At 32.7% G+C, this 137,902-nt stretch overlaps 17 protein-coding genes and 1 long non-coding RNA gene across 29 annotated transcripts; 10 read left to right on the top strand and 8 right to left on the bottom strand.

Moving 5' to 3' along the window:
* Nucleotides 1-3,448: 3,448 nt before the first annotated feature.
* On the bottom strand, nt 3,449-4,219 carry LOC101246768 (vacuolar iron transporter). Its single transcript, XM_004230594.5, has one exon. The coding sequence runs from the start codon at nt 4,134-4,136 to the stop codon at nt 3,498-3,500; it is 639 nt and encodes a 212-aa protein (XP_004230642.1). The 5' UTR covers nt 4,137-4,219; the 3' UTR covers nt 3,449-3,497.
* A 7,482-nt stretch (nt 4,220-11,701) lies between these two features.
* Nucleotides 11,702-14,566, top strand: LOC101262666 (uncharacterized). The gene is made up of 2 exons (XM_004230562.5): nt 11,702-13,334; nt 14,148-14,566. Exon 1 carries the CDS (start codon nt 11,836-11,838, stop codon nt 13,300-13,302), a length of 1,467 nt encoding a protein of 488 aa, XP_004230610.1. The 5' UTR covers nt 11,702-11,835; the 3' UTR covers nt 13,303-13,334; nt 14,148-14,566.
* Nucleotides 14,567-15,948: 1,382 nt separating this feature from the next.
* Nucleotides 15,949-17,023, top strand: LOC101245892 (vacuolar iron transporter). Its single transcript, XM_004230591.5, has one exon. It carries the CDS (start codon nt 16,281-16,283, stop codon nt 16,896-16,898), a length of 618 nt encoding a protein of 205 aa, XP_004230639.1. The 5' UTR covers nt 15,949-16,280; the 3' UTR covers nt 16,899-17,023.
* A 1,644-nt stretch (nt 17,024-18,667) lies between these two features.
* LOC101268232 (vacuolar iron transporter) lies at nt 18,668-19,536 on the top strand. Its single transcript, XM_004230581.5, has one exon. The coding sequence runs from the start codon at nt 18,755-18,757 to the stop codon at nt 19,400-19,402; it is 648 nt and encodes a 215-aa protein (XP_004230629.1). The 5' UTR covers nt 18,668-18,754; the 3' UTR covers nt 19,403-19,536.
* A 1,964-nt stretch (nt 19,537-21,500) lies between these two features.
* LOC101245593 (vacuolar iron transporter) lies at nt 21,501-22,567 on the top strand. Its single transcript, XM_004230590.5, has one exon. It carries the CDS (start codon nt 21,751-21,753, stop codon nt 22,402-22,404), a length of 654 nt encoding a protein of 217 aa, XP_004230638.1. The 5' UTR covers nt 21,501-21,750; the 3' UTR covers nt 22,405-22,567.
* Nucleotides 22,568-24,249: 1,682 nt separating this feature from the next.
* Nucleotides 24,250-25,113, top strand: LOC101247073 (vacuolar iron transporter). The gene is given in 2 exon segments (XM_069292930.1): nt 24,250-24,812; nt 24,814-25,113. Coding segments are annotated over 2 exon segments (585 nt in total). The 5' UTR covers nt 24,250-24,368; the 3' UTR covers nt 24,955-25,113.
* A 1,110-nt stretch (nt 25,114-26,223) lies between these two features.
* On the bottom strand, nt 26,224-29,779 carry LOC101263853 (glycine-rich RNA-binding protein RZ1A). 3 transcript variants are annotated; one of them, XM_004230566.5, is made up of 4 exons: nt 29,590-29,779; nt 28,165-28,277; nt 26,605-27,116; nt 26,224-26,521 (listed from the first exon to the last, which is right to left on the bottom strand). In XM_004230566.5, exons 2-3 carry the CDS (start codon nt 28,273-28,275, stop codon nt 26,619-26,621), a joined length of 609 nt encoding a protein of 202 aa, XP_004230614.1. In that variant the 5' UTR covers nt 28,276-28,277; nt 29,590-29,779; the 3' UTR covers nt 26,224-26,521; nt 26,605-26,618. The 3 variants fall into 3 exon arrangements, with proteins under 3 accessions (XP_004230614.1, XP_004230615.1, XP_010315076.1); XM_004230567.5 differs by having other exon boundaries at nt 28,165-28,293; nt 29,590-29,776; XM_010316774.4 differs by having other exon boundaries at nt 28,165-28,296; nt 29,590-29,767.
* Nucleotides 29,780-34,477: 4,698 nt separating this feature from the next.
* Nucleotides 34,478-43,425, top strand: LOC101252532 (serine carboxypeptidase-like 42). Of its 2 annotated transcripts, none has more exons than XM_010316775.4 (9): nt 34,478-34,888; nt 41,307-41,414; nt 41,525-41,617; nt 41,704-41,796; nt 41,945-42,030; nt 42,114-42,392; nt 42,474-42,607; nt 42,700-42,792; nt 42,908-43,425. In XM_010316775.4, exons 1-9 carry the CDS (start codon nt 34,645-34,647, stop codon nt 43,212-43,214), a joined length of 1,437 nt encoding a protein of 478 aa, XP_010315077.1. In that variant the 5' UTR covers nt 34,478-34,644; the 3' UTR covers nt 43,215-43,425. The 2 variants fall into 2 exon arrangements, with proteins under 2 accessions (XP_010315077.1, XP_004230572.1); XM_004230524.5 differs by having other exon boundaries at nt 42,703-42,792.
* A 2,111-nt stretch (nt 43,426-45,536) lies between these two features.
* LOC101265285 (peroxidase 43-like) lies at nt 45,537-47,699 on the top strand. 3 transcript variants are annotated; one of them, XM_004230571.5, is made up of 4 exons: nt 45,537-45,884; nt 46,007-46,189; nt 46,281-46,443; nt 47,163-47,699. In XM_004230571.5, the coding sequence occupies exons 1-4, from the start codon at nt 45,687-45,689 to the stop codon at nt 47,579-47,581; spliced, it is 963 nt and encodes a 320-aa protein (XP_004230619.1). In that variant the 5' UTR covers nt 45,537-45,686; the 3' UTR covers nt 47,582-47,699. The 3 variants fall into 3 exon arrangements, with proteins under 3 accessions (XP_004230619.1, XP_019067378.1, XP_019067379.1); XM_019211833.3 differs by having other exon boundaries at nt 45,566-45,884; nt 46,007-46,183; XM_019211834.3 differs by having other exon boundaries at nt 45,566-45,884; nt 46,007-46,180.
* A 2,243-nt stretch (nt 47,700-49,942) lies between these two features.
* LOC101249587 (putative clathrin assembly protein At1g03050) lies at nt 49,943-52,159 on the top strand. Its single transcript, XM_004230514.5, has 3 exons — nt 49,943-50,051; nt 50,134-50,823; nt 50,921-52,159. The coding sequence occupies exons 2-3, from the start codon at nt 50,184-50,186 to the stop codon at nt 52,024-52,026; spliced, it is 1,746 nt and encodes a 581-aa protein (XP_004230562.1). The 5' UTR covers nt 49,943-50,051; nt 50,134-50,183; the 3' UTR covers nt 52,027-52,159.
* Nucleotides 52,160-52,255: 96 nt separating this feature from the next.
* LOC101266981 (phosphatidylserine decarboxylase proenzyme 2) lies at nt 52,256-69,874 on the bottom strand. 2 transcript variants are annotated; one of them, XM_026027962.2, is made up of 23 exons: nt 69,805-69,874; nt 69,574-69,709; nt 67,513-67,734; nt 66,877-66,956; nt 65,859-65,883; nt 64,884-64,943; nt 64,340-64,408; nt 62,972-63,064; nt 62,827-62,877; nt 62,090-62,173; nt 61,727-61,818; nt 59,764-59,919; nt 59,561-59,645; nt 58,584-58,695; nt 57,918-58,018; nt 56,897-56,944; nt 56,000-56,146; nt 55,662-55,754; nt 55,432-55,506; nt 55,197-55,289; nt 53,211-53,297; nt 53,071-53,121; nt 52,256-52,688 (listed from the first exon to the last, which is right to left on the bottom strand). In XM_026027962.2, the coding sequence occupies exons 1-23, from the start codon at nt 69,837-69,839 to the stop codon at nt 52,545-52,547; spliced, it is 2,139 nt and encodes a 712-aa protein (XP_025883747.1). In that variant the 5' UTR covers nt 69,840-69,874; the 3' UTR covers nt 52,256-52,544. The 2 variants fall into 2 exon arrangements, with proteins under 2 accessions (XP_025883747.1, XP_004230535.1); XM_004230487.5 differs by lacking the exons at nt 69,574-69,709; nt 69,805-69,874 and adding an exon at nt 67,835-67,946.
* A 436-nt stretch (nt 69,875-70,310) lies between these two features.
* LOC109119315 (uncharacterized) lies at nt 70,311-72,668 on the top strand. Of its 3 annotated transcripts, none has more exons than XR_011213603.1 (3): nt 70,390-70,576; nt 71,420-71,556; nt 72,351-72,668. It is a non-coding gene; the product is annotated as an uncharacterized lncRNA (long non-coding RNA). The 3 variants fall into 3 exon arrangements; XR_003244134.2 differs by having other exon boundaries at nt 70,417-70,576; nt 72,202-72,668; XR_002026621.3 differs by lacking the exon at nt 72,351-72,668 and having other exon boundaries at nt 70,311-70,576; nt 71,420-71,754.
* A 5,207-nt stretch (nt 72,669-77,875) lies between these two features.
* Nucleotides 77,876-79,105, bottom strand: LOC101246188 (NAC domain-containing protein 104). The gene is made up of 3 exons (XM_004230592.5): nt 78,677-79,105; nt 78,286-78,578; nt 77,876-78,199 (listed from the first exon to the last, which is right to left on the bottom strand). The coding sequence occupies exons 1-3, from the start codon at nt 78,837-78,839 to the stop codon at nt 78,059-78,061; spliced, it is 597 nt and encodes a 198-aa protein (XP_004230640.1). The 5' UTR covers nt 78,840-79,105; the 3' UTR covers nt 77,876-78,058.
* Nucleotides 79,106-85,195: 6,090 nt separating this feature from the next.
* Nucleotides 85,196-90,156, bottom strand: LOC101246968 (uncharacterized). 4 transcript variants are annotated; one of them, XM_069292932.1, is made up of 3 exons: nt 89,936-90,156; nt 87,580-87,772; nt 85,196-87,479 (listed from the first exon to the last, which is right to left on the bottom strand). In XM_069292932.1, exon 3 carries the CDS (start codon nt 87,455-87,457, stop codon nt 85,538-85,540), a length of 1,920 nt encoding a protein of 639 aa, XP_069149033.1. In that variant the 5' UTR covers nt 87,458-87,479; nt 87,580-87,772; nt 89,936-90,156; the 3' UTR covers nt 85,196-85,537. The 4 variants fall into 4 exon arrangements, with proteins under 4 accessions (XP_069149033.1, XP_004230554.1, XP_069149032.1 ...); XM_004230506.5 differs by having other exon boundaries at nt 89,708-90,106; XM_069292931.1 differs by lacking the exon at nt 89,936-90,156 and adding an exon at nt 89,708-89,917 and having other exon boundaries at nt 87,580-88,553.
* Nucleotides 90,157-104,281: 14,125 nt separating this feature from the next.
* LOC101264864 (vesicle-fusing ATPase) lies at nt 104,282-113,821 on the bottom strand. Its single transcript, XM_004230480.5, has 21 exons — nt 112,644-113,821; nt 112,359-112,454; nt 112,186-112,267; nt 111,425-111,475; nt 110,452-110,619; nt 110,180-110,334; nt 109,952-110,060; nt 109,677-109,776; nt 109,511-109,566; nt 109,323-109,388; nt 109,119-109,201; nt 108,847-108,980; nt 108,174-108,384; nt 107,455-107,586; nt 107,326-107,386; nt 107,162-107,221; nt 106,990-107,048; nt 106,773-106,860; nt 105,702-105,824; nt 104,964-105,029; nt 104,282-104,775 (listed from the first exon to the last, which is right to left on the bottom strand). The coding sequence occupies exons 1-21, from the start codon at nt 112,829-112,831 to the stop codon at nt 104,632-104,634; spliced, it is 2,232 nt and encodes a 743-aa protein (XP_004230528.1). The 5' UTR covers nt 112,832-113,821; the 3' UTR covers nt 104,282-104,631.
* A 4,844-nt stretch (nt 113,822-118,665) lies between these two features.
* Nucleotides 118,666-121,876, bottom strand: LOC104645385 (vesicle-fusing ATPase-like). The gene is made up of 7 exons (XM_010316779.4): nt 121,340-121,876; nt 121,084-121,179; nt 120,911-120,992; nt 120,236-120,286; nt 119,211-119,377; nt 118,939-119,093; nt 118,666-118,806 (listed from the first exon to the last, which is right to left on the bottom strand). The coding sequence occupies exons 1-5, from the start codon at nt 121,471-121,473 to the stop codon at nt 119,324-119,326; spliced, it is 417 nt and encodes a 138-aa protein (XP_010315081.1). The 5' UTR covers nt 121,474-121,876; the 3' UTR covers nt 118,666-118,806; nt 118,939-119,093; nt 119,211-119,323.
* Nucleotides 121,877-121,890: 14 nt separating this feature from the next.
* LOC101264871 (F-box protein CPR1-like) lies at nt 121,891-122,844 on the top strand. Its single transcript, XM_004231300.3, has one exon. The coding sequence runs from the start codon at nt 121,891-121,893 to the stop codon at nt 122,842-122,844; it is 954 nt and encodes a 317-aa protein (XP_004231348.3).
* Nucleotides 122,845-130,104: 7,260 nt separating this feature from the next.
* LOC543515 (beta-D-xylosidase 2) lies at nt 130,105-134,168 on the bottom strand. Its single transcript, NM_001309789.1, has 7 exons — nt 133,610-134,168; nt 132,423-132,710; nt 132,158-132,327; nt 131,985-132,082; nt 131,509-131,859; nt 130,977-131,384; nt 130,105-130,889 (listed from the first exon to the last, which is right to left on the bottom strand). The coding sequence occupies exons 1-7, from the start codon at nt 134,054-134,056 to the stop codon at nt 130,315-130,317; spliced, it is 2,337 nt and encodes a 778-aa protein (NP_001296718.1). The 5' UTR covers nt 134,057-134,168; the 3' UTR covers nt 130,105-130,314.
* Nucleotides 134,169-137,902: the final 3,734 nt, after the last annotated feature.

Consider the following 137,902-nt stretch of genomic DNA (forward strand, 5'->3'; position numbering starts at 1 on the left):
ATAAAAGAATGCCCGGGGATTTGGGCAAATTATTTGATTTGGGTTTTAAAGTAGAGTAACTTTCACCTATAGCAAATACAAAATATATATTTGTATGTTATAACAAAGTTTATATAATTGCGCTTCATATCATATATAAATATGTATAATTCGATATACATATACAAAGAAATCAATTGTATAATTTGCTATACATATATAAAAGAAACCAATCGTGTACAAATAAATGGTATAATTTGTGTGTGTATAAAACGAGAAAGAGAGAAAGACAAAAGAAAATTGGGCAGAAGAATATTTGCTTAGTATAATTATAAGAGTATAGGACGAATATATATGTATTTGCAGGTGTATATACAATTTCTTTTGCTTTATACAAACAGAAATACATTTATACATTTCGTTTCTGTTTGTTTAAGCGATCAAGGCAAGGGTGGCCAGCGAGATCTGGGATAGGGGAGAGAGGGAAACAAAAATATATGTATATATACAATTTTTTCTCGCTTTATACAAATACAGACGCATTTTATACATTTGTGTTTGTATAAAAGTGAGAGGGAGCGAGCGAGAGAGGGAGAGTGGTGAGCGAGAGTTTGAGGGAGAGAGGTTACTGACAAACAGTTTGTTACAGGGCGTAATTAAATCAAAATATGGTTATAACATTTATTTTGATTTATTAGTTTGTCATTATATATCATTTTCCATTTAAGTAAGGGCTGAATGAATTATTATTAGGGAAAACTACATAAATAGGTCATAAAATCTAAAATAATTACAAGTTTATATCCAAATTCAAAATAATTGTTGAAATATTCATTCTCTCATAAATAATTATAGTTCATATCCCTATTCACTAAGGGTGATAATTTTCGCTTAAGTGATACTAAATCGGTTTATATATTGTATTGGTATCATTAAGGTTGATAATTTTTCTTAGCTGATACTAAATCAGTATATATATACTGCATTGGTATCATTAAGGTTTTTTGTTCAAAAATTACTTATTAGCCAATAATATTAGAGTATATATGTATATTGTTGTGGTATTTTTAATGTTTCTTGTTTATAAATTACTCATTAGTCAATGATACTATAAGTGTGTGTGTGTATATATATATATACTGATTTCGTATCATGTCAGCGAAATTATCAGCCTTAATGATATCAATATAGTATAGATGATACTAATTTAGTATCAGTCAACCGAGATTAGTAAATAAGATATATAGTGTAATTATTTAGTGAGATATATATTTGTAATTATTTTGCTTTTAAGGGGTATTTGTTTATTTTCCCTAATTATTACTTTATATAAAGAAAAGAATTAGAGGAACCTGATTCTTTGAAACATTAATTAATTTTAAATTGTGGAACAAAATAATTTTGTGGAATTTATCTGAATTTCATTAGTTTAAAAGTTAATTACTTCATAGTATATTCTAATTAAAGATGGATTATTGGAAAGGCAAAATTGTCTAGAGAATGATTTTAGAAGTTTGGATTTTCAAATATAATTATATTAAATTGTTTCAAGTTGAAAAGGCTTAAAACTAATTAAACCGTGTAGCCAAATTGGGTGTTCAACAATGTTTCATATGGAAAAAATTAGGAAACTCTCACTGAAGTGTTTGAATCATGTTTTATAGTATAAATTTTTCATCAATTCGCGATGAAGAAAATTTTTATTTCTAATAAAATTACATAACGATGCAAATTTTGATTTTATTATATGTTCGACAAATATTTTCGATCACATCTCCCGATAAATAAGTTAAATAAGAAAGAAAGATCATGAAAATCATTGTTAATACTTTCAAGAATTCATCTACACCGGTACATATATTTCTCGAGTTATATTTGAGTTGTTTTATAGCTACAATATTCTATTTGTTTCTTTTTCATAAAAGATATTAGTGACACTCGATTTTGATCCTCTACAATATTGATTAATTGTTAAACTTTTTCAATTTCAGACAATTTAAAATAATTTAGTTTTATAAAATCAAATTATTTTAAATAATTGTCATTTTAAAAATAACTAATATATATTTTTACATTTAAAATTCACTAATTCACAGTGAACACTTATATTTCTAGTTATGATACATTAAAATTTTACTACACCAACTTCAATTGAAGTATGTGGCATAGATGAAATTACAAAAATAAAAGTGTGTAGCATATATGGATATGATTACTATGTCCAAGCCCAGTCTATAAAAATTGTGATCATAGCCCAAGTCCAAAATCTTCTCTTTTCTTTCAAAATATATAGAGGTTTATTGATAATCGACAACTCGTCCATTTACGGGGATGGCAATGAGACGAAGTGATGCGGCATCGGATTGGCTGGATTTAGGGTCCATTTGGATGGACTTAATAAAAGCAGCTTTAAAAAAGTATTTTTGAAAGTGCTGAAACCTATTTTTAAAATAAGCAGTTATGCGTTTGGATAAAAGTGTTGAAGTTAAAAAAAAAGTTGTTGATGTGTTTGGCAAATCAGTGCTGATAAACAACTTTTTAAATCAAAATGTATGAAATACCCTTTAAAGTTGTTAACATAATAAAAGTTAATTAATTTATATTTAACAGCCATAAATAATTATATTTTGCTATCATTCACATATTTCTTTATTATCACAAATTATTTATAAGAGGAATATAAATTTTTATTTAAGTTATATGTGCAACTTATTTTACATTTTTTAATAATATATAATTTGAATAGATCACTAGAAAGATTTAAGATTTATCTTATTTTCATTCATTAGTAATAGTAATTGTCTATCATCCACACGTGAAAAGGAAAAAATGGAAGATAATTGTATATAAGAAAATTATTAAGTATTAATTTATGATAACGCTTGTTAAAATATTTTCAAAATCATTTATATTTGGTATATTATAAGATAATTGTATATAAGAAAATGATTAAGTATTAATTATAAAACTGTGAAATTTTTTTTTTAAAATTTAACACAAATTTATTTGAGACGTACCGAACTAACATCATTTTTGCTTATAAGGAGCCAATTATTTGTTTGAGTCACGTAGCCATTGTTTCCTTTCCTTCCAATAATTCATGAATTCAATATATGCAAATCTATAGTCTATGCCAGAAATTATCTTTTTTCTACGTATAATATAAGTAACAAACAGAAATTATGAGTATTACCGTTTATAAGTATATATATATAATTTTGTGATACCTTTAATTTTATTTTTTTTAAAAAAAATTTGGAATAATCGAGTATCCACTACCACCTCCTATATATATATATATATATATATATATATAAACATTAAAGTAAATAAAGGAAGAATTTGGCATAATTTTTTAAAAAAGCACAACAAACGGATTCTTTCATTACATCATCAAATTGACTAAAAATCCTCACTCAACATACATAATAATTATAACAAGGGGAAAATAAAAAGAAGAAACATCTAGTTATACTGGGACATGACCTTTAATTTATTTTAACGTATATAGTTTTTAATTAAGCATAGAGTCCAGTAACACCAACTAATTTCGTAAATCCAAAAGTGATTCCCATAGCCAACCATCCACCAATCAACACTCTTAATGAAGACTTAACCAATGGTGCTTTCCCTAAGTATGCACTTAATCCCCCAAACCCTAAAAGTGCTAAACTCACAACACCAACCACAACTCCTAATCTCACATGATAATCCTTAACAAAAGCAGCACCTAATAAAGGTACAATTGCACCTATTGCAAACGCAAAAGCAGATGCACCTGCAGCTTTTAAAGGACTAGGCAACTTTTTCTTTTTTTCTTCAAATAATTCCATTGCATTCTCTCTTTTAATTTGTGACATTTCTATGTCATACTGCGAATAAACGGACACAAATTCACCTATAGCCATGCTACATGCTCCGGCTACTAGCCCCGCCATACCGGTGACGATCATAGACTTTGAATCTTGATGAATTGCTCCTATTCCCATCATTAAAGATGATGTTGAGAGTAATCCATCGTTTGCACCTAACACTGCTGCCCTAAGCCATTGTGCTCTTTTTGAGTAATCTACTATTTCAACTTCCATATTGGTTGATTGTTTTTCTATGTCATGTTGGTTTGTGGATAATTCTTGGATATTTGTTATGGATGCCATTGAAGAAAAAGGTTATAGAAATTATATATAATGTAAACAAAGATATGGAAAAGTGTGGAGAGCACACGCCTATTTATAGCACGAAATAAAGTTGTGGAGACATGAAAAGAGGCTTTTACCGGTGGAGTGTTTATATAATGAACGAATCTGATGCATTCACATTATAATGGTTACTCAAATATATTACCCTCTCTTCGTTTCTTTTTAAATGTCATATTTTTAGTACTCTCATGTTAAAAAAATTATATGACTTTACCATTTTATCTTAATTTAATGTTTTCTTACGTTAGTTTTTCAATGCTAGACTTAACTTTTCACGCTATAATTGTTTCTCCTTTCGGCTTCCGTTACATTTTAGTTGTCATGTTGGGTCTTTTTAAAGTCGATTTTAATTAATTTTCAAAGCTAAATTAAATTTACATTGATCATTCAATATTTTAAAATAAGATTTTAGATATTCAAAAATGATGTGAAAGGTACTATAAATTATAGTAACTTTTTTCATATTAATATGATGAAAAATACATCTTAATACGTTAATCAAATTCATATAATTTCACTCTAACCAAAAATATGTCAACTAAACAGGAACGCATGAAGTAATTTAATTGTTCTACCCCTCCTTTATATCTTAAGATATATAACATTTTTTCAATAAATATTTACTATATTGAGGTGTTTGTAGTCTTCAAAACAAATTATTATGTACAAGGATAAATAGAGGAAAATGTGAGAAATTACTTTTGTCTTGAACTTCTAAAATGACAAATGATCTGAGACAATTATTTTTAGAAACCAAAAGAGCTTGTAAGATTGTATAGTTTGTCAACATCTAAATTATAATCTTAAAATATTGTATTGCTCTAATTTAATTTAACTTAAAAGATTAGTTAAAATAATATTCGATAAAAGAAAAATATCACATAAATTTTGACAGTATATATAGTTTTGGGATTTTATTTGGTATCTAAGTTTAATGTTTAACGCGCTAGTGTTGGATTAAAATTCGAATAAATCATATGGATCGTCAGTTGTCGATGAGTTGGATGTACAGATTATCAGTATATAAGTATAAATATAATGCTATACTAATGTATGCATGTGTGTTTGGAATGTAACTAAGCAACGTAGCAAACTTTGATTTGAGAATTCGTCTAAATGATCTTTTTACAATTTATTTTGTACTTTTTGTTTTGTTTGTCAGGAATTTTATGAAGAGAGAAAAAAATATTATTAATGAGATTTGAACACGCAAATATCAATTCATTTAGAATATATGAAACGCATTCATGACATCTAAAATTATTAAACTACAATGGTATGTTTATCATGAATGTCAAAAATGTATTGGTATTTAACGGTTTTGTGTATGATTTTATTTGCCTATATTAATTTTTTTCGATAAAAGGAATCTGATTGGACATCCTGAGTGACATGCATATACCTCCACCCTGGCTTCACGAATAGTGTGATATGATGGTTTATTTATTTTGATAGAAAATATTTTAACTTGGATCTACTCGACTTAAATATATAAGAAAGTTTAAACGTATGAAATTCTTCGTTCATGGTTTTCCGTTCCTTTTTGTATGCTGTACGTATTTTATTGTTTAATCACATGAAAATTTCCATTTTGAATGTACTTATCATATACTATGCCAAATGTTGTGAAAAGGGTTAAAACAATATTCTTTGTTTTTTTATGGTGCTTTGTGATCAGCAATAACTGAAAAAGAAATTCGATATTCCTTACATTTTCCATGAGAGGGATTTTAATTGAAATAAAAATAGGATCAGAATAAGGGGGGTGATTTAGTTACATTATCTTTTTAATTAATATTCTTTAACGAATGTACAAAAAAATAAATGTGAACTTGCAATAAGGGGGAATTTGATTTTCAAGATGCTATTGTCGTCTTTTATTTGTATATATATATATATTATAAAAGTGTTCTTTATTTTCTATCATTAATTCTATATAAATTAGGAAAGAGAATAATAATTATAAATATATTCGATTTTGGATTTGCCGAGTGATAAACATTCACATGTGTTTAATTCTAGTTTTAGTTCACTTTTATTTATGAAAGTATTGGCCAAAATTTAGAATCAAATCTAAGCCAATTTAGGACTTAATTTTAACCAAAGTTTCAAAAACATCAAAAAAACTGAAGGCCCCTTCAGATATAATTTCTTTTTCTTTCAAAAAGTAAAGTTTTAAGCATTAATTGTTTAGGTAATAATTGGAGCAAATTTGTGTTAGTTTTTGAGATGAATTTTTCCAAGTTTGTAATATTGGTCAACTAAAAAAGAAAAAAACAATTTACAAAACTTCAACTTTGTTCCAACACTTATTGTTATCTTTTAATAAAAATTCGCCCATTATGAAAGTGATCCAAAAGAAAGGTACTTTTGGAGAGGATTAGACATGTGATATGAAAGCATTAACAAATTTGTGCTGTGCTACACCAATCACCTGAAAATTTTCTGCCAAATTAATTAAATCATGTTGATTCTAACTATATCACTATAGTAACATTACTATTAAATCATCTAGTTAACTCTCGCAAAGTATTAAAAATTTATATTAGGGTCTGATTAAATATCATACAGAATCCATTCTTACTAGTAAAATGTTACTAGTAAATACAATGTGATAATGCTCCACTACTGATATATAAATAGATAGAGATTTTGATTTACTCCACCATTATTTTCAGACTCTTTTCTTTGAACACTCAAAATTTTCAAACAAGTTGTGTTATTTTATATACCTTGGACCAAAATAGACTTGAATGTGAAATATACTGCATCACAGAAGATAAGATGTTTAATAATGTCTAATAAAATTTTAGGCTTGTTAAATTAGGTATTAAGCCTAATTCATACTCTAAAAGTTAGCTTAAAGAGAGGAGGATTGTTCAATTCTTATAAGAAGTTCACGCATCTCATTAACCATCAATATGAGACTTTTATCATTCTTTAACAACATTGTGTTCAAAACATATAATCTTTATTTTGATTTATAACTTTTTCATATTTAATTGATCAAATCTTTTGATTTTTTTTTAACTAAAAATTAAATTATTTAAAATAAAAAAGATGTCTTTTCGGGTGGAAATAGAGAAAACAGATTTCAAAGATAATATCCGGCATTAATTGTATTCTTCGCAACCTTTAACCACTCCCACAATCCATTTCAGTATTTTTTCATAATATTTATCTAAATTATAAATAAATATTTTTTGGATGATATTTTTCATTTTATGCTAAATAAAGCATCTTTCAAGGTACCAAACACACCCTATAGCTTAATTGCTTAGTAATCTTTTTAAATATTTTAAAAATTTATGACAATATTAAATTTAATAATATTTAATTAATATCAACAAGACTAAAATCTAATATATATCTATTATCGTAAAAAGTTACTTTTGTGTTAACGTGAGCAGGAACACAGGTGGACAACGGACATAATTTTTACGCCATACAAATATTTTCCTTCAACAAAACGAAATGTACAATATAGTAGAATCACAATTCTGTTTTATTTTACTAATACATATCTCTTGTATTGTTTATTCCTTTTTTTTCCTTTTATCCGATTCACATATATGCTCTATCATCACCGACCCATCTTTTTCGGTGAGGTTTTTTTTGTTATTTTTTTTTTTTAATTTTCTTAAAAAAGTCATCTAAATGAGAACATATTTTTTCCTATTACACAAAATATTACGTATGCTTTTGCTCAATTTCAAATACATAATGCTAGTCTTTGTCAATTAAAGTATTGTTTTCGTGTGGATGCCACACTCCCCCCTTTAATTAATTGAAATTAGTTGATGTCTTAGTCAGCATTAAGATTTACTATCTTTAAGCGCACTTAATGATATATCTTACTTTCTTTTATTTCAATTTTGTTTGTCCATATTTTAGTTGTCTCTATAATTTGTCCATTTTAATTAATCAAGAAAGAACAATATTTTTCTATTATATCCTTGTTTAAACTTTTTAAAAATTTCTAAGTTTTAATTCATGATTTTTGAAATCATAATTAATAAGGATAAAATTATAATGTCATTGCGATAATTGTTGTTTTCTTAATATGTGTGTCATTTCTAAAATGGATAACTAAACAAGGACGGAGGGAGTAGTATTTCTATTAATATTATTAAATTAAATGGTAGAGTAACTATCATACATTTATTCTGTCCAATAATAATTGTTCACTATGTTATTTTGGAATGTCTAACAATACTAGTCTACTCTATGAAATCAATGACTAATTTTACACTTAGTTCCTAATTTTCCCTTATCATTAATTATAGACATTTCACTATAAATTTTTCGAGATACTCCCTCCGTCCACTATTATTTGTCATATTTATATTTTTAGAGTCAAATTATAAGAATTTTGACTAACATTTTAAGATGTATTTTTTTCATCATATTGATATGCAAAAAGTTGCAATTTATAGTACTTTTCATATAGTTTTTGAATATATAGATTTTTTGTTTAAAATATCAAATTAATGTTATTTAATTTAACTTTAAAAATTAGTCAAATTGACTTTTACAAAACGCAGTATAACAAATAAAAATAAATGGAAAAAATATTTTATTTATTATATTTAATAAGTGATATAATTAAATTACATCTTCTATTTATAATATTTTAAAGATGTGTCATAATAATAATGGACAACTATTATTGAATAGCAGGAGTAGTTGAATGACTTTGGAATTTTAAAGAGAGCTTTATATATCAATGCTTTTAAATTTTGAGTCTCAGTTATAAGTGCGAAAGAACAAGAGATTAATATATAAATGTGTTTTAACTAATAACGTGTTTGACATTACTGTTAAAAATAACTTATTTTTAGAATAATTTTTTTAAATGACTTTTTATAAAAGTGCTTTTGAAAAAATAATAATTTTTGTTTGGTTAATTCATTTGAAAAGTGTTTTTATAAATAAATTGTATTTGACTAATCTTTTTTGAGAAATGTTTTTAAGAGTCAAATTATAAAAAGGGAAAATTTCGCGGATAAGCAAACTTATATTATTTAATTACTCATCATAGCTGTAGTTTGCTATAATTACCACTCGCGACTAACATTATACATTAATTACGTGGGCTGACTTCGAGTTTATATGATTAGTCATGTTTGTATATGTATAATTCGCTAGGATATACAAATAAATATGTATAATATATAATTTTTTAGCCAATATAGATATAGAATTCGCCTCTCTCCCACTTTCTGCCCTCTCTCGCTCACCTCTATCCTCCCTTTCTCAATCTCGCTTGTCTCTCTCCTCCCTCTCCCAATCTCTCTTACCATTTATACAAATGTATATGTATAATATACAATAATATATAATTATATACATATATAATTTACCTCTCCTACTCTCTTCCCTCTCTCGCTTGCCTCTCTCGATCTCGCTCGCCTCTCTCCTATCTCTCCCAGTCTCACTCGCCTCTCTCCTCCCTCTCCCAATCACTGTTGCCATATATACAATTATAGACGTATAATATGCAATTATCTAACCAATCTACATATAGAATTGACCTTTCTCCTTACTCTTTTCCTCCTCTCTCTCCTCTCTCCTCTCTCTCCAGTCTCGCTCGCCTCTCTCCTCCAAATAACAAGTAGTTACAAATTGTAATTATCAAATAATAGCTAAAGAGAGTAATTAATTATTTTTAAGTGGCTATATGTGAAAATTTCCTTCTAGAAAAAGACAACTAAGAATCTACTTCTAATATGAAAATTATTTTATAGAGGGAAACTAGGTTTATTATAAAAATAAAAGTATTCATAAATTTTTATTTTTAAAATTTTTAAATTTACATGTTTAAAATTTTAATGAATATTTACCTTTTTGGAGAGGCTAAAATCTTTAATTTTTCTTTATCTCGTAAAAATATTATTATTACCTCTTTTCAAATTCTATAATATTATACGTAAAATAATATATAAAATATAAAATAATTATATATAAACATAAAATAAATTATATTATTTTTATAAATTCTTATATGAAATTTAATCGAATATATAAAGAATATCTAGTCTTGAGAAAAAAAATTGTTCTATTATGCATTTTAAGAAAATAGAAATTTTTAGCTTTTCCTAACAGCAGAAAAAATGTTTTTGTTTTCATTGAAAAGCACTTTTACTGATTTGCCAACACTTAACTTTTCGATAATCTTTTCCCCCTCAAAATAGTGTTAATGGCTCCCAAATAGTGGAGTGTCAAACAGGCTCTTAACTTCAGTTGGTATTGGTTTGAGTTAATAAATGTATTGGGCTAAAATTGGCCCTAACATTGGACTCAAATGAGTTAAAAATGAATGATTTATAACGTATTTAACTTGATTCAATTTTTGATATATTTTTAAATGCTAATTAAATGTAGAGAATGATTTCCGCTTAATCAATTTGTACAATATCATTTTGATTAAAATAATATGACAAATATAAATATTTTTATGCATAATAGTAATGTTAGATTTACTGGGGAAATAGTGGATTAAAATGAAAACTATTATACTGAGCGGGCTAAATCAATCAAATACAAAATTATTTATTGTTCTATTCATAAAATTTAGGCATATTTATCATCCTCGAACTAATCTACTTTGTGAAATTTGAATAGGTTGACACCCTAATCAATCTCATCTCATGAGAATCTAATGTGTATATTGTTAGTGTATTTCACACCTCAAGTTTTAATGAATTTGTTTGAAAAAAAAACTTTAAACCTTTGTCATAAATTTTTAGATTTTGATATGAATCTTTTATTATTAGTTTACTGTAGATAATCATTTGTCTTTTACAATTTTAAACCATCATTTTAAAAGCATTGAGACGTATATTATTAACCATTTATTTAAAAATATTGTATTTGTTATACATAAAACAAATTAATTTAATTTAACAAAAAATTTAAATAAATCATATATTTAATAATTTAGTTTATAGAGTTTAACATATATATTTTTAATATGTACACATTCTCATTAATTCAACAAGGAACACTCAAATTTGTACTCCATTGTTGTTGAGAATACATTAAGAGTGAAGTATTTTGAGAAATATTTTACTAGGAATTAATCAATTATATGTTTTCCTCACCTCATTCTGCTATGAATGTTCGTCAGAATCGTTGCAAATTATATACTCATAAGGTAAAGTTTATATCCGTCTTTCTCAAATTATATTTTTAAGTTTTTCTATTTAAATTGTATTTTTATATCACATTTTCCTTAATTAAATAAAAAAATCTTTAAATTCAAATCTTATTTTGCCATAGATACATTAGGACCATCAAAAGAGCTAATCGTTGAGTCGAATAAGGTAAACAAAATTTCAATATATTTCAAAAAAATGAATTGAACTATTTATTTCATATGGACAACATAAACAATTTAACACAAATATTTATACTAAAATTGCATAGGCTTAACTCGATTAAGTCATTAAGTTTTGAAAATAAATTATAATGCTAGTTTTTAATAATTATATTGAAGCGCATAATTAGTGGAAGATCGAAGGTTTAAGGAAATATTTGATTAGGAATTAAATAAAAAAATTTCGACTTTCTTACATCATCATATGATTAATTACTGCGTCCGGCCGGCTTATGTGAACCCCACCACCATTGAAAATGATGTGAAATACGGTTTACAATGGCGCAAAACCCTAAACATCCACTGAAGAACATGACACTTCCGCTCCTTCAAGAAAACGGGCAATCTTTCCGCCATCCACCGCCGCGTCCGCCGCCACCTGCCACCGCTACCTCTTCGAAAACCCCTCTAAATTGCGTTCCAATTCAGTCCACAAATTCAACCTCATCATCATCCTCTGCGTTCGATCAATTTTCTAAAAGGGTCACCAGGGACCTTCCCAATTTGTCAGACTGTCATGGCTGCGGTGTCCGAATCAATCACACCGATCCCGATGACCGCCTTCTAACCCTAGACAGCTTTTGGCGCATAGTCCTTCTTTGCAAGAACTGTATCAGGTGTGTCGATTCCGGCCAAACTTGCCCTTACTGTTTCAAGAACACGGATGATACTGATTGTTCCAAATGCCGCAGCTGCAAAAGGCAAGTTCACAAGGACTGTGTTAGTAGGTATGGAAATTCTGCGCCTTGGTCTTTTTGTTCTAGGGAAGAAGGGGGACTCTTTGTTTGTATAGATTGTTGGGTTCCAAATTTCTTTAAGAAATCAATTGGTGATTGTAGAAAGATTCAGAAGGATGTGCTTAACATACAACATTGTAGTAGTGATTTTAAATCATCTGAAAAAATTGCAAAACATGCTAACTTAGAAGGCTTAAGGAAGGAGGTTGTAGTGGGCTTGAAAGCAAAGAATAGCACCTTGCAGAAGGCTGTCGTGGCGAAAAATCCCATGGGCTTGGCTAAGAGTGCATTGGAATCAGTTGTTAAGAAAGGTAAAAGTAAGGGTAAGGTTGTAAGTAAGGATGTAAATGATGCACAATTAGCGTTTCAATTGCATCGTTCCATGAACAGTTCGCCACGAATATCAAAAACCTTAGGCCCTAAGAATTCTAGCTATGTGGGTGGTCCTGAAATCCAGACTCTTCCTAGTTCTACAGGCGAGAGGCTTAAAGTGTACTTTCGCACCAAGTATAGGGGAAAAGTTGGCCCGACTAGTCCTGAGACCCCACCTTCTGTTATGGTTTACTCTCGCGCTAGGTTGAAAGAAAAAGTTGACCAAACTACTTCAGAGACCTCACCTCGTGTTACAGTTTACTCTCGCAGAAGGTTGAAGGAAGAAGTTGGCAAGGCTAGTTCAGATGCATCGCCATGTCTTCTGGTGTACTCTCGCACAAGATTTAAAGAAAAAGTTTGTCAGACTGATTCAGAGGCTCCACCTTGTGTTACAACGAATGAGTGTGGCTCTTGTGTTGATTCTGCTTGTTCAAAAGCTGAGTTACTTACATATAAGCGGAACAAACTAAAGAGGAAAACATGCGATGAAAAGGTTGTTTTTACTGAGGACCGCTATTTGTTGAAGTATAGCAGAAGGAAAAGATGCTGGAAGCCAGGGTCGGATGTGCATGAGGATACTTTTCCTCAACCAACACCTGATCGCAGCATGCCTTCAAATTGCTGTCATTCGATCTAGTGCTTGTGCAAGCAGTAGTTTGAATTATACAGGTAAATGGACTCATCATTTATTTTGATCAACTTGTACGTTCTTGTCTTGATCTGTAGGTGATTCATTTAGCATTTGTAAACTCATTTTAGATGAAATATGAAGAAACTACCTTGCGTTAATTGTTAATTTTTTATTATTGATCTGTGAAGAGTGCTTAAGCTTATATTTCCAAACCCGCTCTTCAGCCTGGTTTTTTGAAATTGACTATTTTACCTTCGTTAAGGGTGTTAGAGATATCTGGTGGCCGAGTAAATAGCCAGGAAATGCTTGTATTTTACCATCCAAAAGTTTGTCTGTAGATAAAAAAATAAAAGGTCTATGACTGCATTTGAAGTTTCTAGAGGTTGGTAAGGTGAAAGTGGACAACCTAGAGCATTGAGTACTCTTGCTAGTGCCAGTGACTTCTCAGATTATATAGATTTTGCCAAAATTAGTTTTATGTCATCTTCATAGGCATTCGTCCTTCCCACAAACGATCTAGTACTTTGTCACAAATGTGGGTTCAGTCCTTCTAGGCCTGGTAGATTCTAACATGGCCATGATTATAGATTGTTCTGTTTAGGTTCAAGTAAGAGCTAGAAGATGTCAGCCATGAAAGCACCAACACCTAATGTCTAACGTCATTGTTCCTTTTCCCATGCTGACCTGTCATACAAAAGGTGAGCTATCCGAGTGAATGCACCTTACATAAAGTAAAAGGCTGTAACTCCCGTTCATAGATAGATTGTTCTCATTGCTGCATCATAAGTTCTCTGTTACACTCTATGAATATGTTCTTGTCACATTTTGTTCACATACATTTATATTATCAGACATGGAAGAGTGCTTCGAAGGATTGGGATCCTGCTTTCTTCTGGAAAACCAACTTCGATCATTCAATGTATTGCCACTTTGCCAGTAAGAGGATGGACAATCACGAGAACTGATGAACAAGGCTATTGGCCATGTTGGGTCAGATGTTGTAATCATTACATTCGCAATGTACTAAGCCATTATCCTTCAAAAGGTGATGAGTGTATATGATGTATCTTATCATGAGAAAGAGGTTTGGAGCCAAAGAAGTAATCTTTTGGTGCAAGTGCAGTGTAATTTCAGCGACTAGACAAGAGTTGTTTTTGTTGCATATATTTTATGTCCTCTTTCCTGTTATTGTGTTAACTTTTACAAAATAGATGATGCAGTTGTACTAATTTGTAGACCATACTGTAGTATGAAAAAGTTGAATTACTAACGTTTCAGACTTGTGGCAAACTAGTAGTGAGTTACAGAACCAAATGGACATGAAAGGGTATTCTTGTTGAAAACAGGCAAAAAAAGCATTGAATTGTTTGCTTTAGTGTAGAAGCTTCGAAAGCAGGTTGTTGGCTCATCCAGAATCAAAGTTGGAGGATGAGCCAGCTTTCTTGTGCTGAAATTAAGGGGTAATTTTGATAATAAAATTAAGTGGGAGATAGAATTGGAATTAGGGTAGAAGTAGATTTTCCAAGTTAAAAGGGATTGGGATTCAGAAGTCCTATTTGTTTCTTGTCAAACGCACAAGTAAGTAATTATCCATTTGTGAGAGAAAAACATGTCGAGATGTCCTCACCCACAAAAACAAACTCCACTGGCTCCATCTCCAGTTGATAATGTGCATAGGGCTTCTTCACCAACTAATGTTGTGGTTTCTTATGTCGATATGGACGATTCTTGTGTCAAAACGGACGATTTCATCACCTCAATTATCTACAGTAAAATTCCATTATCCATGCAATGCTGCACAATCTTTGCACACGTCCTAACCTCCATCAACACTCAATTTACCATGGGATGACGCAACTTTTTCTATTTATTTATATTTCATCTAGCTTAGGATTTTTTCTCCCTTAATAAAAACACAGTCAATGAAATACTTTAAATTTGTTTTAGTTGAATCTTCACCTTATTTTTATTTTAACTTGACATATTCTCTATCTTTTACTTGTGAGACGACTGTAAAATAATAAATTTTTATTTATTAGAGCGAAGAAATAGAGACAATGTTGGCATTCCCTAGTGGATTTTAAAGTTAAGATGATGTAATTTCATCTTTATTTTGGATATTATATAAAAGAAAAGGTTGAAGAGCTTGTGTATGGCACAGGCACACCCCACTTAGTTTTATTTTATGGTACTCCTAACTAACAAGTAATTTCGATTGTTGCAAGTGCTTTTCCTATGCAGTAATCCATAGGATGATTATGTGTGTTTCTCTTGTTGGGTGGGGTATTTGCATAGGCATTGTAACTAGAAGACTTATTTGCTCCATAATCCTAAACAGCTTATCACAAGTAACTAATGTTCGTTATTGTGATGAGAAATCTGTTATACTAAGGTGCTCATTAGAGGCTTTTATGGCCATTCAAATTAGGTATGTACAAGGCTTTTAAAGAAAGTTATCTTTATTTTGGATTATTATAAAAAAATTGAAGGGCTTGTGGTCTTTGTGGGAATGGCACAAGTCTTACTATACTCTATGAATTTTTTTGTTAACCTTAGTGCCTAAAGCACACTCCACTTAGTTTTATTTTTATAAATATATATCAACAAATAACAAGTATCTCTCAATTGTACTAAAGTGCTTTTCCTATGCAGCAATACATCCTCACAAGCTCCTTCTCCAAAGGGATCAAAAAGTCATCTTAATTAGGCCATTTTGAGGTATACACTACACATACACAGTGCACACACAAAGAAGAAGAAGAAAAAAGAAAAGTAGCACACTAGCACTTCAGTGGTTTATAAAGGCATTTTAAAAGTTTAATATTATGTGGTAAGTAACTTATTTAAAACTCTAGACTTAAAAATAAAGTTATATAACTCTATAAATAACAAAGACAGAGTCTTCATTAAACATTCAATCCAAAAAAAAGAAAACAATCCTTCATTCGCTGACATTTCATTAAAAGTTACTATAACTTTTCATCATGGCTGCTCAAAACCATCTCCAAATTACCATTCCTAAAGAAAATCAAACACCTGAAAAGGATTTTGACTACTCTCAGAGAGCACAATGGCTTCGAGCTGCTGTGTTAGGAGCAAATGATGGTTTAGTCTCAGTTGCATCTTTGATGATGGGGGTTGGAGCTGTTCAAGAAAACGTTAAAACCATGATTATTACTGGCTTTGCAGGGTTGTTTGCTGGTGCTTGTAGCATGGCTATAGGAGAGTTTGTCTCTGTCTACTCTCAACTAGACATAGAGCGAGCTCAAATGAAGAGAGACAAAGCAACAAGAGGACAGGACAGAGAACATGAACAGCTGCCAAATCCATTTCAGGCAGCAGTAGCCTCGAGTATTGCATTCTCATTGGGTGCCATTGTGCCAATTCTTGCTGCTGCATTCATAGCAAATCATAAGTTGAGGCTTGCTGTGATCGTGGCAGCGGTGAGCTTAGCATTGGTAGCATTTGGAGGAATGGGTGCTTTCTTGGGCAGAAGTCCTATGATGAAATCTTGTGCCAGAGTTTTAATTGGTGGATGGATGGCTATGGCCATTACCTTTGGCCTTACTAAGCTGATTGGCTCTACTGGATTGGAAATGTGATTGAAACTTTATGTTCCTGAATCCTAACCTTTCTTTTGTTCTACTTTAATCTCATGTAATCAAGAAACTTGTATTGCAAGTTGACTAAATCTATTGTGTTATAATACCACGAAACATTCTCTGAACCTACATTGATCTTCCTACTGATAATACTAGCTACAGCACACAACATTTTACGTACGATAGACTCATCAAACAACACTTCATTCTCAAATGTAGTTAGGATTGACTATACGAATCTTTCTGGGAGTACTCTCTGCCAATCATGACTAACACCCCAACAAATTCATTAACAAGACCATTCGTCGTGATTTGATCATTTGTAGCTAGCTGTCCACTTACCTCAACACACTTGACTATGCTCCTAGAACCCTCGATGGTGTTAACGTTTCATCAGAGCATATTTCAGTAAGAGTATGATACTAACAAGGGTAAAGCTTTTTTCAATAAGAGAATAATACAAAAAGTAAAGGACTAGAGAAGAGGATTGTGTGCATTGAAGGAAAAAACTCGATAATTTAACTTTTCACGTAAATCAACTTTGAGACAGAAACAATATGCCTATGATTTAGCATTTAGATCTATTAAAGTATTTCAAAACTTCTAAAGTACATTTCTCCAAAACACTGCAGTCACAAACACAGAATGAAAAATCTTTCAATTGGGATGTTTAATGCTTCTTCTATAAGTGACAAGCTTGGAAAATTAGCAACTGTTCGACAAAAAATTGTTCACTAAACTCCTCAAGTCATACAACAATGGAAGGTCTCAATTCCTCATATTGCAAATCATTGTTCATCATTTTGTTGAGAATTTTGTAATATAGATATATATATCATGAGGTTCACTGAAGTACATAAAATACACTGAACTTAAGTTCTGTGCATTGACGGTATATGGAACTTTTTCATTTTACACTATCAATATATATAACTCAAATCCAAAACACAATGAAAAGACAGATGATTTTTCTCTTGTATGCAACGAGTTACGACCTTCAAGGTTTCAACCGTGTGAGAATTAGAACTCTTCTATTTTCACATTTCCAAAAGCCTTCCACATAGTTCAGTTTGATAGAAGAAAAATTAAAGAAACATTGTGAGGATGGTCTAAAGAGAAAACTCCACCTTCATTCAAGATCAGATAAGACCAAAAAGATATTAAAAAAAAATTAAGAGCTTGTGGCCTTTGTGTGAATGGCACACTTATTAGTATACTCTAATATTTTCTTTTAGCTTTTAGTGTCCAAAGCACACAGCACCCAAGTTTATATTTGCTAGAAATATTTCTGTCCAAATAAGTGCTTTCCAACACTGCAAGCATCCTAACAAGCTCCTTTTGCAAAGGTCAAAAAAACATCATTTTGAAGTACCAAAAAAAAAAGAAAAGGTAATAAGGAAATAAGGTATCAGCAAGCAAAGTTGTCTATCTGTATTATGTGATCTCTTTCAAGAACATGTAAAATGTAATGTCCAATACTATCAATAGAAAAGGTTTATACCTTACAAGACATAAATAAAAAGAAGAGAAAACAGATAATATTGAGTAACTCCTTTTTTCAACAGATTACGATCCCAATCTTCGGGGAATTGATAGCACACACTAGTAATGTGTCAGGGATGAAAGAGCACAAATGCAAGATTTGAGCAAACAGGCAATCAGTGAATAAAACAATAAATCCCACTAAGCCCTGTGTGCTCTCCACACTACACAATATTTAATGGCACCACTGATGGAAATGGTTTAGTTACTTTTTTAATCATCCTACTCTATAAATAGCGCTTACCGAGTCTTCATACAACACCCATCTTTAAGAAAGAATTGCTTCTAACTAACAAGTACTTATAACTTACTCAATGGCTGCTCAAAACCAAGTCCAAATCACCATTCCTAAAGACCATAATGGCCAGAAGCAAACCCCCGGGGATGATTTTGACTACTCTCAAAGAGCACAGTGGGTTAGAGCTGCTGTTCTAGGAGCCAATGATGGATTGGTCTCAATTGCATCCTTGATGATGGGTGTTGGAGCTGTCCAAAAAGACGTAAAGGCCATGATACTTATTGGCTTTGCAGGTCTGTTTGCCGGTGCTTGTAGCATGGCCATAGGAGAGTTTGTCTCTGTGTATTCTCAATTAGACATAGAGAGAGCTCAAATGAAGAGAGACAAAGCAGCAGCAGGACAGAATCAAGAACATGAAGAAGGTAACAAGGAACAGCTGCCAAATCCATTTCAGGCAGCTGTTGCCTCGGCTATTGCATTTTCATTGGGTGCCATTGTTCCAATTCTTGCTGCTGCATTTATAGCAAACCATAAGGTGAGGCTGGCTGTGATTGTGGCTGCAGTGAGCTTGGCATTGTTAGCATTTGGAGGAATTGGTGCTTTCTTGGGCAGAAGTCCAATGGTGAAATCTTGTGCCAGAGTTTTAATTGGTGGATGGATGGCTATGGCCATTACCTTTGGCCTTACCAAGCTAATTGGCTCTAGTACTGGCATGGAGTTGTGACTGGACCCTTTATCAAGTTCAGAATCATCTTCTTAAGAAGTCGTTGTTGCATCATCCATGTCCAGTAAAATTTCATTTTCTGTATGATTCTGATGCAAATGCTTACAAAAATGGTATTGAAGTGTTGGCTATTACATATCCATTTTACTACAATGTTTTACTTCATTATGATATGCTAGGCATCATTAACTGCAATAAACTAGTGTTTATCAATAAACAAGAACAATGCCTTAATCCAAATAATGTTGGGCTAAGGCTATATCAGCTCTTCTAAAACATTCTGCTCTATTCAGCCTGACTTCCCAATGAACCATTAATAAGAGGACACAACTTGACTAATTTTACACTGGTCATTAACTAAAGGCAACTCCTCCTTTTTCTGGACTAAAGATATGTCTATACCCTGCGGGTATAGATGGAGTTAACACTTGATATTAATTTCACAACAATTAAGAGAATCAGCCAACAGAAAATTTAGACAAGTAATACACCAAGTTAAACACTTTTAATCTATACTAGTTTTCCATACATTTAGAAGTATATTTTTGTCCAAATCAAAAGAGTCCCAAATAGAGCCTGACAGATCTTTTGACTGGAATCCTTTACTAGATTACTTTTCTATGTGACAAGCTAGGAAGATTAGCTTCTATCCGACAAAGACTTATCTGCTAAACCCCTCAAGACATGCAATGATGGCTGGACACAATTCCTCATATTGCAATGGCTTGAATAATGCTGCCTTCTTATGCCCCATAATCCTACTTAGACTGTAACTATCTACTAATTATTCAGTTATCTTTATGATGAGAAATATGTTATATCATGAGGTTCATTGAACACGTGGATTTAAGCTCTGTGCATTCAAATTGTATAAAGAACTTATACTATCTACCAACACTTAATAGCAAGTCTGATACGGAAAATTCAAATACAGAATAATAACTTGCTATAATCAGTTTGATTGCGCTGCTAGTGTAAACTTACTAATATTGTCAGTGTGTATAATTTAAATCGAGAGAACACAATGTATGAAATGAGTTTCGACTACCATGTGAAAATTGGAACTTCCTGTTTTCACATTTCTAAGACCTCCAAATATCTCAATCGTCCAATTTCGAAATGCTCTAAAAACCTGTTGGACTTGGGACAGGTATCTGTTTGTTAAAGAAACAGTGCAGAAACATCATGAAGATGATATTTCTTAATGGATTTAGAGTTAATGGCCTAAAGATAGTAACTTTCACTTCATTGTGGATCAGAAAAGATATAAAAATTAAGAACTTGTAGCCTTTCTGTTAATGGCACACTTCTTGGTATACTCTAATATTTTGCTTTAACCTCTAGCATCCACAGCACACTGCAGCCTAAATTATATAATCCAAAAAGTTAGCACCCATATCTCTGTTCAATCAAGTGCTTTCCTATACAGCGATGTGTCCTCATCAGGTCATTTGAAGTTATGAACACAGAAAACAAAAAGTAGTCAGCTAAGTGCTAATACTTATGACATCAATCGTTTTTAAAAGCATTTTGAATATTTGAGACTTGAATTTTGGATTCTCGTTGACAGATTTTACTTTTTTCTGAATAAATAAAAGGAAGATACTTAATAAAACAGGCAATCAGCAAGCAAAGTTATCTATATTATGTTGAAGTTTATACTTCCGTTTCATCATGTATAAGAACGACCGTATGTGATTTCTTTGATGAACGTGCTGTATTTAATAAGCAGTACCATTAGATTTGTTATATGTGGTAGGTGTTCTGTTAGTGGATAAATTTGGTCCAAAGTAAGAAACTTTCTTAAAACTCTTCATTAAAAAATGAAGAGCTTGTGGCCTTTTTGTTGATGGCACACTCCCTGGAATACTATAATCTTTGCATTGTCAGCCTTAGTGTGGAGAGCACACTCCACCTGATTATTATATACGAAATAAAATATGTCCCATATCTCTAGAGATTCATGCATGCAAGTGCTTACCTATACAACATTCCATATTCACAGGTCACCTTTTAGGAATTGTCACTGGAAATGAGATTTTACCAGAAAAATGGTGAATCAAAAGCAAATATGGAAATGTAGATTCATTTTGCAAAATGCTAGAGTTTGTTAGTAAACAAATGCAAGTTTTAGCAAGCATACAATCAGAAAAAAAGAGATCAAATGCAAACTGACTTGTACTCACCTCACTACTATTATTTTATGGCACCACTTTCTGAGCAGGTTGATTATTTATTAGTTATCCTGCTCTATATATAACCATCAGAGGGAGGGTTGGAACTTCAAAAACAATAAGTCCTAATTAAAAAATCATCCTTTTTCTAAACAATTCCTTAGAACATTATTCATGGCTGCTCAAAACCATGTTCAACTCACTGTCATTAAAGAAAATGATAACCAGAACCGAAACCAAGTACCTGAAGAAGACACTGACTACTTCCAAAGGGCACAATGGCTTCGAGCTGCTACCTTAGGAGCCACTGATGGATTGGTTACAACTGCATCTTTGATGATGGGTGTTGGAGCTGTCAAGAAGGACGTTGATGCCATGATCCTAATCGGCTTTGCAGCATTGTTTGCGGGTGCTTGTAGCATGGCCATAGGAGAGTTTGTTTCTGTGTACTCTCAACTAGATATAGAGTTGGCTCAAATTAAGAGAGAGGCCAAAACAAGAGGACAGAATCATGAACAGAAAGAAGAAGAAGACAAGGAGGGACTCCCAAATCCATTTCTGGCAGCCGTAGCTTCAGCTATTGCATTTTCATTGGGTGGCATAATACCGATTCTTGCTGCTGGATTTATATCTAATCATAAGGTGAGGATGGGAGTGGTGGTGGCAGCAGTGAGCTTAGCATTGTTTGTATTTGGAGGGGTTGGTGCTGTTCTTGGGAAAAGTCCTGCTGTAAGGTCTTGCGCCAGAGTTTTAATCGGTGGCTGGATGGCTATGGGCATTACCTTCGGACTTACAAAGCTGATAGGCTCTGCTGGAATGGAGATGTGATTGGAATGCTATGTTTCTGTGTCCCTATTTCCAGTCCAGAATCATTTTTTTTAACAAATGTCTGCTGTTTTCCTTACTTCCAGGATAAGAATAGAATAAATGGAAGATATCTTTTTCTGTAATTGTTCTGTTATGAATGAATGATCAGATGCGTTTTCTGAAATTTATATACTTGTAATCTTTGCTTCTTCAATATGTTTGACATCATCAAATCTTTATTACTCCTTGGTAACAGAATTGCAGTCCCAGGTGAAGTAACATACTACTAATGAAGAGTTTTCATCAAGTTTGAACCATTACATGAGGCATTGTCAACACCTGTCATAATCTAACAATTCAATATATATAAATTTGGAAGTACCCTACTCCAGAAGCCCCAAAATCCCAATTATTGTCTCACCACTTGATGAGGCATGTTGGCAAACACCAAACTGTTTTACTGAAAACCCCGAGTCCCCTTATAACGATGCAATTCAGGTTTTGTATTACTCTTTTGACTCCTAGACTGTCCTCAACCATCCTATTTTGTTAAGACCTGCTTCGATTCAAATGTTTTCTCAAAACAATCCTGTTTTATAAGTAACTCCATAAATCTAAGTAGTCAAATCTTGAATCAGCCTAAGGGTTTGATAAAAACCTCAGTCAAATAGAAGAAATGGTGTTGAAACACTGAGATCTTGTAGTCAATGAGTTGAGACTTTTTTTCTTCCTTCTTCAGTGTCATTATGTGGATTGCACCCTTGTTGGAATAATTTAATGTTTTGCTTTCTTAGGAGAGCATACTCCACACTATAATACAATAAGAAAGTGTAATATATGACTCATCTGTGTTCATGCAAGTGCTTTCCTATACAGCAATCCTTACCTTATTTACTACAAACCTTTCTTTCCATAAGTCACAAAGTGTTCAGTACTCACTATTATACGTCTTTCATCTCAGGGAATAGAATAAAAGTAAATGTATTTGTATGATAGATAAAAAGACATTATTGTATACTTCAACATGTTTCTGGAACATATGATTTTATCACCGAGAAAACGCTGAGCAAAGGATCAAGAAGCAAGCATGAATATATGTCACTGCTTTCTGAATAAGCAAATGCAGGCCCTCATTATCTGTAAGATATGATGTGTGCTATTTCATTCAATTACATGATAACTGTTCATTAGCAATAAAGGAAAAAAAAGGGTAAATCATAGAAGAAATAAAATAAACTATCTGCAGGACATCTATTATAGTGTTACATGACCAGAGTGTTCAATTAGTGGATTCATAAAGTTTATTTGGTCTAAAGTGACTTTATTAAAACTATGGAATTAAGAAAATGTAGAGCTTGTGGGCTTTAAGTGATGGCACACTCCCTGGAATTCTATAATCTTTGCCTTAGTATGTGGAGAGCACACTCCACCCTATTTTTATATACCAAAGGAAGTACGTCCCTTAGCTAAGTGTTTTCCTATACAGCATCCATTTTCACAAGCCCCTCATGAATTCATTTCATAATTCATAACAGATTGTAGCCTCTAGCTCTCGGTGTTATGTTTTGACACTTGAAAGAGAACCGTCATCGTGAAATATGAAATATACAAGTATTTGTATAGGTAATTTGCAAGATAGTGATCCTAAAAAACCCATCCTTTCAGAATTGTCACTAGATATAAGGTTTCACCAGAAGAAAAGAAAACATGAAATTGCAGATTCATTATGCAAAAAAGTGGGAGTTGTGTTGATTAAAAAAAAAAGCAAAGGTTTTAGCAAAGCATGCAATTAGCAAAAGGAGATGAAATAAAAAATTAAGTGCCACCAGGCCTTGTGCTCACCACACTACAAATTTTTTAATGGCACCACTTTCTGCTGAGGCTGATGAATACTGCCCTTTATATACCATCAGAGGGAAGACTGAATCTTCACATAAACAAGAATTCCTTCACTTACTCAAAACATTTCCTTACAAAATTTCTTCATGGCTGCTCAAAACCATATCCAAATTACCATTCCTAAAGATCAGGACAACCAAAACCAAGCCCCTGAAGAGGATTTTGACTACCCCCAAAGGTCACAATGGCTTCGAGGCGCTGTTTTAGGAGCCAATGATGGAGTGATTTCAACTGCATGTTTGATGATGGTTGTTGGAGCTGTTCAAAAGGACGTCAACGCCATGATCCTTACTGGCTTTGTATGGTTGTTTGTTGGTGCTTGTAGCATGGCCATAGGAGAGTTTGTATCTGTTTACTCTCATGTACAGCAAGAAGAAGATGAAGGACACACAAATCCATTTCTAGCAGCCATAGCCTCAGCTGTTGCATTTTCATTAGGGGGCATAATACCAATTCTTGCTGCTGGATTCATATCTAACCATAAGTTGAGGCTAGTTCTGATTGTGTTTGCAGTTATCTTGGGTATTGTTAGCATTTGGATGAATTGGAGCTTTTTGGGGCAGAATTCCTATGGTGAAATCTTGTGCAAGAGTTTCAATTGGTGGCTGAATGGCTATGGCCATTACCTTCTGGCTGACCAAACTGATAGGCTCTGGCATGGGGATGTATTAGGAAATTTTTATTCCTGTCCATTTACCTAGTTCAGAATCATCTTATGTTGCACAGTTGAATAAACTTCATGGATAATATTCTAGCATTCATATTAACAGGGAAAATGTAAAAACTGTTTCACCATGCCATTTTCAGGGATTGTTGCCTTAGAATAACAAACAGCTGCACGTATATTTCAATAGCTTAAAAACACAACGAACAAGAAAGAGACACAAAACTTGAACCAAGTTTAACAAAGAAAACATTGCCCTGCTCGGAATATTACGTTTAACAAAAAAATAAAACAAATGATTCGAACATCTGATGCGAAATTGCAACAATCATCTAGTCCAAGATGGCAGCAAAGCTTAAACTAGTGGGAGCCCCAACAACATGGAATGGAAGTTTACATTCCATTATTACTTGATAAAATTATGCAAATCAAGAAAGGAAACACAAATCTTTGTTGTTTAGCTAAAGACAGACTCGAAATGGTAAGCAAGAACACAAGTATACTAAAGAGAAGTGATGTACAACTACTATCAGCAGTATTCCGGCTGGAGTACTAATGGAGCAACAAGGACACTAACAGAGAGAGAAAATAAAGAAGGTCCAGTACCCCTGCAACTGCCACACTCAGGGGTTCCTTGAAGTGGCAACGAAGACATCCTATCTGCTGCTTGCATCTTCCCAAAATAAAATAACTTTCGTGCGCTACATTTTTAATCAGAGAGTAAAAATGTAAACGTTCGATCACATTTATACTGCATAAAGGTGGATGATTTCTTTCATGATTTTGGATTGAAGAAAATGGGTCAGCATGGGAATTTAGGGTTCTCCACTCTCTTCTTCGTCGTCACCTTCATTCTAGTATTAGACACATTATGGTTAGTGATGTCTCATTGAATGCTGCAAAGTACTTGAATAGTATTCATGGATATTAAAGTGTTACATTATTAGGATAGATATGGGGGAAGGCAAAGGAAGTTCAATTAGAAAGATCTCTGCAGGAACGCAAGTCTTGATTGTGCACGGAGGTTCAGCCAAAGAATGGTGATTTTTTTTATCGCCTTCTCCATGACCATCAATTGCCACTGAAGCTCAAGGTCCTTCTCCGGTTCCATCAATTCATCGACACTCCCATCACCATACCTTTATCCCAGCTGCCCATAGCGTAAGGCAGAAAAGAAGAGGAAGTACTACAGATTCCAATTAGATATGACTGACTACCTGCTGGCCCAGGTATTTGATCACCAGTACTAAATTCAGGTAATTCATCAGACCCATCAATCACAAGGCAAATTTTCAGAGGTGCTATTCCATGCAAGAAATCATTATGAATCCAGCACCAAACAACAGTTTTCAAATGGCATTCGAAAGAGTGAGGCCATATTCAAATTCGCAAAGTAAGCAAAGCATAAGATCCCAATCAAACCACGTTATCGAACATTTACGGACATAGAACAGTAGTTTATAACAGCCAGGTTTCATGAGCTCAAATGATTCCGCTGACAGGCCAGGGAAACAAGGCACCAAGTAGACATACACCAAAACATCTGCATCCAGCTAGGACTTTTTAACTCTTCGGCTGCACCAGAAAGAATTAATCAGCTACCAAGTAAGAGATACTGTGAACATCAGATCTGAAACTTACAAAATCTAAAAACCTACCACAATTTAGAGTATCAGCTTCGATAGCCTCCAGAACTGCGACGATCATATGGTCCAGAACGATCACGGTTAAAACGTTCCCCTCCTTCACGACCACCACCATCTCTGCTGCTGCGGCTTCCATATCGATCTCCGTTCCTGTCAGGTCCACCTCCACCACCATACCGACCACCTCTACCCCCTTCACTAGGGCATTCTCTGGCAAAGTGTCCTGGCTTGCCACAATTATAGCAATCTCCACCACCACCACCAGCTCCCCGACCACCACCATAATCACGGCTACCCCGATCACGATCACGGTCACGACCCCGATCTCGGTCACGGTCACGGGGTCGATCACTATCAAAATCTCTGCCTGAACCTTGCTGAGGCTGGGCTTTGTCTACAGTAATAGCACGGCCATCTAAGTCCATTCCATTCATTGCTTCGATGGCATCTTCCATCGCTCTCTTCTCATCAAATGTGACAAAACCAAATCCACGAGATCGGCCAGAGAACTTGTCAAGTACAACCTTTAACAAAAAGTTAAGAGGCATTGGAACATTGAAATTTAACATCCAGATAAGGAAAAGAGAACGTGGGAAACAAAATAAGAAAAAACGAGTAAACAGAGGTAGACAACTACTATTTTAACTCTCATAGTAGACTTTATAGTTCACCAGAAACCTTCTAATGCATAAAAAAATTTGATAAGAAGAACTCAGATTCTCATTTTTTCTTGCATCTACACTAAAATTTGATAAATGTCAAACTTAGTACCTTAAGCTACAATCTACATTTTCCTAAATTAACTATTTCTTATGAATTTTTTAAGGTTTTCATTCTGAATTTTGAAAGAAAGCTCTATGGAAGTTCCAGAATTGCAGAACTTCGAATGGGCTTCAACTGGGCTAGCAAAAAGATGAAAACCTTTTACATAATCCCTTGAAAATGTATGTGTGCATCCATGGGAAGAAGACACTGATTTACCTTCACTTTACTCATCAAAAGTTGTGAGTGAGGTCAGAACTGAGGAGTACAATGATATCAGGACAAAGGCATGTCATAGCATTCAAAGCGCAAGAGTAAGATGTTATTTTTATTTTTTGGGATAAGTTAAAAGATCTTATTTACCAACAGAAGTATGTAAAGAGTTTTTAACACTGATTTGGACAAGTCAGAGATTCTGGCTTAGCGAACTTCCTTCAAACACTACAACTATAGTTACTCAACTAAAAATGCAACAAACTAACGAAAAAAATTCAACTTTTGCATAATTCCTCTTAGCAAGAGTAAGATATTACTCAGTAGATTTGAATTGTTCACCCTAAGAGATCAAAACAGGTACATTAACAGGTATGTAAAAGGGACATAGAACGGAAAGTGATCAAAACCCTCATCCCTCCTTGAAACGGAAGGAGTCCACAAGTAAGAATGGTCAAATTCTAGTCTTTACACAAATGATTAGCCCAGCAGCAATACAGAAAAAACAACAAAGAAGGAAAAGAAAAGAGATGCAAAAGAAAAACCATTGACAAATTGACCAATGGGAAAACAACCTAAAAAATCAACCATCCTCACCTTTGCATCAACAAGATGGCCAAACTTCTCAAACGCATCCTTTAATCCTCGATCAGATGTCGACCAGGACAAGTTACCAATAAAACAGCGATATTCATCCTCCTCCGACATTTCTGAAACAGATTGCTTCTACTGACAAAAAGGGCAGAAAAAGAGAGATTGGGGAGGAAATAAAGAGGGGAAGTCCAGCAAAGAGCCACAATAGGTACACAGAAAGATTAACTCAGTTATGATAATCGGGCCTGCTTATGTGGATTACAATACTAGATCCATTTTTTCCACCCCAGACAAAAGTAGGCTTACACAAACAAGTCAAGAGCTCTAAAGAAACATCAACAACAAAGGAGAATAATACAATTCCATGGTACAAAATTTGGAACAACAGAGACTGCAAGTTACTATTCTTAGGTTTTATCAAAAAGGACACAACATCATACTCCTCTACGCAGTCTCTTGAATAGTATATACTTTATTTGTCACAAAATTGTTGGGTTTGAAAAATTAGTTTCAGTGTTCTAATTGTGAATTCATAACAATATAATGAGAACTTGAAAAGTTACCCTGAGATAATACATAGAGGGACAAAAATACATGAAACATAAGCTCAACAAAGAAAGAGCATCAACCAACAAAATCATTATGTAAAGTCTACTATATGGAAGACACCACAAATCAAATGACCATCCTTCCTATAAATGTTTCTAAATTTGTACAGAGTAATCATATGCAACACAAGCCCACAGTCCTAATCTATCACCTCTAACTCAGTTAAAACTATCCTATCAGCATTGACTACTTTTAACTATTTAGATACTCTCACCCCCATTAAATAGTGCACTACATGAAAATAGCCAAAAGATATATAACATCAGAAGAAGAAAAATATTTGAGTCCACCTTCCACATTAATCAAGATGTGAATTCTTGATTCTTGTTGTAAAACGGCATTCAGTGATTATAAAAGAAAAATCATTATTTTTATCAGCAAATAAAGTGCAAACTGAAACACACACTGTAGAGGGAATTGCTTCAAGAAAAGAACATGGGCAAGTCAATTTCACAATTTTATGAAGCCCCAAGACACCAATTGCCCTAATTAACTATTTAGACACCAATCGCCCAATTGAGTCCTTCTTCAACACTAACCAATAAGTGGATTCTTTATGCTTCTTGAAAAACCGCATCCAGTGATTATTTTAAAAAAAAAACATTACGTACAAAACAGTAGAGAGAATTGTTTCAAGAAAAGAACATGGGCAAGTAAATTTCACAATTTTATGAAAACCCAAATCACCAACTGCCCTAATTAACCATTAAAGCTTCAAGATTCCCAAAAATAAACTAGATCTTCGAGACAGACCGTAAAAGTAAATAGACAGTAAGAAACAACATATTGCAGGTAATGGAGACTGTAATCGAACAGTACCTTAGAAGATTGAAGAGAAAAGTGAGAGAGAGCGGCGACGATATGCAGAGATGAAGAAAAGTTTTAGTAGCGTTTTTACTCAAAAGAAGAAACGAAAACCAATCGGGTCGGTCGGGCACTTTGTTCTGTTCTTAACCCTAATTTTTATTTTACTGTACCCAACCCTACTTTATATTGTGATTTTGGGACTAAATAATACTTGCACAACAAATGTTTATTAACCCACGAAAATAATGACGTGAAAAACGTCAAAGAGTGATTTGAAATTAAAGTTTGTTTACAAAATTCTTATTCATTTAATTTGAATTTTTATGAATAAATATCTATTATTATTAATTTATTAAATAAGTAAATTTCCTATCAATTTGAAATTTATTAATTTGTGTCTAGAAATATTTCAATATTTTATTTATGAAGTATGTTTTGCTCATTTGATATAGTTATATAAGAGACAAAGAAATTTTAATATTTTTCACAAAATATGAGGTATTTATATTTTATATGATAAATGAAAATATAAGTGGATAAATTCAAATTATATATATAAGTAAGCATTTAACTTCAAATTAAGATTTAAAATCGTGTTCTTTAGACACCATTATGTAGTGATTAAATAAATAAGACTAGTTAAATTTATATAACTGTTTGTTTGTTGTAAAATAAGAGCTTGCTTGGATTGATTTTTTATTTCGTTTATTAGTAAAAAGTTGTAGATTAAAAAAAATAAACGATATAACTTTTATATGGGCTAACTCATTAGATCGGCCTAGATTAACTGTAATTTAGCATATTTAAACTAAAATTTTTAGAATTCATTTAAGAAAAAATATTTTAGTATGGTTCGAATAAATTTATTGTCTATGGGGTTGGATAATAGGCTATATAAAAAATAAAACGAAATATTAAAAGTAACAAAAATCCAAATTTAACAACTATCTAAAGATTTAAATATTAAAATTTAGAATTATCAATGTACTTAACATTCCTATTATTAATGATTAGGATAATCATTTGACATTGATGGACATGTTCTCACCAAGTAAAGAACATTGATCATGAAAATATTCAAACACTTATTTCTACTCAAAATTGAATTCATGATATTTTTTATACTGTTAATATTTATTATTTTTTGAACATGCGCATATTATACATAGTTTTTAAATTTTGTTATTTTTTAATGTTTAACTAATTAATATTGCCTATAAATCGTAGATAAATTAAGACAACCTTGCCTCGAACGAATTCATATGTGCTTGACGAAGATGCATGATATGCTAGTGTTGGATATGCCATAAGTTTAAAGTTTAATGAATTTTTTTAAGGAGTTCATTTTTCAATTTTTAATGGTTGAAATAATTTCATATTTCATTTTATGTGTTTTATTGAGATTATTAGAAAATAATTACGTTAATTTTTTATTTAGTTAGTTATATTTTTATTTGAAGTCAAACTTAATAAGTATTAAAAAAATTTATCGTGGATTTGATTAACAAGTATTAATCTAACATCATGTAATATTATTTTATCGATACTTATGTTAATATTTATAAATTGTAACTTAATTTTAAAAAATTCTAATTTTTTTTTTAAAAAAAATGTGGTTTAACCCATTACAACTGCAACTTACGTACTGATGATTGGGATGACTATTTTTTGACCCACAAAAATGGGTCAGCTCAATTTGACTCACAAAATTTCAAAGTATGAATTAGTTCAGATGGTCTGATAGAATAGATTAAGCACATATAACAATTCTTCTTATTTAATTTACATATATCATTTTAGTTTAAATTAATATATCTATAAGCATTTATTTATTTATCCAAACACTTAAAACATTATAAAATTTATTTTAGTTTAAAAACAATTTAAATAGACTCTTAATAAAATGGACACTACATTATAACCAAATCTAATAAAGTGACAAAATTCTTATATGATTCAAACAAGTAATAAATTGGATTGGGAAATCACAGAATTTTGTTTCCAACTCAGAAAATTATTGTAAACATAAAATTTAATCTAAGGATAAAATTAATTAAATATGGAAAATATTAATGTAACCAAAACTAAGATGAATATAGAAAATATTACCATAAACATAAAATTTAGTTATAAACTCTCAAATTCATTACGTGTCCTTTGAGCAATTTATTTCCTTCACTTTTGTCCAAATTATTTTATTAATTATTTCCTGATAAAATAGATTAAACTGTTCAATAATAACAACATACCTTAAATAATAAATTTCACCAAACTCAATAAACTAATCAAATCACACTTGTACTTAAGGATTTATTTTCAAAAGTAATGGCATGAGATGACGAGGAGAAGAAGAAATTTTTTGTCTTATCAAGTTTGAAATAAAATCTCTAAATATTTAGCCAACTATCAATATTTGTTGAGAAAAATAAAATATCTGTTGTTTTTCTAGGGATAATGCACAAGTTATCCCTATGAAATTTCAGAGACACACTTAGTATATTATAAGTGTGTCTCTGAAATTTTGGACATAGATTGAGGAGGTACTTGTGCATTTTCACTTTTTTTTATCAAAAAGGCACATGCATCTTATTAAAAATGATTAAATATAAAATTCATTTTTTATTTACACCAATAAAAAAATAAAAAATACCCAACAATCACTTCCCTCTTTCATTGCTATTTCAAAGCAAATGCAAATTATTTATCGTATAAAAAATACAATCAGGAAATTGAATTACTTGCATTTTGAAATTTCATGTCCATTCAGGCTGTGATTGTTTGAGTCAAAACAGGTTGTATATTTTATGAATACAATATTTTTTTTATTAGGTAGAAAAGTGGGTAATAATAGGAACTAAAATTGTTAATATAAGTTTTTAACATATATGGTATCTAATTACCGCATTTAGCGCAATTAATTTTCATTCTGTTAGCTTTCTGCTATTTAAGACATTCAGCAGAAAATGACCCATCTTATCTTTATTTTTTAATTTGTCTTCGCGGTTTATTTATTACATTTTTCATTTCAAAATAAGTGCATTTAAGTAAAAATCATATTTATTATTTGAGTAAGATTATGTTTAATAAGAAATTAATAAATATAATATATAGTTTACTAAATTATTTCAATTTAATTTATATTTCTTAAATACTAAACACAATGTTTAAAAAAAATATAATTTCTGTGTTGAATTTTTAAAATAACACAAATTAATTATGGAAGTTGTTATAAAATCAAGCTCATGGCAATATAAATATAAAGAGATGAAAACAAGAGGAGTAAGATGGAAGATAAGATTTTCTTCTTATTCAAGTGTATTTTACAAAAGGTGAATGATATCTCTATTTATAGAGTAGAAATATCACCCAAAGGCCACCATGATAAATGCTCAATTAATAAGTACATAGTTATCTATAAAGGTTCATGTCACCTTGGAAATATAGATACATGATAAGATAAGTTCATGAAGAAAGCAAATGGACAATCCACACAATTCAATGGATTTATAACAGAAGTAAACTTATTATATATATGTTTGGAATTTGGTCCGTTAGTCCAAAACTTTTTGATAAATAAAATGAAAGTTTGGTTGGCGGTCCAAACTACCAATATTTATAAATGAAATTTTATCACCTCTGATCTGTAAAATTGATGTGAACTAACATATAAAATCAGTCAACATATAGAAACAATCAACTATTATTGAAAGGATTAAAGTAATGGACACCGTATAAAAATATTTATATAATCTAATTATTTAAAATATAGTAGCCTATAACAAATTAAAATTATCGCTGATATAGACGAATTATTATATTTGTTTTGTCACTAAGTATAGTCAAATTTTATTATGATATAATAAAGTTTATCTTTTCTGACTTCTAATTGAGATTTACATATAATTCGAGTAACAGAGATAGATATGAGTTCAACATTATATATTTTAATACGTTTGATTTTGTAATATGATATTTAAATATTATATAATTCTTATAAATAAGTCTCTGCAGAATAATTAGTTTAATACTTTTTTTAGCAAGAAAAAGAAATATATTTGTTTATCCATTTAATAATAATAATAAAAGATGGAATGAATATGATTGTAGAAAGAAGCAAATAGTTGTAATTTGTGATCATAATGATGGACTCTATTTAAATATAATATTTTATTTTAATTATTCATATTTAAAATTTACTAGGTGCCGAAATATTATAATGAGATGTTTGTTATAACTAAGTTTGATGGTTAATTCAATGGTGTAGCCACGACTATTCAGGGAGGGAGGGATGTCCAATTGAATACTCTTCGTCAAAAAGTTATGTGTGTATATATGTTAAATTTTACATTTAAATGATATGTATTTTAAAGTTGAACACCCTTCATAAAAATTATGTCTTTAATAAAGTAATAATTAACGTCCATTTAAATAAAAAAGCTTCGAGTTCAAATCCCAAATATCACATTTATTGGACTACTTAAAAGCTAGTTGGCTCGAGAAGAGTATACCCAGAGTTACCAAAAAGTTCGAAAAAGATCATATTTAAGGAAAAACTGATTTGACATAAGATAATCTTTTAGCTTGAAATTTTAATAATTATTTTTCTATTTAAATAAAAACACATCTTTTCAGTACGTATATTTCTTTTTAGTAAAAATGAATAAAAAGAAAGACGTAAAACACACATTTTGTTCCAAATCTGGATTAAATATTTTATTTTTAAAATGAAAATCATTTCAAAAGCAAAAAAATTACAGCTATATATGAATTTAAATAAATGTTTGAAAGCAAAAGCAATCCCCTAATTCACGTGCCTTGTATCATCAATAGAATTTCAAAGCCATAAATATTTTGATTTTATTTATTAGTTATATATATATATATACATACATATTGCTTTATCTTTACTTTAATTAGTTGTTCAAAAAGCCATTCTTTATGTGCATGCATGGCTTATTAATTTTCTTTCTTACTATATAATATAATACTTGTTAAAAGGGGACTCCTTTATATATTTTCCTTCTCCTTCCCTCATTTTCTACTTCAACTTTCTTAAAATAAAACACTATGGGGGATATGCACTATTTTAGATTATTTGTGTTTATTATTATTTTTAGTATTGGAAATGGACAATATTATTATCCAATAGAAGATTTGGTGGAAAATTTACCAGGGCAACCAAAAGTTGGATTTAGACAATATGCTGGATATGTGGATGTTGATGAGAAGGCTGGAAGAAGTTTGTTTTATTACTTTGTTGAAGCTGAAAAAGATGCTCATAATCTACCTCTAACTCTTTGGTTAAATGGAGGTTTGCTTTTCTTCTTCTCAATTTCTTCTTCTAATTCGAGTTTCCGTTAGTTCAAGTCTAAGATTCCTTTCGGAAACAAACTCTATGTGTTAACGAGATAGAAACAATATATGTGTACTCTCTACCCTTAGAAGGAGCTAGTAAGGACTCAGAGGTTCATTCAGAACTCTTTGACAGAAAATTATAAGTATAACTTATAAATGGTTAAAATTGATATTCTTTTTATATATTTAGAGTAGATGTTGAACTCATATAACTTCGTATGATATTATTTTCATATTTCGAACCTCTTGATAAAGAATTTAACTCTACCAGTATTATGTAGACTTTGTTGAATGCCTTGAATCGGACCCGCTACAAACAGAAAGGACGGGGGTCTCGCTGCCCGGTCAGCGAGTCGGGGGGTCCAGGGGGGCGACGCGCCCCCTGGCCTGGGGGTCCGGGGGGGCGGAGACGCCCCCGGGCCGACGGTATACAATGTTGTTGTATTGGGCCCTTAATTTTCTGTTGATTCTGTATGTTGGGCCCAAGCCTGTTAGGGCGTAGCTTAGCACTATATATAGACGCTATGGGAAACCCTATTCTGTAATTCTGTTTTTGCCTCTCCATAATAAAACTGCTCCCTCTCTTCCCGTGGACGTAGCCAATTTGTTGGTGAACCACGTAAATCTGTTGTCTTATTTTTCGCGTTTATATTTTCTCGTATTATCTCAAATTCCGCACAACAAATTGGTATCAGAGCCTCTCGGTTAATCGGTGTTCTTGGAGAATTCGAGATGTCTGCTTTGAACGTGAAAATCGACAAATTCACAGGGAGGAACAGTTTCAGTTTATGGCAGATCAAGATGCGGGCCTTGTTGAAACAGCAAGGCTTCTGGGCGCCGTTGTCGAAAGACAAGAACGCCGTCGTTACTCCTGAGATGGCGATTCTGGAGGAAAAGGCGCACTCGACGATCATGCTGTGTCTCGCGGATGACGTCATCACGGAGGTCTCGGATGAAGAGACTGCTGCTGGTCTGTGGTTGAAGCTGGAGAGTTTGTACATGACAAAATCTCTAACCAACAAGCTGCTTCTGAAACAACGTCTATTCGGTTTACGAATGGCTGAAGGTACACAACTCAGGGAACACTTAGAGCAATTGAATACTTTGTTATTAGAATTGCGTAATATCGATGTGAAGATCGAGGATGAAGATGCTGCCCTGATTCTGTTAGTATCTCTCCCAATGTCGTTTGAGAATTTTGTTCAATCGTTCATTGTTGGGAAAGATACTGTGTCACTGGAAGAAGTCAGATCAGCCCTTCATAGCAGGGAATTACGGCATAAGGCTAACGGCACAAGTACGGACATACAGCCTTCCGGTCTGTTCACCAGTAGCAGAAAGGGAAGGAAAAACGGCGGAAAGAAAAATAAGCCGATGTCGAAGGGTGCAAAGCCGGATGATGTTTGTAATTACTGCAAGGAGAAGGGACATTGGAAATTTGATTGTCCGAAGAAGAAGAAGCAATCGGAAAAACAATCAGTGTCTGCTGCTGTTGCTGAAGAAGACACCAATTCTGAAGAAGATATTGCCCTAGTTGCGGATGAGCACACTCATCATTCAGATGTGTGGGTTCTTGATTCTGGGGCATCCTATCACATCTGTCCTAGGAGAGAGTGGTTCACGACTTATGAGCAGGTAGACGGAGGCAGCATCTCGATGGCCAACAGTTCTGTCTGCAAGGTGGTTGGGACAGGCTCGATCAAGATAAGGACACATGACGGTAGCTTCTGCACATTGAACGAGGTCAGGCACGTTCCATTGATGACGAAAAATCTGATATCTCTCAGTCTTTTGGACAGCAAGGGATTCAGCTGGTCGGGAAAAGATGGAGTCTTGCGGGTCTGGAAGGGTTCAAATTTGATTCTGAAAGGTGTCATGCGTGGTACTTTGTATTTTCTACAAGGTTCCACGGTTACAGGTTCAGCCCATGTTGCATCGTCAGAATTTCACCAGAAGGATATGACTAAGTTATGGCACATAAGACTTGGTCATATGGGTGAAAGAGGGATGCAAATTCTGTCAAAGGAGGATTTACTTGCTGGTCATAAGGTTAAGAGCCTAGAGTTTTGTGAACATTGTGTTTTTGGAAAACTACATCGCAACAAGTTTCCAAAGGCCATTCATAGAACAAAAGGCACACTTGATTATATCCATTCTGATTGCTGGGGTCCATGCCGTGTTGAGTCTTTGGGAGGCTGCAGATTTTTTGTGTCCATTATTGATGACTACTCAAGGATGACTTGGGTGTACATGATGAAGCATAAAAGTGAAGCCTTCCAGAAGTTCAAGGAGTGGAAAATTTTGATGGAAAATCAAACAGGGAAGAAGATCAAGAGGTTGCGAACTGATAATGGGCTGGAATTCTGTTGGTCTGAATTTGATCAATTCTGTAAGGATGAAGGGATTGCTCGACATCGCACAGTCAGAAATACACCACAGCAGAACGGTGTAGCTGAGCGGATGAATCAAACACTTCTGGAGAGAGCAAGGTGCATGCTCTCTAATGCTGGGCTAGATAGAAGATTCTGGGCAGAAGCGGTTAGTACAGCTTGCTACTTGATTAACCGCGGACCACATACAGGTATACAGTGCAAGACACCTATGGAGATGTGGTCTGGAAAAGCTGCTGATTATTCAAATCTGAAAGCTTTTGGTTGTACGGCTTACTATCACGTCAGTGAAGGTAAGTTAGAACCAAGAGCTAAAAAGGGAGTATTTGTGGGCTACGGAGATGGAGTGAAAGGTTTCAGAATCTGGTCTCCAGCAGAAAAGAGGGTTATTATGAGCAGGAACGTTGTCTTTGATGAAAGTCCTCTGCTTAGAACCATTGTGAAGCCTACAACTACGTCAGAAACTGGGAGTCTTGACAAACAGGTGGAGTTTCAAGTCATTCAGAACGAGAGCGATTTAAAGGAACCTGAAGAGGAGGATCAAGAGCCACAGACTGAAACTGATATTCCAGAATCTATGCCATCAGATATCCATCAGAGTATAGCTCAAGATCGGCCAAGGAGGGTTGGAGTTCGGCCACCTACGAGGTATGGTTTTGAGGACATGGTGGGTTATGCACTGCAGGTTGCTGAAGAGGTAGATACATCTGAGCCGTCTACTTACAAAGAAGCCATTTTAAGTTCTGATTCTGAAAAATGGTTTGCCGCTATGGGAGATGAGATGGAGTCCCTACACAAGAATCAGACATGGGATCTGGTCATACAGCCTTCGGGGAGAAAGATTATTACTTGCAAATGGGTTTTCAAGAAGAAGGAAGGGATATCACCAGCAGAAGGAGTCAAGTATAAAGCCAGGGTTGTTGCCAGAGGTTTCAACCAAAGAGAGGGAGTGGACTATAATGAGATCTTCTCACCAGTGGTCAGACATACTTCCATCCGAGTGTTACTAGCGATAGTTGCACATCAGAATCTGGAGCTTGAACAACTTGATGTGAAGACAGCGTTTCTACATGGAGAGTTGGAGGAAGAGATATACATGACTCAGCCGGATGGTTTCCAAGTTCCAGGGAAGGAAAATCACGTCTGCAAGTTGAAGAAGTCCTTATATGGACTTAAGCAGTCTCCAAGGCAGTGGTATAAAAGGTTTGACAGCTATATGGTGAAGTTGGGCTATACTCGGAGCTCATATGATTGTTGTGTCTACTACAATAGGCTCAATGATGATTCATTCATCTATCTGGTGCTTTATGTAGATGATATGTTGATAGCTGCAAAGAAGAAGTATGACATTCAGAAGCTGAAGGGTTTACTTAGTGCTGAGTTTGAGATGAAGGATCTGGGAGCCGCTCGGAAGATTTTAGGGATGGAGATCATTAGAGACAGAGAGAGAAGGAAACTTTTCTTGTCACAGAGAAGCTACATTCAGAAGGTCTTGGCGAGGTTTGGCATGTCTTCATCTAAGCCCATTGATACCCCCAGTGCTGCCAATATCCATCTCACTGCCATGTTCGCTCCACAGTCAGAAGAAGAGAAGGAGTATATGTCACGAGTCCCTTATGCCAGTGCCGTAGGAAGTTTGATGTATGCTATGGTCTGTACAAGGCCAGATTTAGCACATGCAGTCAGTGTAGTGAGCAGATTCATGGGACAACCAGGGAGAGAACATTGGCAGGCTGTGAAGAGAATTTTCCGGTACCTTAGAGGTACATCTGACGTTGGTCTCATTTATGGAGGTGATACTCAGTGCTTGGTTACTGGCTATTCTGATTCAGACTATGCTGGAGATGTTGACACAAGAAGATCGATGACTGGCTATGTGTTTACCCTTGGAGGATCTGTCGTCAGTTGGAAGGCAACTTTGCAACCTACAGTGACTTTGTCTACTACGGAAGCGGAGTACATGGCCTTGACAGAGGCTGCAAAAGAAGGGATTTGGTTGAAAGGGCTGGTTAGTGATCTTGGTCTGCATCATGATCAGGCTACGGTGTATTGTGACAGTTTGAGCGCAATTTGTCTAGCCAAGGATCAAGTCCATCATGAGAGAACCAAGCATATTGACGTAAGGTATCATTTTCTAAGAAGTGAGAAGAGAATCAAGGTGAAGAAAGTAGGAACTGCTGATAATCCTGCTGATATGTTCACAAAGCCGGTTCCACAGAGCAAGTTTCAACACTGTTTGGACTTGCTCAACATCAGAAGCTGTTAATTGCCCTGCGGGGCAACTCTGAGGAAGAGGGGGAGGCTTGGCACTATCATAGTGCGTCTGAAGAATCTGTTCGGAGAATTCAAGTCAAGGTGGAGATTTGTTGAATGCCTTGAATCGGACCCGCTACAAACAGAAAGGACGGGGGTCTCGCTGCCCGGTCAGCGAGTCGGGGGGTCCAGGGGGGCGACGCGCCCCCTGGCCTGGGGGTCCGGGGGGGCGGAGACGCCCCCGGGCCGACGGTATACAATGTTGTTGTATTGGGCCCTTAATTTTCTGTTGATTCTGTATGTTGGGCCCAAGCCTGTTAGGGCGTAGCTTAGCACTATATATAGACGCTATGGGAAACCCTATTCTGTAATTCTGTTTTTGCCTCTCCATAATAAAACTGCTCCCTCTCTTCCCGTGGACGTAGCCAATTTGTTGGTGAACCACGTAAATCTGTTGTCTTATTTTTCGCGTTTATATTTTCTCGTATTATCTCAAATTCCGCACAACAGACTTTATTTGTAGAAATTTCACTGATTGTACGATATTGTTGTTGGTCTGATTGAGATTTATGACTATTGAAAAATCCAGATTAAATTGCTCTTTTTTTTATTTATTATTTTTAGCTTATAATTTCTAATTATGATTTTTTTTAACATACGTTTTCTTGCTCGGGCTTATCGCACAAGCTTAATTTATATCTTTGGTATGAAAAGTCTATGCACACATGAAGGAAGGATAGTGATTTTTTGTCCAAAAAAATAAATAAAAATGACATCGATGATGAAAAGTAATTTTATTGCAGATTCTGTACTAAATCATATACTATATCACAAGATATTATGTCTTGAGTTTTTCTCTTTTGATATTATGTATAATATACTTTAATAATTTTTTTCTTAACAGTGAAGGAACAGTTACTTTCTTTGACCCATTTTTTTTTAATGTCTCACTAAATGATTTAATAAATATGTGGGGAAATAATAAGTAAGATTCAACTTTTTCATTAATCAGCATGCACCTTATCTACATGTATATATTGACTATATATACTCTGGACTGTACTACTCGACACCTTATTATTAATTTAACTTAGTTGGTTGGTGATATTTGCAGGTTTTGGGACCAATCTTTTAAATGTTTTATTTCTTCAAAGTGTGTGATCGTTTTTAAAACAACTATTTTCTTATATATAAATTAAATAAACCAAAAAAGTATATATTCAACCTTATTAAGTCATGTTTTTTTTTAAAAAAAAAATAATTTACCTAAAAAGATATTGTCTAGTACTCGCCGCATGTAGGTCGTCTGATTAAATTAGGGACAACTAGACTGAATTATTATACCATTTTTGAAAAGTCATTTGGCTAATATTATTATTCTATAATAGTAATCGAGATATTGTCTAGCATTTTCTTCTGTAGCTTTTAATTAATATATATATTTTTTGAATGTGTTTTGAAAATATATTTTTTGATTAAATGTTTGTTGAAAATAATAACTCAAAAATAACACGTACATTCCAGATAGATCGTCCATTCTTCATTATTTCAATTTAATTTCATTTATATTGGTGATGATTCTCATAGAATGGAGCAATGTGCAACATCATTACTCAACATTTGAATTAAAAGCTTTTGATATAAAGTACTCATTTAATTAATACCAGCTATATACTCTATGAATTAAATTATTACTAGTTACTTTTTTTTTTTAATTTTTAAATTTACCAGGTCCAGGGTGTTCATCAATTGGAGGGGGTGCCTTTACAGAACTAGGACCATTTTTTCCTAGAGGTGATGGGCATGGTCTCAGAAGAAATACTAAATCTTGGAATAAAGGTATAGTATTATATTACCTTAATTATGCTACATAATTACAAAAAGAAGAAGATTAATATGTTAATCATATTCTGCATTAACATTTCTTTTTGTTTTGATTTTTAATACAGTATCAAATTTGTTATTTATTGAATCTCCTGTTGGGGTTGGATGGTCTTATTCAAACACATCCAGTGATTATACTTCTGGAGATGAATCTACTGGTATTTATTTAATTTTGTGAAAAGTATGTGGTTAATTATGAAAAAGAGATTAAGGAAAATTAATATTTTCATTTATTTTTTTGAAGCAAAGGATATGCTCAATTTCATGCTTAAATGGTACGAAAAGTTTTCAGAATTAAAATCTAGACCCTTGTTCCTAACGGGTGAAAGTTACGCAGGTACGACGTATATAATACCTGTATGCAATTATTATATACTTACTTGTCATTCTGCGATTTTCAAGAGTCAAATTATACGAACTTAAACTAATATTCTAAATTCGACTTTCTAAATGCTAACTAATTTCCATATTCATTTAAATGATAGGACATTATATACCACAGTTAGCAAATGGCATACTAGACTACAACAAGCAGTCCAAGGATTTTAAGTTTAACCTAAAGGGAGTAGCTGTAAGAATATTAAATTACTCAATTTTTTTTAAAAAATTTAATATTAAAATTATCCCTCCTAATTATTATTTTTATTTATTCAGATTGGAAATCCACTTTTGAGATTAGACAGAGATGTTCCAGCAATGTATGAATATTACTGGTCACATGGAATGATATCAGATGAGTTATTTTTGATAATCAAAGAGAATTGCGATTTCGATGATTATGAATTCCCACTTCCTCATAATGTATCAATTACATGCAATCAAGCTATTGATGAAGCTTATAAACTAGTTACTGACTACGTTAACGTCTACGACGTTATTTTGGATGTTTGTTATCCATCTATCGTTCAACAAGAGCTACGTTTACACAAACAAGTAAGCACTTAATTATAACTGTATATAATAAAGCTAAGTTCAATAACTATGCGTGAAATTAATTATTTGTTGGATTACTAGGTAACTAAGATGAGTATGGGAGTAGATGTTTGCATGACATCAGAAAGATATTTTTATTTCAACCTTCCTGAAGTTCAAAAGGCTCTTCATGCCAATCGTACTAATTTACCTTATGAATGGAGAATGTGCAGTGAGTATGTAATTAATCAAAATTGTTTTGATTTAACTTATAAGAGAATTAATAAATTACACTATTATTTAATTTGTTAATTGTTTTGTGAGACAGCAGGCTGAATTACTCTCAATCAGATGGTGACATCGATATGCTTCCATCCCTCAAAAATATTATTCAACATGATGTACCACTTTGGATATTCAGGTATTAGTGTCCTTCACGATAAATTCACTTATTTTATACAACCACTAGTAGTCAATGAAACATAGATCGTTTCAAGTAATTTAAATCTTGAATTCACTCATTGACATGCGTATAGTGGGGATCAAGACTCTGTGGTACCACTAGTAGGTTCAAGAACATTGGTTCGTGAACTAGCTCGAGATCTAAAGTTCAAGACCACCGTACCCTATGGGGCATGGTTTCACAAAGGGCAAGTAGGAGGATGGCAAATAGAATATGGAGAAAAACTCACATTTGCAACAGTAAGAGGAGCAGCTCATATGGTGCCATATGCACAACCATCAAGGGCTTTGCATCTTTTCACCACATTTGTTCATGGAAAAAGATTGCCTAACACAACTCGTATTCCTATTAATTCATCATCCAATTTGAACAATTATTGAACTAGAAAAACTCACTTCCATTTTTTTTGAAAAAAAAAATGATTGTGTAATAAGTGAGTCCTTTAAAGTTGATTCAAGTGGTTGTCTACTTTTGATATTTTATGTTGTTGTGCATAAATATGAATGGATACATAAGTTTCATGTAACATTCTTCACTTAACTTGAAATTGAGTTGTTGTTAGTTGATATATATCATATTGGGATTTTTATACTGCACAACAGCCAAACAAAGCCTATAATAGTACTAATAACAAAAAAATACTTTATTTTTACAAATTTTATTCGGTATACAGTATATATATAATCGATATATATATTTTAGTATACACACTTACTATACTTATTATGTTGAATATAATCGGCAACGAATACAAACTATTAAGGCTAGATAGATTATTTTTTAAAAACTAGCTGACTAAAAATATTTATTTTAGGAGTCTTTCATCGTTAAATATGGATGTCAAATACGTTATTGTTGACAAATTATGGCAGAGAATATCACATTCCCCTCAAATAAGTACTGATCACGTAAGAGATGCTTTACATGAAAGTTGTGTATCAATACTGTATAAATTTTAGGGCTTTTTTTTGGGCCCATCAATACCAAACTTAATTATTGAATGTTAGCTCAACTATATAAAATGTAGAAAAAATTACTTGGACGAATGTCTTTTAATAAATAATTATTAATTTTTAGCAATATTTTTTCATTTATTATTATTTATAGTAATATATGCAAAAATTGCAATGTGTATTAAAAGTGAATTAAGTATGCATATATGTATTATATTTGTTTTTAAAAACATATCATGTGAGTTTGATATTGACACATTGTATTATAAGTATATTAAATATGTGGTAAATGTATTATCTATCAATAAAATTTGTATTAGGCATGAATAATAAATTGTTCTTTGTAATATAAATTAAGAGTGTATTATGAATATGTTAATAGTGATCAAGTGTAAGAAAAAAATGTTATTGCTACAAATGGTAAATATTTTTTATCTATAGTATATTTATGTACGTTCGTATAGTTGCATTCATGCAATTACACCATTAGTACGAGTCACTTTGTTCAGATAAAACAATGTAATAGTAACAACTAAAGATGAAGCCAATACAAAATGTCGGTTCTTAATTAGTACCATTTTGTCGCTTTCTTTTTTTTAAAAAAATATTTAAAATTCGATATTAAATCAATCTTATATTTTGTTTGATTAATCACGTTTGAATATCTTAAACGCTTTGACGCCCAGAAAATCCAATTACCGTTCGAGTTATACATTCCTATAATCTAAAACTGGAAAAATAATAAAAGGCAGGAATGCCAATCCACATTAAAATTAAAAAAAAAAAAAAAAAAAAAAAGAGGTTATGAAAATGGTAATAACTGCAGCACCAAATATACAAAACAAAGATATTTAAACGGTTCATCCCATAAATTAAAGGTCCCAAAAATCTATATGTTTTATGTATCAACACGTGAACTCCTACTGACAATTGTATTTATACTTATTAATTAATAAAAAGAAAATCTATTTCGTCACTTGTTTGATGTTTACAAATAGTTGACTGAATTATAATAATGAAAAATTTTAATATTCACTAATGATATTCTTTTTACGAGTTTTCGGTGTTTAAAAATATAAAATATTAACAAAAATTTTAAAATAATATATAAAAAAATTTCATGAAAATCGACGGCACATATCTTCATTTGAAACTTTTTTTTAAAAAAAAAAAATTGCAGCAATTTTGCTTTTTCCGGCGGAAGAAATTGCTATTGTTTCAACGATTTTACCGTGTTGATTAATATAAAATTTTATATACCATTTTTAAATTTTTATTAATATTTTTTATACCCTTAAAACTACGAACTCCTCTTTTTACGTAATCGGATTGTATAAAAATGTATTTTATTTATATTTACAACTCCTTAACGTAACCTTAGATCTCATTCCCAAATTAATCATAAAAATATCAGAACATGTTTAAAGACAATAATTCTGATATTGTGTCTTAGTCAGAAATCGTCATCACATAAAATGAACCTATGGAAGTATTACTTTTCAAATTAATGAATTTTCAATTATTACAATGAGATAAATAATAAATAAATATACACATTAATAAAGAAAGCAAAAAAATTATTAATTATTATTAAAAGTATATTTTTAATAATAATAATTAAGTTATTATTTTTAATTAATTACGGTTTCGCAGGACAGAAGAAAACAAAACCCTCAAAACCATGCAATTTGATGTTTGACACCTTGCCATCTCTTTAGTTAAGTGTGGAAAGAGAAACAAAAGATGAAAAAAAATAAAATGTAAAGTTATGTCTACATATAGTGAATAGGTTCAATACACAAACATCACCACCTAATTCTCTATTTCCTCTTCATCTTCTTCTCTTTCTTATATATTTTTCCTTTCCAAGAATTCATTTTTATAGTACTAATTTTAAAAATGGCACTCATATTTTTCATTCTAATTTTAAGCCATCTAGTAGGGATGTCACATGCCCAACTAAAAGTTGGTTTTTATGGCAAAACATGTCCTGAAGCTGAGAATATTGTTACCAATGTTGTACGTCAAGTTGCTGCCTCCACCCAAAATATTGCTCCTGTTTTGCTTAGGCTTCATTTCCATGATTGTTTCGTTCAGGTTAGTTTTCTCTTAAATTTACTAGTCAAACACAAATTCAGAATTTAGAGTCAGTGCGCGCACTAAACACTTCTTTCCTTGAAATTTATATATGTAAAAATGATTCGAGTTAAATTGATCAGGGGTGTGATGGATCAATTTTGTTAGAAAATGGGGAAATTGGAGAAAGACATGCATTTGGACATCAAGGAGTTCAAGGATTTGATGTAATTGAAAGAGCCAAGCAAGAAATAGAAAAAGTGTGCCCTGGCATTGTGTCTTGTGCTGATATTGTTGCTTTGGCCGCTAGAGATGCTGTTGTTGTGGTTATTTTTTTTTTTCACTACACTGTTGAATTTTTTTTCATTGTGACAAATTTATTGTTTTATTAATGTATATATAATAAATGTTCAACAGGCTAATGGACCTTCCTATGAGGTGGAAACAGGAAGAAGAGATGGATTGATATCAAATTTAACATTAGCAGCTAACATGCCGGATGTTAGCGAGTCTATTCAGATACTCAAAGCTAAATTTTCCCAAAAAGGTCTTTCGGAGAAAGACCTCGTCGTCCTAAGTGGTAATTTATCTATTACAATAGATAACTCGATGTTATAATAACCTTACTATATATAGTCAATTAAAGCTGATATAGCGTATGTTTCACCCTTAATTAGAGATCTCGAGTTTAAGGTCTTGGTATATGAAAAATCCTATTGGGAGCGTCGCTTTCGAATACGCCCTACAGAGCACGATCCAAATTTAATCGAAATTTCTATGTGGGCTTTGAATAACGAGTGAAAAATCAAAAAAAAAAACTTAGGATAAAACTTTTTGTTATATAAGTTTACTACCCTACACCCACCACCCAAAAAAAAAAAAAAAACTCACAAACTTTGTGGGTTTTTCTAGGTTTGGTAGACATTGAAGGGAATGTGAACATTGTCATTAGCTATGACACGATTTTGGACCTTTCTGTTTTTTAATAGTACTTTTTTTTCTTCTAATTAGATCCTTAATTAATCATATTTTAAGATAATTAGGACTTTCACTTTTAATGGTACATTTTTTTTGAGAATCTGACACGGAGGAAACAATAAGAGTCTAAGTAGTAACCGCAGATCACGAGATAATTACTCAATTAGGAAATGGACCACCTAAAAAACCATATCCATATTACTTAATGCAATCACCAATTTACACATGATTCTTGTGTTATCTATCGACTATTAATAAGCTAAGACATGTTAAATTTAATTAATATTTTTTATACTGTCAGTGATAGGTTTTTTTTTGCAGCTGCACATACAATTGGTACCACAGCATGTTTCTTCATGACACAAAGGTTATACGATTTTGTGCCTGGAGGAGGTTCTGATCCATCCATTGATCCAAGTTTTCTCCCTGAACTAATGGCAGCTTGTCCACGAAACGGAGATGTTAATGCTCGATTATCGATGGATCGGGGAAGCAGTGAGGAGTTTGATAACAATATTTTACAAAATGTAAGGAGTGGGTTCGCTGTGTTACGATCTGATGCTAGTTTATACGAAGATGTGGACACAAGGAATATTGTGGATTCTTATTTTGGGATTTTTAGCCCATTTTTGGGGACGTCTTTTGAGGATGATTTTGCTAATGCAATGGTCAAAATGGGCAGAATTGATGTGCTAACTGGAAAACAAGGCAAAATTAGAAGTGTATGTTCCACATTTTGATTCAAAAGCATATATTCTACTTGTTTGTATTAAGAAATAAATTTGGAGATAATTGGGTATATTATGTAAAAAGAATGAGGAAAATTTCATAAATATACAATGTTTCATTTGTATCAAATATAATCTAAAGTTTTCAATTATATGAAGAAAAATAAGTCTAAAATTAGTGATACATGTATTAAGTAACAAATGGTTATACGTATCAATATGTATGACAATTATTTATACATCTATATACATTAATGGTACAATAAAGTATATTACATCGCACACTAATTTATTTTTCAATTTCAACCAATTTAAATTTCTTAAATAATCTCAAAATTTAGAAATAAGCTCTTTTTGGTATTTCGAGTTATTATTCACTTAGAAACGATTTTTATACTAAGAAACTTTGCATAAGGAGGAGGAAGAGGTGGATGAGGAAACAAAAAGAGAAGAAGTCATTAATGGTGAACGACCATTTTTGGTAAAAAAAGAAAAAAAAAAGATAATTGGATTAATTTGGGTAAGAAATTTTGACTTAATAAAAATATTATCTAAATTTTTCGATCATTTTGATTCGTCCAAATTTAACCCGACTTTTGCTATCTCTATTCGTATCATGCGGTTTGTATAAAAACTTGAATTTTTATGTGTTTTATTGCAAACTTGTTTTTATTCCTGCAGTGATATCTGCAATTCTGTTGAAAATACAACTCTGGAATATTTAAATTCTTTAAAATGAATTCACGAGAAGCCTACAAGTATCCAACACTCTTACCACCTGTAACATTGGTGAAATTTTTTATTTTAAACATTAATTAAAGTTGTACCCGTGACCTATATTGAGCTGGCAATTATTTACCAAAATGATAAAAATAATTGAGCTGGAAAATCCTCCAAAAATTATTAGGAAGCAAACTATTTATGTTGGCTTTTGTAATTTTTTTACTACATTACTGTTCACATTAGTAAACACAACTAAATTGACACTTTGTAATTACGAGAACTGTGATAGAGTGGTGTATAAGTTAAGAGGTCACGAGTTTAAGTTTTGTTAGATACAAAGTTATTTTTGTTAGAAAATGATTTATTCAATATAAAATTTTCTAATATAAATTTAAATTTAATCGAACTCTAATGATATAAAAATTGAGTGGAAACCAAAATAAAAATATTAACACGATCTTTTTTTGTATCTATATTGAGAGGGAAATTATTGTTCCCAATTTGCATACGGCTCTTTACAACAACTTAATAAGCACTACAAAAGAGGAAAAAATCAAAATTTACAGCAAAAAAAAACTTTATAACAATGCATATTTTTTTTTATTACAAAAAAAATAAAAATGAGAGTGGTTTCTTTTGTATGTTTGTCATTCTCAATTTGTTTACGCTTCTTTGGAAACTCCAAAACATTCATCAACGCTATTTACGTCAGCTAACAATTTTTTCAAACTTAAAATATATCATTTTTTATTCTCAAATTTAATTTTGTGAAATATTCTATGAAAATATGTTGTAGGTCCCACATCACTTAGGATCAAACTAACAAAAAGAAAAAAAAAGGAGTTTTTTTTTACCAATTACCTCACCGTATACTCACTTGTCACAGTAATATAAAAAATAAATAAATATATATATTAATACAAAATATTATTAATATTTTACTTGCATTAATTAATTATCGTTAAATTTATTTTTATTATAAATTTTAGAAATATTCATAAATATAATTAATGATAATTAAATTTAACGTTGATAATATTATTAAAAACTTTAGACTGCACCGAACAAATAAATTTGTATCCATTCTACCAGCCACCTGACGATTCGTCCTATTATGGATCAGATTATGTCAGATATTTCTCGTTAGGTGGTTGTTAAAATAAATTAGCCTAACAATCAAATGATAAAATGAAACTTACTAACAGAATCTCTGGAATAGTATTTTTTTTTTAATTATAAGATTTAAAATTTATGGATTTCTTCTATAATTTTAAGTTAGTATATAATAATAATTGAATTTTTTAATTAGATATTTAATGAACAGATGAGCAAAAATTAATGAATTCTCGACAAACTGGATCTCTATTATTTCTCTGGGATTTTTTTTTAATTTCTTATATATATATATTATCGGTTCACGTGTAAAATAATAGAAATATATGGTAATTTATTGATTAAAATAAAAGTGGGTGGTTGCCTTAAAATGTTGAATAATAATCGTTTCTCTTGGTGCAAATTATAAAAGGTTTTAAGACAGAATTACATTGATCGCAAGTAGTATATCTGTTTTTGGAAAAATATTTCCATTAGCCTCCTCAAAATGATGCTAAAGAAGAGGATATTTCTACGGTCGTTAGATTCGCCCAATTTAAGCTGACACAAAAGGAAACAAACAACAATATAATTTCATCTTCTTCAACAATAAACCTGAATAATATTTCAAACATTCACATCAGTGTACGTCTGACCACAAAATCAGGTATAGTTTTTCATGCATGCATGCACGTAAAATCTTCATTACACAATATTAAGGGTTGTTTTTGTTTCGTTTGTTCGATCAGGTTAACAGTAGTGCCATCCTTGTCCTTTGAAGAGAAAAATTATCGGACTCATGGGTTCAAGCAAGCTTAGACAAGCAATAGGGGCAGTTAAGGACCAGACGAGCATAAGTCTGGCCAAAGTAGGCAGTAGCGCCTCCTTGTCCGATCTTGAAGTTGCCATCGTGAAGGCGACACGACACGATGAGTACCCACCAGAGGAGAGACATATAAGGGAGATTCTAAGCTTGACTTCTTATTCTCGAGCCTATGTTGGTGCATGTGTCAATTTCCTTTCCAGACGCCTTAGCAAGACCAAGAATTGGGTTGTGGCGCTTAAGGCACTCATGTTGATCCATAGGCTCTTATGTGATGGAGATCCATCCTATGAGGAAGAGATTTTCTTTGCCACAAGGAGAGGAACAAGGCTTCTCAACATGTCTGATTTTCGTGACTCCAGATCAAACTCCTGGGATTGTTCTGCTTTTGTACGATCTTATGCTTTGTACCTTGACGAACATTTGGAGTTTAGGATGCAGAACCGTAGGGGAAAACGCAGTGCATTTGCATACAATGACGATGAAGAAGAGGTTCGGCATAATGCCAGGGGTATAAAAGCCACACCCCTCAGGGAAATGAAGAATGATCGAATTTTCTCAAGAATTCATCATCTCATGCAGCTTCTTGAGCGATTCTTAGCCTGTCGACCTGCAGGTTTGTATCCCTTCAATTTCCAAATTCCAGGATAATACCTTGATCGAAGAATATCAAATGCCAATTTTACCGAACAAAATTCCACTATATGTTTCAGGTTCTGCAAAGAACAGTCGAGTGGTGATTGCGGCTCTATATGCGTTAGTCAAGGAAAGTTTCCAGCTATATTATGATTTAACAGAAATCACGACTCTCTTGTTTGATAAGTTCATAGAACTATCAATCCCAGACTCTGTGAAGGTTCTTGAGATATTCTTCAGAATTAATAAGCAATTTGAGGAGATTGAACAGTTCTACGATTGGAGTAAAACAGTTGGAGTTACACGTACGACGGAATATCCAGATATTGAGATCATTCCACCAAAGAAACTCGAGCGCATGGATGACCTTATACGAGAAAAATCCTTCAAGGAACAGACCAGGAAGGCAATGCGGAACGAACCAACTGCTGAGCACGTTCGAGAAACTAAAACGCCAGAACCTAAAACTGAACCTGAAGAGGACATCAATGCAATCAAGGCATTACCAGCACCAGAGGTATCACCCGAAGAAAAGACAGAGGAACAGGAAGAGAAGGCGGTGAAAACCCAAGATGAAGGAGACTTGTTAAACTTGAGTGAAGATGTTCCAACTTCAGAAGAACATGGAGATCAACTGGCACTAGCGCTGTTTGATGGTGGTCAAGCAACGACCAATCCTGCAACAAGCATTTCACCATGGCAAGCGTTCAATGATTCAGGAGATTGGGAGACAGCACTGGTGCAGTCCGCGAGTCATTTATCAAACCAGAAGACCTCCCTCCCTGGGGGCTTCGACACATTAATGCTCAATGGCATGTACCAACAAGGAACAGTGTCTCAGGCAGTAGCCTGCTCAGGTGTCGTGGCTACTGGAAGTGCAAGCAGCGTTGCACTTGGCTCAGCAGGACGGCCAGCAATGCTAGCATTGCCTGCACCTCCAACCGCAAACAGTGGAGCTAATACACCCGCTCCAGGCACAGATCCTTTTGCAGCTTCACTGGCAATAGCTCCCCCGGCATATGTTCAGATGTCCGAGATGGAGAAGAAACAGAGACTACTAATGGAAGAGCAGTTCATGTGGCAAGAGTATCAGAAAAATGGAATGCAAGGACAGGTAGGATTTGCCAATGTGCAGACAAACCCTTACCCGTATAACGTGGGTGGTTACAGACAAACCTTCTAAAGATTTCACTAATAAGATATACAACAATGTAATGTCGTTTTCCCTGTGGTCAGCGGAATCTCAGTAAAAGGTCAAGTCATGATATTGTCCAGAAAGAAAGTGGCATCGGGAAGAAGAGCTATGCAAGTTCACATCTAACCATTGTCTGCATTGCCATCTTTCTCAGGAAGTCAGTTAAGCTACAATATTGTAGTATGAGAACTGCAAAACTACATGTAGACAAGATCCATTATCAGTGTACAGAATGTAACATTTTCTTAAAACAAATTGCTAGTGACAAGTTATACAATACCGTGCCTTTTACATCATAAGAAATGACAAATTGATCACAGCAATGAACGGTAGCAAATGCTATAAATGTTATTAGTATATTCATTCTTGAAAAATGAAGAAAATTACTAATTAACATAATTTAGCAGACACGCCATAGAAGTTACAAACTACGCACAATAATCAGCTTGAATACTTCGTCCAATCATCTAGGACTAATCTCTACACAGTTGACAAAGATATCAAACTCATAATGAAAGGTTTCTTAAATTTGGCAGCTTCACGCTACCCTGCTTCTTTACGGAGACACCCAACTGCATTCCTACGGTTACCAAGGTCTCTAGTGATCTTCCACTGTTTTCCAGGAGATCCTCATCTATCCTTATGGAATCCTGTATATTTCAACTGATTAGATGCCAAAATCACTGAACAGCAGGATAGTAAAATTTCATAAAACAAGATATTTCATTATCTGTTGTTTACTAATCCCTCCAAGGAGCAGCGCTTCCAGATGTAGAGACTTAAATTGGACACAATTATAGACAAACACGAGAGAAGGGAAGGGTGAAAATTCTACATATAGACACAAAATGTTTAATTTTGGAGTGAACATCTTAAGGTGGCTAATATGTGAGGCAAGTAATTCACCATCACTCCCGAAAAAGTTCATGATCTCTAAAGCTGCTGTGAATGTGGTCATTTAATCTGTCTAATCTTCTGACTGCACATCCATCTTGCAAAATGGAGGTAGAAAGAAAAATCTTGGTAACCTACCTTTTCAAAGACGCAAATTACAGTACTTCCACCAAAAGAAAAATATCCAAACTGCAATCACCAAAAAGAAATACAATTAGACATCAAACAGAATCATTTAATTCTAAGACAGCAAATGCCTAACATCATTAGTACCGAACCTCATCCCCTTTTTTCACATAGTCACCCTCCTTTTTAGAGAAATTAATGCTACCAACCATTGTTGCTCCAATTGCAACAAATGCAACCTGCAGTCAATTAAGCAAAGCTTCTTTCACCAAATTGAGCATAATGAAACACAGTAAGGTCATAGAGTTCAATTTCTGAGATAACCAGTCAGAATTGTTGGTTCAGCTAAGACGGGAACAAGCAATTAAGCATTAGTAACAAGTATAGTTAGAGCTCCTATAGACAGTAAAGGGAAGGATTGAAGCTCTGCTGATAACATTACTCAACACCTTAGAGACAAAATACATTAATGACTTGCAAAAATAGCCGCAAGGAGATGATATCAAGATAAACTGATAAGAGGGTCGAGTTATGCTCACATGGAGATTTTCTAAAGATTAGCAAAATCATCAAAAAAGGAAGTTCAAAATAGGAGTCACACAAACAAAGTGGCCTGTGGATCTGATAACCGTGTCAATGAGATACGTCATTAGATCCATTGCTTTGAACCAAACACAGCCTAATGAGAGAAATGTTGAAAGATAATAATCAAATACCTCTTACTGATAAAGAGGAGAATAGATGCATCATTCTGAATTTTCAGATATTTAAAATGTCCACTTCGGATGGCATATCAAAGAGATTGTGGTTACTTCCAGTGCTTTAAGGCTTTCGTTTGGATGCTTATATATATATATATATATGCATATACATATATTCTCAGACATCCATTTTTCTGTCGACTTTTGCAATATGGTATACTCCTTCTCACAATTTATGTCACACTTCCCTAGTTTACTTTTTAGTCTATCTCAAAAAGAATGTCACATTTCTATAGTTAGAAACAACTCTACTTAAAGTTACCCTTTCACCCTTAAGGATTTAAGGCTCACACAGATGTTTAAGGTTTATTTTAGAGCACAAATTCTAAAAGTCTTTCTTTCTTTCTAAAGCTCTGTGTCAAATCAAACAGTACCACATAAATTGGGACAGAGGGAGTAACACAAAATGTCATTCTGTTTTTCTTTCTCTCAGTTCAATCACTACTCCAGCCACTTCCTCAACCCATTTAAATCACTCTACACTCAGGCCTATTTTCAACCAAGTTGGAACCATTTGGGCTCCTCAATTTTAAGCCCTTAGAGTGAAAAGAAAAAGTAATACAGGAAAAAACTTCATTCCACATGTAAAGGAATAAACCACGTTACATTAATTGGAGGTATACGATGACATATGCTATCCACCTATCGTCTTAGGGTTTTTGTTTTGAAAGTTAGATTTCACATGGTAATCAAGTCACGTTAAGCTCATTTTCTTAGAATGATTCTGTTTTCACACCCTTTTTCTTCATTCTTCCAACCGATATAGATTTCCTACTTTCTATCTCTGTCCACACCTCTCCCAAAAATTGCATCCATTTAGTTTCTTTCTTTGCTCCAAGTCCAACACTCACTCATTTAGCCTGTTAGTTCATTTCTCAAGTTTAGGGTCACTCTTGAACCTGGTAAACCCACTTTCTCAGCTCCATGACATCTCCATAGTTTACCTGAGTATTGCCATTAGCCCACTATTGAGCTGTTAGTCCATTTCGGGCTTTCAAAATAAGTTCATCGCCATTTCAAAAAGAAATATTCAAAGAGAAGATAGAATACAACTTCAATCTATGTGTGAACTCTAGGATTCAAATATAAATATAGGAGGGTGTTAGAGATTCACAATATGCTACTTCAGTTGTAAAATCATTTTGAAAGGGCTCATAGTAGTCCTAAATTACTCTACCCATCAACTTAAAGTTTTGGGTAAATGCTTAAATTCATTGATATTACAGATACCGTTAATCTGAATTATTTACTTCTAAATTTAGCATGGCCAATAAAAGATAGCAGGACAACATAACAAATAAACAAAGTACCACACAACTTTCTCATGAAAAATACATAAATTTTTAAGACTGGAATCAAATGCATAAAATGACATACCTTCCCAAAGTGTTCTGTGGAAATTATAGACACAACCCTCTTATTCTCGGTGAAGACATTGCAGTATTTGCTATTCACAGCAATAGGATTCACCTAGAAAAAGAGAAGAAAAGGGGAGTGGGGTGGGTGGAATAAATCATTTAGGAGGGTTTAAAAATTAATCTGATAAAGAAAGCAGCAAAACGCTGCCAAGAACAAATAAGCGATATACAAATAAGAACTATTCTCTACATACCGTATACAGGCAACCAGGTAGCTCAAGAAATTTCTCAATAGTTCCAGATACAGGAAAGTGGAAACGATGATAGTCCTGAATTTGGATACAGCATATATCCAAAAGGTGTAAATCAGAATATAACAGTGCAATTTACTTGACCAAAAAAATTAAATTTTGAGAAATTTTAATGGAGATATTTAATAGTGTGAAATAGCTCCAACAATGAAGAAGGTTCACAACTGTTCTACCTGTGGTGCCAAGCGAAATATCACTAGAGATCCATTGACAAATTCACTAGAACACGTTTCATTCAGCAGACCTTGGATGGAAAACTTTCGACCCTGAGGTAATTCGTTAAATGCCAAGGTAGTTTGCATCACATTGTATATGAGAATAAGCTTTTGAAACTTCTAAGATATCAAAATAACACAAACATAAAGGCGAAATAAGAGAAACAAAATCAAGCAATTCGGATAGGCTCCACAATTAATCTGCACTAGACGATCATTACTGGTATCATGAAAAACAGCACAATATGTACCAGAAATAATTAAAACACACATTTGTTAACAGTAATTGGATTTACCTTGATCCAACATCTTATACTATCAGCAACACTGTTGAATGCCATCAGACGGCAATCAGCAGCACATACTGCAATATCATCACGTTCTACAAAAGCAATAGGTCTTGCACCAGGCTTCAACTCTCTTATGAAAAATTCGTTGAATGTCTGGAAACCAAATTTACGAGACCATCAAAGAAATGATGTGCAATGATAAAGAGAACTTCATTAAAATTTTACAATACTAGTAAATTATGCGAACAATAATCACATATAAATAAAGTGCATTGGATTGATCAAGATATAGTACATCCAATTGATGAATTGATTTAAAATGTTTTCCATTTTATACAAAATGGAGCTCCCATTTGCTTTGCGGACCATTGATAGGTTTTCCGTATGTAGATTATTTTGTGGTATGCACTATGCCCTCATCAGTTGATTGTATGTCCATGTCTAAATTTTACCACAATCAACTGAAACAAGTAATATACCGCAAACATTTAGCACATTTCATCTTTGACTTAAGGTATGCTGATACTTGCGTTTTATTTCTAGATACCATCTCAAAGCTACAACTACTCCTAGCAGAAACAATAATATGACATGAGAAAAGATCCCTTCAAAATTCACCTACTCACTTCTTCTATATGTAATACCAAATTGAAGCATATGAGAGGAAAAAACTAAGCTAAATTCGTTCTTTCCATAATTCATAGAACTTCTAATATCAGTTCATTCTCCTGCAATCAGTCCAAAGACCTAGTTGAGACTTTTCTTTTTTGAGATCAAGAATTGTTTTATTGATAATGGGAAGCTTCCATACACAAGGAGCATACCAAATTGAAGTGAATAAAGAAAGAATAAACTAATACTCTCTCAAATGAAAGCCCACGTTGCCTGAAGGTCTTGGCGTACCTTAAATTGCTCCAATGGATACTTGACTTCATCCATATTTATTTGATCCTGAAACAGAACTATTGAATTCAATCACAGCAATTTACAAGAACAAGATATTCACAGTGTACTTCAAAAGAAACTATACATAGATATCGCCAAGAAATATAGAAATTATAATAAATTCAAGCACAAAACATGCTCATCATAAAATAGCCATGCAGTCAAATCACTAAACAAATGATCTCATCTTCAGCATCTAAAGATTGGGGCTTTTAAGATCATAATGAGGGTAAAAGAATTACGTCCCATTTCCCATTTCAGAACCAAAAAACTGATCAGTCAAGGGCCTTGCAATCCAGTTTTCCTGTTTCACAATTTCACTTAGTCGGATATAGGGATCAAGAGTATAATTAAAATCTCATAGTACTTCATAAAGAAGTAGGCCCAAGAATAGAGTCTAAAATTGTAGTATTTACTTGGATAAATTTGTCCTATTTGACAATTAAATTCTTGCAATGATCACATACTAGGATTCCGCACTCCAAAAAATCATTTATGATGCATATCCAACTTGATTGTATAGTGTAATACTAGAAGTAATAGAAGTGTTGAAGCAAACTCCTTGCGATATGAGGAAGATGGACGAGATTTCAGTATAAAGAGTAAGGACCCTTTAAGGATAGAGGGGAGAGCTTTTTGAACATGACACATGGAAAAGAAGTTGCATTTATTCCAAAGATGTAACTTTTATCATCCAAAATCTCTTCCAGGGCACTTACAGTTCATTGCAACAGTAGCAAGGGTGAATTAAATGGGGAAAGAAAAAGGATAATTTAATTCTCCAAAAAGTAAACTTCTTTTCCAAAGTTGACTATAAGACGTTCCAGAAAAATTGATTTATTGAAGAAAAAGTACAGAATCTCACTGCAGTTGGCTTAGGCTAGCTAGCGAACCTACTAGGATGAAAGAAGAACCATATATAATCAGAATTAATTATGACATCATAATGATGATGTTGATGTTTAACTGGGACAGTTACCTTAAAAAATTCAATGAAGTTAGGTATTTCCTTGGCAGATTCAGCAGTATCCATTTTCTTGCCCTGTTTTTCAGAGAGGCTCCGCAAGATTTCTTTTGCACCTGTACTAAAGTTAAAATGATAATAATCAGCAACAAGATCCACAGCAGAAAAAGATGGGGCCGCAATTTATGAACTCTTACTAGATACTCACTGTACATTTCTGAAGTAGATATGAATAACAGATAGGTTGATAGGGAAGTTTGGTAATACCATATCAACATCAGATGATATTTCCTTTTTCCATGAAAAATAGAACTTCTGGCCCATGCAACATTGATTATGTGAACAATAATCAAATAAAGTGCATTGGATTGATCAAGCTTATTATTAAGTGTTTGCTTTCTATTTGTTCTTCTTTTGATTTTCGACTATGGAGAGCAACCAAATATCCCTGATCTCTAACAGATTGAGATACATATACTAAAGATGAACTGAAACCATTATGTTTTTGAAAACCGGAGGCCAAAGAGCTACTTCAGGTATCATCGGCCAAAAACCGAAACTAATCTATATCATAGGGGTGGACAAGATGGATATACATATATATGCTTATAGATGGAACATATATAGGAACTTGCTTGTTACAATTGAAGATCTTGATAAGTGATTAAGTCAAAAGCATACCATTATCCATAAGGCCAAGGCCAAATTTAGACTGATAGATAGCCCTCATTGACAAGACTATCTTCCGATCAATTATTTCTTCCACTAGCCTTTTCTTTCGGCGGTCATAAACCTAACAAAGCGAGGATGCAACATCAGAGGACAAAAGAACCTTTTTTTCCAGCATGTTCTAATTCTCAGACTCCTCTGCCAGAAATTGCATGTAAGGCAAAATAACAAGAGAATGAATTGACAAAAGAACAAACATCCAGTTGTTCTTTATAAATCTTACACGAATGCAGAAAAGAGCCATGGAGAAATAGGTGAGCATTCAGACAGTGATTATTTTCAAGAGATATTAAATGTAAAAATTCAACAGAAGGCGAGTCTCAGAGGAAGAAATGATACCAAATCTTCGGCCAATTCAAAGTAATAACTTTTTCTAGCAATGGGATCATATACGGCACTTCAGAATTCACGAGAGAATGCTAAATTGATGAACAGGATGAAAATACAAATAAAAAGGAATTGGACACCAACAGGCTTCACCCAAGAACTAGAATAAGCACTCCTAGCACAGCAACAGTGTGTAGAAGCTATTTAATTTACCACCTGAATATTGCCAAGGAATCTTCAGTGATACTTCAAAATAGGTAGAGTTACAAATAGATATCCGACACTCTGTTACTGCTAGGTGATAATTTCAAGAAGGTCCAATTCATATCAGATCCAGAGAGAAAACACAGGAAAAGTCCCTATTTGTAAGACATTTGGTCTGGCTTGAACACCACACCGTGTCAATTTTGTATAGCATATCAAAACAGTGTTAAAGGCAATATCTAATTGCTACGGGCTGAAGTCAGCAAAAGAGGAAAAGCCAATTGGTCTTTTTGATAAAGCATGTAAGAAGACAAGGCAAATAAAGCACATTTTAATGTCTAAGATCCTTCAACCAGTTTCTACGGAAAAAAGGCTGTTCCGTCAGTACGAGAGAATACCAAGATATGTGAAGCACTTGAACCAGACCTTAAACCGATATCAAAAGTTGAAAAATGGGCCCATTCACTCAGTTTGAACATCCATCTACACAAAATTATACAAGTACATGAACTTCAATATTTCATAAAAAAAAATATAATAATCAAGAGGTAAGTAATTTTATTAGGAATAATTAGACTCAGAAAAGTTGCATAATTCTCACCCACTTGAAGCCTCCTTATCAGTCAAGAATCCTCCTGTCATAACCTGATTCCCAGTCCCCTCATCAAAACACAAGGTCATATGAATCATGTTATTCAACCCATCCGAAACTTCAAGAACTTCGCCACAAACAGGACAGCAATTAATTATTGGTTCCCTGAAAGAGAAGAAATTGAGTCAACAGGAGAATATAAGAACATGAAGCCAGCAACAGAAGTAGCTATATCTTTCAAAAAAGAGAAATCTTCACTTGACGCATAGAACTCTGCATAAAAGTTTAGGAATGTCCACAAAAGATTTGACAAGATAACTTCACAAGGAGGTTTCCAATCATCTCTAGATAAAAACATTTATTTGTCTCCCACAGCTATCCATTCCTCATGTACATTGTTAAAGAATAATTGTCCCATTAACAACCTCTCAGGATACATACCACCATATAAAAGAGTTTCAAGACAACTATGTTTTTTTCCACATGATAGAGCAAGATAAAACAACTACGCTTCAGTCCCAAACAAGTTGGGTCGGTTAAATGAATCTTCAGTTGTCCATTTAATCTCAATTCGTGTCATCAATATACCAAATAAAATAAAATGAGATAAATAATAGTACTCCCTCCGTTCAAAAAGAATGACCTCTTTCTTTTTTTGGTAACAACTTTTCACGTGACATGTTTAAGGCCACAAGATCAAAGGGCAATTTTGTACATTTAACCTAACTTTAATTTAGGACCACAAGATTAAAAAGTCTTCTTTATACTCTTAAACTCCGTGAGACAAGTCAAACTAGGTCATTCTTTGTCAAACGGAGGGAGTAGTACTGTAGTAGCAGTAGAAGTAGATATTACCTATAAATAATACAAAACTAAGCAATTCTTCTTCAACTTCTGTATTATGGTGCAACCAATGTGGTCATTTTTAATCATATAATCTTGTATGACCACACATTCATCTTAGCATCCGCATCTATGCAACACTCATTTTGTGGATATGTTGGACTTAAGCAGTCCAACTTTCACCACAACCTTGCCGGTCTTACAATTGTTGCATAGATGATAGAACCTATCTTACACTTTGACAGGCATCCTTCTATCACATAGCATTCATGTCTAGGAATATTGTTTCAAGAGAATGGAATGCTGCTCACGAATTGAAAATCAGATGGTGGAAATGGAAAGTACTATCAGGGTGCTATGTGATAGAAGGATGCCTACAAAAGTGAAAGGTAAGTGTGCTATAGAATAGTTATAAGACCGGCAAGACATTAAGAACTAAGTTTCTTTTAAGCTAAAACTTGAGTTGAAGGCACACATAGGAACTTTTGGTTTTCATTAATATTATTCATTACTAACTACCTTCAACTTACTTTACTTTAGTTGCTATGAAGCATCTAAATTGATTGTACATCATGAAGTTCAATACTACGTCAGAATGTTCCCTTTAACAAAAGTAGCCTCGTGCTTCTATTTTGTGATGGTTGCTAATAGTTTTCACCCTAAGCATATATTTGCTGGGATATCCTATTTAAGAAATGAAGATGTACACTTATTTTATGATGGTGTCTCACATTTTCCTTTCTGCAGAAGATACTATTTAAAAGCTTCAACAAACCCTTGCAAAGACACTAAGGAAACATCACATAAAAACTTAACTCTTCCCCCCAACTCTTTAGTCAGACAATTATGAATTAACAAATGGGATCCATGTGACGTTTGCATACGTTATTAGGACGAGAGAATAGTTTCCTTTTGGAGTTCCCATTGGTCATTCCCCTTCCCCGCTTTTCTCTCAGTTCCCTGCCTCCTCATTGTTAGAACTACAAAAGTCTCATTTAATTAAATAATGGAGTAACACAAATAAAAAAGAACTCATTTAAACGCTGAAGTTCATTAAACCTGAGCATTGAAGGGATTCCTAGAAAAAGTAACACTTGATTCCAGGCATGCAAATTTTACAAGGCCTTACTTTTCATTTTGTATAGCCAGAAGTGTGGCTAACTCATCCAAGCTAACAACACCATCCCCGTTTCTGTCAGCTTGTTTGAATATCTCCTCTTTCTGACAAACAGAATAAAGATTCCTTAGCAGACTTCATAGAAAATACAAGGTGTGCCTTGGCTAAATAAATTACAAAATATGTATTTAGAATTCTCTGCAGGTTTAGTATCTTTTCAAAAAATGCAATTGTAGTATGCTGAGAAAGGGTCATTATTGAAATCACAGTATGAACAGGATGTGATTTAGATGAGAAATCAAGTCCAATAACGTGTTGCATGAGAGGCTCTAAAAACACTACAATGAGAGCTAAAGATTCTCCTCAGATGCGAACCTTCTCAGCTGCCAGTTTATTTCCAAACGCATCAATCAAATCAGAGAACTCGTCCAATGAAAGCTCTCCGTCTTCATTACAGTCCTGCAAAGAGCAACAATTTTCAAACTCATAAATCATCTCATTACCAAACAGTAATAAGAACAGAAAAGCAACTGAGAGTGTGTATATTATAATAAACTGAAAATTATTTACATAATGTTAGCAAATGACCTTTTACTTACCTCCTCTCTTTTAACAGAAAGAAATGGGCCTTTTTTTTTTTATTTTGATGACAAGGGAAATGAGTGCATTTTTTTGGTCAATCTCTTCAGAAAGAACCAATACAACTTCTGAAGGAGTGAAGGGCCCAGTGTGGAAAGTGAAAGAGACAGAAAAGGGGATGGTCCACATTGCACTACACAACGATTCAATACCACTTTTCTTCCGATATATGGATGTTTTTGGATACTTAATCGCAACTTTTTAAAAATTGAGCCCCTATAGGTGTGATATGCATAGGATGATCTTAATAAAAAAAAATTAAAAAAAAAGAGAGAGAGTGAGAAAGAGAAAGAGAAAAGATTGCACCAGTTCATTTTGATGAATCAAGAAACAAAAAAGAAAAGGTTGAATGAGAGACACGCCTATATAGATGAGACAGAGTCTAGCCAGCTTATGCTGCATTGTTCTTCAGAAGGGTCCACTAACAGACCACTGTCAACTAGGATGACAGCATGGGTAAAGTTTTCACATACCACTATAGATAAGATGCGCCTAACAAAGGTTTTCTCTGTCTCAACGGGATCCTGCAAAGAAAATGTAATCACATATCAGGGATGAGGGACAAAAGAAACCTACCATAAGTAATTAGAAGTAGATGGGCCCCCAGCGAATACAAACCTCAATGCAACACGAAATAGATATACGGCCAACAACTGTGGAGGCAGATGATGGGTCTAACAAGTCAAAAACCTCAGTATCAGAACTGCAATCCTGCAAGATAAGTTATTCTCTTAAACATTGGGCTAAGGATTGGTTTGCAAAAGGGAAGAAACCTGATTTCATGATTAGGAATTGGCACAAGCCCACATTAAACAATCCAAAAAATTGAAGTTACTATCCAGCAGACATAGATTAATCACAAGAAGTGTGGGATACATCTGAAAGCATAGTATCCTTTTAGTAGATCCCTTTGACAACAGAATAACTATCTCCAAGTAGAGGAAAGGTGCAAATATTGTAAACTACGGAATGCAGCTCCATACACCATATCAACATTTTTAACAAGCCAACGGCTTCTGTAGTTCTGTTAATACTTACAAGTAAAAACTTCTAAAAGCATTATCTTATGAAACTACATCAATGTCGATATAAAATCCTTGTTCCTGCACTGGTTAACACACTACTTTGGACGTATGAGACTTGCAGGCTACTGAGTTATCCAAATGCTTGATGAAAGTAACTGCTATTTGAAGCGGTGACTTCTAAAATGCTACAAAATCCAAGCATAGTGAAGTCTAAGCCGCTTCCATATTTTATCTTACAAAAACCAAGCATTTTAGTGAAAAAAATAACTACTATTTGATGTTGCTTTTAACAAGTTTTTCCAAATTCCTAGGACTTGTCATTAAAGGCCACCTTTAGTCTACCTCCTTATCACATATGACATTGTAAGCAATACACATTGACATAGGGAAAATGACACCAATGCTTAGTTCAGTAAGCTTTATAGGAAATGAGGATTCAAAATTTATTCAGATTTTATGTGAGTACAATTTGAGGAATGTGTCCTCGACAAGTGGATTTGCCCTCTCTGCAACAGATGTTCTAATTTCTCTATGACATAACCTTTTAAAGCAAAACAAATGAAAACACAAACTCCATTGTATCTAATAACAACAACACATCCAAGGTGTATACACAGCCTTTACCCCTACCTTGTGAAAGTAGAGCGGTTGTTTCCAATAGACCCTCAGTAGTGAAGAAACCATAGAGAAAATAATGGAGACAAGAACAGTAGAAACAACAAATAGTACGACGACCGAAGCAAAGAAAACAACAGGTAATAGTAAGATCAAAGAATACGATAGTAGGAGAGTTAGCCAATTTATCATACTGTAAATTAAAAAAAGGATGATACTTACATACAAGTAAACCAAGAACTTGCACCGTTATATTACAAATGATTAATCCATGGTTAACAACATAAACATGACAAATATAGTGCCACTTGTTGCAGATATTTTCTCAATCTCAAGAGCAACTCACCTGAGAGAGAAATTCAAGTAGATCAACCTCACAGTAACCGATCAGATTGTTCCTCGAAAGTCTATTGGTCTGTACCATAAATAAATCAGTAGTGAGTAATTTATGAGGATTTTCTCTTATTTATTATGTTTTTTTCTCTTTTGGTAACAACTAGGAGGATAAAACCAATATTGGCATTTCCAAGTGCAACATCATGCAAAGATGAAAATGAAACAACAATATCTTCCACCTGAAATCTTAAGGAACACGATTGGGAACAAAAAATCAACAAAGAGTATTCTGGTTCCTAGCATATCAAGACAAAGATGAGGTTTGATCTTGTCCCTGAGAACTGTATATAAATCTCAGGATGCTACAAATTCATGAATGACTGGAATGACAGGAAAGCATATATCCTAATTTTGTATTTGCCAATAACATTCTCAACATGAACCATGATGACCAGAAATTATCAAGATGCTCCATCACCTTTTTCAGACTTAAAATGGTCAAATATGACTAGCAAGAGATACAAACTATTTTCACAACCACAAGTATGACGCACCTCAAAAACAGATATTCTTGCAAGATGTGCTCCGTGTTTTTCCAAAAGAAGCTTCTTTTCCTATAGAAGTTAAGGTTAAAAAATATCAGCAAAATCTCATGACACAGATAGCTTATTAATTATTTATAGAGAAAACTAAAGAAGATCAAAATAGCTTCTAAGAACTTGCCATTATCCTCTCAGAATTTGGTGAGTTTTGAAATATACAAAGTGTCCCATCCGGTATATATGAGCATCAAAGGGGATTACAAAAATTTGGGCGAATTCACACGTAGCTAGAACATTCCCCTAATAAAAATTGTTGGGTGCTTAAATTCTTTTACATGGCATCACAACAAACTTTAAGCTTGAGCATTCACCTGTAAGTTCAATTTTCGTTTCACGCATGAATCCTAGTACATTCAGAAAGTTGGCAGAGATATACAATGGCCCATATCAGATGTAGTTTGAGAGGAGGTATAAAGGTTTCTGAAGGAACTTAAGGATCTTGGGTTATTTACTCACTTCTTATGATTTTACTTGAATAATCAGGTTCTCTCGCACATAGCATAACCGAGAATGCAACACTCTAATGTAATGAGATGGTAGAACCCAGACTAGCGTGTCTTAAACAGAACAAAGATTCACAGGTTTGCAAGGTCAGTGCAAGCCCACTGTAACTTGCCTAACTAGACTTCAGTTATCATACTTTGCTCGGGCTTTGATAAACAAAAGGTAAGTTAAACACTAAAAAGATCACTCAACGCCTACCCACAAGGAAAAGTTTGCATGTACAAGGACTAGAAATTTTATTTCTATAATCACCATAAGCATCTTAAATAAGTGAGTGTACTTAATCAATGTGGGGAAGCAACAATAATTGTGGCCAAAAATGTTTTTATCAGCTTCAGCTATATGTGCATTGATCATATTAAAATTATATATGTTATTTCACAAGCAACTTATAGTAGATGTAAAAAAGAAGTGTTTACTCACTGAGTTCCAGGTCGGCTTGTCAGTTCTGCAAAGAAATTTACAGAACAAAAAGAAACATAATCACTAATCTGCGGAGTGAAAAGTAGGGAAGTCAAGCACAACTATGCCCTTTTTACTTTTTCAACATTATGGAATGGCTGGAGAAAATCAAGTGAAATGTGTCATATAAATCTACTAGGCAAGAATCGATAAGCCTTCTTCCAGTTTATAATACATAAACATGCAGTAGCAGACTGATAAGAAAGCCAAATACCAAGGTGATGGTGTATTTTTGTGCATATCATACTTGGTGCATTATCATTTTCTGGAGAAATAATGATCCAAAGCAAGCAAATTTCCAAAGATAACAAGAATCTCTATACAGCACATCAAGATAATAACACTCTGAACTATTGTAAGATAAGAGAAGATTAGAAGCAATTTTCCAATTTTTTGCTCCAAAAATATTTACAACGAGCACGAGTTTTCCAGCTGCAATTCCAAATAAAATAGTGTAACTTTTCATGTCTGTTACTATTAGTGCATTTTGAAGTATCCAGGCAGGTATAAAGAACCTAGTAAAAGTTCTAACCTTTTTCATTTACTCAATTGTCCAGCTCCAACAAAATATAAGACCCAAGGGTAAACTCAAAATTTGTTCCTCACTTGCATGCTCACATCTCAAAAGCAGTGCTGTTAAATAAAACTGGGCATAACTTAAACCCATTCAACTTTGTTTTTCTTCTCGGGATCTAGAGTACTTCAGGTAAAAGCTAGTTTCATTTTTCGCAAATTATCCTTCAATTGTTAGAATAATTCTTAACAACCTTTTATCATTGTACTCACACCCAACATACTGAGCAACAAATAGCATAAGCAACCCCCATCCCTAACTAAAACTGTGGACTATAAGAAGAGGCAGAAGTGAATTCTCAAATTATTTATCTGTACATATTTTTATTTGTGTGTATGTACTGTTGACATTGTTGAAGACACAAATTCACTACCAAGCAACTATCTGCAGGCATGTGTACTTAACTGATCAGACACATGAGTGCGAAAAGTTTGTTCACCAAGGGTAATACAAGCTAGCCATTTGTCCTTAAATTTCATTTCAGCCTGAAACAAAGCAACCACAAGTTCATACGTCCGTGTAACTTAAATCTTCATACACACAATAGGTATTACATTTACCAGATTGGGTACAATTTTCTGCAAACTTTGTAGGATTAGTTACAGAATACTACATTCTGCATCCTTTCAAACTTAAACAAACATACATATAGCACACAATATATTTTCACATAAGTATTCCATCTATAAGACTGAGTGTAAAGTTTTTGCAAAATTTGTAAATTAGTCCGAGAATGTTATACTCTGTATCTTTTCAGAACTTAAATATTTATAAATGTGTAGGTATTCACACGCTCAACATGCATATAGATGTTTCAGAACTCGAAAAAAACGCGTAAATACTACTAATATACTTTACATTTACCAAAGAGTGTATGAAATTCAGCAAAGATTTGAAGGAATTACCTACATAAAGACTTTTTCAGAACTCGCGTAAATACGAATTCACACATAGAACGTACAGAATTTCGTATTACATCTAGCAGAGAGCATAGAAAAGTACAAAATCAGTAGAAAGTAGTAGTAGTTAAAAGACAGTTACACTAATGATCTGGATGAGAGCGATGCCAGCAAAGTCTTCCTCCTTAAGGATCTTAGAAGTTTGAGAATGTGAAGCAGCTGTTTGACAACTACGGCGACTGTGCAGGCGAAGCCGTCGACCGAGTCTTCTTATCCGCGACGGTTTGGAACCGTCGGCGGAGTCGCCGGAGGAGCAATCCTGTCTCGAATTTCCATGACCCATTCTTTGTATATCTGGAATTCTCTAATGAAAAATGAAGAAAATGTATAATAAGAATATGAAAAGATTGTTGAATGAAGGTTTAGGCTATGACTACTGCCTTCAGAGTGGGTGAAACGCTGACCTGGACTTTGCCTTTTCTTATTTAGCCATCATTGGTCATAGAACGCGATTTTCTTTTTATGACATTATTTTTATTCAAGTGGCGGAGGTGTTCCCTTTTCTTTTAAAAATTTGATTGTTCTTTCGGATAATTTTAATCGGAGAGATTAAATTTAATGTTAATGCATGTGCAAGAACTTTTTTTATTTTTTACAAAGGGAAACTCGCTATCCTTTTGGATGCACAGGGTAAAACATCAACTATTATCATAGGTTAGTTATAATTTTACTTTTAAAATACCAATTATCAATTATTATCATATAACTATAAAAGAGACCGAGGGAATAGATCGCAAACAACATAGGAGAAGTAACCCGAGCTCGACTCAGAAGGCAAAATCCCTTGCTTTCGCTGGCAAGGAGTTTTAAACTTGAGGCCTCCAACATGAAAGTCCTAAGCTCAAATTGTTGGATCAAAGGTAATGTACGTGCAAGAAAAATATACTTTAAATTGTTGTGAAGTTGAAAAAGACATGCAAATAAATAAATCAATTGTACCTCATATGATTAGGTGTATTTAGATCCATTAATTAATTGTTAATCATCTCTTAATGAGCAAGAAAGGTCTTGAAAAATTGAATTATTTTAGTGGTATTAAAAATAGAAAGAAAGAAAAATTAGTAAAGACGAACAAATAATCCTAATTATTTATATGGTGGTTGATATTTTAATTTTCAATTTAGATCATGAAAACTCGTAATTTTTCATACTTAATATCTTGTGTTATAATTTGAGAAATTATAATTAAAAAAAAAAAAAAACTTTGACATGTGGGAGGTTATATGATCTTACGCATGCTTTTCTCCTTAAAGACTCATAACCCCAATAATTTTCTCTATAACAAATGGCAGCACAAAAAGTTAAATATCAACTGACCAAATTTATCTTTTACAATTACCATTAGTGCAAAAATAGTACAAGGCATTTTGGTCTTGAAAGAAGAAGACAAGAGAAAAACAGGAATATGCAAATTGATTGGGTCAGAGAAGAGAATGAGAAGACTGAAAAGTTCGTTACAAAGCATATATTGGGGTCCATTTGCTTCTTCTATTGTACTATGCCCAGATTTTGGACTTTTTGGTCAATGTCCTTGTTAACTCCAAAGTAACCATATTTTTTCTTCTACTAATAATAACTAGTAAATATACATTACGTGTGTATATATTTTATAAACTAAATGATCATCTTCATTGCAGCCGTGATCTTCAAAATTATCTCTGCCTATAAACAATGTATTTTATATTTGACAAAGTGACATTAAAGATATTATTTACTTTCATGGAATATACTATGAAATACATACATATATTTAGAAAAAATTCACAAGTATCCCTAGACTATAATTAAAATTTCAGAGACACGTCTTAATTAAATTAAGGTCCTATTATTACGTAAGAAAAAAAGTGCATAAAATTACAACAAAATTAAGTTCGTGGAGCAACTCTGACATTTCGGTCATAGTCTAGGGCGATACTTGTGCATTTTCTCCATATATTTATATAATTATATTTTTAAGGAAATGAACTCATTCTCAGACATTAAAAGAATATTCACAAACTATAGAATTAAAAAGGAGGGAAATCGAAGAAATAACTTTATATTAAAAGTGTCTTTATAGAGTAAGCAATTCTTTTCTTTTCTTTACGAGTATAATAATTATATATTTTCCAAAAAAATTATTCCCGTATCAATTAAAACTTACTATGTGAGAGGTGTTGACATCCAATTCACTCTTTAGGAGGTCGTCCTCTATGTCAATCTCCAAATTTTTCTTCTTTGTCTTTCTATTTTCTTTTACCATCTCGATTCGAATCTTTGTCAACCACATTGCTAACTTGCTGTACAGACGAACATGAACAAATTAACTTGAAAACCCACCGTTGAAAAGCAAAGAAATTAAAGAAACGGAGATTTGCGTAATCGTCATTATTACCATTTAATGTACAACTTGTATTTCAATTTTGACATTGTTGGAGTATCTAGAAAATAAAAACGTCAAAATTATAAAATCGAACACCAATTTGAACAACCTATAGCCTATAGGTTTGATCCTAAGGAAAATGCAATGTAACCCTAAGTCACGATAGGTATCAAACTAGAATCAGGTAAAGAAAATAAGCCTGGCCAAGAAAAGAACATATACAAAATGTGAAGACTCTTTGTTCATCTAATATATATAATGTATGTTCAAATTGTAATTTAAAAAGGATACAGTTCTATCTACTGCTTTATGTTAGAATCAAATTAATGATATTTTAATTTGAAAGCTATTAAAGTAAACTTTGAAAGACATATTAAGTCTGAGCTTTAAAATAATATGAATTGTGCCATACGAAGAAAATTATGTTGAAGCATTATTTATAAATTTTATAATACGTAATTTAAATTTAGTCGAAACTCTAATTTAAATGGTGGACACTCCGCTAAGAAAAAAAATTTGAGCATCAGAGGTTTTATCTCTTAAAAATATAACGAATGTTTGGGTCGATACTAATAGGATATCACTTTGTCAAAATGTATGGACTATTTGGTGTTCTACCCGAAAGATATAGTTGGACAATTTTGGGCCAACAACAATTTTGGGCCTTTGCTCCCATATTTTCAAGTCAGTTCATCCCTCTGCACTTCTCCGACGATCCACCACGAGAACTCGCGGCGAAGCGCCGGAAAATGACGAAGTTCTTCGCGTTTGAGAAGATGCACAGGTTCAACAATGTTTCACTGAGTCTGAATGTTCATCATTATAATGTGTTGCTTTATTTGTTGGTTAAAATTAGGGTTTCCCATAAATGTCAACAAATGAGTTATTTGTGAATGCAATAGAGTTGTGTGCCATTTTATGAAGTTGATTGTAGTTCGAGTCAGGATGATCCTACTGTTCAAAACAAATTTAAGTCCGACTACTTTGACATGACGTCGGAGTGAATAACTAAATGACGTTTAAACATGAAATTAACCCTTGATAAGTCTTAGAAAGTGGATATGCATACAGGGGAATCTGGGGTTGTGCCTGAGGGAGCAGTGCAGCTATTTGCACAAGTAAGAATTAGTCGAAAAGGGAAGACGAAGGGCTTTATGCATGATTAGATTAGTACCAATATTGCCTGCCAGGGATGCTTAGAAGGATCACTTCATGTATGTCTTCAAGTTGATTTAAAGAAAAATATAACTGTCTTTGAAAGGCTAAGCATTCATATTGCCAATGCACAAACCCAAAAAAGAAGAAAAAAGAATCATCAGGGTGAACATCTAATTTATAAGTAAGAATCTCCCTATAGATGAGTTCCTCTTCAATAATAAAGGGTGAATGAAAATGTTAATTGCTGGCAATAAAATGGGATCATGACAATTGATATGGTAATAGTAACACTCTGCATACCTAGTTGAGTTTGTGTTATCTATAAACTAGATTTGGCGTATTCATTTATCAATTATCCTTTTTCCATTATAATGGATTCTGAAATACGATCTGTTACTCCTGAATATACATATTCAGAATTTGTGGAGTGCTTATTTCGATTTCCAGTATTTGAGTTTTCATGCTTCAGGCATTCAGGTGAAAGAATGTGGGATCAACTTTCTAGGTGCACCTCGTCCAGGAGTGTCTAAAGAATCCATTTGATGTATAGTGGTAGATGGTGCAAACGTTGGCCTCACTAATCAGCCTAGTTATGATTTCTCCCAGGTGCCCATGCTTTATTTGTATTCCTTTTTTGTTTTCTTATCCTCCCCTTGATTTATTCTGAGGTGCCAGTGGGAGAATGTGTTTGGAGTTAAGGATGTATTTCGATGTGTATTAGAATTTTAAAAAAGAAGAAAAACAACAAACTACTTGTATACCTATATGCATGTTTCAACAAGGAAATGGCGATTCTCTGACCTACTTGATTTTCTCTTATGTTATTTAGCATAACTTAGGAAGAGGAAAAAGTTCCTACTGCTGCTTTGCATTCGATCTTTTTAATGATGAAGTGCTACTTCCATAATTTAGCACATTGTTTATGCATAGTTTGCCTCTCTAGTCTCTACATCCACGAGGTAGGGGTAAGGTCGCTCTACCCCTCCCTGTGTGAGATTTCATTGGGTATGTTGTTGTTTGGTGCATAATTTGACTGAAAGAAATAGTAGAATTTTCAAGGCAACAAGAAACACATTCATAGCCATAAGTGTAGAGCTTTTTCTTTCCTAGCTCTTTGGTGCAACCTAAATTTTGTACATGATGTAAATGCCATGTTAGATACTATCGAGGGATTGCACTCTCTGTATCTCTGTTTTGTAGCACTAACTTAGTGGTATTCTCTCTATGATAAAGTTCTTCATTACTTTTCAGAAAAAAAATTCTTTGGTAGCCTTTTTTTGTATCACCAAGAAATTTAGCTGGGGCCATCCCAAATGACTAATTGCATGCAACCTTCAAGACTCGGGGATAATGGGCCAGCTGCTCTTCCATTCTCCACTTTAATACCAGGCTCGATGCAGGTTTATCTTGCAGTGACGATATGTTAGCAACATTGTCCATCTAGTCCAGAGTAAATTCTTCTCCACATTGATCAATCATCAATCCACGTGCTTAAGTGAAATGACTTGAAGCTTGTTAATTTGGCCTCAAAGCTGAAGTGGTTCAGGGAAATTTATATGGTGCTTGGTTTTCTAAATTTTCCATTTTGGCTCCTTGTGTGTTTCTGTTTGTTTGTCTTTCTGACTGTGCCTTTTTGTTTACAAAGGGTTGATTGATCGATCAATAATGCCTCAACTTTGCTGCAGGGGAATATCATGGTAGTGTATCTTTTAGTCGTAGATTGTTATTTTGATTTTATTTCATGTTCACCACTTGAAAAGATAAAATGAAGTTATGCCTGATAACTGTTATAGAGTTTGGAAGGAGGGGATGGGTTTAGGAGATTTACACAGGCTTCTGGTAGGATATGAATTTAACAAAAGGATAAACAACGTAACTAAGTTTGCAATGTGATCATATTTTTATGGAGCTTAACTGAAACTTGAAAAAAAATTAGTTAGATTCTGAACCATGGCTGTGTAAAACTATTCGTCAGTATGTTTGAGATTAGTAATTTCAGGGACATAAGTTGCATTCACTTTGTTATTGGTAATGGACTCGGTGAATGTCTTGTGACTTGACTCTTATGGGATGTTTCCCCAACTCTTTCTGTGAGTTAGTCAACTTCATTGCGTATATCATGTAAAACCTTACAATGAGGTTTGTAGCAATTGTTTAGTTTAAGTCATGTCAATCCTTGCAATTCATAAATAGTATAACAACTTGACTAGACGAAAGAACCATAAGCACTAACTAGATGAAGGAATGCTTATGAGTCACTGCAGATTCTGGCATGAATTAATTTGTGAAGTGAGGCGTTATTCTGATGTGCATATTTTGCATTACCTTCGTCACAGTTCATGAAAACCTGACTTCCCGTGTTAAATAACTAAATAAGAAGTACCAAAAACAGCTTGAATTAAACCAAATTTGTTTCGATTCTTTGAAATAGACTGCGTATTTACAACGACAACAAAGTATCATTGTGTAAATCCTTAAATAGGATCTGGAGAGAGTAGTGTGTACGTGAACCTCTACCTTGGAAGGCAGAACGATTATTAGACCCTTGGGTTAAAGGAAAAATATAGATAAATTACACCACCGTGCAAATGCCTTCTCTTCCCCTTTCCAGTTTAAGCTAATAAAGCTGGTATAAACCTCGAGAAATGTTGGTTTAAACGTCTTACTGAAACAGTTTTGGGTATATTTCTGTTTTCAATAAGCTTTGAAAGATGTTTGGTTGCAACTTTATTTGATACTAATTATTGACAGCTAACAACTAATAAATAGCAATTAACTTGTTGTAATAGACTAAATGAATCCGAGCATCTCACCAACTCCAAGTTTTTGGAATGCCCCAAATTCGACTCGAGTATTGGTATGAAAAAAATATCACATTCCCAGTAAGTATACCATATATTTAAATCCATGCTTAAAATATATTTCCGGAGAGTTTAAAGAAATCGTTAATAACTTGCAATAAAGTAAATTAGTGTCATTATCCCATGAATTAAAGCTAAGCGTGCGTATAATTCTACTTTCAACTTCCTTGGAAATGCAATGTACCCAAGTTTAACATATACTAATCTAAGGTCAAAAGAAGTCACCCATAAAGAAGGAGAGGAGTTATAATGAACAAAAGGAGGACAAAATTTTACCACAAGTGGTATCTCCACCAGGGTGGGCACAATTATACCTTTGATGAATGTGCCCATTTTGATATGTTTACTATAAACTAGTTATATTTGGTACTTTGGATCTAACAAGCTAACTAGTGGTGTTTGACTCAAAAGGCTTGATGCTTTGACCTTGGAATTGATATATGTGGGATGCATATATATTATAAGCATAATTAGCTAGCTTTACTCAAAAGCTAACCTTGGTCCCATCAATGATTTCTTCTGTTAGTTTCTCTCTGCCAAATTCATCTAAGTTCATCATTTCCTACCTATACTATACATTAAAAAAAGTAGTTAAAAAGAAAGGGTGTTAAGAAGGGAAGTTTGTTTTCATATACAAGTACATATTATATTTTTCCAATCACTCTTTTTCTTTCTTCCATTGATGTCTTTATCAGATAAAAACAAACAACTTAAAGAACAAGTTGAGATAGGGCCATGAAGAGCAGCATGTTTTTGTGCAATCATAATGGCTTTCAATTTGATTAGGTCATATTCCCAAACCAAGCAAAGTTCCAAAGAAAGCAAATTATATTGGTGAAACTCATAACGTCAACATATTGAGATCATGGAGTTGCCTTTGCTCACAAGAAACTAATAACTTGTTTTAAAAAGTCTATACCTACACATGCAAAGTGCAAACTCTACCACCAACAACCAACTTTGGACGAATTCTCTAGGTTCAACCAAATTCGTGCAAAAAATATTTAAACTATATGCATTTGATAATTTTTGAATTCTAGATTTGTGCTCCGTGAACTCAGTGTTAATTGGGGAAATATTTAATATATATACTTTACAACTAGAATAGAAATAAATCACTGGATCCAACATCTGTTGGGGGTTGGTTGGAGTTTGTTTGCTTGTTGATCTCTCTTTATGTCAAAACATGTGCAGTTGTTTGCAAATGCAGTCTTGTATTGTATGGGTGAGATGATTAGAAATGTTCAGTGCTTACGAGCTAATTAAGCAATGAAATCATTTAATTATATGTACTTCTCAATGGGGTTTGGGTCTTAATTTCTCTGGGATTTTGATAAGCACTAATGAATAGGTACACGTGGTGACGAGGACATAACCTTTAATTATGCTGATATGAACAATTATTTTTTTTTTCTCAATAAGACAAATTAACAACCGTGCAGTCTCAATCTTTGAATTTAATTTCTCTAGTTTTATCTACTTTTTAATCTAATGGAAATTAACATATATTAGTGGATATTGCTCCTTTAGACCTTGAATCCAACTTTATTTACATATATATCTACATAATAAATTTTATTCTCTTTTTCACTAGTATGAAAATAAATAAAATGGCCCCATGAATTTGCTTTATGCTACACTTTTAGAGATTTAAGTCAAACATGAAAAGAATTACAGAGACATTGAAATCTTTTATTCACAAGATTAGGCTTTAATGTTTGGTTAACATGTAACAGGAAAACGCTCATCACGTTTTAACAGTAATTAGGACCTTAAAAAGCACTTAAAAAGAGTAATTACTCTTTAGAATCCTTAAAAGTTAAAAAGTAAACTTTGAATTCTAAGATTAGTTTCCCATTTCACATTTCACAATCACAAAAAAGTACTTTATTTATATTTTGACAATTGAATTTGAGCCCTCTCGTCCTTTCAATTGACAATCAAAAAGATTAAAAAAAGAGTCAGTCTATTGCAAATTGGAAGGAATAGAAACTTTGCTTATTCTAGAGTCAAGAGTAGAATCTTAATTAATTGTTGTAATAGGTTGATTATCTATTTTATATTGAGATAATCAACTAATAATCTTTTCATTACTATTTTATGATAAACATTTTTGCTCGAATGGTAGAAAGCATTTTAATTTTTCATATTAAAATATTATTATTTCATCTTCATCATAATCATTGGTATATTTCAATGAGAAACTTTAACGGAAAAAAGTAATATTTGTATTTAATATTTTATTTCATAAAAATAGAGAAAAAAATTTTAAATCTAATTTTAGTGAGTTTTAAATCGAATATATTATTAAAATAATAAATAATAAAATAGGATGAGAAGAGTAATCACCTTGTAGTGGGAATTAGTAGCTAGCCACTTCCTTTGTTTCACTTTTCTACTTTTCTTATATAAATTCACCATTGAGATTTCCATCTTTATTTATAACATTATTATTACTAATAACTTTTCTTATTCTTGTATTGTCTTTGTCACCATTCAACTTCAAAAATCTTCGTTCACACTCCACAAAAAGTCTATTTTTATACAAAATCACTTTCTTGGTGTGTTGTCTCTGGAAAATACTTTCCTTGCCCAAGGATATAATCAATTAACATAATTATCTCCTTTTTCTTTTCTATTTTTCTTTCGCTCGAAATGACACTCGATTCGACATATATATATATATACACACGTAACATAGGCATATTTATAGCGTTTGCAATTGAAAAATTAATGTTATTTTGACAAATTTACCTAATATGATGTACAATCAAATATATTAGAAGTGTAAAATCAATAATTCATGATATACTATGTGGAGATTGTCATATTGGATCCATCACGTGTGTGTGAAAGAATTAAGAGGAAATGCTTACATAAACATGATACGATGCTTACATAAGCAACCACCAATATTAAATCATAAAATAAAATAAGAAAAAAGGTAGAAATTAAAAAAATGTTCCTTAACTTGGTGACACAAGACAACTACCAAATATCCATCATAACACATAAAAGCTAAAAAGGCTACTGAAATACTTAGCAGTAGAGTAGTGTAGTAGTAGTAGTACAAGTAACACATCTCAAAAGGAAGAAAATAATTTTTTCTTTCTTTCTTTCTCCCCTTTTGGGTTTTGGCCTTAATCCAATACTTCCTTCACGTGACAACTTCCATCATTTACAACGTAAGATTATATTGTCGCATATCGATACATATAATTTTAATATTGTTTAAGTATTCAATTATCTCATTGCATTTGTATCATACCAGTGTGAAAAGTAATGATATGAATACATAGAGAATGGAGTTGCCGTATAAAATGAAACAAGGTTAAGTTAAAAATAATTTCATGAAAAAATTAAAAAGATTGTATTATGTATATGTGTTTGGCCAATCAAAAAATTGCTCACGTTAATTCGTTCTTGATATGTACCCATTATTCAATCCGTAATTGAAATTAATTAATACTAAATATAATTGAAATGAGATATATGTCAGAATTAAAGCAAAATAAAACATACTAATAGTTTGACAGATAGATAGAGTAATAAAATAGTATATGTAACTTTTTTTTAAGCACATATAGTTTGAGAATTTTGCGACAAATATTGGATGCAACCGAACTTGACACTAAATGAAAATTTAGCACCCAGAGGTTGACTCTATATATAAATAACAATAAAATATTCCGTATAATATAAAGACGATAAATAATAAGAAAATATATCAAAAATCAAATAGGTAAATAGTGAAAAAACTTATATGAATTAAGTTTGTGAGGAAATAAATAAATGAAAGACCATTTAATAAAAAACATAGAAGCAATATTGGTATAACCATCGAGTGGACAAATTTTAGAAGCAACAGTATTTACGTAGGGCCATAAGATAGTAGTATATATAGAGTGGATAAATTGCAATGCATGTGGTTACATTTCGCAGATCATATCTGGATTTTCTTGTACACATGGCATGATATGGATCTAGCTAACTACACATCACATTGTAATAATTCTCAAAATAATTCATTTTATTTATTCCATAAAATAAAAATAAAAATCCAATAAGGAAAATAAAAATTTCTTCGATATATATATCAACATTGCATAATGATGATCTTAATTTTGTTACATACTACACTGTTTTCATTTACTATGGAAATTAAAGGGTGGCTGGCTAGCTGGAAACAGAAATGTAATTAGATCCAAACTTATTGGATCTAATTATACAATTAATTAATTAATAATCTAGTGCGGTAAACTAATTTCATCAAGATCATCTAGCGATAGAAAAACTTCATCCAAGCATGATAGCTCCGGTCCATTATTATCATCATCATTATCATAATTGTGTTCGTATACACGACATATTACCCATCCACTATAGTCCTGGAACTCCAAATAAAAAAATAAATTAATTCAAAATAATATTGAATTAATTCATACCTATGTTAAAAATGAATATATATACTTACAATTTTGGAACGGGTTCTTCTTTTAGAAGATGAACGACTACTTCCAGAAGAAGATTCAGAATTAAGACTAAATTCTTGCATTACCCAATTTGTTTTGACACCTTCTGGTAGCTCACCTAGATAAAAAGCATAATATTTCTTCATACCAACAATATTATTATTATTATTATTGTGACCTGTTGAAAATATTGGTTCATCAACTCCTAATGATTTCCAATATCCATTTTCAGTGATTCTACTCTGTGTTCTCCTGCTATAGAAATACCATTTATTTCCTTCTACCATTGCTTTTCCTGCACAACATAACTAATGATATGATATATTATTTTTTAAAAAAAAACAACAAAAGAATCAGACTCTAACGTGAAAGGAAAAGAATAGAAAAATGTACCATCTAAGTCCCAAGGATCATAAGGGTAAAGATTAAGATCAGGAATGACATCAGGATGGCAAGGTAAAAGAGCAGCTTTGCGTTGAAGAAAATGAACAACTAATTCTTCATCTGTCGGGTAAAATCGAAATCCAGGTGGCAACTTCACATTACTATCTCCCATTTAATTTGAAAAAATGAATGATATACTATTTAATATGTATTTTTTTTGGTAGAGTAGAAGGGGATATGGAGGAACTCAGATATTTATACACAAAGATATATAATGGAGAGTGTGTTTAATTTTAGGGAATCATCATAACCATACTGTGTTTTGCTTCAAACAAGGTTTTGCTTTATTTTTTTAACAAACAAAAAACAATAGTAATAAGTAAATCAAATATTTGAGTGGCGGCTCTACTCCAAGGCGGCGGGTGCCTCTACCTATTTATCTCATTCTTTGGATCCAAAAACAATATAATGGGACCTCCTTCTATTCGATTATGACATCAGTTTTTTTTTTTACCGATCGAACTGCTTTATTTTTAATTAAAATTTTTGAGTTTCACAATTAATAATTTAGTCAAAAGTTTTAATGTAAGTTTTAAAAAAGCTAAGTGAAATATGGAAAAGAAAAATATTTTTTCTGTCTCATATTAATTATCGTCCATCTTATTATAATTATTTTCTATTGTGTAAACAGAATTGTAAATTTATTTACTTCCTACGTCACAATTTATGACATCTTTTATTTTTCGAAAGTTAAACAGTTAAAATTTGATCGAAGATTTGTGCATGAAAATTTTAAATTTTTTGAAATGAAGTTTATATTATTTATAAACGACATAAAAAGGTATTATAAGTTATAATAATTGTTAATTTAAAATATTTAGAAAATTTTAAAATAAATTTTTTTAAATTTCGAAATTTAAAAAGCGTTTGAGACGGAGGGAGTACATATTTATGACTTTTTCAAAATGTTTGTTAATCCTTGGGCTAGACCTACTATGGTAGGACATGACTTCAGAAACAAGGTGATTATACTGTACTTACAAAATGATTTGTATATAATCTATGTATTATGTGCGGCTTACTACTATTGGAAGATCTAAAGTTTTATCTAATTAAATAATGAAATATTGATGTAATTTTCTAAGATGTATCTTGTTGATCAATCTTTTGTAATTTAAAACAATATATCATGTTACAACTTGAGTTTGACTTGTAGATGCAACTTGTTGAAATCTTACTTTCTTAGGTACACTCCTTGGTTGCCAATAGAACAGTGATGGTGATAATTCATTAAGAATAGATTTGCCTACACATATTCCATAATACGTTTATGCTTATCTTCAATGTTTATTTGTGAATGTAATTATGGGATTTCATGTTCTTTGTGTATGTCAAAAAATGGTTTATGATGAATAAAGTCTCCATGTAATGTTGGTAATTTTATTCAGATGATGAGTTGTATTTTTTTTAAATCACAAATAAATCAGTCATGTTATAAATTAATGGTTTTAGTTATACAACCAATAAAGTTAAATAATCATATTACATAGTTTAGTAAAAAGAGTTGCAAATTATTGTTATATGTTCAATTTTCTTAATTTTTTTATATATAATCTTTTAAAAAAATTTAAAATAAAATAGTAAATTTTTCAAAAGACTTTATAAAGAAACGTGACGATGAGTAGTTAAACATTAATATTTACGATTGTTTTGTTTATTGATGTTGGAGATGTATGAATACCAAGACCAAAATGAATGGTTTCTGGATTACAACATAATGGAGGTCACATTTATTTAGTTCAATCAATCCTTCGAAGATGCAAATCAAAATTATAAAACAAAATTTGTTTACCTCTTTTTACTTGGTCCCTAAAATAGATATACCTATTAAGTAATTTCTTAAAATAATTGAGTTCTTGGTTTTGCTTTTCTTTCTTTTGTGTAATGAAAAAATAATCAGATTGTTATTCATGAGAATGGATTTGGATAAAGTTAACAAGTATTACATTTATCTTGGTCCCATTAGTTAATCTCAATGTTTCTCATTTACATTTCTAATTTCTCCAACCAATTGTATATTAAAAATCATAATCATTAAGAATAATGTTTTTTTATCATATTCTTTTCCTTTGATTATTGTTGATAATTAATGTTTAAGAGACTAACTATCAGGTTCATGGACTAATTATCCAACAAATTGATACTCTCTCTAGTACTTCTTAAATGACAATAAATGTTTAATTTCACATAATGATATTGTTATTTATTTAAGGATTAGTTCTAGTTAGTTAATGTTAGGTTAGATATTTGTTTTTAATATATTAAGTTGAATGTTGATGTAAAAAACTTTATTTATCAATATGAATATTTGAATTGGTTAATTCAACTTTCTAAAATATTTTTAATAAAAAGTAAGATAATTTTTTTTTTAATAATGTTCAATATTATTTCAAGTGCATAAAATTCACTATTAACATTTGTTGGGATATCTTTACTTAGTCTTACCTTTGAGTCACCATTAATGGTGTCTCTATCTTCAAATTTCGAATTAACTTAGCTCTAATCAATTATAAATAAATGTTAGACACTTTCTTTTATAATTCAAAATAGATTAATTTTCGTATTACCATTATTTTTTAAAATTATCTTTTTTTAATGGGCTTTTAAACTAATATTTTTAAGGGCAACTTTCACATATAGTAAACAAAAAATTCATATTTGTATGCTATAGCAAACTTTACATAATTGCGCTCCATAGCAAACTTAAAACTGTATAATTTGCTATACATATACAATTGTATAATTCGCTGGCCTAAATTGTATAATTCGCTGGCCTATTTCGCTGCAATTGTATAATTTGTTTTGCATACAGTTGAATCGAATTGAAATGTATGTATATTGCATAATTATAAGTGTATAGCTAGAAGATATATGTTTTTCTCGCTTTCTACAAAAACAGAAACACAATATATATACTTCTGTTATATAAAGCTAGAAAAAATTGTATTTCACTGCAATTGTATAATTCGTTGGCCTTTTTCTCTGCAATATTTGAAGTAAAATGTTTGTAAATTGTATGATTAAGTGTATAACACGAAGATATACATTTTTGCATGTGTATATACAATTTTCTCTTGCTTTATACAAAACAGAAACCGAATTATACACTTCTGTGTATAAAGCGAGAGAGGCGAGCGAGATTTTTGGGAGAGAGACGTTGGCAAATTTTAGCTAATGCTTGCTATGGATCACAATTAAATCAAACCCTAGCTATTCCATTTAATTTAGGTTATTAGTTGGCTATACATACGATTTTTCCTATTTTTAATAATTGTGTATAGTAAAGGATATGAAATATCTCAATTAATTTGTTTATATCGGAGAGAACACCTTTTTGTAAGATTGCACAAAATTTCGTGCGAAAGAATCTTTCTTTTATTTTATTTTTTATGTGGTGCGCCCATGCCACAACTACAATATAGGTACTGTGCAAGGCATTATTATTGGATTCTTCTGATGGACATTCAAGAATGTGTCCATGGGCATATATATATAGCTAAACTGCTCTGAGTTATGATGGCAGTAAGTAATAATGATAAAATAGACTAGAAATTCTTCAAACAAGATAGTGACCTCTTCCTTTTTTTCACTTTAAAAATTACTGTCATTGTGAAAAAAAAGAAAAGAAAATGTACACCTCACAATATGGCCCTTTTGTTTTGGTCATGCTCTCTGTTTGGTATAAATCCAATTAATTGGAAGCTGATTAATGATCTCCTGCCTTGATAATTATATAGGATGTCTCTTTCACCACTCTGGGATATACATATATTGCAACTTGCTTAGATGAGCAAGGTTCATATAATTATATTAAAATTTAAAAAGCATGAATACTAATCAAGATTGTGATGTATTAATAAATACTTTTTAAATTTTAACTGAAAATTTCATATTTGAATTTTAATATAAGATCATTTTTATTAAAAAAAAAAAAAGAAATTACATTCAGATTTACTTTTAAAAAATATATTTAGGCAATTATATTATTAACAAAGAGTCAATTGTAAGGCAAGCGTCTATACTACACATGATCTAGGTAGTAATATATATATATAAATCAATATATATTCCATAGTTCTTTTTTTTTTTTACTTACAGTAAAAATATTAGTTAAACTTATTGTCTTTTTGTGTGTGTGTTTGGGGCGGGGGGTTTCTTGAATAGATTTAGCACAAGTAATCCAAAGAAAACACCATAATATCTATGATAGTACAAAACCTAATGTTTTCATGTTATGATAATTATAATTACCTATAATTCGATGAGATATTTAAGAAAGAAATACATAATGATTTTAAAGTTTAGACAAATACTTTTAATTTGACTAAGACTAATAAATATTCTTTTCCAAAATAGTGACAAATAATAATTATCTCAAACAATTTATGTGGGAAATAAAACATCATTACAAAGATTAATGAAAAGTTAACCAACGGTGCACTCAAGCATCATTCTTATACTTGTGCGTGTGTTAAAAAAGAAAGAAAGAGCCGTAATTGAATTTTGAAGTGATTAAATCTCTAGTTGTGAAGTGTGAACAAGTGATGACTACATTGTTGTGTCATTTCTTTTTCATAAAAAAATAATTTATTTTCTTTGTATAATGTGGATATATCATATAATTCGTGGAGGGCCACTTTTTTTTTTTGAGTGTTAGTGGTAAGAAGCAAACTCTATCTTTATCCACGAAACTTCATAATGTGATGTGCTTCACTTTTTGCCTAACTATATGGACTGATCATCACTTGCATTCTTAAGATAACCAATTACTTAATGGAGCTTTCGATAATACGAAAAATTTGTTACAACTCCAATAATAGAAACTATTGGATTAGATTAGATCATACTCTTTCTATTTTAATTTATTTACTGTCTGATTATGATTTGATATAAATTTTGTTAAAAAATAAAATAAAAAATCTTATAATCTTAAATTAGAAAACATATAAATACTTTGAGTTGTATATTAATTTTGTGATTTTAAGACTGTAACATGATAATATAAATTCGAGAGAAAAAAAAAGATATACCACAAGATAAAAGAAAATTGAGAATTCGAAGGATTCTGTGAAATGAAAAAAATGAGCCACGTGGAGGCTGAAAATATCACAGAGTACTACTTTTTTTGTGTGTGGGGTTGGAGTAAGAGAGCACGAACCACCAGTTGTCGTTTTTAGGAAATTGTGTTCTGTTTTATACTATTTGACATGTGTTTTTTTTTTATATATTTTTGAAATTCGATTAATTTAATTATGTATTAGTAAGTTTATCTCCGAGGAAAATACTCTTTGTTATCGATTATTTCATCTAAAAGACTCTAATTTAAGAGCGGAAAGATATATTAGTAATTTTCACCTTATGGTATGCAATTATTTTAAGTTTTTTAATATTTAAAGAGAAGTATAGACAAATGAAAGGAACCAAAAAAAGAATAATTGGAATGTGGATAAGCTAACTAAAGATGGAACTGCAGCCAGCATTATCTTCATCTTATCTTCAGTACATCCACCAAATCACTCATAAATCATGGGCCATACCCACTTACTACTTGGGCTTTCCCTTTCATGGGCTTATTATCTGGGTACTCAGGCCCATATACTCAATTCACACTATGTATCATGGACAAGTAAGCATGTAAACTAATCCTCCCTGTTCATATCCAAACTATCTCTTTTTTAAATGCGGTATTGTTCTAACTTACGGAGGACATTGACCTTAAATGAGAGGTCTAGAGTAAAGGCACTATATCAAAAAAATGATGTTAAATTGTAATTAATTAGCAATTGTCGCTAAATATTTATTTTTATCGGTAATTAACACTCTTTGTAACATTGAATCTAATGACACTTAACTAATGAAGGTAAAAACTTTAGCACTCTATATTACTGTGTTTATTTATTGCTGCTACAAAGTTGTTCTTGTTGTAGTGAGGATTTGTATGTAGATGAACATTGTCTCATTTTTCCTTACATACTAGTTAACTAGTTAGTCATAGTATTATTCTTGTCTTTTGCTTTATGTGACTATCTATTGTTTCTTGTACCTTGCTTTATCGTAGTATTTTGTTACACTTATGCTCCTTTCTCCACTAGGTCATTTCCTTTTTGATATGCTTCTAATTGCTTTTCCTTGAGCCGAGGGTTATTGAGAACAATTTCTCTACATTTCAGGATAGAGATAAAGTCTATTATGTATACATTATCCTCCACATATGCCAGTCATGAGATTACATCGAGTTTGCTGTTGTAAAATATGGTATGATCATGTTTTGTCCATGTAACATGTTAATTTTTCAGGACAAAAATAATGAGTATTCCAGTGAGTGTATCATCGACAGAAAGTTCACTACTTCTTCATTTTCTTAATTCAGGAGTGTTAATAAATTCACTTTAGACCAAATAAACTCTAAGACTCCACTAATCAAACACTCAACTCACATAAAGTATCTGTAATAAATAAGGATTGTTGTATAGGAAAGCACTTGTATGAACACATATATGATATGGTTCACATTTCTTATTTCAGTAATAGATAGCATAATTACATTACATCAGCTGATCCACCAAGAAAATTATTACTAGCAACTAACCAAAAAGAAAAAAAAATGTCCACCAAATGGAGATATTATGAAGAGAGATTGTGAAGCCAAAATAAGGAATAAAACAAATAACAATTACAGGTTACAATATTATACCCTAAGTATTTAACAGAGAGGAGTCTCACAAAACTGATACAAACATTTATACAGAGTTCCAAAGAGTAGAAATTCACAAATTTATCGTCTTCCCACAGCAGAGTGAACATATTTCTTCACATTATTGCATTTTTCAGGTTTCCCCCAAGCAAAGTCATTAGGCCACCACCATGAACTCTGCCCTCTGGGACAACAAACTCAAAGTTGCTGTTTGTGTTGCTTCTTCCAATCCCAAGGTTGATGCTTCTGTCATCCAGCTTCTCTGAACAAGTTAGTGAGGCCTTCATTGACAAGGGTACCAATACCTGTGGTGGTATAAGTAGCTGCCGTTCAGCTGGCTTATTGAGCGAATGAACTGAATCTGATACCATGCTCACCATAGACGAAGAACGATTGTTCTCAAAAGTGCTCTTTATAGGGGAGGCAGCAGGGACCAGTCCATGGAAAAGTCCTGGTCCAATCATGCCTCCTTTATTCGTATTCCTCCCATGTAACAAGCTGCTATGAGCAGCACATAGCCCTCCTCTGCCCCTAGCAAACTTCTCGCATTTCCCCTCTCCCCAGCTGCAACGCTTACCACCACCATGAGCCTTGCAAAAGTCGGTGCTACCTTGAGCACTCTTTTCACAGTTTTCAAACTTGCAGCGTTTCCCTCCCCCATGCCTAACACAACAATCTGTACGCCCTCGAGCACTCTTGGTGCATCCTGGAACAGAACACCTCTTCCCACCACCATGGGCAACACAAAAGTTTGTGCCTCCGTGTACACTTTTGGGGCAGATACCACCACCATCAAAGAGACACCGCTTTCCACCCCCATGTGCTTTGCAAAGAGGTGTACTCCCTTCAGCTCCTTTGGTGCAGCCAGCAAAGATGCAACGCTTTCCACCACCATGTGCTTTGCAGAACAAAGTGCTCCCCTGTGCACCTTTTGAACAACTAGGGAATTGGCAACGGCGTCCACCACCATGTGAAATGCACAACCCAACTTTCCCCTCAGCACTACGGGTGCATCCTTCCACATTGCACCTCTTACCTCCACCATGCTTGATGCAAAGGCCTGACTTGCCACGTGCTGCTCTAGTGCAACCTTGAGGAAAGCCACAACGCCTTCCACCACCATGTGCTATGCAGTAGTCGGTCTTACCTTCTGCACTTTTAGTGCATCCCAGGTGTTCGCACCTCTTCCCTCCTCCATGGGCCTTGCAGTATGCAGTCCTACTCTCGGAACCTTTGTTGCATCCAGGTTTCTGGCATCTCTGTCCTCCGCCATGCCCAATGCAAAGACCTGTCGCTCCTCGAGCTCCTTTGCAGCATCCTGGAAACTTGCATCTCTTGGGATTGGTCATTTTGCGTGAGGATGTAGCCATTGTCGTTGGTTCAGAGAGGTTACTCATTGAGTAGTCAGAGATACAAGAAGGCTCAGAGCTCAGCTCAGGGAGATGGAAATGGGATTTCGCACCCAGCTCTGAAACTTCCTTATTTTGGAAGGATAGTTGGCTGTTCTCAATTCTTGGAGCCAGAAGAAGTGAAGGCATGTACCCACCAGACTTCTTGGCTGATGTTGAACCTTCGTCCAGGATAGGGACCGCCGGCCTTTTACCATCCGAAGACAGCTGATCGATATGATGAGGTGCACCAGCAGTACTCTGAGTGATAGCCGAAAAGTCAAGTGCATTAGAAATTTCACCGGTGCTCCCTGAGAGGCCAAGTTTGAGGATAGAATCACTCTCAGAGAATTGTCCCTGATTCAACAAGGCTGTAAACCCTTTATTTTTATTAGATCCACCAGGATAATAGTCGTTAGAACATATTGTAGGTGTTGGCCCCAAACCAAGGACCAATTTACACCCATCATCAATAGCATTCTGTTGCATAACATGGCTTCCGCTATTGGTTTCACTGCCTCCAAATCTGACACACTCATTTCCTCCATAACCAAAGCAATCTAATCTTAATGTAGTATCACTCCTTGTGAGATCAACATCTGGAACACGGTACATTTTGTTCTTATTAGGATCAATAGATGTGATCATACTACACACAGAAAACGTTGACCTGAAAAATAAAACACAAGTAAATAATCTTATCACATATTCATAGAGAAACTCATAAATCAGAACAAAGCAAGTAAGTAAACTAAGTCCTAATGAGTTACCTCCTCCACTCACAAACCCTGATGTGTCTGCTCGATCCATTTTATCTAATCTTGTAGAGGGGCATCAAGGGCTGTTTAATGCTCTTATACAGTAATAAGACCAAAGCAGGTTTCGGGATTAAAAACTGATGACAGAAGATACCAAAAGAGAATAGCAGATCATGTCTCTCAGAAGAAATCTTAGTTTTATAACCTGAAAAAGAAAAAAAAACAGAAAACGGCACGTCAGAATTCCTCAATGGCTAAGAAATGGGAGATGGGAAGGCATTTTTGGCTGAAGCATAATATCAACAATCACAAGCAATATCTATACCACCATGAAGATCCATAAAAGATCTATAACAATAAATAGACAGAAGGCCGTATTTCTAAATTATCTGCTTCTCTTTATTTAACATAACAAAAAAGAAAAGTTGCATCCTACATAAATCAAAGTTAACAATAAAAAGCGCAGTTTGACCTTCAAAAGTTAAATGGGAGCAAAAAAATTTCGATGGAGGAAACTGGTTGTAATGGCTGCGAAAATAAAGGGAAAGAGAAACAGAATCATTCAAGAACCAATAGGAAAATAGAGGTAGAGAAGGATGATCTTTATAAAATTAGATAAGAAGTACTAGCAATATTATAAATAAGGTCATTTGCTTGAAGGGGACTACAGCCTTAAAAATTTCAGCAGTGTGCAAAACTAAGATCACTATACTAGAGAGGTGAGGGAGAAGCTTCAAATGAATGATATCTACACAAAAATAACTCTTAGAATCAAAACTGAAGATAAATCTAAAATTATTATATAACGAGCTCAGCATATATGTCATCCAAGCTATCCGATCATTAGCAACTGATCTTTGATCACCGATAGTGACAATTACAAGGCAGCAATTACTTCAATCTGGACCATAAATAGGCAAAAGGTTGGGCAACAATGTTAAGGAACCATATATTGATTTAATGATGTCAACAGGTACCATTAGCCGCTGTTAAGAAGAGTGTTAGACACCGATTTCTTGAATTATAATCAAGATTTCTAAAAATAAGGCACATAATAATTAGGATATATGTACTTCCATAATTGAGGTAAAATCACAAGTACTGAAAAGGTTACGAAATGGCTAATCTTAATCTGACTATTTCCACAAGTCCGAAATATTGAGCAAAAATAGTTGAGGATCATTGGATGTATTTAATAGTCTTAAGATTGAGTGTTAAGGTAATCATTTTTTCTTGTTTTAATCAATAGCCTATTTCTCAGCACTGGCATCGATCCTTCTATGTCATGCCTGTAAAGATGTTAGAGAACAATACTTATATCATCTCAGAACAAAGATCCTTCAAACCCCGGTTTCTGTTGTCTTTATGCCTTCTATTCAATTTCTTGTCTCCTTTCCAGTTAACTCAAACCCTATATGTATGTTAAGAAATCTACTAAATATGTACAATTACTAAATTTAGAAACTATTATCTCAGATAGTCAAGTTGGTTTAGTAGCATCTCGAACCCATAAAGTTCAAATCTTGAATTCGACTCTGCTTTGGGATTGACCTAGCTTTAACTTCAAGACTAGCAACCCCCTATTTCAAACCTAACAACAATAAACCCAGAGTAATACTGTAGGATAGATTGTAGGCAAACCTTACCCCATACTTCCCTATTTCCAAAATCATTCTTGAAACTCCCCTGTCAAAAACAAATTATGCTAAACTGGATCTATAGCAGAAACTCCAAAAGGATTTAAACAAATAAAAAAAAAAAATCAGATTCAAAACTTTGGCCAAAGACAAACAATACTATCATGTTAAGCAAACAAGTAATTTTAACAACACATAAAAGAAAACTTTTCAATTAAATAGTTTTGGGATTAATTACACAGCAAAAAAAAAAAAATCTTTCATAATTACGAGAAGAATAAAAAAAATTAGTTTTTCTAGTTGTAATAAAAACGCAAAAAGCAGGGTGTATGTGAAAGAAGTTGAGAAAGAAAAGAAAAAAAAACAGAACAAAAAAGAGAGATACAGCAAACAGAACAAGAAAGAGAGCATTTGTGAGTAAAATCAAAATAGAATTATGAAGAAGTAAATTACAGGTACCCATTAAAAGGAGATTGAAAGAATTAAAAAAATAAAGAAAATACCCTTTAGAAGTCAGATTTCCATGACAATTTCAAGAATCAAATTGAATAAAGCCACCATTTTTTTCAGAATTGAGTATTCTTCTTCTTCTAGAAAGAGAAACTGAACCTTTTTTGTGCTCCCACAAAGTGGAGAGTATAAACAAAAGACAAAGGAAAGAGAGAGAACAATAATTAGGAGTATGTTTTGATAAATACAAGTAAATTAAATTCATATTCTGCTCCATTCACCTCTTATTAATATTTCTTCATCATCATCAAGCTTACACCCCATTGGCCAATGGCTTCTTCTTGTTCAATTTTCCATTTTTGCCCTTTACCATGAAGAGCAATATAATTTATTTTTAATTATAAATTACTTAATTTATCCTACAAAGGTAATTGTCGTGCTATCAATTGGATGAGCATAAGATAAATAGATCGCAAATTATATAAGAAAGGTAACCCACATCAGGCACACAAGATAAAATTCTCGCCCGCTCTTATATAATAGCTCGCAAATCACATAGGAGAGGTAACCCGCACCACGGCGACGAGCTCGACCCAAATGACAAAATAGGAAAAAGTTTCGAAGTTAAGACCTCTAACATGAAAGTCTCAAGCTCAAACCATTAGGTTATCCCAAAGTGTATTTATCATCTTAATTTAATTGAACTTTTGGTACACGTCCATATTTTTCAAAACAAAATACATAAGTAATGAGTATTATTTTCTATATGGGTTCGAAATGCATCGCTAGTATAGAAAGTTTATTTGTTTCTATATTCAATATATACCTCGTGTTTTGTTGATACGTTTTTTCTATCATAATTAGAATGTTATAATTTCATATGTTTTTTATTATAAAATAAAATTGAATTTTAAAATAATTAATTAATTAATATACTAAAATTTTACTTATTATTTTGAATATAAATATTGTCAATTAATTTTGTTTTTGGTTTGTTGCGATATGCTCTTTACCGTCAATAGCAGAGCAACTGTATGGACGGTTTTAAGTTATGGGGCCATGGATATTAAACGTTGCCTACTTTTATTTGAGAGAGACATGGGATTCATTTACGAATTTGTCCTTATTGAAGTTTACAAATGTAGCAGAATATAAGGGTGGATCTGTCATTTTGAATGAAGCTTTATAATTTGTAGGTCATATTCGGATGACCTAAGCATTGTCAGTGGAAATAAGTGGCCTCTGTTAAATTGTCGTGTCATACCCCCTAACCCCACACACCAAAACTAAAAATAAAAATGATTTTAACTGAAAAAATCTATAAAAGCTGTAGGCTGGCATCATAGTACTACGGTTTATAGTTAGCGGCTCATGACGCACGCAACTTCTTACCCCTTTTTTTTTCAAGCTTAATTAAATTTGAATCGCATATTAATTTTAATTAACGATAACTTATAAGGAGTGTTTCCAAATTAAAATCAACATGTTAAAGAATTTTATAGTTTGAAATGTGAAAGTAAAATATGGAAATTATATTATTTATATCAATGTTAAAATAATTTATACATATATATAGATATTAAATTCCATTCATTTGTCTGTTTGTATAAATATTAAACCCTCTTATTGAAAATTTTGATTTGACATGTTCGAACGATCCCACACTATCAGGTTTGGAAAAATAAAACGAGTTCTAACGGCTCCGCTTATGGTTACGTAAGTATTGTATTATTGTGTTTACCAATTAAAGGCCTAATAGTTTGAAAAATTATTTTAAAGGACAAATTATTTGTATGACGTCAATGACACAATTAAAGGACAAATAATTTTAAATAATTGTGGCACGAGCCTTCCTCAATCCCCATTCGCTGCATCTGCATACACTTGATAATTGGAATCTGCTTCGTTTTTTTTTTAATCATCGTGCATGTTAAAAAACAAATTTTAAATAATAAATACTATAATATTATATTATAAAATTTAAATAGAATTAGTAATTTTTTTTTATTTTTACCTAAATTAAAAATAAATTGAAGGGGGTATTTTGAGTGAATTCCATTTCTCTCCCTCAATTATTGTGGATTCCAAGAATGTAATAAACTTGTGTTGTTGGGCATTAGATCCACATTTTCTTTATTCTTATCCAAGTTAGACCAATAGGATTCTATATATGTTTTGGGTGACTTAGTTTGCATTCAACACTCGAATGTAATACACCTACTTACAAAATTATGTACTCTTCTCGGTCTGATATTATTTGTTTCGGTCTTATATTATTTGTCATGATTTTTATTTTAGAGTCAAATTATAGAAATTTTAACTAATATTTTAAAATAAATTTTTTCATCATATTAATATGCAAAAACATTGTAATTTATTGTATTTTTCATATAGTTTTAGAATATCTAATTTTTTTGTTTAATTAATATAATCTAATTTACTTTTGAAAATTAATCAAATTGACTTTCGATAAGCACAACATGACAAATAATTTCGAACGAAAAAAGTAAATGGGATACTTATTCAAGATGCAGGATTTTTCGATGGTAAAAATGTAGGAATTATATCTGTGTCATGAGACTCACACGAATACAATAAGCTTTAATTTTATTGCATTGAATCGAATCATTCTATATTATATATGATTTTTTTGAAAATTCATTTCGTTGAGCAAATTGTAAATTTTCAAAAGACTTGTAATGTTATATAGTAGGTTTGGTTAGAGGAATACTAGGAAAGATAATACTCCTTATTTTCGTTTATAATGAGTAATATTATCTCAAATTATCTGTGCTAATTCTCTTTTACATATTCATTGATAGAATACTTATTATGATGGGATTTTCTTTTTTAATATTATGTTATCCTCATTTATATGTTTAAGATATAACTTTTTTCCATTGAATAATTGTTCTATTTTAAGGTGATTGTACTCTCTTAAAAGAGCAGTTTCATCTAAAGATAAAAATAGAAAAATTGATAATTAATTTTGTGTTGGACCATTAGAATAACAAGTAATTTGATACTATCATCTTTAGAAACAACAATAGATAGTTTAAGACTAATGAAATGTAAAAATATAAGAAAGTCATTAGTATATTTATTTTTAAAATTTGCGGGGTCTACTAATAAATGATATTAACAAATTCCTAAAAAGCTTATTTTAATGATTTTTTTATTACTAAATTAAGGTAGTCATTACCCCTCTTAATTAATACTTATTGTAAAGTAATTTCCCTAACGGGTGTGCTAAAAACTTCAAAATCACTTATTATGGATCACAGAGAGTATTTACATAAATTATAAGTACATCAGGTATCAAATATACTGGGGCGGACGCGTCTGTTCTTATTTTTTTTGTATTTAGCTAATGTTTTCGTTTTTTTATTAGTTTATTACTTACTTTTTTTAAATAAAAAATTCTTGATTTTCATTTTTTTATCAATCGGTTGTAAGAAATAATGTTGGCGGTCGAGCTGTCTTGCTTGCCTACTCGTCTTTCACCGGCCTATTTGTATCCATCCTTCTTATAAATTACACATTATGAATGATTTGAATATTTGTCTAATTGTAATTATTTTATGTAATGTAAATAAATTTGAAAATAAAAATATTAAATATTACATTCTTTTTACATGGACTAAAAATCTTTCCAAACCAGTTTCATAGAATAATAGAATTAATGAAACAAAAGTTAAATCTACTATCGATAAATTAGTAAAATTCTTGATCAAATATATGGGATAGTTAACTAATTGCTCAATGAATAAAAACTTGTAGAAATAATATTTTTCAATGCCCTTTCCCCTGGCTTAAAAGGTAAACTCATCTATTCAAACTCAACAATGTAGAAGATATTGATTATTGACATACAAAAAATTATATAAAGAAAAAAAAAGGTCACATCAATTGGAGTAAACATCAAACTATTAAAGAATTATGAAGGTCTAATAATTCTGACGTTAGCTTCAATATAATAATTGTAAGTTCAATTTTCATAATCATTTTTTCTCTTCTCGATCATTTTTCGAATTTAATTTTTTAAAAAAACTTATAAGCTTACCTTGATTCTTCGTCCTCCCTCTCCGGAGAGTTGACATTGTGTGATAATAATGTGTACGTTTGACTACAAAATACCAATAGGCTTGTACTATATACATATATAATATGATAATAGAGCAATACCTGAATTAAATACTACAACTAGGAATTTTTCGAATATTAATTTAGTTGTATATATTTTCCTATTTTTCAATCAGTTTGATTAATAAATTTTCATTTTAGTCTGTTTAAAAGAAAATATATACTTTTTTAATTTTAATTTTCAACATGACATGATTAAAGTTATAAGTTTTTTTATTTTTTTAAAACTTCATGTCAAAGTTAATATTTTGACAAACAAACTGAAACGGAAGAAAGTAATCTAAGTTTTCTTTTTATTAATGATTGAATTATGTGATGGCGTCAGCAAAATGTTCAAGGCTAAAACAAACCAATTTTGTGTTGGGTAGTAGGTGGGGTTTCATTCTTGTATTCTAGTTGATACCTAACATCCATATGCAATCAAGACTACAAAGTAAAAAACCTAAATAACCATTAAAGGATCTCCAAAAAAAATTCATTATCATTTTTAATTCATCTAGATTAATAACTAGATAACTCCAAAAATTGAAAACAACTTTTTGCTCTAAAGAGCAGCAACTAATTAAAGAAATGTGACTTATTTAGGAAGAAGAAAGAGGTGGGGAGGGTTTTTTGGGTTTAAAAAGAAATTACTTCCGTTAATTTGTCATTTGACATATCATTCATAATTGTAGCTCATGATAAGATTATTGGGTATGGACGTCCCACCTCTCAAATTTTCATGATGTCTGTATCTGAATGATTTAAATGTTTATATGATAGCTCAGTGTTTACGAATAAGATGTACTATTAGGCCTGGATGTTCACGAGTCACACCTATATCAAATAATATAGTCGTAATGCCTATATTTGATGGATATGGACAGTTTAAATGCAATAGCAATCTATGTATTTTGCCTATGTAAATGCAATCTCATTAATTATATATAAATGATGTTGGAGCATATTTAGTAAAATCCCTAGTAGGAATTAGCATTCAAAATTCAAAGACCTAATATAAAAAAAAAATGCTAAATTAAAAGTAAGATAGTAATATTAAATTTTGCTAAAATATAAAATTCCCCAGTGTCAGTAGAATATTCAATGAATATACAAAGCAAAACCAGACACGACTTTTCAACCCCTAATTTGTGGAATATTCAATGATGACGCAAACCAAGATCAGAGTCGATTTTCTATTATTCACCAAAACTTGAAAATGACAACATCATTTTTTTATAAATAAAATAATCCTTATTTTATTTGAAACAATACTTGTGAAACCCTAAACCAACTAACGTGATTTTAATTAATAATCAAAATAATTAGGAGCTGAATATACGTCAGCATTGAAATTAATATGAAAGGGACCAATCTTACAAAAAAATAAAATAAATAACATATGTAGTGGTCCTCACTTTAATTGAAAAGAAGAAAAAATTAATTAGGTTTCATCATGTTAACTGTGGATGATGGGATTTATGTAATATAATTGTGTGTAGAAATAATTTGATGAGGTGGCCTTTGCTTAAATAGAAGTTGTTTAAGATAATGGGATTTACTATAAGTAATCCCACATCATCCGTTCAGGTTTGGATTATTAGTTTGAGATTTTTTTATTTTTTTTTATCATGATATCAAAATCGATATATGGGTTTTCAACTTATATTATTCACATTTTAGATGCCGCGAATTAAGGTTAAGAAACCTCTACTCTTGTTGCCTTTCAGTGATAATGAGTAAATCGATTTGAATTCAAGTTATGATTGAATTAGTTATGATGAGATAAGTTATGTTATAAAGTAATTATTTTGTATAGTTTGTTGTATTCAAAATAATAAGTTTTAAGAGTAATTTATTTGTTTACAAAAATACTCTTCATGAATGTGAAAAGTGATGTATAAAAAGAGTGTAAAGGGATATTTTTGTCATTTGCTTATTCTATCCAAGGTAAGTTATCCCGGAATTACAATTCCATCCAAAGAAGAGGATAACTTACTCCGTTATTAATTATTAATCTCGAGATAAGTTATTCTGAACTTACTAATCAAACAATAAATTAAATGGAATTGTAATTTAATCTCAAGACTGTTTGATATTATCCTTCACACAAAACGAACCTCAAATGTCATAACATACTCATCTGCTCAAAGAAAAATATAATAAAGCAGACACAAGACAAGTAAATCCAAGACGTGGATCAACATGAGTTGTGGTGCACTTGTGAGAGTGTTTCACATTTAATTAGAGTTCTCAGGTTTGAGCCCTAGGTATGGAGAAAATCCTATTGGGAACGTCATACCCAAATGAGCCCTACAATAAGTGATTCAAATTTAATCGAAGCTCTAATGTGAACTTCGAACATCGCGCGAGAAAAAAGATCCAAGATGTGGACTATTTCTCTTTATTGGCTTGTCTATTCTATCTCGTGTCCATGTCTCCTAATTGAAATGCCAATTTAATTTACTTTACAAAGAGAGCCACATTGTTATACGTACACATCAACCTCTATTACATCCAAGTTACTGCTGTTTTAGATCTGACCTACTAACTTTTTTGTTTTGAGCTGCAATGAATTACTTATAGTGATCAATTTATTTGTATAGAAACAAAGTAAATTACTAACATAATGATGATACTTGTGATAAAAATTTCGAAGAATCCAAAAAAATAAAAAATTAATGTACCGATAAGAAGTCCCACATCGAATAAAAAAAAGTGAGAAAGTATTCATGAAAATATTACAGAATTTAGTGTAAATTTTAAATTTCATCTTTGAATTACTGATAACCTAAAAAACATCCTTCTATTTTGACTAACTAAACTCAAATACGTTTTTGATATATTTGTCAATATGAGATTCTTAATAATAAGCCAAAAAAAGTATTGAAAATACTTTTAACTAATGTAAAGAGTTTATTTCACTCATGTTGCAAGATTTAAGGTGTATTTAAATTCAGTTAATCAAGTAAAGAGTTTTTTTAAAACTATCAGTAATTCAAAAATGAAACTAATAATTCATATCAAATTTAAAAATATTTTCGATAACTCTCTTTCTTTCGTAGACTTATTATATCATTTGGACCATCTTCGTTTTTAGGTTTCGAAGAGATAAGAATGGATACTTTCAAGTGATAAAGGACAAAATAGTTTCTATAATTTGACTGTTTTGCCCTACCTTAACTACAACTATGAATCCTAAAGCAAGGGTAATTTCGTCATTATCCCAAATTCATGTGACATAAGCTAAGTCGAAATTGTCGTCTTGGGTCCAGAAAAGAAAGATGAAATAATATTTCCCATGCCAAAAATAATAATAATTTTTTTCTTTTTTTGTTTTCATTTATGAAACTCCTCTTTTTTTTATTACTAAGATAATTAGTGTAAGTAATACACACATAACATTAAATATGAGATATTCTAATTTGCGGCTTGTGACGTTAGAAACCCTACCTACACTATAATTGAATGATTGATTTATGTAATTGGACATAACCAATTAGGTTTACGACGAAACTTAGAAATCGATAATGTGATAATTGGTATAGAAGCTAAAATAGCTGAGGTGGGGAAAATGATTGACTTTATAGTTGAACATATCATATCAAATGATTGAGTGTAACACCCCCATTTGTTGCATCTAATTCAATGTTGGTAAACTATTTTTACTGCCACCTTTCGATATCTCATTGGTAAATTCCCCCCAATTATTGCATCTCCATAGAAGTATCAAGAAATTCCGATTTTTTTATGAGATAAAGTTTCAAATTGAATTTCATATCTAAATTACTGAGAATGTGAGTTTCATATCTAAAAACTATCATTTTTAGTTTGAGAAATACACTTTTCTCTTTTACATCACTCTCATCCTGGCGTGTGTAATACACTCTCTTTTTTATTTTAAAAAATTATCACATCACACTCCACATAGGAAAAACATTCAACCTTGGAAAAAATGAAATAAATTATTAGTATTGTTAAAATTTTTAAAAATTATTATCCAAATTTTTTTTATTTCTTTTATAAATTAAAATGTAAAGTATTTTTCTTATTTCATCCCGAACACCAATTTAGATATTATTTTATTTTAAAAAATAATTCTACCCATTCCATCTAATTTTTTACTCATTTTGTGTTAGATATATACATATGGAGAATATGTTTTATTTCGCAGCAAGACATTTTTTTAACTTTTTACTTATTTATGTTATATTTGGTACACTAAAAATGTAAAAAGTATTTAAGAGCAGCCAATTTTTTCTTTTTTTTGAGAGGGGAGGAGGGTATGTGAAGGAAGTGGTGGAGTGGGGTAAGAAAAAAATTTAAATATTATTTCTAAACTTTTTTTTATAGATAGTAATACTTTAATTTTTAATTAATATTAATAATTTAGCGAACCAAGGAACTCAGACTGTGGAGCAGCAACCTGTGATCCATTCGGTTAACCACATGTTCTTTTTACTCGCGAAAATGGTGCCTTTATTTAATTTTTGGTAACGTGGAATATTTTATCAATGTGGAATGCATGTGTCAAGTATTTTTTAAAATAAAAGAGAGAGTGTATTTTACATACCACTGAGGTGTGTTTCTCAAACTAATAAGTGATAGTTTAAGTATGAAACTCAGACTCTCAATAGTTTAGGTATGATACTAAAAAAATATATATAATTTAAATGTGTTTTTTACGTGATATATTCATTTCAACAATAAATATTTTTTAGTTATCAATTTTATTTTTGTTTTTAAGGTTTGAATTTCTATTAAATATGAAAAGAAATTGTATATGGATCTTACAAGTGAATACGTTTTCGAGCATTCAAGAAAGTAATATATGTACACTAATTGCCACAAACATGATAGGTGTATTTAAAATGTTAAAACTAGGTATAGAATATTGGGAGGCTTAATTATTAACTAAGACAAATCACAATTATCATTCATTTATATCCTGATGTACAATCAATTTTGACTTGTAATGTATATTATTTGCTAATGAAAGGAATATGACACCAAATATGAATACATTATTAGTAAGATCATTATCTAGATTTTAAATCTAAAATGTTTTATATCATAAAACATTGTTCTATAGTTTATGATTTTATTTGCAGCTAGTATGTTTTAATGCCCGAATTGGTTATATCTTCTTTAGATCCTTTAACCTTAACTTTTGTACTTTGGGAGGAAAAGAAAAATATATGAAATGTATATAAATATTCTTAATTGTATGAGATATTTTTAAAAAAATTATGCATTTTTGATTAAATTAACTTTCGTAAAGAAAAAACTGACAAATAAAAGTAAATAAAAAAAATAAAACTTAATTCATGTCGTATGCTACTTGGTTAATTATGTGAGGATATGTACAACCACCCAACCATATTTTGACGATTTAATTAAATATAAACATAAATTGTGACGATATGAATTTATAAGAGAAAAAAATGTCATATCTAATGATTCATATATAAAAAGTAAAGTAAAATACTTTTGGATTGGCCGATGGAGCGCAATGAAAAGCTAAAAACTGTTGAAATAATATTATTCAGTACCCTTTCCCTTGGCTTAAAGGTTATATAGATATATATAAAAATAAATAAATAAACTCAAGAAATCGACTAAGAAAAAAAAGTGGAAAATCAAGTGGAGTAAATATTAAATTATCAACTCTTATCTCAAATGTTGGACTTTCCTGGAAGAGTTGACATAAATTTCTAGTGCTTCCCACAAACGTAACATTTTATTAATTATTCATGCCTTAATTAAATAGATGCCTCATATTTTATAATAAAATGACATGTCGTCAGCAAAGTGAAATAATTAAATTGGAGTTATCATTTTTTTAAAAAATATTATAAACACATACTTGATATAATATAATGCATAAAATATTAAAAAAAAACTAAAGTATTGGTTACATTTCACGAGAAATAAGATTTATTAAGTAAGCAGTGGTCCCTAATGCATCTCCGATTCCATACCAATGGATTCTTCATCATACCTTAACCTATCCACTATGCCGAACTTAATTTAAATATTTATAATTAAAATTTTTAAATATCATTAAAAGGTTTTTGAAAGTTTAAGGGGTCGTTCGATATGATGGATAAAGAAAAATAATAATGGGATAACTTTTTAATATTCGTTAATACTTTATTTGGTTAGATAGTGTGGAATAACTTATTTTCAAAATTAATAATCATGATTCGTGAGTGAAATATTAATTTCGAAAAAATATCAACCTTACACTATCTTTTATAAACAAGTAACTTATTTTTAAAAAGTATTTTTATATGGAAAAAAATATATTTTTTCGTACTCTTTCATAACATAAATATTGTTAAACTTAACTATAAAATTAAAGGAGCTAAATAGAACTTGTAAATGCCTAATCTGTCTAGTGATCTTTCTTTCTTTGACTTCATATACACTTTTTTGTCCTCAGCACCAGTCATCAATATGCATATCATAGACTCCCGCCGAGTTCTACTTAATGAATCACCAACAAACGCAATCCTTTTTCGCCGAAAACTAATTCTTAGAAGCTAGTCTTAATATAACTTGTCTTTAACTAATTCTTAGAAGCTAGTCTTAATATAACTTGTCTTTAAACCAAACGATTCTTGAATATAATAATATTAACTTAATAATCACTAACTATTTTTGTCTCAATAAATGTTACCGTTAATTATTTTTTTTAATTATAGTGACCCCACTATCCAGAAAACCCCACCCCACCATAAAAAAGAAAAAGAAAAAGAAAATAAATGATTTGTTTTTAATGAAAAATCGAAGACTTTTTGGTTTATTTGTGTGTAAAACAACTAATCATGGATACTCTATCTATGGGTTTTCCATTTACTAAAGATGCCAAGATATGATTATCAAAATAATTTTTGAAAAAGGATACTTTTGATAATTAATTACTTCTTTTTCTTAATATGTAAAGAGTATGTTTGGATTAGCCAGTTAAAAGTAATTGACATTGATAAGCATGATAATACTAATAACATAAATAACTAGTTAAAATATTTGGAATTAGGTATTTTGAAACAACTTGCTAATTTAAAAAATAGTAAGTGAGAAATTCATCATAATTTATATATATTTGAGGTAAAAAAAAATAAAATTGATTTGATACTTAATTTAGTTTTGTTTTAATAATATACAAAATATTAAATTGCGTATATATTTTTTCGCAATCTATGATTTAAGAATAAAGAATTATTCAAAATAATTTCATGGAGAGAAATTTTAAGCGATCGTAAAATTAAATTTTAAATGTTAAAATCTCATAGGAAAAAACTCGATTAGATGAAATTATTATATTTGTTAAAATCATAGGATCATCAAATTATTGATGTCGTCCTTTTGTCGTGCACAACCATGTGGATACCAATTAAAAGCCCCAAACAAAGAGTACAAAATTTAAAAGGAAAAACAAATATTTAATTCCCACAATATAAAATATATAAATAAATTATGCTTATTAGTAATTATTAAAATATTGTGATTGGCAATTTCGAAATTGTGGGATCTTCAAGAAAAATGCAAACGTAAGCCAGAGGCGACTTTATTTGTCCAAACATCATAGAATATTCAATAAAGACACAAATAGATTTATGTATATTCAAGAATCTTATTATTATTATCATTTGTAATAATTTTAGTGGGAATTAATCCCTATCACTTTCTAAACCAACTAACACCATTGATTAATTAATTAATTAAGAAAATAATTAGGAGTTAATAATGCACCTGACGTAAGCATCCAAGAATGAAGGGACCTCCCTACCACCCCCTTGTTACAACATTATTTGGGAAAAAAAAAATAAATATATAGTTTTTTCGAATTTTTTTTCCTGTCCACTATATAGAAATATGATTTATTTATATTAAAAAAGAAAAAGAAAAAAGATAATAATTTATTTAAACCTTAGATAAGATAATTTATTCAACATGACTAATATTAATGATATTAATATACTCTATTTAGTCCTATTTTTATTCGACCAATAAATAGTTAGGTACAAAATAAAATTACCAAGTTGCTCTTGTATGTTTATTATTAAAAAAAAAAATTGTTTTTAAAACTGAGTACCTCCTCAATTAATTTTATTTTATCATATTTTTTTTTAAACGCCCTTCAAGAAATTTTAACGAAAAAAATAATTGGACCAAACTATTCTTATATTTTTCTTTCTATCTCAATTTAATATTTGTTATCACATTAACCTCTTTCCGGTCATTGTGTTTTCTTGTTAAGGTTAATGGGTCCTCAAAGTGATCTTCATTTGTGAAACAAAAAACAATGTCTAATTTTAACTGTTGAATGATGGGATCTAAGTGACATAATCTTTTTCATGATATTATAATACTATTTCAAAGTGTCATTAATTAACTATAGGGAAGTGGTTTTCATCAGCACAAAGGTGGTATAATTATAAACGCCAAAATTATAAGATTAATTAACAAAATAATCTCTTGTTAATTTCTTGCAGGTCCCTTTAATGACTTTGATTTCTCCGTGAATTAGTATAAAAACAAATTAGGTGGCTTTTCCTATATGTTGGAAAACCTGAGATGACCTAATAACTTATTTTGACAGAAATAACTTTTGTTATACTCAAATTTAATTATCAGGTGACTTTTCAAATTTATCGTTAAAAGGAGAAAAAAAAGTATGAACTAATGACATTAGATAAAATTATATACCTAATTTAACTCCATATATAAAGTGAAATTACAGCCATTAAAATTAATCTGATATTTAACATAACATGAAAGCTAATATACCTAAATATTTGTATATATTCCATATAAGTTGTTGATCATTTCTTCAATAGGTGGAATCCAACTGGCTGGTTGTCAGCCACTGAATATAGTTCAATTATTTATTAAAGTTTCACTATCTGTTAAAATCAAAACTAGTTTATTAATAGTTCTCATTAATTACTCTATTAGTTTGCAATTTGTAATATATAATGACCAACTTATAACCTAACAAATGGTGTGACATCAGCTGAACTAGGGATCTAATAGTCATATTATTAGGTCTGAAATTAAATAAAATAATAAATACTTTACAATATAAATTTATGTATATACTACCAAAAGAGTAAGTGTGGAAGACAGAATAGACCTTGGCAGATAACAAAGTTATTTAAACCATTAAAGTGGAGTATTGTGAATGTACATACTTTTTTTTGTGACAAAAGGTGTTGTATATATATATATATATATATTATAAAGTAATATTTATTTTCAATCACTTAGCCTGCGTACAAGTTACAACCTTAGTAGAATATATTTAGAATCAAGCATTTACAGTCTTGATAAACTGAATCTGATTCAAGATATTAATCTTTTTTTTTTTTTAAGAAAAAAAACATCTTTCAATTTTCTTTCTAAATAGACAACACATTATTTAAATACAAGACTTTGCAATTAATTAAAGCTACAATTATTAAATATTTGCTTATTTGTAAGATGTAAGCTCTTACTAATAGTTAGTATTTTAAAATTATTAAAATTTTGTTTGTGTTATAAATAGATTAAATTAAGTGGATTGTCCATTAAGCGTATCATAAACTTATCCTTATCATGGATATGTATTCCCAAGGTGGTATGAACCTTTTTGGGACAGTAATGTACCCCTTCCGTCCGAAATTATTTGTCATGGTTTCTATTTTTAGAGTCAAAATATGAAAACTTTGACTAACATTTTAAGATGTATTTTTTCATCATATTAATATGCAAAAAATTGTAATTTATAGTACTTTTCATATAGTTTTAGAATATCTATTTTTTTTTATTAAAATATCGAATTAATGTAATCCAATTTACCTTTGAAATTTAGTCAAATTGACTTTCGATAAGCGCAACATGACAAACAATTTTGGACGGAGGAAATATCTACTAATGTGACATTAAACATGGTGACCTTTTGATTAATTTCTCTACCTATAAATAGAGATATCATTCACCATCATAATATACAGTTGAATAAGAAGAAAGTTCCTCTTCTTCTGTCTACTTCTCTTTATGATTATATTCTTATGCGCTTGATTTTATAATTGTTTGTTGATTATTTTCTAATTTGAAGTATATTATTGTTCTTTCAACTTTCATGTGTGTTAAATGGCCTTACTAGCAAAAACAATTTCAATCACTAAATTTTACAAAAAGTAAATTGTTTATCAAAGTTCGCGAATAAAGCAAAGGGAATTGAATATTAGATTTGTTTGGGCAAGAAATGCAACATCTTTTTCTTGATTTTTGTGTTGTGGACTATCTTGATATCATTTCCTGTCTACCATTATTGAGCTATCGATTGCAAAACCATCACCTCAATTTAACCAAATATCTGAGTTCACCTTGACCCTCACCCTAGACTTGTTATAAAGAGGTGCAAAAATCGGTGATATTGTCATAATAAGTGTGGAAAGAGTGTGCATCATTAAAAAGGATGGAATTAGCCCTGGGAATAAACATAAACAGTACAATTGTGCATCAAATGCTTCTCCATACATGTTCAACCGACGGACAAGCAGTATAAAATGCTTTACCATGAAAATATTCGTATTAGGTGCAAAGTTCAACTGAACAGAGATTACTTACAATACGCTGGCACAACAAAACGAATAGAAAAGGAAGTACCAAAAACTAGAAAGCAAATGAAGTTCACGAATGAGCTCTAACACATCTTGCGTGAATCGCCAATAAAAACCTCTGAATAACTCATGAATAGAAGAACCCCATCAACGGGGTGTGTGCAAATCAGCAATCAACGGTAAGGTGTAAAGGACTCACAGGAAAACCATGGTTCCTACCTAAATTACTCGAGACCACACACTCAATATCGAACAATATCTTGAAGGCAATCATAGAAATGTGCGATATTAATCTTTTCTTTGCCAGAATAGATGGCTTCTGCTGTCCCACCGTGTTCACCCTGTGCAGCCATTTCAACAACCATGTAGAGTTTCTTGATGGGCATCTATCATAAGATCATACAAATCAAGAGTTAGCTACCAATACTCTGTAACGTGCCTGAAATTTTAATTTCTCAAGCAGCGCCCAAAATCAGAAGGGGATGAGACAAATATGAACAGCTGGTTTAAAGAAAAGACATGCATCACAGCGTGCTGGTGAGAAAGTCAGGGAGCAGAGAGCCTCGAAACTTACATCATTTAAGGCCTCAGCAGCAGAATCAACGTCATCGCTTGCAAAGACATCAAGTTGTTGCAACACCTGCAAAGAACATCAAAACATCAATACTAGGGCAGTACAATAAAGGGATGACATTGGGTCAGACTTCTCCAGTAATTGCACTAATGAATTAGAGTTGAGAAAGTATCTAGTATAATGAGAGAGAGTGATGCAAAATTTTCTCAAATCACTAGCTCATTTGCTCCACTCTTCCTTTTTAATTAGTCAAAAAAGAAAAAATGGATCAACAAGAGCCCAATAGATATGATATATTGAGAAATTAAGTGGCATCAATGACGAAGCCACCATTTTGCACGACGCAGAGTTCACAAGATAGTGTTTGCTAATCCTCTTGTTACGATTATCACTGTCCAGTAAAATGTGAAAGCTCTGCGTAAAGGAGTTGATCAGCCATTAACACTGCACTACTTTATCTGGGAATACCTAATTCAGATGTCCTATTTAAGCTTTACTGCACTTAGCTGGCTCTACAAATGTATAGAATTTCTTCCATTCTCTTTCAAGAAATACTCTGGTCATATGACAGCCAATATAAGAATCTGTTTGGAGTTTCTTGTTTGACTGAACATATGAACCCACTTTTTTCTTGTCAAATATGAATGTATCTTTCTTCATCTTGGAGCTAAAGAGTTATTCAACTGGAGAAGGAACGTGCATGAAAAATAAAATGTAGCAGTTTGGATGCCCTCTTACCTTCTTGGCATCTTCTGTCTTCAGTGTTGGAACATGGTATGTGACTGAGAAGGCATCAGAAAGGCCAACTGACTCCAAGAAACCGGATTCACTAGTAGTTCCAATCACAAGAATCTTTTTACCCTGTAACGTGAAACCAGTTGTAAGACTCATCAGCAAAAAGCAGTTCCATATCCAACCACAATGTAATGAAATCCAGATCACAGCAAAGCAAAAAAGTCATCACTGCGTCTTGGCCGTTCTAGCTTTTTTCTCCACAGCTTAATATTAATATATGCTTATTATTTAATTTTTTTTAATAATTGTGGTGTCCAGAGCAACTTTGGCACACATCGACTAATTCCATGGATACTTCCACCAGCAATAGGGTATCCTAGTGTTTTTTTTTTTTGTCTCTCCGGGGCTTCAAACCTGAACCTCATGATTCTTAACCACTTCATTGGCCACTAGGCTACCTTTACTTTTCCTTCTAGTGGGACAAAAGAACCCTCTTTAACATTAATTTGGTTTTCAGCTTCCAGGCAATTATTCTGAATGAATTAGTCATATACAAAGAGCTCTTGTTTACTAATACATAAGCTCATCCCTATTTTGGTTTTGCTGGGAAAACCAACTTCTAATGTAAAGCATTGTGGAATGAGAACAAATCTTCTGAAGACCCAATAAAAATGCATACTTTCACTACTTTTTACATCCTTCCATAGTTCCATATGATTAAGGTTCAGCAACCTCCTCAAACAAAAGATTAACATAGCTAAGAGGGGCACACACATGTACAGTAGTCACAATCCCATTGTTCCAAAGGAAACATACAAGAACATAATGCCTGAGGGGGAGATAAAGAGGTAAGAAATCAAATTTCTTTCAAGAGCTTCCACAGAAGCAAGTCCCAGGAAAACTCTTTACACATTTCTTTCCTTTGCTTTAATACTTTTAAAGTTATCTTATACATGTTCATGAGCCACCTCCCAAACCCCACACACAGGGGGAGTGGGAAAAGAAGCAAACAGGCAATTATGAGTACCAAATGAGTAACATGAAATACAATACTGAGCAATTATGAAGAAATACCTTAGGAGGAAGCCGTTTAAGAAGCACCATAAGCGTTTGAGAAATCAAATTTGAAAATCGAGGGCCAATTGGAACATATTCCAGAAGTCTGCAGGGGTTACATGATAAACAGATAATAATGCATTTAAAAGCTATTTATGGTAACATGTTCCACAGGAACACACATAAAAAAGCACATGCCAATGCATTTGAAGGCACTATTTTTTAGGAAAATTACCTTTCAATCCCATCAAGGACCACTATACTAAGTGGTGACTTGTATGCATCCTCAAATACCTACCACATATTATCACAAGACAAAGTCAACAAATTAAAATGCAAAAAATAAATTACATGGGTGTATCCAGTCTGATCATACTAAGGTAATGCACAAATTTAACATCTGTAACCTTGACTATCTGAGAACATTTGCTGCTTTCGCTGAGCCCAATCATAGTTTCAGCAGAAATCTAACAATTCACAGAGGAAAGAGGCAATAAGAGATGGGTTTCATAGTGCATCTATGATTAATCTCCAGAAACTGTCCAATTTCCCAAAAGTTTAATAAACTTACTATCTTGACATAGGGAAAATCACTTTCAATTCCAACGGTTGCTGCCATTGCAGTCTTGCCACTGTCCATGGAAAGAAAAGACTAAAGATAAATGACCACATAAAAAACAAGAATAACACAAGCTTATACCTTCCACTTGGGCCTTCCAGAAGACATGTAATAAGGGGGCTCCCCCTGCTGACTTTAACTTGTTCTGCCAGTAGCATAGTTCTTCTGTAAATGTGTTGATGTCGTTCACCACAATCCACAATGCCATTAAGTCTGAAATTGTTGGGTCATAAACTAACATTAATGCAGCAAATTAAACAAATACTCTACAGCCCTGAAGTTAAGCTCCAATACTAAAGATTTTATTCAATATCCAGCCATCATTTCCTTGCTCATATCCATCTAATCTACGACAGACAAGTTTCTTCACTTAAGCTGCCAATAGCACACGTACTTCCCAACTATTGAACTTTAGGTCTCTCCTGCCCTACGATATTTATACCGACCTCCAATTAATACACAGGAGATGGATGCACTTAATATCAACTTAGTGTTACCCTTCCTCAGGATTTTTTTTTACCAGAGTTTCTTCATGTGGCTGAAGGCATATATATAGTTGTTCTCGAGTAGATCTAGCAATCTACTCTGAAACAACATATAGCCTGTCCCTCCAAAGTTCATTAAGAATTAAACTCAGCAATAGTGCAAGGCTTCTCTTCAAGCCCGACAATCCTACAAGTATTTGATGAGATTTTCACCTTGAAGAAAACATAAGACTGTCCAATTTTGAAAATAGATTTTGTACTTAACATTTTCAAGTAATAATACCAATAGTTGTAGACAAACACAGGAAAACCAACCTGCATCGTTCAAGGTCATCAGTGGAAGCACCAAATGCAGGTCTTACTTCATTAATGGCATGCAAAAAGTCATCCATAGTCACTTTTATACTCTCCTCATCCACTGGTTTGGTAAGATCATCCATGCTTAGTTGCCTGTTCAATGCATAGGATACTGCACTTTTGACTACACCTTCAAGCTCGGCACCACTATAATTTTTTGTTCGTGCAGCTGCATGCAATGTAAACGACAGGGAGAGGGGGGTTAGAAGTGGCACGGAACACCTTCAGTTCAACATTATATCTTATCATTTGTTGAAGTGTGACCATCTTATCTAAAAGCTTATATTGTTCCAGAGAAAACATTATTAATTTCTTATATTATGTCTCAACATGCCCTCATATGTGGGTCTAGTTCATTTTCATGACCAAACACATGGAAAGATTTTTTGCATTTTTGACAGGACCTCTTTTTATGCACTGTTACTTGTTACCATGTTGAAGTGTGTGACCATCTAATTAAAAATTTAAGTGGTTAGAGAGAGAACACTTCTAATTAGTTATATTATCTCTGACTTGATAAACAATCAAGTTAAACTAAGGAAGTAACATGAATTTATTCCTATCATCATATATTTTAAAAGAACCATATGACAAATATCAGCATGTTATGCTAGCTGTGGCGACTACATACCAAGTTCTTGCAAGTTCACATCAGGAGAAAGAAAGGAATTCTCTTTCATCTTATTTGTATGAATCTGGAGAATTTGTAGTCGACCATTTTCATCAGGAAGGCTTATCTCCACTTGGACTTCTAGTCGCCCTGGCCTATATCAATGATCGTATTTTGATAATGCACCATAAAATATTACTTAATTACCAAAGAAATACTAGAACAAACAGATTAATATGAACTTCAACCAGATTTATAAGTAACATAAAATTGATGCCAGACACCGCCTTTACCTCATAAGTGCTTCATCAAGCAGATCTTTCCTATTTGTCATTCCAATGAGCAAAACATTATTCAGAGATTCCACCCCATCTATCTGAACAGCAAGAAGAAACAATCAATCAACCAGCTAGAATCAATAACAGGAAAAAGCGTTCTACAGTTGTCATATAGCCAATCTAATCTCTGTGAACATAATTGGAAATTGTTGCACATACCTTGGTTAGGAGCTGGTTAACAATGCTATCATGCACACCAGTTCCATCTCTAGTTGATCCTCTAGACTGCATAACAAAAGCATCATGTTGAGAAACTAAATCTACAGAATCAACCACATGATATACATAGTAAGAACATGAGTAATAATCTGAAAAAATCAGATATTCTTGATTTTATGAGGTCCCACCTTACAGATTGCATCAATTTCATCAAAGATAATAACATGCAGTTCACTTTGGTCACCTGGAAAGACAAAAATGGGGATTAAAGCAACCAATTTTAGAACTCAGATTTATTTAAAAAAAGAAAAGGTTCAGAACTCAAAACATTCCTTGCTGTGATAGTTCCCTTACCTTTGGTTTTTTGGTCTTGCTCAGCATCAGCAAACAAATCCCTCACATTTTTTTCAGTTTCACCGACGAACTTGCTCAACACTTCAGGTCCATTGACAATCTAGATTGTATATTCACCAACAGGAAAAAACAAGAATCAGATAGACAATCAAGGTTGCATTAGGAACAAAAAAAACAACAGGAAAATAAAAGCAAAATGACATGCATATTGTAACTTCCAAAACAACAACAATAACATCAAAAGAATAAATTTTCTAGAGCTTTGATGGACCTACCTTAGGTTCCTTGCCATTTAACATTTTGCCAATCTGCCGAGCCATTAGAGTCTTCCCTGTACCAGGAGGTCCATGGAGAAGCATTCCCTTAACATGCTTGATACCAAGCCTGAAAATCCCAAAGCCAAGGCCAAGTGAGTAAGTAATTTTAACACTTTCTTCAAGAAATAGGCTTAAGTTCTCATGAAAACAAAAGGAAATTTGTTATTCAGCAAGAACTGTACATACTTGCTTGTCACGTGGGGAGGGAAAACCCTGGAAGCAAAAGCTCTTCGAAAAATATCAGAAAACTCTGCACCAAGACCACCTATGCCCAATGATTCAAGATTGAATTCTTTCTGCCTAAAGATGCTGCTGCTAGCAGCTTCACGTTGATTGACAATCTGTATTGAAGTCGGTTGTGGCAAGAATCAAATCAAAAGGAACTCAAATAAACACAAGGGAAGCCATTTTCTTTGACAACATTTGCAACTAGTATATTACTTAAAGACAGAAGTAACCTTTATTCCGCTGGAGTTAGCGGCTTCAAATATAATGTATGTGTCAGCTGAAACCATCCCTCTTTCAACATTAGATTTTTCTTGCCCCTCCACAGTAGCTTGATTCACAGTGACTATATAACCATTGCCATGAAACTCTAATGTCACCTTTTGCCCAGTTGTCATAATCTGCATAGGTAAAATTAATTATCCACGTCAGTTACTTTCATCAGAACTAGACTCATAACATCTACTGCAGCTTAAATTGTAATCCGGGGAGTTAAAGGTTAGAACAGCCACTTTATATCATCTTCTAATATAGTACTCCCTCAGTCCCAATTTATGTGATGGTGTTTGACTGAGCACGGAATTTAAGAAAGAAAGAAAGACTTCCTTTCTTAAACCTGAGAGCATTTCTCCTAAGGAGTATGTCTTACTTAAGTGTCTGTTTTTAATGTGTCTACCAGTGCCAAAATGCATTTGCTAAAGGTTGAATATCCAATCCAAAATCTAAAGGCTTGGAGTAGGCCAGAATTATAAACCCCTTCAAAGCAATTTCTCACCCCATGTGGGAGAAATATATAATTGAACAGCTACAAGGAAAACCCCATGCCATATTGTTACTGCATATTGATTCCAACCGACACCCCAAGGCATTTCCATATGTATATTTATTAATGAAGCAGATAATAGACATGTAAATCACAAAATGAATACGTACAGCCAAGCAACTCATTTGTGTGTCAGTCATTATCCTCACTCCTCAATAGTCTCTCTATGGCATGATTTCATTGACAAAACTAGTCAGCACAAGAAAGGGAGCATATTTGTGTTATGTTAAATTGATTATGAATAAAATAAAACAAATAAAATATGTTTAGTTTTCATTGTTCACTTCAAGGATCAGGTTGGTATTCAGCCTTATCTTCCAAAATTCTGAAGAAAGTATTCTGAGAGCAGCAATTTTTAAGAGGCAGGGGGATAGAGCCTTCACCTGATTAGCAAATCTCTTGCGAACTTGATTAGCCAAAGAAACTGCATCCACCTACAAAAAGACATATCTGGTAAAGTTCCAATGTCTACATCAATAGAAGTGTTTGAACCAGAGTACTCTTGATGCCTAAGCCTAAAACAAAACTAGAAGATGGATATAACAAAAATGCATCACAACAAAAATTGTAGAAGATCTGAATGCTTTACACCAGACTTGCTACCTGCTGGAAGAGATGGTACAATCAAAACTTCACCAGAACTGTCTTTTAAGGCTCTCTAAAAGCACGCTTAATCCCTGAAGCTTGGTGAGCTCAGGTTGAGCGCTTCTTCTTGCTTAATTAGTGTGTTAGTGTAGGTTGTAGAAGTCTACGTGTTAAGGCATGTGCACCTTCACCAACGAGTTCTGCCTTTATGGACACAAGAACATAAGTGGAATACAACACTATATATAGTTATATTGTAGTTTTACCACTCTTTTATCCAAATAATCATTATCTCTTTTTATAGTTACATTTTCTTGCATACATTCATATTTTTTGTTTTTTCACTTGACCTTTTTTTTTCCATAAAGCCCACGCTTAAATCGCGCTTTGCTTTAAGGACACAAGAACACAAGTGGGAGCTTGTTTGCTTCTTTTTTTTCACTTTTACCTACTCAGACAAGAAGAATTTAAATCTTCCAAAGTCATTGCATAGAACACTAGACATTGTTGCCTATAAAAAAAACTTGTGCTGAGACCCAAAAACACAGGACAGGTTTACCTGCTCCTCTTTGGTCCCTTTTTTCACAAACTCCAAGTCAAGGGTAAGTAAAGCAAGATTGAAGTCCTCAGGTGGAATAAATCTGCAATGCCAACAGTGAAAGCACTAATTAACTGATTTGATGGAAAAATTAGACGACTGTAAGAAACAATATCTGAACAGCTCTGCCGAACCTGCTAACAGATATAGCGTCTCCAGTGGAAACTTTGGCATAACGTCTTTGAATCGCATTAAGACCAAGTTGACCATTAGGAATGGCGTCGTGGGCAGTGTTTCACAGTTAAGGCAGTACTATAATGCATTATCTTTGATCATTATAATAGAAAAGCACAAACAATATATCACAAACTACATACGCTCATCGTCATTCAATGGGTAATGCTCTCCAATAATAAAAACAGAAATGGAATAAATTTGCAATCTGAAAATTAGGAATAAGAAGAGTAATGAAAGGATATGCAAGAGTGAGAATAAAAGCATCAGCGATGAGTGCATAAGCAAACTTGGATCCCGGAACAAGAAAGTTTCTGAGATCTGTAGGAGAACAATATGCGCAATTGGTGTAAGCAAGATCTTTCGCCGGCGTATTAGTTACGTTCATCGTCGTCGATGCTACTCCGCCGGAAGAACCATACCTCCCTGCCATTCTTGTTCAAGATTCTTGAACAAGAAAAGATCAAATTTTAAATAAATAAAATTTTAGAAATCTTTGGTCTTTTTCTTTGCTCTTAAGGAAAATGAACGCGGGTTCAGTTCCGGATCACAACCCGGGTTATTCGATATATATAAGCGACAAGGTTCACAACGGGCTCGAAGACACGGTTTGATTATAGCTATTTTTGTAAAAAAAATATTTATTTTCGTTTTTTTGGTCTTATAAAATAATTTTTCAGTATAGTAATTTTACAAAAAATTGTTCTTTCTGGCCTTAATTGTGTGTCCACTTTTAAATTGACGAATTTATTAGAAAAATAACTGTTGACATAATGAGTTTATCATGCTATTTCTATTAAATATGAAGTAAATAAATTAACAATCTAATATTTTCAAAAACAATTATTTTTGTCAAAGTAATAATTGAAGGTACAATACGTAAAATAAATTGTATTGTGTTTTGTCAAAACTAAAATTATAAAATGGACAATTAATTAGGAACAGAGGCAGAAAGTAATTAATTAATTTGAAAAGTATTTTTTTATAAGCCGATAGTGTTTGACTTTTTTTTTCTAAAAAATTATTTAAACGATACAATAACGGGAAAAAAGTGTAAAAATAAATCTCTAATATGGAGATTATTTTATAAAGAAAAATTATTGTATATATCTATTATGTAAGACTTTTATTAAGTATTTATTGTTATTTAATTAAAATACATATTATACATTTTCAATCAATAGTACACAAATAAATTATAGAAAATATTAAACTCATAGGGAAAAAAAGACCCTTAAACATAAAAGATAGGGAAAAAAGTAGTATTAAATTTTAGGGACATAAGTAAATGTCTATACTAATAATTTTGAAAACAAAAAATAATATAAAAAAGTTATTATAGAGGGTCGATTATAATTCTAAGATATTCATATTTTTAATTTAACTAGTTCTTTGGATATGTATACTACATGTGTATTAAAAAGTAATTTAGCATAAAAGGGCGCAGAGGGAAGGAATAATAACAAAATAAGAAGCTTCACCCAACTTAAATATTTTGTTGCTACATAAGTTGACATAATGAGATACTTTGTTACAATTGCCTCGAAACATATTGATAACTTTTTTTTATTAAAAAAAATCAATCTTTTGGTAGTTGCATTTTCCTCTTTGAGAAAAAAGGCAGTTAAAATAACTAAGTACCATGAAGATTTCTTTAAAAGAAAAATTATTTGAATAAATATCTTTTAAAGATGAATTTTTTATTTAGCAATACTTTTTATTTATTATCATTTATAGCAATATATAATAATACATTGATAAATTTACAATATGTATTAAAAGTGAATTATGTATATATGTTTTACAACTTTTTAAATATATATTATGCTTGTTTGGTAAAAGATTGACATGTTATGTTATAATATATTAAAATGTATAATAAATGTATTATTCATAAATAAAACTTGTACTATATAATTTCTATAGATTGTTCTGTATAACGTGTATTAAATTTATATTATAAATGTATTAAAAATAATCAAGTGAAAAAAATAATATTGCTATAAATAATAAATATTTTCTTGATATAGTATATTAATATAAGTTTTCCCTTTTAAAATCTCCAGAGTCCTATTGCTTCTGAAAGTATTTTTTTTTTTTTTTTGGGTTAAAGAAGATATTTATATTAATATATTAATATGCTTCATTACATGGGAGTGGCAGAGTAGGACGCTCGCTCAGTAGCGTAAGGGGAAATACAGTACTATTGTAGGTATTACATACATTGGCTATTGTAGCCTAACAAAAAATGTTCCTTCCTTGTCTGCTTCTAGCGCTTCCGAGACAAACACCGGAAGAATATCCAAACATAAAAAAGAGTTATATTAACTATCTATTTATTTATTACATGCTTAACGAGTAAATTAATTTGATACTTTACAAAATTGGATACTTATGAGGTAAAATCGGGAATGATAAGATTAGTACGACAAAAAAGAAATTCCAATTTTGCCGGCGTTTTGAATTTGACGGTAATGATTATGTGGCATATTTGAAAGTCTAGGAATGCTTGGAGTTCTAATAACGAATTAACCAACCCTCTACACATAATGACAAAAACTTTATTTGAATATAATGAATATCTTGATATACTACTTGCAAATTCTTTAAATGCCAATATCAGTTTATTTGTTGATGCAGGGTTACAAGTTGAATCAAAGAATATAAGCATCGTATTAGTTTGGTTGCTACGGGTAGCAAGGGTGTTTTGATTAATGCCCATGTGTAATGATTCTGAAAGTCATTTTTGAAAATTTTCAAAAAATTACTATTTTACCCCTTCCGATAGTTGCTTCGAGTCTCGTATGATTAGCTTAAGAAGTTGATTTTGAAATTTGGTTGTAAAATTGTGATTTTTGACAGTTTTCCGAGTTTTGGAGAGATAAAATTATTAAAAGTATAGTCGATAACAATCGGAGCTACGAGTCTCGTTATGAAATTCCATCAGTTTCTGGACATGACTTTTGGGTTAGTAGGACTATTGACTCAGATCTTGAGGTATTTAAATAAGTTTCAGAAGAGTTGTGTTTTGAAAGTTGAAAGCATAAGATAGTTTATCACAGTCAACATTAGGAGATAGCAAGTTCGGAATGGAATTCTGACAGTTTCGTTAGCTCTTGAATGTGGTTTTTGGTCTAGAAGTATTGTTGGTTTGGGTCATAGGTTTTTTTTGTTTGATTTTGAGCCATTAGATGGATGCATGGATAACTATGTCTCCTATGAATCACAAACTGAGTTACAACTAGTCTGTATCATTGCGATAAACATGCATCACTCTATATGACATTGCATTGCATTTTATTTGATTCTTATCACTTGTAATATTGAGAATTGTTGTGGTGAATGATTATTTGTAATGAGGCATAAATTGTGATATTATATTCATGCTCTACTGTATTTAAGCGAGAATTGCTTGGTTGGGCTGAATGATTTTTGCAGGTTGTAGTTGTGGAGGTTCGGATGGTATGGTTGGAGTACTTGTGTTCGATATTGCTTACTTACAGTTATTAGGTTTGCTTGTTGAGTACCGTTATTATTTGGTACTCACTCTTTTGCTTCTACACTTGTGTAGGTTATAGGTCCAGACCATTGTGATTAATCCCTCTTATTTTGAAGTCTTTTGTTGGGAGTTTGTGCGGTAACTGCTTATCATCTCGATGTACACGTCTTACTCTTTTATTATGTTCTAATTCTATTCTAAAAATAAAGATATTTCAGCCTTGTACTTATTGAATCTATTGTAATACTCAGAGGTTTGTACACGTCACAATTAGATTTAGGGGGCAATTCGAGTTATGTTAAGTCAAGTTAATAATTGATATATGATTCTTTTATGCTATTTTACTTCCGCATTTTATCTCTTAAGTTGGATTTTGGGGTGAACTACCTTTGGTAGGATATGACATTTGTCATCACGTCCATTTTTGTCACAAATTCGTATGTAATAAGAAAATCTGTGGAAAAAGAAATACAACATGGATAGAGGAAACCATATGTCCTCTCTGAGGTGCTGTAAAAGTATTGAAGGAAAACGTGAAGACTACTTGGGACATAGATATAGTTTGAGAAGATATTTGAAATATATCAGCATCTCTAGAGCATATTGTGTTTGTACACATTCCTAGAAGGTTTAATGTTGTAACACAAAATGTATCTAAGTTCTCGATTTCTTTGTTGTCTAGATTTTCTTGGGAAAAGATTATTCCCAATGGATTGTAAATGATGTTAAACTTTCCTTCAGACATATTATGTGCATAATGAATTAATATATGACGATTTTTTGGTGAAAATTTTTTTTGAAAAAGGAAACAAAACTACACTCAAATGTTTGCAAACATTTAAGTTGAACTTAACAACATCTTAACTTTGTGACGTCAAATGAATATTCTGGAAATCCAACAAGTGCTTTTGAGGTGCATTGTGAACTGAAGATGGTGAAGTGAACAACAAAATAGTGTGGCTTCCTCCCATTTTCCCAACATTTGAACTCTTAAGTGGAATGTTAAAGATAAAAAAAGTTTCAAATTTTTCGCTAAAATTAATCTAGGTGAGGTATGAATAACTCATGTAGGCTTGTCTGCGACCTCTGAGAGGTTAACGACGCCGTTCTCGTCTGGAGTCTAGATTCTGATTGTGACAAAGTTAGTATTAGAGCACTAGGTTAAATTTTGAGAATAATGAGTTCATATCAACCACATTGAATAGTTTCTAACTCACGGTAGTGAAGTGCACCACTATCCTGGATTAGAGACTGCATGATGCGTAAGAAAATTTCCCTTCTTCTGATCTTATCGTGCTTTTCCTAATGTCTGAGTTCTTGGTGTTATGAACGTGTCTAACATCAATCTTTGTTGTTTTCAGAGAATGAACACTTGGAGAACTAAGGGTCTGAGGAGGGGAGGAACACCAATTAAGGGTAATCAGAATCCACCCAGGCTCCAGCTGAAGGAGTGGTCATGCCGGTTAACCCAGCTAGGTTGACTGATGCTGAGGTGAGGTCATCTCTAACCCAGATCGCACATGCCATCACGATGCAGGCTCAGGCTATGACTGCCCAAGTCAACCGGCAGGATGTTCAGAGGAAGAACCCACGGTTCGCAGCATGACTGACAGACTGCGAGATTTCACGAGGATGAATCCTTCTATATACACATGGGCTAAGACATCAGAAGATCCTCAAGAGTTTGTAGACGAGGTGCATAAGATCCTGGTGGCTATGGGGCCCACTGATATTGAGAAGGTTAAGCTGGCTTCCTACCAGCTCAAGGATGTTGCACAGACTTGGTGCAAGATGTGGCAAGATAGTCGTGTCTTAGGTGGAGTGCCAGTCAGATGGGAGCTATTCAAGACAACATTTCTGGAGAGATTCTTCTCCAGATAGATGAGGGAGGCCAAGGTTGAGGAGTTCATCAACCTTAAACAAGGCTCTATGACGGTCAGGGAGTATTCCCTGAAGTTTGTTATAGAGCCTTGTTTAAGGTTGATGAACTCCTCAACCTTGGCCTCCCTCATCTCTTTGGAGAAGAATCTTTCCAGAAATATTGTCTTGAACAGCTCCCATGTAACTAGCACTCTATCTAAGACACTGCTATCTTGACACATCTTGCACCAAGTTTGTGCAACATCCTTGAGCTGGTAGGAAGTCATCTCAACCTTGTCAATATCAGTGGCCCCCATAGCCACCAGAATCTTATGCACCTCGTCTACAAATTCTTGAGGATCTTCTGATGTCTTAGCCCATGTGTATATAGAAGGATTCATCCTCGTGAAATCTCGCAGTCTGTCAGCCATGCTGCGAACCGTGGGTTCTTCCTCTGAACATCCTGCCGGTTGACTTGGGCAGTCATAGCCTGAGCCTGCATCGTGATGGCATGTGCGATCTGGGTTAGAGATGACCTCACCTCAGCATCAGTCAACCTAGCTGGGTTAACCGGCATGACCACTCCATCAGCTGGAGCCTGGGTGGATTCTGATTACCCTTAATTGATGTTCCTCCCCTCCTCAGACCCTTAGTTCTCCAAGTGTTCATTCTCTGAAAACAACAAAGATTGATGTTAGACACGTTCATAACACCAAGAACTCAGACATTAGGAAAAGCACGATAAGATCAGAAGAAGGAAAATTTTTCTACGCATCATGCAGTCTCTAATCCAGGATAGTGGTGTACTTCACTACCATGACTTAGAAACTATTCAATATGGTTGATGTGAACTCATTATTCTCGAAATTTAACCTAGTGCTCCGATACCAACTTTGTCACGACAAGAATCTAGACTCCAGACGAGACCGGCGTCATTAACCTCTCAGAGGTCGCAAACTTTGTCACGACCAGCCTTACTCATTAACAGCGTCTTCTCTGTACCAGGAGGTCCATGGAGAAGCATTCTCTTGACATGCTTGATACCTAGCCTGAAAAGTAGTTTCATCCCAAAGACAAGGCCATGTGAGTAAGTAATTTTACTACACTATTTCTTCAAGAAATAGACATAACTTCTCATGAAAACAGAAGGAATTTTGTTATTCAGCAAGAACTCTACATACTTGTTTGTCACATGGGAAAGGAAAACCCTGGAAGCAAAAGCTCTTCGAAAAATATCAGAAAACTCTGCACCAAGACCACCTATACCCAATGATTCATAATTGAATTCAATCTGCCTAAAGTTGTTGCTGCTAGCAGCTTCACGCTGATTGATAATCTGTATTGAAGTCAGATGCAACAAGAATCAAATCAAAAGAAACTCCAATAAACATAAGAGAAGACATTTTCTTTGACAACTTGTGCCACTAGTATATTACTTAAAGACAGAAGTAACCTTTATCCCACTGGAGTTTGAAGCTTCAAATATAAAGTATGTGTCATCTGAAACCATCCCTCTTTCAACATTAGATTCTTCTTGCCCCTTAACAGTAGCTGAATTCACAGTGACTATATAACCATTGCATGATACTCAAATGTCACATTTTGCCCAGTTGTCATAATCTGCATAGGTAAAATTATCTATACATCAGTTACTCTCATTAGAACTAGACTCAGAACATCTACTGCAGTTTCTCTGGTAAACCGGATTGAACAACTACTTTATATCATCTTCTAATATACTGCTCCTTCCGTCCCCATTTATGTGATGATGTGACTGAGCAATGGAGTTTAAGAAAGAAAGAAAGGACTTCCTTTTGTAAAGCTGAGAGCATGTTTTTTAAGGGGCATGTTTGACTTAAGTGTCTGTTTTTAATGTGTCTACCAGTGCCAAAATGCATTTGCTAAAGGTTGACTCTGATACCATGTAAAAAGATATGAACACCCAATCCAAAACCTAAAGGCTTGGAGCAATTTCTCACCCCATGTGGGATAAATATATAATTGAACAGCTACAAGGAGAACCCCATGCCATATTGTTATTACATATTGATTCCAACTGAACGCCCCAAGGCATTTCCATATGAATCTTGATTAATAAAGCAGATAATAGACATGTAAACTGTAAAATGAATAAGTACAGCCAAGCTACTCATTTATGTGTCAGTCATTATCCTCAGTTGTCTCTATGGCATGATTTTATAGACAAAAGTAGCCATCACAAGGAGGGGAGTATATTCATACTATGTTAAATTGATTATGAAAAAAAGCAAAACTAGATGAAAGATCAGGTAAGTATTCAGCCTTATCTTCCAAAATTCTAAAGAAAGTAGACTGACATGAAAATCATTCTTGAAAGTATAGATATGAAGAACCACACCGTATGTGCCGTCCAATAAGCTTTGTCAGGTAAAGGATAACAAGAGGAAAACTATTGAAAGCAGAAATCTTTTAGAGGAAACAGGGGGATAGAGCCTTCACCTGATTGGCAAATCTCTTGCGAACTTGATCAGCCAAAGAATATGCATCGACCTATAAAAGAGATATTTGGTAAACTTACAATGTCTACATCAACAGAAGTGTTTGAACCAGAGTACTCTTGATCCCTAAGCCAAAGCAAAACCAGCTAAACTAGAAGATGGATATAACCAAAATGCATCACAACAAAAGTTGTAAAAGATCTGCATGCTTTACAGCAGACTTGCTACAAGCTGAAAGATATGGTACAATCAAAACTTCACCAGAGTTGTTCTTTTAAGGCTCTCTTAAAGCACGCCTAATCCCTGAAGCTTGGTGAGCCCAGGTTGAGTGTTTCGCCTTGCTTAATTAGCGTGTTAGTGTAGATTGTAGAAGTGAAGGTGTTGAGGCATGTGTACCTTCACCAACGAGTTCTGTCTTTAAGAACACAACAACATATCCAATATGATCCCACAAGTGAGATACAACCCCATATAAACAGTGATATCATAGTTTTACCACTCTTTTGTCCAAATAACTATTACTCCTCTGTTTATATAGATACATTTTCTTGCATAACATTTATATTTTTTATTTTCTCACTTGGAACTTCAAAGGAAATAGAGCCATTGTATAGAACACTAGTGACTGTTGGATATAAAAGAAAACTCGAGACGCAGAAACAGTGGACAGTTTTACCTGCTCCTCTTTGGTCCCTTTCTTCACAAACTCCAAGTCAAGGGTAAGTAAAGCAAGGTTGAAGTCCTGAGTTGGAACAAATCTGCAATTTGAACAGTGAAAGGACTGATTAACTGATTTTATTGAAAAATCAGAGGATAGTAAGCAAAAATATCTGAACAGTCCTGAAGAACCTGCTAACGGATATCGAGTCTCCAGTGGAAACTTTGGCATAACGTCTTTGAATCACATTAAGACCAAGTTGACCATTATGAATGGCGTCGTGGGCAGTGTTTCACAGTTAAGGCAATATCATTAAAAATGATTATAATAATAGAAAGCACAAATTCCATACGCTCATCAGCATTCATTGGATAAAGCTCAACAATAATAAAAACAGAAACGGAATAAATTTGCAAATTAGGAATAAGAAGAGTAATGAAAGGATATGCAAGAGTGAGAACAAAAGCATCAGCGAACTTGGATCCCGGAACAAGAAAGTTTCTGAGATCTGTAGGAGAACAATATGCGCAATTGGTGTAAGCAAGATCTTTCGCCGGCATAGTAGTTACGTTCATCGTCATCGATGCTACTCCGCCAGGAGGACGTAACAATTTTTGAATAAAGAAATTTTAGGTCTTTTGCTTGACTCTTAAGCGAAATCAAACGCGGGTTGAGTTCTGGATCGGAACCGGGTTATTGAATATGCGACAAGTTTCATAAGGGCTTGAGATGCAATTTTTTTAGCTATTTGCGTGAAATTTTATTCAAATTTGAGGATAAACTTGAGCAATCTCTATTAGAACGGAATCCTTTTACAATGACAAAACCAACAAAAATAGAATTCCAATTCTATTAGGAATCAAATTCTATTTCTTCGGTAAAATAACTACTTCTTTCCCTGCAACACAACAGGCATTCATTTAGTTTTTTCCCTGAATCACACCCTACCAAACTAAACTGAGTTTGTTTGATATACTGCCATCCATTTTGTAATGGTAATGGAGGAAATACTTGTAGACATCTTGAAAAGGCTACCTGTGAAGTCACTTATTCGTTTCAATTGCGTGTCAAAATTTTGGAACACGTTAATTTCTCAACCTTATTTTAAAAAGACGCATCTCAATCATTCAAACAGTCGACTCAGTTCTCAAAAACTGCTTTTTGTCCGGTGGGATCCTAACTGTCAATTCTGGTCTGGTTCCTTCACCTTAACGGAGGAGGATATTCCCATATTTGATTGCACTTCAGATTCTAATATAAAAGATGGTATAAAAATGTATTCTAGTTGTGATGGCTTGTTTCTCATCGGAATTTGGACAGACAGTTATGACGAACAACCTTCTATATTAGTCCTATGGAACCCTTCCACTAGACAATCAATACGACTTCCCCATTCTAAATTTTCATTTCAGATGGGAGATCAATATGAAAATGCTGACGAAAATATGGGAAATTACTCTAATAGTATCAGTGACCACGATGATGGATTGGCTAATTATGACTCTAAAAATCATGAACAGATAGAAGATTACTCTAGTAGTAGTATCAGTGATTATGGTGATGGTGATAAGGGAACTACTTATGGATTGGCTTTTGACTCTAAAAGTGAAGATTATAAAGTGTTCAGGATTGACATGTCTGGGAATAACGACAATGAAATTTTCGCACTGAAAAATGGTTCCTGGAAAATAATTGATCGTAAAACCTCTGGCAGAACAGATAGTGGTTTGTTGTGTGGTGGAGAACTTTTGCCATTTGTAGATGGAGCATTTCATTGGCTTGGTTTCTTATCAGAGGTCTGTGTGGTTTCATTTAATATTTCAGATGAAATTTACGGAGAGATATCATTGCCAGATATAGTAAGCTCCGAGCTCACTCCATTCAAGTTTGATAACGTTGAAGTTCAAGTTGATGTTCATGTGGGACTATCAGTATTGAGAGGAAGAATTTAGTTTATGGGTAATGCAAAAGTACGGTCTTAAAGATTCTTGGATGAAATTGTTCACTATTCCAAGGGTTGGTTTTTATAAAATTGTACCAACGTATGCGAAGTATTACTCTGCTTTGATAAAGAGAATTGGGTGACACCAGAACAAGTGGAAACATCATATGAATATAAGATAATATGTGGTGGCCAACATCGAATGATTTCTCAAGATTATGATATTGATGCAGTTACAGTTGATCGGGAGGGTTTTGTTTATACCGAAACTCTTACGGACATTAAATTATATTGAATGTCTTTTTTTTTTTCTTAGGAAATTTTTCGTTCCAAATTCATCTATATTTCTCTTTTAGCTGCTATATTTGTTTCTCAGCTACTTTTATTCGTATAAAAGTTACTTTTTGTCCAGGATTCTTAGGAAAAATAATGTATGCATTAATTTTATGTATTATTAGGATTGTTTGTGTTATTCAGTAGGAAAAAATAATGCATGTGTTAATTTTGCGTATTATTAGTATCTTGTTTGATACTATTTTCTAATCTATATATATTAGTTATTGTGATGCATTAACTTGATTGAAGACTCAATTATCCCTCGATACCATTGTAAATAAAATTTAATGTAATTTTCATCATCCTCTCTTTCAGGTTACTATTAGACTCATTTCATTAAGGCAGTAATACTCATAAAATGAAATTCATGTAATTTTTTACGAAGGGAGTTTGGGTGACCCTCCTGAGCTCCAAGTAGCTCCGACCCATAGCCTAGGTTGAGCGCTTCACCATGCTTTATTAGCGTGTTAGTGTAGCTTGTAGAAGTCGAGTTGTTAAGGCATGTGCACCTTCACTAACGAGTTCTGTCCTTTGAGGACACTACAACATTTCAGTGTGTTCCTATAAGTGAGATACAACATCATATATATATTTTATAGTTTTACCGCTCTTTTGTCCGAATAGTTATTATCTATTTTTGCAGATACATTTTCTTGCATAACATTTGTATTTTTATTTTCTCACTTGTGATTTTTTCCCCATAAAGTACCACTTGTTAGGACCGAAAATAAGCAGGTGTAAACGCGGAAGCTAACAAAGCAAACCTCAAAAGACCACGAGTAAGAAGACAACGAGAAATATTCCAAAAGACGCGAAGATTTAACGTGGTTCAGTCAATCGACCTACGTCCACAAAGGAGATGAGCAATCCACTATAAATATTGAGAGTACAAAATACAGAGAGAAACAACCTCAACCAAATCACTCAGAATACATGGAAGGTTCACACAAGTGATAACGTATCAAGCTTGTGACCCATAAATTCTCCCCCTAACCAAAACTCTCAAAGTCCTTAAAACTACATTGTGGATGCTGATTAAGTTAGAAGGAAAATTCCTCTATTTATAGAGTTCTAAACCTTTTCCTACAAGAAAAGGATTAGTCAATCCAAAACCTTTTCCTTAAAGAAAAACCTATTTATGGTAAGAAATCAGGGCAAATAAAACCCAACAAATCTCCCCATTGGCCTGAATTTCTGACAAAATAAATTTGTCCACCTTCTTTACTTAATCTTCAACAACTTGCTTGTCCTCTCCATAATCTCCTTTGCAATATCTATGTCTCAACACATAGAACCTCTCTCAAACAATTTCTTCAACAAAATTTTTTCATTACTGTCAAAAAGGTTGCGGCTAGAACTACACCCGCCAAGATGAACACATCTTTCTAACCTGGTTCAATCATCGATTATCGAACCACTGAACCTGACTCCATCATTGAATCTGGCTCTGATACTACTTTGTTGGGAAAGACAAGGCACTAACAAAGAATGCCTGACAGGATAACAGCAGAAGAATACTCAAGTCTATACTTTCCCTTTTCGATTTGAACCAAGAGAAGACAAACAACCACAAGCAATATGAAAGTAAGGCAGCAAGTAATTCAATCAAACAAATATAACAAGACAATGATAAACCAATCACACAAGACACCAAGATTTACGTGGAAAATCCTTCGATGTGAAGAGTAAAAAAACCACGGGACCAAAAGCTCCACTATAATCACCAAGAGTTACAATATTGTTCTCCAAAATTGGCCACAAAACAAGTGCCAAACAACGAGCAACAACAAAATAAGATTGCACCAAATCTAGAGAATTAAAGGAGCAAAATCACCAATTTCGCAGCTACTATTCACGACAGCAAAACTGAAGCTGCAGACCACCAAATCCAACTCTGTCAGTTCCTAATCAAAGATTGAGATGAAGATAATATGCTGTCCAAAAATCAGCTCAATCGGACAAGAAACGAAGCGGGAATCGCAATTTGAAGTTGGCTGTTAGGGCTGAATTTTGACTGCGAAAATCTGCTCTTTTTCTCTCTTTTTGGCTGCTAAAAAACTCTCTGTGTATTTGAAAATAAGACCTAAATAGGCTTATATTTGCCTCATAAGAATGGGCCTATGGGCAAAAATGGGTTGGTTCAAATTGGGCTTTTATTTATCCACATAGGAAGGGAAAAAAGACCCATAACCCAACAATTCTCCCCCTCACGAGTATGTGGAGGAGACCGCCATCCCGGCGACCATGCAAAAATCTTCAAACTTCCCTCTTGGCAAAGCTTTAGTCATCATATCGGAACCATTGTCATTTGTATGAATCTTTTCAAGCTCAAGCAACTTAGAATCCAACACATCTCGAATCCAATGGTATCTCACATCAATGTGTTTAGACCGATCATGGAACGTAGAATTCTTGCCAAGATGTATAGCACTTTGACTGTCACAATAAAGCACATACCTCTCTTGAGCACAACCAAGTTCCCCCAAGAATCTCTTCATCCAAAGCAATTCTTTACAAGCTTCAACGATAGCAATAAGCTCAGCTTCTGTAGTAGATAGAGCAACACATTTTTGCAACCTAGATTGCCCAGACACAGCTCCCCCTGCAAAAGTAACCAAGTACCCTGAAGTAGACTTGCGAGTATCAACATCACCAGCCATGTCCGAATCAGTATAACCACAAAGAATAGGCTACCCTGTACCAAAACACAAACTCAGACTAGAAGTGCCACAGGGATATCTCATAACCCACTTCACAGCATTCCAATGTTCTCTTCCCGGATTAGAAAGAAAACGGCTAACAACTCCAACAGCGTGAGCAATATCCGGTCTTGTACAAACCATCGCATACATCAAACTACCAACAGCTGAAGCATAAGGAACTTTCTTCATATCTTCCTTCTCATCATCACTAGAAGGACACTGTTTCGTGCTCAATTTGAAGTGCATAGCTAAAGGTGTACTGACAACCTTAGCTTTATCCATGCTGAATCTGCGAAGTACTTTCTGAATGTACTTCTCTTGTGATAATATCAATTTCTTGGCCTTTCTATCATGGACAATCTGCATGCCAAGAATCTGCTTTGCTCATCCTAAGTCTTTCATAGCAAAAGACTTACTCAACTCTTGCTTCAACTTCTGAATCCTGCAAGTATTATGACCAACAACAAGCATGTCATCAACATAAAGCAACACAATAATAAAGTCACCATCAGAGAACTTTTGCACAAAAACACAATGGTGTGAAGAAGTCTTCTTGAAGCCCTGCTGACTCATAAAAGAACCAAACTTCTTGTACCACTGCCTGGGAGCTTGTTTCAAACCATACAAGCTCTTCTTCAATTTGCAAACATAATTCTCTTTACCCTTGACTTCAAAACCTTCCGGTTGCTCCATATAAATTTCTTCATCTAAGTCACCATGAAGGAAAGCAGTTTTAACATCTATTTGTTCAACCTCTAAATCTAGACTTGCAGCCAAGCCTAGAACCACACGAATGGATGACATCTTCACAACTGGAGAGAATATCTCATCAAAATCAACTCCTTTTTTCTGATTAAATCCCTTGACAACTAATCTAGCTTTGTACCGTGGAACTGGATTACCATCTTCATGTTTCACCCGAAAAACCCACCTATTTTTCAAAGCTTTTCTGTCTTTAGGTAACTTAACCAAATCAAAGGTATGATTATCATGCAAGGATTTAATCTCATCTTCCATAGCATCAAACCACCTTTCTTTTTCTTCACTTTCCATGGCCTCATCAAGACTCTCAGGTTCTCCCCCGTCAGTCAAGAGTACATACTCATTGGGAGAATAACGAGATGAAGGAATTCTCTCTCTACTAGATCGTCTGAGAGAAATCTCTGGAGCATCTATAATTGGTTGTTGGACAACCACATCATCTTGCACTGGAGCATCAACAACATCATGCCGGTCATTCTGAACATGATCACCATCTTCATTATCAACTTGATTTTCATCATTATGAAGATTTTCTTCCGGTGCAATAGTCAAAGGAACTGGATCAACATCAACTAAGCTCTCACTAGTCTGAAAATCAGCCTTGTCAGCTTTGTCAAAATCTTCAATTGTTTGGTCTTCAAAGAACACAACATCACGGCTTCTAACAAGTTTCTTCTCAACAGGATCATAGAAACGATAGCCAAATTCATCTTGACCATAACCAATGAAGATACACTGCCTAGTTTTAACATCCAACTTTGACCTTTCATCCTTAGGAATATGTACAAAGGCTTTACACCCAAAGACTCTAAGATGATCATAAGAAACATTCTTACCAGTCCAAACTCTGTCAGGGACATCACCATCTAAAGCAACAGCAGGAGATAAATTGATAACATAAGCAGCAGTATTAAATGCTTCTGCCCAAAAGGAATCTGACAGCTTAGCATCTGAAAGCATACATCTAACCCTCTCAACTAGAGTTCTGTTCATCCTCTCTGCTAAACCATTTAACTGAGGAGTCTTTGGAGGAGTTTTCTGATGCCTAATACCCTGCTCTCTGCAATATCTATCAAAAGGACCAATATACTCACCACCATTATCTGAGCGGATGCATTTCAATGTCTTCCCTGTTTGTCTTTCAACCAAGGCCTGAAAACCCTTGAACACATCAAGTACTTGATCCTTGGACTTCAAAGGAAATACCCAGAGTTTGCGAGAATGATCATCAATAAAAGTCACAAAGTAAAGTGCACCACCATGAGATCTTACCTTAAAAGGACCACACAAATCAGAATGTACCAACTCCAGCAAATCGAGCTTTCTTGAAGGCGGATGACTCTGAAAAGAAACTCTTTTCTGTTTATCGGCTAAGCAATGAACACATTTCTTCAACTTTGCTTGTTTCACTCCAGAAAGCAAATTTTTCTTAGCCAAACTATCAATCCCCTTCTCGCTCATATGACTCAGCCTTCTATGCCATAACTCTGATGAAGTATCATTCTCCACCAAATTTACTGAGTCTCTGGACATGGAGCCCTGAAATACATACAAGTTAGACAACTTGTCACCACGGGCCACAACCATCAAACCTCTAGTAAGCTTCCACTGGCCAGCACCAAGTGTATTAACATAACCCTCATCATCAAGATATCCCACAGAAATCAAATTCAAGCGAACATCTGGAGCATGCTTGACATTATTAAGAACTAGTTTGGAACCATTGTTACTTTCCAAACAAACTGTCCCAATGCCAATAACTTCAACTTCATGATTATTGCTCATTTTCAACGTTCCAAAATTACCTGGAGTATAAGAAGAAAATAATTCCTTCTTTGGCGTGACATGAGAAGTAGCACCAGAATCCACAAACCAGCTAGACTCATCACGAACAAGATTAATATCATTTGCATCACAAGAAACAAGAAGATCATCATTAGCAACAACAGCAACACGATTTTCATTATCGCCTTCTCTCTTTTGTTGTCTCATATCTCTCTTGTGCTTGTAACAATATTTCATGATATGCCCATTCTTGTGGCAATAGTCACATGTAATATTCTTGTATTTAGACTTTGACTTGCTTCTACTTTTACCTCTATCATTCTAACCTCTGACTTGTTTCTCCCCCTATCTTCAGTAACCAAAACATCGGAGTGTGAAGCTGAAGAAGATGAGGCTTGAGATCTTCTTCTCATTTCTTCATTCAAGACACCACTCTTAGTATATTCCATGGTTACAACACCACTGGGAGCAGAATTAGTCAAAGAAACTCGAAGAGTTTCCCAAGAGTCTGGCAGAGTATTAAGAAGCCAAAGTCCCTGTATCTCATCATCAAACTTTACACCCATTCCGGACAGCTGGTCAAGAACACCCTGAAAATCATTAATATGATCAGAAATAGGAGTGCCCTCTTTATACCTGATATTCATTAATTGTTTCAATAGGAACAACTTGTTGTTGCCAGTCTTCGAAGCATAAAGTGTCTCGAGCTTGTCCCACAAACTTTTGGCATGTGTCTCATTCACAATATGATTTCTAACATTATCTTCAACCCATTGTCTAATATAGCCACAAACCTGCAGATGCTCAAATTCTCATTCTTCATCATTCAAAGACTGAGGCTTATTAGAAGCAAACACAGGTAAATGCATCTTCTTGACAAATAGAAGATCGTTCATCTTGCCTTTCCAAATATGATAGTTACTACCATTTAAACACATCATTTTGCTCATATTTGTCTCCATCATTCAAAACGACAATCAACAATAATCAATGCTCTGATACCACTTGTTAGGACTGTAAATAAGCAGGTGTAAACGCGGAAGCTAGCAAAGCAAACCTCGAAAGACCACGAGTAAGAAGACAACGAGAAATATACCAAAAGACACAAAGATTTAACGTGGTTCGGTCAATCGACCTATGTCCACAAAGGAGATGAGCAATCCACTATAAACATGAGAGTACAAAATACAGAGGGAAACAACCTCAACCAATTCACTCAGAATACATGAGAGGTTCACAAATTCTCCCTCTAACCAAAACTCTCAAAGCCCTTAAAACTACATTGTGAATGCTAATTAAGTTAGAAGGAACATGCCTCTATTTATAGAGTCCTAAACCTTTTCCTACCAAAAAAAGAATAGTCAATTCAAAATCTTTTCCTAAAAGGAAAACCTATTTATGGTAAGAAATCAGGGCAAATAAAACCTAACAGTCCACACTATGATGACGCTTTGCACTACTGGACTTCTTACACACATATGTATATATATATATATGGAGGTTGTATTTCGTCTACAAACAGCCTTTTATATAAATATATCAATAAAAAGTTACAGGTAGGTACACCTTTTGAAAGCTACTTTACAATACCTATCAATAATATATTTAGTGTAATAATTAATCTGAAGATAGTAAAGTGTTAACTTTCATTTAAATCATTTCTATTCAATAATATAGGGATGTGAAGAAAAATAAAATAGCATAGAGAAGGAATACTAACAAAATAAGAAGCTTCATACAACTTAAATATTTTGTTTGTTCTAGATGTGTTGGACACCTTGACAAAATGAGATACTTTGTTACAATTGCCTCAACATATTGATAATTTGAGAATTTCCCTTTTCCCTTTTGAGAAAAGAAGAAGTTAAAAATAATTAAGGACCATGAGGATTTCTTTAAATCCTCAGAGTCAAGGAATGTTTCAAATCTCCTATATGTAACACATGTAAACCTAAAGCAACTTTCCTGTTTCCAACTTCATCAACTACACTCAAATGCTTGCAAACATCTAAGTTGAACTTAACAACTCCTTCACTTTGTGGTGTCAAATGTATCTTTTGGAAATCCAACAAGTGCTTTTGAGGTGCATTGTGAACTGAGGGTGGTGAAGTGAACAACAAAACAGTGTGGCTTCCTCTCATTTTCCCAACATTTTGAACTTTCAAGTGGATATCTAATCCCAAGTTGTTGCAGCCTTGCTCATTAACAGCATCAATAGACTTGCACTTTGTCGATCGACAAGCATGTCCTTCCTCAAGGGGAATGGACACAAATTTTGGTGCTTTTACTAGGTGGTGTTTGTATTGGGTGTAGCTTAAACCATCACCAAAGTTGAAAACAGTTGGACCTTTGTAGAACCTGTAACTTCTTCCAGGGAATCCTGTTTTTGGATCTGCCCTCATGTTCATGTTAGTCATGTCAACTTTGTCTACATATGACTGTGGATACCATGTCATTGGAAGCCTTCCACCTGCAAGATTCCAACAATAACCTTATTAGTCACATGTTCATTTGATGGGTCAGTCGATGTATGAACGAATGGAAAGACGAAACTCACCTGGATTGTGATATCCAAAAACAACATCAGCCAACGCAGCACCACCAGCTTCACCAGGGAAGCCAACCCAAAGAATGCTAGTGACTTTAGGATTATCGACAGCAAATTTTACATCCATGCCACCTCCAGACATGATAACAAGGATTACAGGTCCCTTGGAAACACTAGCAACCTCTGTTACTAGAAGTGATTGTTGTCCAGGGAGAGTTATATTAAATCTGTCTTTGCTCTCTCTTTCAATAGTTTGATCTGATCCCATTACCAACACTACGGCATCAGCTGCAGCTGCTACTTTCTTGGCATTATCAACTTGTGCAGTGGCACAAGCTATATCACAGCCTTGTTGATAAACTGTTGAAACTGATGCACCTAGGCCATCCAAAGGAGTTGTATACTTGCATGGACTACCTGTAAATATTCAAGAAAATGCGAGAAAAGACTCTTAGTAACTGGTGTTTTGAAGTTATATAAACACTGCATGTGTTAAAAAATCTTTATACCGTCAGTGAATAGAACATAGTATCCAATTTACCTTCATAACTTCCAACCATGGTATAGGCAAGATTGGCATTAGGGCCAATGACTGCTAATGACTTGATGGATTTGGGGGATAGAGGCAATGAACCTGCCGTGTTTTTAAGCAAGACGATTCCTTGTCTTGCAGCTTCACGAGCTAGCTCTTGGTGATCTTCAGTACAAATATCCTTGGGACCAAGATTTCCATAAAGTTGGTTTTTTGGATTACCATCAAAGAATCCAAGTCTCATTAGTGTAGCAAAATTGTTTGTGACTGCTCTATCAATAACTGATTCATTTACAAGTCCTTGGTTTACAGCACCCTGAGTGTATTTACCAAGCCAAGAACCACAATTCAAGTCCAACCCTATCACATTTAGCAAATTCTTGATTAGCAATGGTAAAGAAGTATGAGAAAATATTACGTTGTCTTCGCATAGAGCTAATGTTATGGTTGATTAGTCCAACTAAAAAGGGCTTTAAATGGTTAACCTGCATTTAGAGACAAAGCTGCAGTCTCCTCTGGGGTCTTGGTGTAGTGTTGAGCCCAGTACATCTCATTCAACGAATCACAATCCGTAACAATGTATCTGTATAAACCATACTTGTTCTAAATTCATGAATTCTTTCCAAAAAAAACAAAATATGAGAAGCACTAAATATACCCATTCAATTTCCATTGTCCTCTGATGACTCCTGCAAGAAGGTCATAATCACCACAAGTAGGTTTGCCATTCACTTGGTTGTATGAACACATCACACTGGCTACATTTCCATCAAGAACACAACTCTTGAATGGGGGGTTAAACGTGTCATCTAAATCTTGTTGAGTTACCTACTCACCACAACAAACAAAAAAACACGAAATGCTTAACATACTAAAAATGATACTGTAGATGTTCAATAAAAGGGCATACAATCAACTAGTACCTTAGCATTGAAATTGTAACGTTGGATTCCCTTCCAATCATCAACATCATAAGCTGTATAATGCTTACAGCAAGAAGCAACCTTAAGCATATCTTTTTTACCATCATCGCGCTGCTGCAGACCTTTAACATATGCTACACCATACCTGCTAGAGAGCGTTGGATCTTCTCCAGCTGTTTCTTGGCCTCTTCCCCATCTGGGATCGCGGTAAATATTCACATTCGGTGACCAGTATGTCAATCCTGCTTGACCAACATTGTACATTGCTCTACCCTCCGTGGACACCACCTGCAACCATCAACATTTTACGAGTTCAAGTTCTATGTACTAATTGAGCATAATTTAGTAATTTAGTAAAAATGGTAACTAATAGTATCACAAGTTAAATTCCAATACATAAACTTAAATGCATTGTTGTTTGATACAACTCTCAACTGCTTTCTTCAACATTAATCACATGATAGATCTAACAAGGATCAATCATTTTTCCTTTTCAAAAAAGACAGTACCCTATTATAACATATGGTTGGGTGGGCAATTTAACATGATATTATTATTATTATTAATAAATGGCTAGTTGGTGCATGCTTATGTCAATTATTGTCATTTCTCAAAAGATGTAAACATCTTAACCAAATATTTTGCAAGCTGGAATACCTTCTAAAATTAAATTTTCCAACAAAAAATATTTTCATATATCCTATTTCGTGATATAAACTTTAATTAAAGAAACTAGCTTTTGCTGATTTAAGAAACCATTATGTATTAAAAAAAAAATTGTCTTCTTCCCACTTCCCATTAGTAAAGGATCTAGCATTAACCCTAATCAATTCACACGGTTAGCAATCAATTTTAGCATCTACAACAACATATTAATCATAAAATTGTACATATCTCATTGTCTTGTTCAAAAAAAGTACAAAAACCATTCAATGTTATAAAACAAATAAACTGAGTGGTCCTTAGATAATGCCATGATGGCGACGTACGTCTACAACTTGACCTTTAACTTCTCATCAATAACCATAGTATCCGGAAAAAAATTATACTGTTTAGCTAGATAAAAATTTTAGTTCAATGTGTAATCTTTTTCAATAAAATTTCTGCCTCCGTCACTAGTCCACAAGCAATGGCCAAAGAAACAAATCTTGAGTAATTTATACATATAAAGAAGAAAAAGGTATTACCTTTCCAATGGTTTGAAAGAGAGTTTCATTGAAAGAAGCAGAGGTGAGAATAGGCTGAGGGAAGCTAGTGGCATGAGGGACTATATTATTGAATTTAACTCCTGGACCAGTATATGAAATCCCATGTAATGCTTCAGACCACCACTCATATTTTGGGATTCCAAGTCTACTAACACTACCAGCAGTGTTTACCAACATACTGATTTTTTCTTGTAATGTTAATCTTTTTACAAGATCATTTACCCTATCTGACACACCCAATGACACATCACAAAATGGGAAGCTTTTCAGGCTAGGATTGTTTGCTGTGTCACAAGCAAAAACAGCAGATGTTTGAGCTGAAACTGGTTTGAATTGTAAGAAAAAATGAGACAAAATGAAGAAGAAACAGAGCAAAACAGAGTGTTGATGTTTCTTGATTTCATCCATTGCCCTGTTCTTCTTCATGTAAAGAAGAAGAAATTTAAAGATGTGTGATATGAGTAGTGAGAGGCAGATCTTGGGTTTTTTTATAGGAGAAGAAATGGTAGCAAAGGCATGTTGTTTTGTAGCAACCCGTGATGGATAAACGTAAAAAATCAAAAAATGTACTCCCCATCCATTTTAATTTTTAATTATTTTAAATCGATTTTTGAATCATAAATTAAAGACGTACGTAGTCTTTTTTGATACAACTTAGACACTTAAATTAGGACGAAAGTATTCTATAATATTAATGGGGTCCAGTTTCCATGACTTATTTAAACCTTGAGAGAGAGAAACTCTTTCTTTGCTGTCCAATAATTTTGTTGTAAAAATGGTAAGATGGGGTCAGTAAAAGATTTTATTTTTCGAATTTCTATAGGTACTTTTTGTTTGGAAGCTCCTTGGAGAATGTGAAAGACAGATAGCGTTGGATTTAAGGGTTTTCACAAAAAATTGGTCTTAGAGATTTGCAGGGTTTTTTAATTAAAAAATGATTCATGTGCATTACGAATCCGATTAAATTTCACAAAATTCGATCAAGCTTATGGATCTCATCGATTTTTTTTTTTTATCTTATGATTTATTAAAAAATTTCAAATTCAATGTAATTTTACTAAGTAATTATTTGATTCTACAGTTGAATAGTAGATAAGAAATGGGGGAGGGGGGGATTGGTTAGGTGAAATTTGTCAAATTTAAAGTTTCCAGCTAGAAATTAGTGTGTTACAGTAGTGAGTTTTAAGATAATTCAATGAAGATTGAGATAAAAACAAAGAATACGGGGAAGACTATTTTGTCAATGGATGTTATCTTTTTCTGGTTTATGATTCAAAGTCTCTTTAATGTTTTTTCTATGTATAGATTGTTTATTTCATTAGGGTTGTTGGGTAAATCATGGGGTTGTTAGTGTTATAGGTTGTATAATTTATATAATTTCCTTAGATTAAAAAGTGGTCCAACTCCAATCCCATGGGAAATTATTGATACTAATTAACCTCAATCTCTCAAATAATTTATGGTTAAAAAATACGATAGGGATCTATGTCAAAATCTTCATCGCCATACAAGATTGAAAGGCTAGATGGATTTTGCGAGAAAAAAAAGTGGTCCAACTCCAATCGAATGGGGAAAATATCACTTCCTTTAGGTTATTTTTAAATTGTTATATTTTATTTTTATCAGATTATTCATTTTTGAAACTAACAAATGATTTAATATTTTAAATTAGATATTCAATAATCAAATGAAAAAAGTAATATAAGTTGTAATCTTTTTCATAGTAACTTAAAAATTATATTTTCAGCGGCTTTTAAGTACTTAATATAATGAAAAAATGCATTCTTAATATTGTTCCAAGTTCATGGTGTTTGACGCCAAAAAAAAAAAATGACAAGCAAAAGAGAATTAAATAAATAATACTTAATTAAGCTTAGATATTTTTTTATGGAATTAGTCTCTTATGTTTGATTTGTTATTGGGGTGAGCATCTTAATATTTAATTTTGTATATATATGCTAATACTAATAATAATGACAATTGCTAAGACAATAATATAAAAAGGTAATGGACATATACATAATAACAACAAAAGGCAATAATACGCCCAACAATATTTACCTTCTTACTTGATTATCTTCTTCTTATTCTTTACGTCATTCGAAGTCTACTTAAAATGTTTCCCTTTGTATAGGATAGACGATGTCGACCTTTTCTTACAAAGGATAAGAAAAAAAATCCGAGTTGAAAGCAAAACAACGTAAAGAGTTTACTACAGGACAGAGTTAGGTGTGGTTTGTTAGTTCGAATTAATTCAGTAATATTTTCATAGATTCTATATTTATACTTAAAAATTAAGTAATAACTTGTTAATTCTAAATAAAATCGACTGACAACTCAATGATAAACATAGTTTAAGTGTATTTTTTACAATTCAATTAACACACCGATGTATATGCGTGAATAAAACGTATCTTTTTTTGTTCATTATTGACCTTGCATATATTGTGGATTAATTGAAGTGTCAAAAACAAAAACTAACTTATACTATCTTTATATGTAGAAATCTCACATCTATTAGTTTCCTTCTTCTTCAACATTATATACATAATAAATATAATGTCTTGAAAATATAATAGATAAATGACTATTATTAATGCTGAAGGTAAATTAGAAATAATGTGTAAAATGTCTATGATTAATAAAATGTAGAAGTATTATCAAATATTTCGAAATATAATAGAGAGAGAACTATTATCAGATATTTCAAAATATAATAGAAAGATAACATCCATATATTCAATACAACGTGATAAATAAAGAAAAGAAATATTGAATCGAATAACATTAAGTTGTTGACATCACTAAACGTTAGTAAAAATCACGCATTTTTTCTATGATATTTTAGGTGTATTTGAAATTTATTAAAAGAGTGGTGGAGACAAAAATTACTTTTGACCTTATTTCATTTTTAATCATTTTTAATCTGTATTAAAAATAATAATTTTATTTTATAATATTTTAATTTTAACTTTTTCACGTGATATGTTTAAGATCATAAAGTTAAAAAATATTTTAATATATTTGATATAACTTTAATTTATAATTAAAACATTAAAAAAATAATTTATTTAATTTATTTTAAATCAAACTAGATTATTATTTTTTAAACGGATAGACCAAAGTAGTCAAGTGGGACATCCACGTAGGCGGTTCGAGTGGTAGTATTAGGAAAACAGCCCCGTGATTCTTCTCGGTAGTTGGCTCACATTTGGCCCCATTCTTTTTCATTATTTTCAAAATATTTTTTTATATTACAAGGAGTAAATGTTAGTCATAAATTAAAATCTTGTAAATTTACAATTATGCTGAAAAACGCGATTAAATAGATTAGCACAAATTAAGTTGATTGAATGAAGTTACAAATATATGTTTTTTACTATATATAATTCATTTGAAGCAAATGTTTTTCATCAAATTCAATTCTCAATATTTGAATTTAAAATTTTCAATGAGTAATCACCATATTTTGATTGTTTTGAAATTGTTGAAAACGATTAGATATGTAAATAAATAAATACTTTTCAGTTTGATTATTACGTAATTTTTATAATTAAGAAATGTGTCATATTAAATTAACGAAAAAATAGAAACTTCAATCAAAAGTTCAAAAACCCCATTCTACTAAATTTAGAATAGGGTCCCTTCTTTTTTTATTTCGGCGAATGCGCGCGAAAAGGATGCCAACCGTATATATTAATCGAAACACGTGAGCTAGAAATGGATAACACTTGCTATTCTGTTCTCCGTTTAATAATAATTGTCTATCATAATATTTTAGATATTTAATAATATTTATTTTATTTCATAAAATTAATAGATAATTTTTTACTTAATTTTAATTTAGTATTATAATTAATTATAGTTGTTTGTACATCTTTTAAGATTCATAGTATTTGTTATTCATCAGTCTAATAATATTTATTTATTATTGACTCTGCATACATTTTAAAAAATTAAAATAGAAGAGTAATTTTACTATTTTACTTTTTGAATATACTCTCTCGGTTCCTAATTACGTGTCTATTTTTTTAATGTCCCTAATTACTTGTTCATTTCGATAAATAATGAAAGGCATTTTTTTACTTATTATAATCTAGATTAATTATTTTGAAAAGAAAAAGAAACTTGAAAAATTTAAATGTTTAATTAATCCACTTCATAATTAATAAAGGTGAAATAGTAACTCACTATGTTAATAATTATTTTCTTAAGATGTGTGTCAATTTAAAAATAGACAATTAATTAGGATTAGACAGCCGGAGTAATAAA

Source organism: Solanum lycopersicum, chromosome 1 (assembly GCF_036512215.1).
Source record: "Solanum lycopersicum chromosome 1, SLM_r2.1".
Taxonomy (NCBI): Eukaryota; Viridiplantae; Streptophyta; class Magnoliopsida; order Solanales; family Solanaceae; genus Solanum; species Solanum lycopersicum.

Coding starts and splice junctions, on each gene's coding strand:
- LOC101245892 (XM_004230591.5), top strand. CDS start 16,281: ATGGCTGCTCAAAACCATCTCCAAATTACCATTCCTAAAGAAAATCAA.
- LOC101264871 (XM_004231300.3), top strand. CDS start 121,891: ATGGAGGAAATACTTGTAGACATCTTGAAAAGGCTACCTGTGAAGTCA.
- LOC101252532 (XM_010316775.4), top strand. CDS start 34,645: ATGGGGGATATGCACTATTTTAGATTATTTGTGTTTATTATTATTTTT. Junction 41,415..41,524: donor TACTAAATCTTGGAATAAAG/GTATAGTATTAT, acceptor TTTTTAATACAG/TATCAAATTTGTTATTTATT. Junction 42,031..42,113: donor TTAACCTAAAGGGAGTAGCT/GTAAGAATATTA, acceptor TTATTTATTCAG/ATTGGAAATCCACTTTTGAG.
- LOC101265285 (XM_004230571.5), top strand. CDS start 45,687: ATGGCACTCATATTTTTCATTCTAATTTTAAGCCATCTAGTAGGGATG. Junction 46,190..46,280: donor CTAGAGATGCTGTTGTTGTG/GTTATTTTTTTT, acceptor AATGTTCAACAG/GCTAATGGACCTTCCTATGA. Junction 46,444..47,162: donor AGACCTCGTCGTCCTAAGTG/GTAATTTATCTA, acceptor TTTTTTTTGCAG/CTGCACATACAATTGGTACC.
- LOC101246188 (XM_004230592.5), bottom strand. CDS start 78,839: ATGGGAGATAGTAATGTGAAGTTGCCACCTGGATTTCGATTTTACCCG. Junction 78,579..78,676: donor TGATCCTTGGGACTTAGATG/GTACATTTTTCT, acceptor TATGTTGTGCAG/GAAAAGCAATGGTAGAAGGA. Junction 78,200..78,285: donor GAAGAACCCGTTCCAAAATT/GTAAGTATATAT, acceptor TTGGAGTTCCAG/GACTATAGTGGATGGGTAAT.
- LOC101268232 (XM_004230581.5), top strand. CDS start 18,755: ATGGCTGCTCAAAACCAAGTCCAAATCACCATTCCTAAAGACCATAAT.
- LOC101264864 (XM_004230480.5), bottom strand. CDS start 112,831: ATGGCAGGGAGGTATGGTTCTTCCGGCGGAGTAGCATCGACGACGATG. Junction 109,777..109,951: donor TAAATGGCAAGGAACCTAAG/GTAGGTCCATCA, acceptor TATACAATCTAG/ATTGTCAATGGACCTGAAGT. Junction 106,861..106,989: donor GTCCTTGATGGGATTGAAAG/GTAATTTTCCTA, acceptor TAACCCCTGCAG/ACTTCTGGAATATGTTCCAA.
- LOC101266981 (XM_026027962.2), bottom strand. CDS start 69,839: ATGTCAAAATTGAAATACAAGTTGTACATTAAATG. Junction 58,696..59,560: donor CAAGTGCTTCACATATCTTG/GTATTCTCTCGT, acceptor TCGCTTTGTTAG/GTTTATGACCGCCGAAAGAA. Junction 56,147..56,896: donor ATCCATTGGAGCAATTTAAG/GTACGCCAAGAC, acceptor TTTGGTTTCCAG/ACATTCAACGAATTTTTCAT.
- LOC101262666 (XM_004230562.5), top strand. CDS start 11,836: ATGGCGCAAAACCCTAAACATCCACTGAAGAACATGACACTTCCGCTC.
- LOC104645385 (XM_010316779.4), bottom strand. CDS start 121,473: ATGACGATGAACGTAACTACTATGCCGGCGAAAGATCTTGCTTACACC. Junction 121,180..121,339: donor GCTTTTGTTCTCACTCTTGC/ATATCCTTTCAT, acceptor ACTGTGAAACAC/TGCCCACGACGCCATTCATA. Junction 120,287..120,910: donor AAGGGACCAAAGAGGAGCAG/GTAAAACTGTCC, acceptor TCTCTTTTATAG/GTCGATGCATATTCTTTGGC.
- LOC101246768 (XM_004230594.5), bottom strand. CDS start 4,136: ATGGCATCCATAACAAATATCCAAGAATTATCCACAAACCAACATGAC.
- LOC101249587 (XM_004230514.5), top strand. CDS start 50,184: ATGGGTTCAAGCAAGCTTAGACAAGCAATAGGGGCAGTTAAGGACCAG. Junction 50,824..50,920: donor CTTAGCCTGTCGACCTGCAG/GTTTGTATCCCT, acceptor TATATGTTTCAG/GTTCTGCAAAGAACAGTCGA.
- LOC101263853 (XM_004230566.5), bottom strand. CDS start 28,275: ATGTCGGAGGAGGATGAATATCGCTGTTTTATTGGTAACTTGTCCTGG. Junction 27,117..28,164: donor GCCATCTTGTTGATGCAAAG/GTGAGGATGGTT, acceptor TTTTTGTTAAAG/GTTGTACTTGACAAGTTCTC.
- LOC101245593 (XM_004230590.5), top strand. CDS start 21,751: ATGGCTGCTCAAAACCATGTTCAACTCACTGTCATTAAAGAAAATGAT.
- LOC543515 (NM_001309789.1), bottom strand. CDS start 134,056: ATGAAGAAGAACAGGGCAATGGATGAAATCAAGAAACATCAACACTCT. Junction 132,711..133,609: donor TCTTTCAAACCATTGGAAAG/GTAATACCTTTT, acceptor TGATGGTTGCAG/GTGGTGTCCACGGAGGGTAG. Junction 132,083..132,157: donor GGACAATGGAAATTGAATGG/GTATATTTAGTG, acceptor TGGTTTATACAG/ATACATTGTTACGGATTGTG.
- LOC101246968 (XM_069292932.1), bottom strand. CDS start 87,457: ATGATCACATCTATTGATCCTAATAAGAACAAAATGTACCGTGTTCCA.